This window comes from Lithobates pipiens, unplaced genomic scaffold, assembly GCF_037356315.1.
Source record: "Lithobates pipiens isolate NorthernLeopardFrog02 unplaced genomic scaffold, aLitPip1_a1.2 Scaffold_18, whole genome shotgun sequence".
Classification (NCBI taxonomy): domain Eukaryota; kingdom Metazoa; phylum Chordata; class Amphibia; order Anura; family Ranidae; genus Lithobates; species Lithobates pipiens.
In genome coordinates, this window is record NW_027507758.1 from 492,118,434 (window position 1) to 492,240,329 (window position 121,896).

The 121,896-nt window shown below is 45.5% G+C and overlaps 2 protein-coding genes across 2 annotated transcripts; one reads left to right on the forward strand and one right to left on the reverse strand.

Moving 5' to 3' along the window:
* Positions 1-71,980: 71,980 nt before the first annotated feature.
* Positions 71,981-86,214, reverse strand: FBXO45 (F-box protein 45). Its single transcript, XM_077488600.1, has 3 exons — positions 85,776-86,214; positions 80,360-80,716; positions 71,981-74,268 (listed from the first exon to the last, which is right to left on the reverse strand). Exons 1-3 carry the CDS (start codon positions 86,058-86,060, stop codon positions 74,083-74,085), a joined length of 828 nt encoding a protein of 275 aa, XP_077344726.1. The 5' UTR covers positions 86,061-86,214; the 3' UTR covers positions 71,981-74,082.
* Positions 86,215-86,426: 212 nt separating this feature from the next.
* WDR53 (WD repeat domain 53) lies at positions 86,427-113,472 on the forward strand. Its single transcript, XM_077488601.1, has 4 exons — positions 86,427-86,577; positions 90,328-90,441; positions 108,983-109,481; positions 110,374-113,472. The coding sequence occupies exons 3-4, from the start codon at positions 109,002-109,004 to the stop codon at positions 110,947-110,949; spliced, it is 1,056 nt and encodes a 351-aa protein (XP_077344727.1). The 5' UTR covers positions 86,427-86,577; positions 90,328-90,441; positions 108,983-109,001; the 3' UTR covers positions 110,950-113,472.
* Positions 113,473-121,896: the final 8,424 nt, after the last annotated feature.

Genomic DNA, 121,896 nt, shown 5'->3' on the forward strand with positions numbered 1-121,896 from the left:
GGATGAACGGGGAGATGCTAATGTAAACAAGCATTTCCCCGTTCTGCCTAGTGACAGTGTCACTGATCTCTGCTCCCTGTGATCAGGAGCAGAGATCAGTGACATATCACATGTAGCCACGCCCCCCACAGTTAGAAACACTCCCCAGGACACACTTAATGCTTACCCTGCCCCCTGGTGGTTAACCCCTTCACTGCCAGTATCATCTACACAGGAATCAGTGCATTTGTATAGCATTGATTGCTGTATAAATGACAGTGGTCCCAAAAATGTGTCAAAAATGTCTGATGTGTCCACCATAATGTCGCAGTCACAATAAAAATATTAGTTTACCTTGAGTTTAGCTTTAAGTAGAACTAACTGTGTGGATAAATACATATATGATCTCCCTTGCTATGCCTCCTGCTGTGTGGACTTTCACTTATCCAGTAACATTCCTGCTATCTACCTATAATAGGACTGACCTTTAATGTAAAGTATGTGTTTTATGTACTATTAGCATTGGGCATTGTTGGTGTCTGGCAGCAGGGGCACGCTTCCAATGCTTACATTGTTCTGCTCTGCGCGAGTGCCATGGGTTGTGTCCCAGCAGCCAGACATGGGAGTAAGTCACACAAGTGCAAGTCACAAGCATGTCTCAAGTCTTAACCTTCAAGTCTCAAGCAAGTCCCAAGTTACTGTCGTGAAAAGCAAGCAAGTCAAGTCGAGACCCTGCTAGAAGTCAAGCAAGTCAAGTCAAGTCATTTATTTTGGTCAAGTCACAAATCAAGTCAAAATACTGATCTACCCCATTTCCACCTTTAAATGAGTTAAAAGTCAGTGTTCAGGAAAGGTTTTGTTTTATTTTCAACATTAACAAAACTGCTTTTTGCTTTATTCTTGGCATATTAAAGAAACACTTTGAATGTCCAAACAGTAGACAAGGAGCAGAACACTCAGCAATTAAATGGCCAACAAGCCTGAAAAAAATGTAGTCCTTGCTGAGGGGGAAAATAACTAAGTTCAAAGTTTGAATTTCAAACTAATAAAAAAGTATTTTAACCACTTGCTTACAGGGCACTTAAACACCTTCCTGCCCAGACCAATTTTCAGCTTTCGGTGCTCTCACACTTTGAATGACAATTACTCAGTCATGCAACACTGTACCCAAATGAATTTTTTGTCCTTTTTTTCCCACAAATAGAGCTTTCTTTTGGTGGTATTTTATCACCTCTGGGGTTTTTATTTTTTGCGCTATAAATGAAAAAAGACCGAAAATTTGGAAAAAAAACGCATATTTCTTTGTTTCTGTGACAGAATTATGCAAATTATTAATTTTTCTTCATAAATTTTGGTCACAATTTATACTGCTACATGTCTTTGGTAAAAATAACCCAAATTAGTGGATATTATTTGGTCTTTGTGAAAGTTAGAGAGTCTACAAGCTGTGGTGCGAATCGCACAAAATTGATCACATCTGATGTACTGGTGGCCTATCTCGCTTCTTGTAACCCGAACAAGTCAGGAAAGTACAAATACCCCCCAAATGACCCCTTTTTGGAAAGTAGACATTCCAAGGTATTTAGTAAGAGGTATAGTGAGCTTTTTGATGTTGTCATTTTTTTCCCACAATTCTTTGCAAAATTAAGATTTTTCATTTTTTTTTTCTCCACAAAATTGTCATTGTAATAGGTTATTTCTCTCACGTGGCATGTGTATACCACAAATGACACCCCCCAAAAAATTCTGCTACTCCTCCTGAGTATTACAATACCACATGTGTGTGACTTTTTCACAGCCTGGCCACATAGAGAGGCCCAACATGCAGGTAGCGCCATCATGTGTTCTAGGAACATAAATTACACATCTAACTTGTTGACTATTTATTACACTTTTGAAGCACCAGGACAATGACACGTGACACTGATGACAGATGGCACTGATACGTGGCAATGATGGCACTTATACGTGGCACTGATGACAGGTGGCACTGACAGATGGCACTAATATGTGGCACTGATGACAGATGGCACTAATATGTGGCACTGATGACGGGTGGCACTTATACGTGGCACTGATGACACGTGGCACTAATACGTGGCACTGAAACGTGGCACTGATGACAGATGGCACTAATACGTGGCACTAATATGTGCCACCGATGACAGATGGCACTAATACATGGCACCGATGACGCGTGACACTGATGACAGATGGCACTGATAAGTGGCATTGATGACACGTGACACTGACAACAGATGGCACGTGACACTGACAGGTGGCACTGATGACAAATGGCACTGATACGTGGCACTGATGACAAATGGCACTGATACGTGGCACTGATGACGGATGGCACTATGTGGCACTGACGACACGTGGCACTGACGACACGTGGCACTGGGGGCAGGTGGCACTGGGGGCAGGTGGCACTGGGGGCAGGTAGCACTGGGGGCAGGTAGCACTGGGGTGGATGGCACTGGGGGCAGGTAGCACTGGGGTGGATGGCACTGGGGGCAGGTAGCACTGGGGTGGATGGCACTGGGGGCAGGTAGCACTGGGGTGGATGGCACTGGGGTGGATGGCACTGGGGCGGATGGCACTGGGGCAGATGGCACTGGGGCAGATGGCATTGGGGCAGATGGCACTGGGGCAGATGGCATTGGGGCAGATGGCATTGGGGCGGATGGCACTGCTGGGGGCGGATGGCACTTTATTTTATTTTTTTTACTTTTTTTTTTTCCCCCCACAGGCAGAACGGCTGCCGCTGCAGCCGTTCATCTCTCCCCTCCTCGCACAGACAGTGCGAGGAAGGAGAGCGGCGCCGAGAGATGATCTCATATGTTTACATATGAGATCATCTCCCATTGGACACGCCGATCACGCTGTAAACGGCCGCTGTGATTGGCCGTTTACAGCGATCTGTGTTTGCCTGTCCCCGGGGGACACGGCGAACACAGAGCTTCCGCGATGCGCGCCCGCGGGGGCGCGCATTGCGGAAGTAAACATCGGGCCGTCCAGGGACGACCGCCCGGACGAATGCGCCTGCTCTACGGCCGTCATTCGGCCATAGGGCGGGCGCGAGGAGGTTAACAACCTAAATCAGTGGACACGATGCCAACATCTGGACACTTGAATGGTGATGAGAATAGCCACTTAAATGCCAGATATGGGGGTGTGCAATGGATCAGTTTTAGGGTTTCAAAATACTTTGTAAATAGCACCCTATACATTTATAGTCAGTGGTAGTTGTATACTCTGCATTATGCCCTGATAAAATAACATTTAATTACAGTGCAGGTCAATGTGATAATCACTATGATTGCATCAGCTAGCACTTATGTACAAGTTTCATATAAAAACTATTTTTAACATATGTAAAACAAGTGACCTAATGGACAATTCTGAGTGAGATTCTTTTTGAACCAAAGATGTGGGCTTTATTTTTTGATTGTTCATTGTACTACAGCAGAATTAAAAAACATACTATATAAAAATATACTAAGCATATACAATATACTAAACCTAGTATTGACAAGATATCTTCTCTATTTAAGAAGAGGATATGTAGAGGTGGTTGTTCTTATAAAAATGGCAGGGATGAGGAACAAGGAAATTACTTCTCACTAGTATATATATTACTTATTTATATATTAAATTACTTCTCACTAGTTTTATATATATATATATATATATATATATATATATATATATATATATATATATAAAATTATACAGTATATTATATTATAAACTTTATGGTCAGGCAGCCGTGTACCTGATCGGTGGAGTCCCGGCGGGAATTCCAGTATTCAAAATCCGCGCCTCCTCCTTGTCTGTGATAGGCGGAACACTCAATTTCCCAGCGTTCAGTGTTCCGCCTATCATGGACATCCGCTTATCCTCATAACACAGACGAGGATGAGAGGATGTCCGTGATAGGCTGAACACTGCCTGCTGTGAAATTGAGTGCTCCGCCTATCACAGACGAGGAGGCGCAGCTTTTGAACACTGCAATGTCCGCCGTCTTTCTGCATGACACGCTGATCGGGTAGGCAGGCGGCGGCTTGCGGTTAGTGTGTTAGTGGTGGTTACAGTTAGGGGTAATGTTAGTTAGTGGTGGTAGTGTTATGGTGCCAACTTGTCAAGTCATTGCAAGTCATATAGCCCAAGTCAAGCCACAAGTCAGTAGTGACAAGTCAAAGTCAAGTCGAGTAATTTATTGAATTCAGTCAAGCAAGTCCTCAAAAAGGCGACTCAAGTCTGACTTAAGTCAAGTCATGTGACTCAAGTCCCCCACCTCTGCCAGCAGCTCTGCAGTAGCCCCTATAGAGCAGTAAAGTACTCTGTGCCCAGTCACAGCTCAGACATGTGGGTGGGGCAGAGCCAAGGGAACCCCTAGGCTTCTGCTTGGCACTATGTCATATGGCACAGCTGAGGGGAAGCCATGGAGGAATTTCCTCACTCCTCATGGGAGTCTGGCAAGTGCTTGAGAGGGCGACGAAGGATGGAGATTTGTGTGCGGGGGGTGGGTGAATTGCTTACAAATGTTTGTGCTGGGCTGGTGGTTGCTTGGGAGAGTAGAGTATTGTGCATGGTATATTTTTGCGTGGGAAGAGGGATATTTTTTCTGGGGAATTTTTCTTAGGAGGTAAGGGCTTTTTGTAGGGTGAGGATTTTTGCTTGAGTGGAGAGGGGGGCTTTTACTTGGGTTTTGGCTTAGACATGATTTTTGTTTAGGGGGGAGTTGGAGGGGGAAGATATTTTTTGCTTATGTAGATTTTACTTGGTAGTAGGGGGTGATGTTTGCTTGGAGATTAGTGACTTCTATGTTGGGGAATCTGTTTTTGGGAGAAGGGAAATGTATGCTTGTATGATGGCTAAACTGGTGCTGGGGAAAACTCTTGCTGCACTCTATAAGCAGGGCTGTCTAGTACATATGCCTGAACACTGTAGTCCACTGTGTGTTAAAGTGGTTGTAAACTACCTTCATGTAATTTGACCTAGGCACATACATCTGCATTGTTTACTTATCTCTCTCCAAAGCTCTTAATGCTGTGTCTTTCTGCTGCTCCGTCCCTCTGTTATCAGCAGAGTCACTTCTGACAAGTTCTCCATCATATGAGATAATAGCAGATGGAAATTAGTGTAGGGGAAGACGCTTAGAGGGAGATTGGAGAACTTGTCTATTCACAGTACAGCTCTTCATGCTCCTTTTTTCCTCTGCCTATATGAAGTGGGGCTGTGTGCCTTTCCTGCAATCGGCTCTCACACAGTGTAAGCCCAGACTCCACACCCAGTGCTGAAACAGAAACAAAGATTTCTAACACCAGCTGCACTTTCCAAACAGTGTAGAAAGGGAAAGACAGCAGATATACAAGTAAAATTTATGTAGGAGGATTTGCTTCATCTCTGTGTATCATATGAGGGTATTCGCTTCACTGAGTATATAAGAGGGTTTACAACCACTTTAAGTACTCTTTACCTTTCCATTCTGTACACTCAGAGTATAGAGGTCAGGAGGATGTAACATGCAGCACCGCAAACACAGTGTGACAATCAGGATGTACAGCACAACATAAAGAAAGCGGTGTTCAGGAGTATGCAAGTCTACTTCACATACTTCTGAATGCCATATTCTATATGGTGTGCTACCGTGTTTCCCCGAAAGTAAGACAGTGTCTTACTTTCTTTTTATCCCCAAAAGCCCCACTATGTCTTACTTTCGGGGTATGTCTTATATTGGAATAAAAATTGTCGAATTGGACCTGATGGACCACGGAAAACATTACTGCTGCTCCCGCGGCCTCCACATCCCTCCGCTCATCCCGCTCTAACCGTCCGCATCCCACAGTTAAAGGGGCACTGACAGCTAAAAAAACTGTGTAAAATGTGTTTTTTAGTGTATATGCATTTTATGCGCTACAGAAGAGGACTACAAGTCCCAGCAAGCAAGGCTGCACTGCATTACAGAGGAGGCCTACAAGTCCCAGCATGCAAGGCTGCACTATGGAGGACTACAAGTCCAAGCATACAAAGCTGCTATGCTCAGCAGAGGAGAACTGTAAGCACACACAGCCCGGTATGTTGGGACTTGTAGTCCTCCTCAGCTGCATCTTGCGGTTACAAGAGCTGCAGAGAATCTCTTCACACCCCCCCTCCCCCTCCCCCTCCTTGGTCTCTCTCTGTATGCACTGACCTTTTTCCGGGAGGGCACAGAGCCAGTGACACCTGTCAGCAGTGATCCGGGACTTGGCACAATAATCCCCTTCTCTGTGGTTGCGTCGCGCCGTTCTGATCAGTCTCGGGCAGCGGCTGTCACTCACAGCCGAGCAGAGTGAAGCCGCCTCCCCCTCCTCTTGTATGGCTACACAGTGCTGTCCATGAAGGAGAAGGAGGGGGAGGCGGCTTCACTGAAGCCGCCTCCCCCTCCTCCTCCTCCATACACAGCACTGTGTAGCCATACAAGAGGAGGGGGAGGCGGCTTCACTCTGCTCGGCCGAGACTGATCAAAACGGCGCTGTCTCTTCAGTCGGAGGGGGAGGGCGCTGGCCTGGCACCCCCCCCAGGGTGCGGCCCGCACCCCCCGCCCCACTCTTAGTACCGTACGTCACTGGAGGCAGCAATACCCCCGTGTTTCCCCGAAAGTAAGACATACGTCTTACTTTCGGGGTACGGCTTATATTAGCCGACCCCTCTGAAACTCCCGATACGTCTTACAATCGGGGGTGTCTTACTATCGGGGAAACACGGTATATATTACATACCCGTGACTGTAGTACTCGGTACACTATGCTGCATGTTGGTATCCGTCTGGCTGTTGCAATCTGTACTTACATAATTCTGACTGCTGATCTCTGTACACAGGACTATAAATTACATACTCCTGACCCTTACACTCTGTGCATTACATAATCCCGACCCCTGCACTCCATGTGCTAGGCTGCATGTTACATACTCCTGAACTCTACATTCTGTGCATTGCAATTGCCTGACCCCAGCAATCTGAGCATTACATACTCCTGACCCTTGCTGCATTCACTATATCTGGTCTCCCACAGTACACAGGACGTGGAAATGCAATTATTTTAGTACGTATAAATGGCGTAATACCTTTTTTCATCAGCAGTATATAGGAATCTTGTGACTTCTATCGGTGTCTGGTTTAAGCTTGTAGGAGGAGTTTTCTTCCACAATTGTCCTATGAGAATGCAGGACCTCTGACTCTCTGTCTGGTAAGTGCTGATGAGCCCTGTGCTGACCACATGCACTCCCCCAAGGAAAAAAAAAAAACTTTGGCAACACACACCAAACTGAGCATGTGTATCCTGTCCTCTGGCTCTGTAAAAATCAGGAAATATATTGAGTCAGTGGAAGAAGGGGAGGATCAAAGAAGACATGATCAAACGGCCTTTTTACACAATGCAGAGCATTAACCCCTTAGGTTCCACAGTGAGTATAACAAGCATGCTTTACTGTATAAACAGACGGATTTTACTGTTGTGGGTTTATTAACACTTTAAGCGTGTCTATGTAATTGTCCCTTATGGTATGATAATTAAAGCATCTTTTGTTGGTACAAGGACTGTGGCATATGTTTCAATGGGGATTCCCACTGAAAACGTCACCTATGACAAAACGCATCTGGGAGAGCACACACTGACATCACCACACTGTTCGAAAGTAGGACAGACTCCTGTGTTTGCCGGCCGGCATCTGTTTTATGTGATTTCTATTATGTTTTATGTAAGTGCAATACCAACATTTTTTACTATTAAATGTTAAAGCAGTATCACGCTATGATCAGTCTTTCCTTTTCTCTGAGCCCATTCTGAGTTCACTCTATTTACGGCTACAAATCTGAGAGACGCTTGGGGGGGTGTCAGCTATATGTCCCCGGTCCTGTGTGAGTCCAGCAGTCATCTTTACAAGCAAAAGGTTGTGGTTGGGTACAACTTAATGCCCTTTTTGCTTGCTGTTTGGTAAGCAGGCCTTTTATACGGTGGTTGGGCACATTATCTCAGTGTGTGAAGTAACTGTGGTGGAACTGAATACATGGACTACTGTTTTTATTTGTTTTTTTTGTTCCTATTACTGTTTTTATTAATAGTTTATATTGACGCAGCTCTCCTCCATTTTCTACTATTCCTTTATATTGGCTTTTGAAATTTACAAATGCAGCAATTTAGAAATTGGATGAAAGGTTTAGCACTTTGAAACACTTTTTTGAAAGATAAGTAGTGCATTTTATATACACAACCATATAGATCAGACCATAATGAGGGACAAATGAGGAAAAGGGATAGAGGGACTTTGTTCCAAATCACGGACAGTTGGTATCTATCTATCTATCTATCTATCTATCTATCTATCTATCTATCTATCTATCTATCTATCTATCTATCTATCTATCTATCTATCCACAATGAATAAGTGTTTGTACCTTGGCATTAAAGAGAAAGTAAACCCTGATGGGTTTACTTCCTCTTTGTTTCCCTGCAAAGGTAAAGCATAATGGGCTATTAAACATTGCACAGTAGCCCATTATGTGTCACTTACCTGACACAGGAGCCAGCGATGTCACCGCTGTCCCTTCTTCCACGGAGTGCCCATCTTTTTTCTGGGTATTGTGGCTCCGGCGCTGTGATTGGAGGGAGCCCCGATGATGTCACTCCCACGCATGCGAACGGAAGCTGTATAGCCGAAAGAGTATAGCCGTTAGCAATGGCATGCCCAGTGTGCCTGCACGCCACTGTCTATGGCGCATGCGCCGTAGACAGCGGTGCCTATCTTTTTGCAAATATCTCCTAAACCGTGTAGGTTTAGGAGATATTTCTTGGACCTACAGGTAAGCCTTAATCTAGGCTTACCTGTAGGTCAAAGTGGCCTGTAAGAGTTTACAACCACATTAATTGATGTAAGGGAGTGGGTTAAAAATTTTCCTTGCACAGGGACCCTTTGCTGACTATGCCACTGAATGAGGCAATGTACTGTATAGCATAGAAATCACTCATTGCTACTCATCAAATATACTCAGACATAGATGATTTTTCATTGTACCACAACCAAAAAACAAACTTGTAGGTGTTCAAACCACCACAATTAAGTAAGTTCTGTTCTATGGAATAGTTTCATTATAGTTTTCTAGCTAAGAAATGATGACTAATAGCTGTTGTGCATGTAACTAACTTGCTGACAGAACAAGCAAAGGACTTGCACAAGGTCCTTGTCTTCACGTTGCTCAGCAGCCCATTCACAAGGAGGGGGACCTTGTGGGTGCGGCAGGATTTTAAACCATGATGTATTGTGTTACCAATGTTTTTTTTGGTGACTGTGGTCCTAACTGCCTTGAGATCATTCACAAGCTCCTCCAGTGTAGTTCTAGGCTGATCTCCCACTTTTCTAATGATCATCCTTACCCCATGAGCCAAAATCTTGCTTGGAGCTCCAGACCGAGGGTGATTTATGGTTATTTTGTATTTCATTTGCAAATAATCACTCCAACAGTTGTCTCCTTCTCACTAAGCTTCTTACTTATGGTCTTGTAGCCCATTCCAGCCTTGTGCAGGTCTACAATCTTGTCCCTGATGTCCTTTGACAACTCCTTTTTATAATTTTTATTGGGTTATTACAAAACAGAGTATAAACCAACTAACAATGAAAGGTATAAAGCTGAATAACTCTAAAACAGAGTAGCAGTTCCAAATGTAGAATAAGTAAGAGGAGGATAAAGGGGTGGGAGCGGAAGGGGAGGCAGTGGGGGAAAAGGAGAAAAGTGTACGTTTACCTGTAAATAAAGCAAACGTGAACTAGGTCAGATCAGTAACAATACATTGGCAGAATATCAAAATTTGTATTTTGTAACCCTCAGGAGTGGAAGCATCCTAATCAGTATTTGTGTGAAATCTGACATAGGCGGTAGAAACATAAAAATATAGGTAATATTAATAACTAGAGTTGTCCTTCTTGAACTAGGGGGTTGTGGTCAGTGGAAAGTTCCAGACCCTGGTACCAAGAGGGGGACTCATAGCGACAGGGGGTAAGAAGGATTAGGCAGGTCACTTATTTTGAGTTTGCCCAAGGTGTTGGTGAGATCACATTTCAAGTACCAGTTAGTATATCGGAATGGATGGATGATAGATAATAATCCTTTGGCAGCGAATGTGTGTTCTATATACTTTCTCCATCTGGCAAACAGGGATAGAACAGAAATTTAAGACTATGGTGTCGAGTCTCTCAATATGGAACAGCGATAGTATTGCTTGCTTTATGGCTTGTAGGGAAGGTGGAGATGGTTTGATCCAGTAGTTCATGATTGTTCTGCGAGCCGCCATTAGACATATGTGAGACCATTGTGTGAGAGTGGGTGGTCCTGTCAGTGCTGATGGAGACATCGGCAGGTCACATCCAAATAGACTGGATCTAAGAGTGGAACTTTGCTTAGTCGTGTCTTGTTGACCTTGAAAATATATTTGAGCACTGAGTCCCAAAACTTAGAGATTGCAGACCATTCCTACAAGCGGTGTAGCAGAGTAGGGCGGTGAAAGGAGCACCAAGGGCATTGAGCTTGGGTAGGTTTCGAGATGTTGGTGCGGAATGGGTAGTATGGTCTGTGGATGATTTTAAAATGGGTTTCCCGCCACGCTTCTGATATAGTGAGTTTGTGAATGTGGCGATAGCTTTGCAGTATCTTTTCCGGCAGATCAGTGTCATTGAATATTGAGGACCACTTCTGGAATGGGGTAAGATGATATTTATCCGACTGGTGCGTAATGAGGTGGAAGTAGAGACTGGAAATAGACTAATCGTCTTTCTGGAGCACTACATCCAGGTAAGATTTTTTTTTTTTTGAAGGGGATCTGTTTGGGGTTCATGACATGTTCGCAGATAGCTGAGTAGCTTCTGATGATGGAAAACATGAGATGGTGGCAGAGAATATTCCCATGAGAGAACCTGGTATGGTTTGAATTCTCCCAGTTTATCGCTATATAAAGGAGTAACAGTAGTGAGACCGCACATGCTCCAAAAGCTTTCAGAGTGGAGTGGAGAATGGCTGGAAGGGTGTGCAGGAAAACCAAAGCAATCCTGCACCACCCTCGGACTTAGGGAGATGTTTTTGGAGAGCAATACGTGGCTTTTTCTTAATCTATAGGAAGGAATTTAAAGCCTTGTGTATCCTCTATATATCCAAGTGTTTCAGTAAGAGCAGAATGGTCTGCATCGGATAAGAATGGACACCATTTTGAATAGGTGACATCTCCCAAAGAGTGAGAGGGGGAGGCTTGCCCAAGCTTCCAACTCCTTTACAATTTTTTTTTTTAAAGGTGGGTAATTGAGAATGTATAAGGAAGATGGTTCTCGACCTATGTGTATCCCCAAGTATATGATGTAGTGAGTGGCTAAAGTGAATGGAGAAGATAATCGCCATTTAGCAGATAAATCAGGGGATAAAGGCTAGAACCTCACTTTTGTCAAAATTGAATCTAAAGCCAGAGCTGAGTTAAAAGGCGGCGTCTAGTAGTGATATGATAGCGGTGTCTTGATCCGGGTGTAATTTGGCATAATCCAGCACCATCAAGTCTTTGCAGATGTTCAAAGTCGCTGATTGCCGTAAAACAAAGTCCAATTGAGCTGGGTGAATCAAGGAGGGGAGTAGGGTAGCTAGACGTGAGGCGACTATTTCAGAAAGAATTGTTACGCCTACGTTTATCAGTGGGATTGGCCTATACGACCCTGGGTATAGCAGGTGTTTCCTTTTTTTGGATATTAGTTTGATGTGTCCCTTGGTACTCATGGGCAGGTGCGGTCCCCCCTCCCACATGGCAGTAAACACTTGTTTAAAAGTATAGGGGATGAAATCACTAGTTAATTTGTAGAACTCGGCAGTGTATCTGTCAGGGCCTGGGGCCTTCGATGAGGCTAGGGACTTAACTGTCGACTGGATATCTTCTATAGTAATGGGAGCATTAAGGGTCTCTAAGTGCATGGTGGTGAGTTGAGGCAGTCGCACCCTGGATATCTTCTATAGTAATGGGAGCATTAAGGGTCTCTAAGTGCATGGTGGTGAGTTGAGGCAGTCGCACCCTGGATAGTAAATCCTCCACCATTGTTTGATTGGTTTGGGTCCTCAGAATAGAGGGTTGTATAGTATTCAGTAAGTAATTTACTAATTTCAGTAGAGGATGTAACAAGGGAGCCAGCAGTGTTCTTTAGAGCAGAGATATAGGTAGGTCATTTAAGACCTGTACATAGTCGGGACAAAAGCTTGCCTGCTTTGTTGTCGTATCTATGTAGACGAAGTGTATAGTAGGATGTTTTAGCTGCTTCCTGTTGCTCAGCCCATAAATCAACGTTTTGTTTAGCAAGCTGCCAGGCTTTAATGTCATCCAAGGTGCGATTATGCGTTAGAGTGTGCTGATTGTAACCTCTAGCCTGCAGATATTGCTGTCTGGAGTGTTTTTTACATTGTGTCATTTATGAGATAATCTTACCTCTAAGGAAGGCTTTACCCGCCTCCTAAAAAAGGTTTGGGTCGGAGAGGTGTTGTCAGGGCTGGCTTAGCCCTTACTTCCCCCGGGCTGGCTGCTCAGCTGTCGGCTAATTGCCAGCTCTCATCTCTCTCCTCAGTTACCAGCTGTACCTTATCCAGCTTGTCTGACCTGCCTACTTAAAGCTGTCCGGCTCACTTCATATCTGCCTTCGCATGTGTCACATCACAAGAAACCATCTCCTGTGGTTCTGTTTAAAGACTGGATTGCTGACAGTCTTTAAACCACCCATGCCTCCCTCACCTCCCATGCCTCCTGGTACCGAGTCGGTCAGTGAAGATGAACCCCTGCACCTGGCCTTTGCGCGTCTCTCTGCAGATGAGAGAGCCTTTAGGGGGAGAGAGAGATTGTGCCTTTATTGTGGCCAGGCAGGTCACTTTTTGAAGTCTTGTCCTACCCATCCAGGGAACGCCCGAACCTTGAGGTCCTGTCATGGACAGACCTTAGGTGGCATTGTTTCGTCCCCAGTTATCCAGAAGGATAAGCCCCTGGTTTCGGTCACCCTTTCTTGGGCTGAGTCATCCATCGAGATACAGGCTCTAATCGACTTTGGGGCTGCAGGCCTGTTCATTGATGCTGCATTTGTTTCGCAGCACTTGATTCCGCTGCAGCTGCTTGACACTCCACTTGCCATTGAGGCTCTCGACGGGAGACCTTTACAGCCTGCCCATGTGACTCATGAGACAGTCCCGTTGTCCATGGCCGTAGGGGCTCTTCGCCATGAGATAATCCAATTCCAAGTTATTTCCTCACCCAGGTTCCCGCTGTTTATTGGTTATCCTTGGTTACAGAGGCACAACCCCTCTTTTGATTGGCTCCGTGCTGAGGCTCTCTCCTGGTCACCACAATGCAGTGAGACATGCTTCCTGAAGGTATCCAAGGACCTGTGCACCTCTTCACTCCCCTCCCCGCCGGAGGAGTACCGTGATTTTAGCGATGTCTTTGATAAAGTTCAAGCCAGTAGTTTGCCTCCACACCGGTCTTATGATTGCACAATTGACCTTCAACCTGGTGCCATAGCTCCCCGTGGCTGGCTTTACCCTTTGTCGGTCTTGGAGGATAAGGCCACGGAGGAGTATGTTGCTGACGCACTTTCTCAAGGTTTCATCCACAAATCCTCGTCTCCTGCTGGTGCTGGTTTCTTCTTTGTGAAGAAGAAGAGCGGTGAACTGAGACCTTGTATAGATTATAGGGGTCTCAATTGTGTCACGATTAAGAATGCCTACCTGATTCCATTGATTACAGAGTTATTTGACCACCTCAAGGGAGCAACGGTTTTCACAAAGCTTGACTTGAGAGGGGCATACAATCTTATGCGCATTAAGGAGGGCGACGAGTGGAAAATTGCGTTTGATACCAGAACAGGCCACTTTTGGCCTTTGTAACGCCCCAGCAGTTTTCCAGGAATTTATTAACGATGTCTTCTGAGATTTATTGCAGTTATGTGTGGTGATTTATCTTGATGATATCCTCATATTTTCCAAGTCCCTGGAGAGCCACCACACAGATGTCTGTCATGTGCTTCAGAAACTAATGCCGCGTACACACGTAGCAGACTATCCGGCGGACTTAGTCTGGCGGACTTTCCGCTGGACTTTCCGAACGAGCTACTTGCCCACACACAGCACTTTTTCAGCGGACTAATACAGCGTACTAAGTCCGCCAGACTATCTGCCGTACTTTTGAAATGAACGGACTCACCCACACACGCGGAGGAAAGTCCGCTCATTTTGAGCGCGTCTCCAGGTAGCCGGGGCTAGCGAAGGAGGCGTCGCTGGCCCCGTCACCTGGTAATGACTTAAAGGGGAATCCCTACGGCGTGGGGGTCCCCCCTTATCTGAGCACGCTACCCGGCCGGCCAGGAAAGGGGGTGGGGACGAGCGAGCGCCCCCCCCCCCCACGCCAAAGCACCTTGTCCCCATGTTGATAAGGACAAGGGCCTCTTCCCGACAACCCTGGCCATTGGTTGTCGGGGTCTGCGGGCGGGGAGCTTATCGGAATTCGGAAACCCCCTTTAATAAGGGGGCCCCCGGATCCCCGCCCCCCCTCCTATGTGAATGAGTATGGGGTACAATGTACCCCTACCCATTCACCTGTAAAAAAAAAAAAGTAAAAAAAAACACAACACACAAGGGTTAAAATAGTTTATTGCACAGCTCCGGAGGTCTTCCGTCTTCGGGGGTCTTCTCGCCGGACTCCTCCGCTATCTTCTGCTAGCTCTTTTACTAGCGGAAGAGCCCGGCTTTCTTCTTCGCCACCGCTCATTTCAAAAGTACAGCGGACTAGCACACACACGGCCGGACTTGAGTTTGCCGGACTTTTCTACCGGATTGTTTGATCGTGTGTACGAGGCATAAGAGAGAACAATCTATACTGTAAACTGGAGAAGTGCAAGTTCCATCGTGAACAGGTTACATTCTTGGGCTATGTCATTTCCACTGCTGGTTTTTACGATGGACCCAGAGAAACTTTCGGCAGTCCTACAGTGGCCTCGACCCGTGAGTTTATGCCCTCTGTATCACTTTCTGGGTTTCGCCAACTACTATCGGAAGTTTATTCGTAACTTCTCGTCTCTGGTCAAGCCCCCTGACTGATATGACCAGAAAGGATGGTAACTCACAGAGTTGGTCTCTGGAGTCCATTAAGGCCTTTGAGTCTCTCAAGGCTGCCTTTGTTTTGCTCCTGTGTTGGCACATCCTGATCCTACGCTGCCTTTTATCCTAGAAGTTGATGCTTCTGAGACTGGAGTTGGCACCCTTCTGTCTCAACCTCCTAACTCTGAGAGCACTATGCATCCGTGTGGCTACTTTTCCAAGAAATTGTCACCTGCTGAGTGCAATTATGAGATTGGTGACAGAGAGCTGTTGGCGATCATTTTAGCCCTGAAAGAATGGAGACATCTCCTTGAAGGTACCACTGTGCCTGTACTTATTCTTACTGACCATAAGAATCTTACATTCTTGTCTGAGGCTAATCGACTCTCTCCCAGAAGGGCGCAATGGGCTCTTTTCTTTTCTTGTCGAGCTTTAATTACATTGTCTCATTCTTACCCGGTACTAAGAATGGAAGGGCTGATGCCTTGTCACAACAATTTTCCTCCACTCCCAAGTCGGAGTCAGTTCCGGTTCCTATGATTCCTCCTGATCGTATCTTGGCTACGGTTCGCACCAGTCTAACTTCTCCTTTGGGTGACAAAATTCTTGCTGCTCAGGTCCATGCTCCTCCTGATAAACCTTGTGACCGCTGTTTTGTCCCAGAGAGTCTCTGTATTGCTGTGCTCCAGACTTACCATTCTCCCAAGGCAGCTGGCCATCCTGGGAAGAATCAACTCATTTGGGCCATTTCCCAACAATTCTGGTGGCCTAGTCTACGGGCTGATGTTACTGCCTTCATAGCTGCCTGTCCTGTGTGTGCTCAGAGTAAGACTCCACGACACCTTCCAGTGGGCCTCCTACAAACCATACCCAATGGAGAGAAGCCCTGGACTCACCTGTCAATGGATTTCATTGTGGAGATGCCCAACTCCCAAGGCAACACTGTTATCCTTATGGTGGTTGACCGGTTCTCAAAGATGTGTCATTGTATTCCACTTAAGAAGTAGCCTACCTCTAAGGAACTGGCTTCCATTTTTTCTCTGGAGATCTTTCGCTTACATGGGCTACCCAAGGTGATTGTCTCAGACAGGGGCAGTCAGTTTGTCTCCCGATTCTGGCGAGCCTTTTGTGCACAGTTGGGAATCCAGCTTGCGTTCTCTTCTGCATATTACCCGCAGTCTAATGGGGCCGCAGAGCGTGCCAATCAGTCCTTGGAGCAATTCCTATGTTGCTATATTTCTGACCACCATAACAACTGGTCAGACCTATTACCATGGGCAGAGTTTGCTCACAACAGTGCCTTGAATTCTGAATCCCGATTATCTCCATTTATGGCGAATTATGGTTTCCTAACCTTCCATGTTGCCTGACTCGTTTGTTCTGCAGAGTATTCCTGCATTAGAGGAGCATCTCCGTGGTCTTCGTTCCACTTGGGTACAAGTCCAGGAGGCTTTGTGTCATGCTAATGATAGGTACAGACTCCATGCTGACCGCAGACTCCTGCCTGCGCCTTCCTACCAGGTTGGGGACAGGGTCCGGCTGTCATCTCGCAACCTCCGGCTTTGTGTTCCCTCACTGAAGTTTGCACCTCGGTTTATTGGGCCTTTCCGCATCCTTCCCAGGATTAACCCAGTGGCTTACGCATTGGTCCTTCCTCCGAGTATGCGCATCTCAAATGTATTTCATGTCTCCTTATTGAAGCCGTTGGTCTGTAACCGATTTACCACCTCGGTGCCACGTCCTCACCCTATTCAGGTTGAGAACCATAAGGAGTATGAGGTACAATCCATTGTTGACTCCCGTAGGTTCCGTGGGCGCATACAATACCTGGTGCATTGGAAGAGCTACAGTCCGGAGTAACGCTCCTGGGTTTCATCCTTGGATGTACATGCCCCTGTCCTCCTCTGAGTTCCATAGGCGTTTTCCCCTCAAGCCCGGTGGCCCTCCGAGGGAGAGGGGTCATTGAGGGGGGGGGGTACTGTCCGGGTTGGCTTAGCCCTTCCTTCTCTGGGCTGGCTGCTCAGCTGTTGGCTAATTGCCAGCTCTCATCTCTCTCCTCAGTAACCAGCTGTTCCTTATCCAGCTCGTCTGACCTGCCTACTTAAAGCTGTCCAGCTCACTTCATATCTGCCTTCGCCTTGGTCACATCACAAGAAACCATCTCCTGCGGTTCTGTTTAAAGACTGGGTTGCTGACATCCTATTCCCTTCTGGCTCCTTATCCTGCTTGCTGTTGCTCCACTTGGACCCCTGACTTCTGGCCCGGCTGATTACCCAATCTGGTTATTTAACTCTGGACTGGCTGACTACTCTATCCGGTTACTGGACTCTGGCTATGCTTTGAATACGTTTACTCTATTTAACTTTTTATTTTTATTAATAAACAAGTGTGATTTAACTGCACTTCTGTCTCGGTCTGATTAATGGTTTCTGACAGGTGTGTACCATTGGTGGAGGTATAATCCTCCCAAGCGGTACAAAGCATGTGGCATAAATCCTTGTTTTCTGCTAGATATTAAGGGAATCGCCAGGTGGGTGATGGATTTGACGGTTTGATATTAGCTAGGTGTATAGTGGTTGGACTGTGCTCTGAGATCACTGCATCACCAATCCCTGGATCACAAATTGTTGACAGTAGAGCTTGTGATGCAAAAAAATTATCTATTCGTGAAAAAGAATTGGGGGGGGTGAAAAAAAAGCAAAATCTCAGTCAGATGGATGGGTTAGGCCCCAAAAGTCTATAAAATGTACTGATGAGATGGCCTGGGCGAGTAGTAGTGTAGTGTCTGCAGTTGGACAGTCAGGGTTTCATGTTGATTGGGAATGACGACCTGCACAGTCTTCTGATGGGCGCATGACAGGTTCCTCCAACCAGGTGGAGAGCCTCAGGTGCGTCCAAGATCCAAGTCACCATGTCTTGAAAGAAGACGCTATCAGGACAGTTGGGAGCATAGACGTTAGTTATAGCGATGTCTTTAGAAGCTAATGATAGACATAGTGTTACTTTGCGGCCAGTCGAGTCAGCTCGGATATCTCAAATAGCGCGTCTCAGATTTTTATGTAGTAGAATAGCCACCCCGGCTTCACGGCCTATTGCCGGAAGAGCCATAGACATCTTTAACCCATAACTTACGAAGACGTGGTAAATCATCAGCGGAGGGATGGATCTCTTGCAGTAGACTCTTTAGATGTCTAAGGATCTGCATACGTTTATTGGGAGAACGAAGCCCCTTAACGTTCCAGGAAACAATCTTCAGGTGATCCCTTTCACTATGATGAGCCATGTCTGTTGTATAGGGGTGTGAGCACAAGTTAGCATGCTATCTAACCCTATGACAGTTATTTCATTAGCGAAATGAGCGATATACATACATTGGAAATCTTCTGAGGGTATACAGGTAGAACAAGTGAATAACTCAAGAAAATATATAAGAAAATAATAAATCAAAAATAACAGAGCCAGGTGGAAAATCCACCTAGTGTACATTACTGACTTCAACTTTTTCCACATGGGGATCATCACCCACACAGAGCCCCCGCTTAATGCTCGTTCCTCTTTCGGGGGTGAAAACAGGGCCTTGGGAGGGGGAGGGGGAAGGAGAGTCTAAGGAACGGCTCCCATAAAGAGGGTGGAAGGGAGAGGTGGGAGGGGGGATGGAGGAGGGAGACCCGCTGATAGCTGGTAAGAGCCGCCAGAATATGAGCGACTGGTCAGAGTGTGGAGTTTTAACCCACGAGGGAGCAGGAGAACAGCTGGAACTGAAGAGAACATAGAATGTGATTAATAAATTAAGTGCTACTTAAGCAGTGCATATCAAACAGCAACTAAGATATTGGTTACACTGTTCATAGCATATCAAGGAGTGAAAGAGGAGTAGGAGATTAGGTTGCCAGCTCCCATCATGACTTAAGAATTCGGGGGACATCAGGAATATTTCAGCGAATTTCAGAGCGATGAGCTTGGTTGTTGGAACGTCTGCTCTTGTATGGGGGCTTTTCAGGGCTGGGTTGGCTCTTAGTTGAAGTCCGGGAGTCCTTAACGGCTTTTGGGGGAGAGTCCCCAGTAACATTATTGTGTTCCTTATCCATGTCTGTAGGGTGATTAAGGTAGTGCTCTACTTCAGCTGGGGATGAGAAAGTATGATGTGCTCCTGTAGGAGATATGTTATGAAGAACAGCCGGGTAGGCCAAGGTGAACTTGACGTGCTTGTTAAACAAGGTTAAGCAGATTGATGAAAATGCTTTGTGCTGTTTCATCACCTTCACAGAGTAATCAGCGAACAGCAGCAGGTCTGCGCCATCAATAGAGAGGGTTTGTTTGCTACAAAACTTCTGCAGGATGGCTTTCTTGTCAGCTTAATTGAGGTATCTGACAACGACTGCTCTGGCCTTATCATGGTGTTCAGTGTGTTGGCTTATGCGGTAGGCACACTCGCTGACGCATAGTGTGTGGAGGCCCAGCTGCTCAGGGATAGTTTTGGCACATATATCTATGAGCTGTGTGTTAGAGAATGATTCTGGCAGTCCAATAATCCTTAGATTATTTCTTCTCGAACGATTTTCTAAATCATCAAATTTATTCTACAATTCTTTATTGGAGTGTGTAAGGTGTGCAAGAACAGCAGCATGAGCTGTAGTGTCATCCTCCAGTGAGGAGATCCTCTTCTCTGTGTGGGAAATACGTTGAGCCTGATTCTGGATTTCAATATGGAACTGTTCCATTGCCCTCTGCACTGCTGCATCTACTGTAGGTGTCAGGAGGGCTACTACCTACTGGGCTATGCCTCCAGGGGAGGTAGGATCACTGGCTTTTGTGCCTGAGGGGGACTGCACCGTATCTATGGGGCTGGGTGCGGGTGCCATCTTAGCCGTGGCCGATGTGCTGAGGGCTGCACACTGGTGGAGGACGATCGGTTGTGGGAGCGCTGCACAAACCGATCCATGTGGGTCTTGCCTGGTACCAGAGATGGAGGGGGGTGTCTGAGAGGCATTTAGCAGCCATAGAATTGGGTTTAGAGAGGTGTGCAGTGGGAGCTAGCTCTGCCTACCTCCTCCTCATGTGGCGCCGGATCTTAGTATAGTTTAAATAAATGATATTACATTTTATTGACATAAAAACATAGAAGAGTGATGAAAGAAAAAAGACCAAGCGGTTGAGTCTGTTCCATTTTTTTCTCTTACTTATTGATTTATTTTTATGTCTTTTGTCTACTAATCTGTGTTTCTCCCAATATCCCAAGCATGCATGAATCCACCTACTGTTTACTGACTCACTATCTCTGCTGGAAGTCTATTCCAAGCCTCAAAACTCAGTAAAATAATACTTTCTAAAATTAGGTTTAAACTTTCCTCCTGCTGGTTTGAGATCATGCCCCTGTGTTTTTGAACTTCTAATTGAAAATACTGCCCTCCTGAACCTTATTTACACACTTACATACTGATGTTACTAGTTTGCTACCATTAAAGTCCCAACAAATGGGCAAACATGACATGTTGGTAATCTTCCTGTTTAATAGCTATTCATTTGAGTCTAAAGTTTAGTAATGGTTATATTATGTCATGCTGGATCCTGACATTGTTAACCTGGAACAAACATGCAGGTAGTGAAATCCAAATTCCCATCCTGCTGGCTGTTTCAGGCTAGCAACTACCTAGGTTTTGGGAACTCCATTTTTAAAAAGAAAGTATTAGTAACTCCAATATTCCCATCCTTACAAGTTCACTTTTAAGAGACCCCATCAGCATCAGATAAAAGCACAGTAAATTCCTAACTTTACTATCCTTACTTACTTTCAGCACTCTTTTCTTTTCACAAGACTGCTCTAAATGCTGAGGAATAGTTTATATTTACTAAAACTATTGCATTTCCATGTTCTGTGTACTGAGGGAGACCAGATATAGCGAGTGCAGGATTCTGGGTTTAGTAACACTTTAACTGCAAGGGAAGAAGCAATGGGGAATACTATAATATGTCACTTGAGTGACAGCATTAAAGCTGCTGGGCTATTGATGGTGCCTCCTAGCAGCAGTCTTAGGGCTTTTCTATGAATACAATAAGGAGACTTTTACAGGTAAATAAGCGTGCATAATTACATTAATGGTCTAGTGAAAGGTGCTCTTTAAAACCGTTAGCCCAAATAGAAATGAATTACAGCATATCGATGTACTAAAGATTTTCAATTCAATCCAATCCAATGGTTTTTGGCCAAGTTAGATGATACTTTAGAGCAGTGGTTCTCAACACGTGGTACCCTGGTGTACGCACACCAAGGGCAGGAAGTACAATGCCCAGAGCTGGCCCCACCAACAGTATCGGGAGAGAGGGGCTGACTACCCGGTGTGTTCTGCCAAGGACTCCAACTCGCCCTCGGCAGAACACTGGCTCGGCCCAGTGACATAGAAGTCCCGCCTCTGGCTCCAATGATGGATATCACACTGGTTCAATACCGGGATGTGAGACGTCCATCATAGGAGCCATGGGTCTAGGAGGGCGGAACTTAGTGGACACTGCAGTGGAAGATCCCCACTCTGTGTAAACCGGCAGGCGGCGGCTCTCCTCTCCCCTTGGTGGCACTGATGGGCAATGCCGACTGGTGAGGCTCTGCTGATGGGCACTGGAAAGGCTGCACTAATGGGCACTGGTGACTGGCAAGGCTGTATTGATGGGCACTGGTGAGGCTCCACTGATAGGCACAGGTAAGGCTGAGCTGATGGGCACTGATCAGGCTGTATTAATGGGCACAGGTAAAGCTGCACTGATCAGGCTGCATTGATAGGCACTGATCAGGCTGATGGGCACTGGTGATTGGCATCACTGATGGGCACTGGGGAATGGCAAGGCTGCGCTCATGGACACTGGCGAGGTTGTGCTGATGGGCACAGGTAAGGCTGAGCTGATGGGTACTGATCAGGCTGTATTGATGGGCATAGGTAAAAATGCACTGATCAGGCTGCATTGATGGGCATTGGTTAGGCTGAGCTGATGGGCACTGGTGAGGTTGCATTGATGGGCATTAGTGAGGCTGAGATGATGGGCACAGGTAAGGCTGAGCTGATGGGCAATGATCAGGCTGCAATGATGGGCACAGGTAAGGCTGCACTGATGGGCACTGGTAAGGCTGCACTGATGATCATTGGTGAGGCTGAGCTGATGAGTACAGGTAAGGTTGCATTGATGAGCACAGGTAAGTTTGCATTGATGGACACTGATCAGGCTGCAGTGATGGGCCTTTGTGAGGCTGCGTTGATGGGCACTGGTGAGGCTGCATTGATAGGCACTGATCAGGCTGCAATGATGGGCACAGGTAAGGCTACACTGATGGGCACAGATCAGACTGCATTGACGAGCACTGGTAAGACTGAGCTGATGGGCACTGATCAGGCTGCATTGATGGGCAGAGGTAAGGATGCACTGATGGGCACTGCTGAGGTTGCACTTACAGTCAGGTCCATAAATATTGGCACATCGACACAATTCTAATCTTTTTGGCTCTAAACACCACCATGATGGATTTGAAATGAAACAAACAAGATGTGCTTTAACTGCAGACATCCATCTTTAATTTGAGAGTATTTACATCCAAATCAGGTGAATGGTGTAGGAATTACAACAGTTTGTATATGTGCCTTCCACTTTTTAAGGGACCAAAAGTAATGGGACAAGTGGCTGCTCAGCTGTTCCATGGCCAGGTGTGTCTTATTTCCTCATTATCCCATTTACAAGGAGCAGATAAAGGGTCCAGAGTTAATTTCAAGTGTGCTATTTTCATTTGGAATCTGTTGCTGTCAACTCTCAATATGAGATCCAAAGAGCTGTCACTATCAGTGAACTAAGCCATCATTAGGCTGAAAAAACAAAACAAACCAATCAGAGAGATAACAAAAACATTAGGTGTGGCCAAATCAACTGTTTGGAACATCCTTAAAAAGAAAGAACACACCGGTGAGCTCAGCAACACCAAAAGACCCGGAAGACTGCGGAAAACAACTGTGGTGGATGACCGAAGAATTCTTTCCCTGTTGAAGAAAGCACCCTTCACAACAGTTGGCCAGATCAAGAACACTCTCCAGGAGGTAGGTGTATGTGTGTCAAAGCCAACAATCCAGATAAGACTTTACCAGAGTGAATACAGAGGGTACACCACAAGATGTAATCCAAAGGTGAGCCTCAAAAAGTGGAAGGCCAGATTAGAGTTTGCCAAACAACATCTAAAAAGCCTTCACAGTTCTGGAACAACATCCTATGGGCAGATGAGACCAAGATCAACTTGTACCAGAGTGATGGGAGGAGAAGAGTATGGAGAAGGAAAGGAACTGATCATGATCCAAAACATACCACCTCATCAGTGAAGCATGGTTGTGGTAGTGTCATGGCGTGGACATGTATGGCTGCTAATGGAACTGGCAGCAGGATGAATTCTGAAGTGTTTCAAGCAATATTATCTGCTCATATTCAGCAAAATGCTTCAGAACTCATTGGATGGCGCTTCACAGTGCAGATGGACAATGACCCGAAGTCTATTGTGAGAGCAAACAGAGTTTTTTTTAAGGGAAAGAAGTGTAATGTTATAAAATGGCCAAGTCAATCACCTGACCTGAATCCGACTGAGCATGCATTTCACTTGCTGAAGAAAAAACTGAAAGGAAAATGCCCCAAGAACAAGCAATAACTGAAGACAGTTGCAGTAGAGGCCTGGCAGAGCATCACAAGGGATGAAACCCAGCATCTGGTGATGTCTATAAAACCCCGGATGCGGCTTAATCCGCTAGGTAGATCACCTTTGAACCCTTGGGACTTGAACTAAGTTTTGTCAGTGTTACAAAAACAGCCATTTGAAACGATGCAGCATATTCCCTTAGTCCTTCTGACAAGGAAGTTAGTGTTCTTTGTTGCTATATCCTCAGCAAGGAGGGTTTCGGAATTGGCTGCTCTTTCTTGTAAAGGGCCATACTTGATTATTCACGAGGACAGAGTGGTGTTGCGCCCTCATTCAGGTTTTCTGCCAAAAGTGGTCTCGGGTTTTCACCTGAACCAAGATACTGTCCTGCCATTGTTTTTTCCAAAACCATGCTCCAGGGAAGAGAAGTCACTACATTGTCTTGATGTGGTGAGAGCAGACAAGGTCTATTTAAAGACGACGGCTTAGATCCGGAAGACTGATGACTATACTGCCAAAGGGTCCTAAGAAAGGACAGACAACGTCGAAATCCACTGACACTAAGTGGCTCCGGCAAGTTGTAATTCAGACTTATGATTTAAGGGGTAAGATTCCACCGTTTTATCAGGGGGATGTAAGAAGGCATGAGGATATCGCCTTTGGGCGCAGTGTGCTGCAGGCAGCCGTATAGGTCCTCAAGTCTGGGGGTGCCCTACGGGTTGTGTCACCCTCACCTCAAATGGCATTGCTATGGGACATCCCACATAGTGATTACTATGGTGCTCTGTGTCCAATGATGTACAATAAAGAAAATAGGATTTTTTTTATAACAGCTTACCTGTAAAATCCTTTTCTTGGAGTGCATCACGGGACACAGAGGTCCCGCCCATCTTTCTGGGATTTTGATATATTGCTTTGCTACACAAACTGCTCGTTGTAGGAGGAGGGGTTATATAGGGAGTGAACTTCCTGTATTGGGTATACCAGTGTCCATCACCTGAAAATGCCTATACACCCGCATAGTGATTACTATGGTGCTCTGTGTCCCGTGATGTATGATAAAGAAATTATATATATATATATATATATATATATATATATATATATTTCCTGCATTATACTGTATAAAAGAGCATTACCCCTACTGAGAATTAAGGAAGTTAAGTTCATTAGTATCTTATACATACGCAACATTACCATGTCTTCTTGCTTAGAACTTCCCTGTAATTACACTCATGGCTTAGATATTCCATCTGTTTCCTGTTTTCTGTTAAAAATTAATACAAATATACATAAGTGCATAGCTTTGTCAGCATTGATGTTGCTATTTTATGCCTGTTTCAATACTAAATTAATTATTTTGGATTAAATAAAATGAACAAAAATTTGCTGGGAACACACCCCAGTGCACCCTCATATAACCCCTTGCAATGGGTCACGGGACACTGGTTTTGTAGCAGGCAGTAAGGAAAAACAATGAAAAGACGGTAGAGACCTGTGCCTCATACTGTATTCCAGGATATGGAATTAACAGGTATGTTAAAATCCTCACTATTTTAGTCGTCCATACAGGACATAGGATCTGTAGTCATAGTCCAAGGGATGTCCATATGAAATATATTGAAGAGCAGACAACAACAATCGGGCCAACAAGAAAACAAGGGCCAATGGACCTGAAACTCTCAGATGACAGCCAGATGCCCCTTGCATCCGAAGCCAGCATCAGCAGAGGCCTGGAGTCTACCCAGTAAAACGTTGAGAATGTATTAACAGAACACTAGGCGGTGGCTTTGCAGACCTGTGAAATTGATGCTTGATGCTGTAAGGTTCATGAAACATCAACAGATCTAATGAAGTGGGCCTGATAGGCAAGAGGGGGTCCCATTCCGTAATGGCATAAGCCCTAAAAAATGATTTGCTTGAGCCACCTAGCTATGGTAGAAAAGGAATCAGGATGACTCTTCTTGGGATGAGTAGGACAGAGGGAAACTAAGATATATCCCCTTGAGGTGAAAAGAATAGATGGAAAGGAAGGCAGAACTGGGTCTCAGGACCACATCCCTATGTAAGATATGGAAAGGTTCTTTACAATTAAAGAGCCGCCAACTCAGCGACACACCTGACAGACAGAGGTAATGGCCACCAAAAGGGACACTTTACTGTTGAGATCCTCCAATAAGATACCCCTGATTGGCTTAAAGGGGGGTCTTTGAAGAATAAGAAGTTCCAGATTCAGACTTGCCGGAGCTTATCTTTGGTGTTTTGTTCCTCTGTTGTCGGCATGAGTCCCTTGCTGACACATGATATTCCTTCAATCCTGTGCTGTGTGTGAAGGGGGTGTGTCTCTTTCCTCCAATCAGCTCCACACAAGAGCTCTAACTGCAGCTACCCACCTCCTCCTCTGTGCTCCTGACAGATGAATACGGATTTTATCTAAATTCAGCACTTTGAAGGGATGTAGAGAAGAGAAGACTGCAGATAAACAAGTAAAACTTATGTAGAAGTATTTGTTTAATCTCTGTGTATCATCTGAGGCTATTCAGTTCACTGGGTATATGAGAGGGCTTACAATCACTTTCATTTTTTAATTTTAAATAATAAAGATATTATACTTACCTGCTCTTCAGGAGTCCCCCACTGGCGCTGTTCGCTCCTCCTCTTCTCCGTTCGCCCCTTCAGCAAGCCATGTCCATAGACAATACATAATACTAATACTTAATATTCCCATCGAACACATTCCTGGATGAGCTCTTGAATTTGGGTGCTGCAGCAACAACCAGCTGCATATTGGTTCAAGTCACAGTGAAGATACTTGCCAGCACAGCATGGAATGACATAAATAGTGTCCAAATGGGTAATTTATTGCATGATCACAACACAAGGAAAGTGCAACGTTTCGGAGTCACGCAGGACCCCTTTGTCAGGCATGTGATAAATGTGGGGTAACAGTGAAAAGAATTTAAATAAACCATCAACCAATCAGAGAAAGCAGAGAAAAGGAAAAAAGAAGAAAAAAAACAAAGCTCCTCCCTCCCCCCAGACTGATATGACATCACAAATCCCACCAAAACAGTTCACATAGTTCGAATACATTAGCACAAAATCACAGATTTAAGAAAAAAAACATATAACAATAGAAGGGATTAGAAAAAAGACATGCTGATAGTGCGTTTATAATACCTTTCTATTGGTGTTGTGGTGTGGGTCCCCAATCACCGTGGGGACAAACCAGCTGTCAGGGAACATCAGGATACAGCGAAGGATCTTGCTATAGATTGGCGCCGGTGCAGGGATTGGAAGCTGTGGGGCAGATCACAGAAGCGATCGCAGGCCACGCTTGCGCAATGCAGCGGCGGTATCCAAGGCAACCAGGGATGCTATAGTGCTGGGGCACCATGGCATAGCCAGTGTGTGAGGATGCTGGGTTTACAACAGCCACCGCCAGCCGTGCATGCGTGTTGTGCCGGTGGTAGCCGAGTCGCGAAGGACGCTGCTGTACTGGGACCGCTGATGTCATGGAAACAAGTGACGTTGGCGGACCCCGCCCATAAGGCAGGATATGTCAAATCCTGTGTGACTCCGAAATGTTGCACTCTCCTTGTGTTGTGATCATGTCCATAGACACACACAGCGTGGCTTAGCCAAAGCCCCCGTTCCCTCCTCACAGGGTTTGACTGACAGCAGCAGGAGCCAATGGCTCCCACTGCTCTCAGTGAAGCCTAAGAATCCAGGAAGACAGAGCAGCACTGCTACTGATAGGCATAATGCTGGATTGTGAGAAGGGGGGGGCGGACCCTGTGCTAACAACCCTCCCTGCTCCCAGGCAGAACTCAGTACGTCAACAAGCAGTATAACGTAGAGAAAAGGAGGGGTGGGTGCTGTGTCGGTCGGTGAATTACAGAGAAAAGGATTTTATGGTGAGTAGAAAAATCCTATTTTCTCTTATATTCACCGACCGACACAGCTCCTCTCTGTAACTAAATGGGATGTCCCCAAGCAGTGCCAAACGAGGGGTGGGAAAAAACAGCATTAAAACTTCATCCACCATGGCAAGTGGGAACTAGTGAAACTAAACCCACAAAAAAACAGCAGTGTACGTAAAAACACACCGCCATAACCGGGCATTCTCAACGGGAGAGATCCCCAACACCGCAACCTTTTTGTGGAAGTAATACAACAGTGCATTAACAAACAGTGCTGCGTTTTTATCGAAAAAACAGGAAAAAAATCGAATTTGCAACTACAGGGCCGCCTGCAAAACTTTGCGGCCCAAACAGGCATCAGCCAATGCACTGATGTCTACCTTGTAGAACTTGGTAAACGTATGGACAGACAACCAGGTCGCCGCCTTACACACCTGAGCGACAGACGCTTGGTGTCGGAAGGCCCAAGGCGTTCCGATTGTCCTTGTAGAGTGGGCCGTGACTGGAAAGGGGGGCACCTGCCCCTTCAAGGCATAGGCTTGGACTACAATCTGTCTGATTCACCTGGAAATGGTGGCCGACGAGACCCCCATACCCTTCTTTGGACCAGCCACCGAAACAAACAGTGAGTCTGACTTCCGAAAGGGAGCCGTGGCAGACAAGTACACCTTCGGAGCCCTAACCACATCAAGAGCGTGAAGGGCCACAACGATGGTCCTTAGGACACAACGATGGTAATACAATGTCCTCATTTATATGAAAAGCCGAAACCAACTTCGGTAGAAAGGAAGGTTGCGGACGCAACACCACCTTATCCCTGTGGATGACCAGATAAGGCGACTTGCATGACAAGGCTGCCAATTCCGAAACCCTCCTGGCGGATGTGATGGCCACTAGAAAGACCACCTTCTGTGAAAGGGTCAACAGGGGAATATCCCTGATATTCTCAAATGGTGGCTTCTGAAGCGATAGGTTCAAATCCCATGGGGGTAACGGTGGACGCACCGGAGGGACTACATGTCGTAACCCCTGAACAAAGGTACTCACTAATGAGTGAGACGCCAGGGCTCGCTGAAAAAAAGACAGTCATGGCTGAAATTTGCCCGTTAATGGTGCTCAACGCCAATTTCTGGTCTACTCCTTGCTGAAGAAACAGCAGGATCCTGGATATAGAAAAGGAGCGTGGATGCCACCCTTTCTCCTCACACATGGAGATGTAGGCCTTCCAGGTACAATGGTATATCTTCCGTGAAGCATAGTTGGAATCACTGAGTCCGACAGACCCGGTTCCTTAGCACCTGGCTCTCAATAGCCATGCCGTTAAAACCAGCGATGGTAAAGCAGGGTGAAAGATTGGACCTTGAGATAGGAGGTCCTCTCGCAGCAGCAGTCGCCAGGGAGCGTCTGCCACCAGACGCACTAGGTCTGCGTACCAGGGCTGCTGAGGCCAATCTGGGGCAACCAGGATTACTGGAATCCCCTCGGCTTCCACTCTGCGAAGCAGGTGTGGTAACAGTTTCAGTGGAGGAAAGGCGTAAATCAGCTGGTACTGATCCCACGGAGCCACCAGCGCGTCTGACGCGTCTGCCCACGGATCTCTTGTCCTGGACACAAATCTCTGCAACTTCAGATTGAGACGGGAGGCCAATAGATCCACATCTGGTGTGTCCCATTTCAGGCACAGCAGCTTGAATCTCTCCGGATGCAACGCCCATTCTCCTGGGTCCAGCATCTGACGATTCAGATAGTCCGCCTGCCAATTTTCCACCCCCGGGATGTAAATGGCTGACAGGGCCGGAATGTGTCGCTCTGCCCACCAAAGTATGTGAGCGACCTCCCGAGCAGCGGCTGAGCTTCTTGTTCCCCCTTGGTGATTTATGTACGCCACAGCCGTGGCGCTGGCGGACTGTATCCTGGTCGGACGTCCTTGAAGATGACATCGACCACGTGTGGAGGCACAGCCTGATCGCTCTCAATTAGAGCAGACTGATCGGCAACCTGGATTCGTCCATCGACCAGAGGCCCTGAGCCGACTGAATCCCCATCACTCCAGCCCAGCCTCAGAGACTGGCGTCCATAGTGATTACCGTCCATTTCAGAGGAAGGAACGATTTCCCGGACTGAATCACCCGGGGACCTCAACCACCAGATCAGAGAGTCCCTGACTGGCTGGCTCACCTGGACCCGTCGATCCAGGGACAACGCAGATTTGTCCCATTTTGTCAGAATCTCCTTCTGACTCTGGTGTGGAACTGGGCACTGCCTTGAAGGAGGCTACCACTCGCATGCAAAAGCGGAGCGACAACCACTTGCGGTTCATCAGTAGTTTGACTGCAGATCTGAGAGTCTGCAATTTGTCTGAGGGGAGAAAGACCCTCGCTACCCTGGAGTCCAATAGGAAACCCAGGTACTCCAGACGCTGGGTCGGTACAATTACTGACTTCTTTAGGTTCAACAGCCACCCAAATTCTCACGGAGCCTGCATGGTGATCGCCACATCCTCCTCTAATTCTGAGGCGGAAGATGTTCTCAGGAGGAGATTGTGTCACAGTCCCTACCGTGTATTTTGGACAGCCAGGTGCGGTCACACCCCAAGTGGCTCTGGGTGGTATTGAACTCATGACTGCCAGTAGTTGTTCCCGTTACTTTACCTCTGAGCCACACCTCAGTTCTATTCTGCCTGCTTTCCAGCCATGTCTAGTTTTGCATAAGTACTGTGGGCAATTCTGTTTGTACCTGTCACTCTTGGATCAGCTGTGGCAGGTTACCTAATTATCTGAGTATAAAGCATTGCTTCACTCTAAGGACTTGGTCAGTTCATTGTCTCTTGTTGCCAAAGGTTCCTGTGTTCCTGGTTACAATGTTCCAAGACTGACCCCGGCTACTGACCCTGGCCTGTATATAGTTTATTCTGTCTTCTGGAATCCCTGACTACGGCTTTACCTGGACAATCCTTTGGCAAATTCCTGTCAAGCTCCCGTGCACAGATTCACAGCCCAGGTAGCTTATCTGTTTGTTACTGTGGGCTGTGTCTATTTGCAAGGGTGAGCATACATCTCTGCAACATGGACTCCAATCTAGGTAACCCCTTACAGATCGTCTAGATAACCCATGATCGCGATCCCGCGTTGTCACAGCAACGCCAAAACTGGAGCCAGAACTTTGGTAAAGACTCGGGGGGCTGAGGCCAGGCCAAAGGGAAGAGCCACAAACTGGTAATGGGCTTTCCCGACTGCCAAACGCAGACATTTTTGATGCCGAAGGCATATGGGTATGTGCAGGTACACATTCTGGATGTCCAAGGACGCCAGGGAGTCCCCTTGATGAAGTGCAGCTACTACTGAGCGAACCGATTCCATTCTGAACCTCTGCACTTTTACAAAGTGATTGAGGGCTTTTAAGTCCAAGATCGGACGTACCCCTTCCTTCTTGCGAACCACAAACAGATTTGAGTAGAACTGGTACGATTCCGTAACTGGTACAATCACCCCCTGAATCAGCAAGTCCCTTACTGCCCCTAGCAGGGCATTCCGGCGAACCGGGGATGCAGGTATGCTGGAGGGGAAGAATCTGTTTGGTGGCCAAGAGAGAAACTCTATCTTGTAGCCTGTGGAAATCAGGTCACAGACACATTGGTCGGATAACCGGGTGTCATGGTTATGCAGTGATCTTCCTGTGTTTGCTTACCTCCCCTCATGTGTTCAGACTAAGAGGCCAGCCACTTCCACCTGGTGGTTTTTATAACCTCTCCTCTAAGCATGGCTCCACCCCAGGCCCTATTAGGGAGCCCTATATTAACCTGTGCACTGCAGGCCATCAGTGCTGATCAACCATTGTTGGCGTGTCCCTGACTACTTCTGTCTGCTTGTGGTCCTACCTTGGCTTTGTCCCTCACCATCCCTATCCTCCTGTTGCCTACTGTGGGTGTGAGCTGGGGGACCCTGGGGGTCGTGACCTGGAGCCAGTTGCAGCCAAGTCCATCCTCACCACTCGAGGCTCTGGTGAACACCTGCTGGCTCTTAGACTCCGTGCCTCAGGGAATCTTACGCTCTAACCCCGGTGGGACCTGTCTCCTGTCCGCAGCAGTCAGCCGCAGGGTCCACAACCTTGCGGTGCACTCCTGATCCCTACGGTGTGCATCTGTCACCTCGCCTCAAGGTGACCTGACAGTTTGATCAGCCATGGACCCGGCTGACATGCCGCTTCCTGCAGATGATCCATTGCAGAGCTTAGTTCGGCGACTTGAGACCCAAGAATCACATCAGACCCAGGTGATGCGATTCCTTCAGGATTTGGCATCGCGTGTTGAACAGGTTCAGGCCTCATTAGGACCCCCGATTCAACAACCTCAACCGCTATCTGCCGCTGCACCTATCGCATCAGTCGCAGCCACACATTCATTACAATTACCAGCTCCGGTCCGTTTCTCTGGGGACTCCAAGGCTTGCAGGGGGTTCCTTAGCCAGTGCACAATTCATTTTGAACTTCAGCCCCAAAACTTCCTGTCCGATTGGGCAAAAGTCGCATATATCATATCCCTCCTGTCTGGCAAGGCGTTAGTTTGGGCCGCCCTTCTGTGGGAACTGAATGATCCAGTGGTTTCTAGCCTGTCTGATTTCTTGAAACTTTTTTGGAATATCTTCGAGGAACCGGGTCGTGTCTCCTCAGCGGCTAGCGCTCTTTTACATCTCCGTCAAGAGTCCGCATCTGTGGGACAGTATGCTCTTCAGTTCCGTATCCTCACAGCTGAATTGAGCTGGAATAATGAGGCCCTAGTTGCAACCTTTTTACATGGCCTCTCTGAAAGAGTGAAGGATGAATTAGCAGGAAGATCCCTTCCTGCTGATCTGGACAGTGTCATCACCTTGTGTAACCAGATCGATATTCGCTTTCAGGAGAGGGCCCTGGAAAAAAGACGCCAGCACTCCCCGTTCTTTAGGCAGCTTGAGCCCCCAGTCCCTTCTCTTCGATCCGAGGAACACCCCCTGCCTACTGAGGAACCTATGCAGTTGGGCTGAACTAAATTATCTCCCCCGAAGAATGTGCTAGGCGCAGACCTCTGGGCCTATGCCTCCATTGTGGGGCCAAAGGTCATTTCCTTGACACTTGTTCTCTTCGTCCGAAAAAACGCTCAGGGCTAATACATCTGGAAGGTGGAGTATTAGACCCCGAAATATCACTTTCACCTTCTCGTCTTCTCCTTTCTGTGTTGCTTCATGTCGGTGCTTCCTCTCGTTCGGTCTCAGCACATCTGGATTCCGGAGCCGCTGCCAATTTCATGGATTGGGAAACTGCATCCTCCATGAGACTTACCCTTTTGCCCCTTACAACACCATTGGTGGTCTTGGCGATTGATGGCACGGTTCTCCCAGGGGGCCCTATCCGCTTTCAGACTCTTCCTGTTAAGATGTCAGTAGGGAAACTCCACCATGAGTGGATAGCCTTCCTTGTCTTACCTAAGGCTTCATCTCCTATCATATTAGGTCTTCCTTGGTTACGGCTCCATTCTCCACACGTTGACTGGTCTGCTGGACAGATCCTGGCTTGGGGTTCCTCTTCCTGCCTACTCAAGGGTACCCCAAAGGAGAAACTTCCTGGTACCACCATCCCAGTATCTTCTGCTCTTCCCGCTGTATATAGCGATCTCTGGGATGCGTCCTGCAATAGTCGGACTGATGCACTCTCTAGGTCATGTGGTACTCTGGATGAGGGGCCCACATATGAACCTGAGTCGATCATTCACTTCAGTTCGCATAACCATTTACCTTTGTCTGTCCCTAATCTCCCTTGGACGCACTGCCAGGCTAACTTGTCTGCAAGTTCCACAGTTGCTATGCCCTGTGATGCGATTGAGATGGTCGCTACACCTGACAATACTATTCAGTCAACCTCTGCACCAGTTATGCCAGTCCAGCCCATGCCCAATGAGCGTCCTGCTTCTTGTTCAGCACCTTCAGTGACCTGGCCTCACCCTACTGCTACTGTGTCCGTTCAAACCCGTTTAAGAGGCTCAATCCATCCTTTGGATAGAATACCTCATTTGGCCAGGAGGGATTTTCAATCTTTTTCTCAGGGTTCTCTGCATTCTGTTTGTGTTGCAGCTATCCAGCTTGACTCTTGTGACATGTCACTTTCTAACCAACCTGACCTCAGGGATCCACTGACCTCTGCCCAGTCTGGTGGTCCTGTTATGGATGCCCAGCTCATCTTTAAGGGTGTGGGGGACCCTGCTCAGACTCCTGATCTTCTCATGCCCTTACCCATTCCTAAAAAGCCTTTAGTCCTCTCGTCCTCTCCCTACCTCTGTTTCGGTCTCTGAGGATAATCTAAAATACGAGGTTAGTCAAGTTTTGGATTCCCGGCTCCATAAAGGCATTCTTCAGTACCTCGTACTTTGGAAAGGGTTGGGCCCTGAGGAGAGGTCTTGGATCACTGCATCTGAGGTCTTTGCTCCCTGTCTGTTAAGGAGGTTCCATCTGGAGTTTCCCTTTAAGCCTGGACCCAGGCGGGAGAGGGGGAGGCCTCGTAAGAGGTCGGGTACTGTCATGGTTATGCAGTGATCTTCCTGTGTTTGCTTACCTCCCCTCATGTGCTCAGACTAAGAGGCCTGCCACTTCCACCTGGTGGTTTTTATAACCTCTCCTCTAAGCATGGCTCCACCCCAGGCCCTATCAGGGAGCCCTATATTAACCTGTGCACTGCAGGCTATCAGTGCTGATCAACCATTGTGTATTCCTTTGTGTGTTTGGCTTCCTGTTACCTGCCGTGTGCTCTTCTGTTGTTCCGTTACCGACTTTGGCGTGTCTTTGACTATCCCTGTTTGCCTGTGATCCTGACCTTTTGGCGTGTCCCTGACTACTTCTGTTTGCTTGTGGCCCGACCTTGGCTTTGTCCCTCACCATCCCTATCCTCCTGTTGCCTACTGTGGGTGTGAGCTGGGGGACCCTGGGGGTCGTGACCTGGAGCCAGTTGCAGCCAAGTCCATCCTCACCACTCGAGGCTCTGGTGAACACCTGCTGGCTCTTAGACTCCGCGCCCCAGGGAATCTTACGCTCTAACCCCGGTGGGACCTGTCTCCCGTCCGCAGCAGGCAGCCGTAGGGTACACAACCTTGCGGTGCACTCCTAATCCCTACGGTGTGCATCTGTCACCTCGCCTCAAGGTGACCTGACACCGGGAGGTCCACCAGGCTGCAAACTCCCGAAGGCGACCCCTACCCAATATGCAGGTGGCGGCTAACCTTCATGCAGTAGCACTTTTGTTCGCAGACTTGTTAGGCTTGCGGTTCCAGGGACGCTTTTGACTGTCCGTGGATGTCCTGTCGGGCTGGGAATCTTTTGTCGAAGCACTGGGCGGACGAAAAAGCCAATTGTGTACTCTTACCACCCGTGGCATTTTTAATAATGTCATCCAACGAAGCTCCAAAGAGCCAGTCGCCAAGGAAGGGAAGATCCGTCAGGGCATTTTTGGATGCCTGGTTAGCAAACCAGCATTTAAGCCAAATCAGGCGCCTCAGCACCACTGCTGACATTGAAGCCCTGGATAACAGAGGGAGAGTATCCAGGGTCTTGTCACAAAGGTACTTAAGGCGTTGCACTTGTTGGTCTGCTAGTTCCACGCAGACAGGGGAGGCCTGTTGCTCACCCAATTTGCGGTTCAAATGTTTTGCCCACTCAGTCAGTGTCTGACACCAGTGCGGATGCCAGTACTGGTCGCACGGCTGATCCCACAACCGTAAACAAGGGACGAGCCACTGCCTCTGCTTTCTTGTCATGGGATCCTTGAATGCAGTCGTCCCTTCTACCGGGATCGTGGTTACTGTATTTAGCCTGGATACTGGGGGGTCCACGACCGGAGGAGCCAACCATTTTTTGAGAAGGCTTTCCTCAAAGGGGTAACGCACCGCCATGTTTTTGGGAACCGAAAAGGTCCTTTGCGGCCGACCCCATTCCTTGTAGATGAACTTGTCAAAATAAGCCAAATACGGAAACACCTTAGGTGAACGTGCTGGCTTGCGGGACCCAAAAGGGACCGCTGCTTCAGCAGAGGGATCCGCTGGCTCCTGTATTCAGGGTATCACGCACAGCTGTGATAAGTGCTCCAACAAGCGATTTGTTGCGCCTGGAACCGGATGGGGAATCATCCTCACTGTCCGAATGGTCCTGGTCAGCCATGTCTAATAGGTCAGAGCAGGGGTCAGCAGCGGCAGCAGGGCCTGAGTCTGCATCAGAGCTCTCCCCAGAGGACGGGGGGTAGGGGCCGTTTTCGCGCACACCTTTCCTTCCATGCACCGCCTATATCTTTGCAACGAAAGAGTTAAGGACCGCTGTCAGGGTGTCCATGGGCACAGCGCTATCCGTAGGTGACCCGGTTGCAATAGCCTGGATTTAAGGGGAAGAAACACCAATTTCTGAAGCCATGCTGACCCTACCCTGTCTGCCACCTGCAAGGGGACTTAAACAGTGAAGGTCCCACCCTCCTGCTGATGCTGCGTGGGGGGGGGGTAGGGGTACCTAGCGCCAGACTCACTACTCTGGGGCGTTCTGTGAATGTTACTAGCCGTGCCTGTAGTCACTAGGAGGTTACCCAGTTACAGAGTGAAAAAACTGTGTCGGCAGCAGCTGTATAGGATAGCGGTGAAACGTTCTGCAGAGCTTGCACCAGCATTCAGGGAAGAGCCATCCAGCGTCCTGTATACACAGTGGACACAGGAAACAGCATGTGAGAGCACATGTGAAGCTGTCACAAGAGAACTGTGGTGAAAAGCGCTCAGGCTTCAAGAAAATGGCCGCCAATGCAACTAATAGGAAAATCCTATAGAAGATGGCTGCTGAGGCTCACAAGGGGAACCTGCTTTGCCCACAGCCAAGATGGCCGCCGGACAGCGCCATGCAGTGACAGGAAGATTACAGAATAGTACTGCCTGTCAACAGTCAGAACACCTCCACAGACACCTTTTTGGGACCCCCCAGACCAGGACCAACGCTAGCCGCACAGAGCCCCCTACAGGTGAGAGACTCAGCAAACTCCACACACATGCAGCCACCCCCCCTGGGGGGGGGGGGAAGGAGAGGAGATAGGGACGTGTAAGAGAAGAGGAGGAGGTGAGGTGGCCCCCAAATCGACCTCCCAGGGAATGCCCAGCTGCTCACACCACCGAAGCAGGGAGAGCCGTACCTACCAGTCCTGAAGAGCTGGGAGACATTCCATCACAGACCTACTCCTGCGCAGTTACAAGGTAGCTGCTGCCCCGGTATACTGTGATCCAGACATCAGTAGCCCGGTAATATGTATACCTCAGAGCATTGAAGCTCACCGACCACCTCTAGAGCTGAGATATGTCGTGACCTGCCTAGCCTTAGCTGTGACCTGCACACGCTCTATGGCCAAACTGGGGGGACTACAAGGATAACTTAACCAGCCTGTCACCCAGCCGGCAGTTGATAGAAGAACTCAGGATCTTTCATCTTGCGCGAAAAAACATCAAACCTGCACCACAAAAATTGACCAAAGGGCCCGCAGGGTTCCTAGGTCATTCTCCTTCGCTAGGCAAAATAAAACTTGAGTTCTGCCTGGGAGCAGGGAAGGTTGTTAGCACAGGGTCTGCCCCCCGGGGCGGGACTAAAGTTCTGTGTATTGTGCTACAATTTTTGCCTAGTTCTCCTAATGAGAGGCTAACAAACCCATTTAGTTACAGAGAGGAGCTGTGTCGGTCAGTGAATATAAGAGAAAATGTTATAGTTTAGAATCACTTTAACACTGCCTGGCCAACCAAGTAAAGAACAGAACTCAGTTCACGCATATAACAAAGAGGAGGGTTATGTCCAGTCCCACAAAGCCTAAAAACAGTGGCCATCTTGTTTACACGGTTATAAAGACTATTTCTCCAACCGTATCCCATCATCTGCATCTGGTTCTGAGACAGCCACAAACATGATAAAGATTCCCAGGACAGCCAGACGCTCTCAGTTACAAAATGTAGACTTCAGAGATTGAGGTCAGATCAACTGCCACAGCTATGGTTCTGACACTCAGCAAGAAATCTTCAGATAACTGAATAGCAGAGTTCTGTGCCACTGTAACACAGACAGGATTTTAATTAGGAAGAGGCAGGTGTCTGGACCTGGACTTGAACCTGGGACCTCTGCTGTGTCCGGCAATGACTCTGCTTGCTGAGCCACCTGGAATGCTGGACAGTCCTGAACATTGAACTCTTTGCCCCTCCCATGAACTTCCTCATTTAAGCCATGTCTCTGCCCTTCATGTCTGCCAGATTGTACTCCCTCCAGCTAATATCTCGCTTTTGTCTCTCCTGCTGCCGTCCGGATCTTCGCTACCATTTGTTACCGACCTTTAGGTTGTTTCCTGACTACGCTTTTACTTGATCCCTACCTGCTAAATCTGCTACCGGCCTCCGAGCTTGACACCAGACCGTGACACCAATATACAAACTTGTAAATTCTGTTCTCTGAGGGGAGAAGTGACAGATCGTCTGTTCATACAGAGTTATCTTCCCTGCACAGTCCCCATCCCCCTTCAGTTAGAACACAAACTAGGACACACTTAACCCCTTCACTGCCCCCTAGGGTTAACCCCTTCACTGCCAGTGACATTTTTACAGTAATCAATGCATTTCTAATCGCACTGATCGCTGTATTAATGCCAATGGTCCCAAAAATGTGTCAAAATTGTCCGATGTGTCTGCCATAATGTCAAAGTCACAATAAAAATCACAGATCACCACCATTACTAGTAAAAAAAAAAATAATAAAAAAAATGATATAAATCTGTCCTTTATTTTGTAGGCGCTAAAATGTTTGCGCAAACCAATCAATATACACTTATTCAGATTTTTTTTAACCAAAAATATGTAGAAGAATACAGGCCTAAACTGAGGAAAAAAATCTTTTTTTTATATTTTTTGGGGGATATTATAGCAAAAAGTAAAAAATAATGTTTTTTTTCAAAATTGTCGCTTCTTTTTTGTTTATAGTGCAAAAAATAAAAAACGCGGAGGTGATCAAATACCACCAAAAGAAAGCTCTATTTGTGGGAAAAAAAGAAGGACGTCAATTTTGTTTGGGTGCAACGTCGCATGACCGCGCAATTGTCAGTTAAAGCGACGCACTTCTGAATCGCAAAAAGTGCTCTGGTCAGGAAGGGGGTAGAATCTTCCGGGGCTGAAGCGATAAATTTCTTCTCTAAGTGGCAGGAAACATCTTGATTGCTTTTTAGTCGTTACCATAAAGTTGTATCCCTTAAAGCGGAGGTCCACCCTAAAATGGACCTCCGCTCATCGGAATCCCCCCCCCTCCGGCGCCACAATCGGCACCTTTCAGGGGGGAGGGGGGTGCAGTTACCTGGATAATCCAGGTAACTGCACCCACTTCCGGGCTAGCTCTCTGCGGAAAGGGGCGTACGTTACGCCCCTTTCCGCAAGCGCCCGCCCCCTTCAGCAAGTGCCCCGCTGCCTGCTGGGAAACACACAGCTCCCAGAGGCAGCGGGGACCGTCCGGATTGCGCCGCGCGGCTCGCGCATGCGCAGTAGGGAACCGGGAAATGAAGCCGAAAGGCTCCATTTCCTGATTCCCATACCCAAGATGGCGGCGGCACGAGCGAGCGATCGGCTTCGGGTGCCAACATCGCGGGCGCGCTGGACAGGTAAGTGTCACTATTTAAAAGTCAGCAGCTGCAGTATTTGTAGCTGCTGGCTTTTAAAAAAAAAAAAAAAAAAAAACGCGGAGTCCCGGTGGACTCCCGCTTTAATGGACAATAGAGAAATCTAGTTGGTCAGACCCCACACAAGCAGCTTACAATGTCATATACCTGGGGCATTTCTTTTTTTTTATAAAGCAGTGAATATGACATGTAAAAATCATTATTTTGCAGATGAAACATCCAGGGCCACGTGATTCAAATGACAGTGATTGATTCTTCACCAGAGGATGTTTGGTGAAAGTCACATTTGCTGCTGTATAATTCTGCTATGCAACCACAGACACATATACACACACACATCTCTGTTACTGGCAATTAGATGACTCCCTGCCTATGGCAGATGTTAGCTTCTAACCACTGACACTAATCTGCATACAGTTGGATTAGCAGTCTTGTTCTCCACCAACCATTTTCTGCAATTTCAGAAAAAAGAGCACAGCAACACAATGCATTCTCAGATTAGCAGAACATTTACAACCAAGTTTACAGGCACTGGTAATACACAGCACAACAGTCTCAGATATTTTGGATATTAGTTAAAAAAATGGAAGTATAACAGAAGTAAACTTTACCATTTGGGTATATTGTTTTATGCTGCTGGTGAGAACACTCTGGGAAAAGCAAGTAACTGGCTTGTTCAGAACAAGCTCCAGACAATTTAACTTGTTCATTTTTATGCTAATTCGTTTTATAGGGATAGAAATGTGGGATGGAATCTTGCTCTTGGCCAGTCATCTTTGGGGATAGTACCCCACCAGATGTGAGGAAAGTTCTTGTCTCTGAAGTGGCTCTAGGTCAGGGGTAGGCAACCTTTGAGATATGGAGATCTACCTGGACAACAATAAATGAACTAGCAAGCCCCCCCCCCCAAAAAAAGAAGTAAACAGGGCATGAATAAAACCTATAAAAATCTACTAAAACTAATTTCACTGTAAAGATATAAATTTAGCCTACTTTAAAAGTAAGATTCAGTGAAAAACTCTGCATTCATTTTATCACATTTTTTTTCATGTCTGGGGAGTAATTGTTTACCCCAAGTCTGATGATGGAGTTCATTATGAAAGCAGAACATCTGGTACTGTTCATTTACTCAAGGTGATTGGGAAGTAAATGCTAGCCTGGGCAGGGTGACAGGTGGGCCACAACTTTCAGCCCCTCTTACAGGGGTTCATGGGTAACCTGCCAGCCGTTGCACCCTAGCAACCGTGGTTAAATGAGCCAGGGAACTGTGTTCCACCAATATTGAGGAATTGAACCCTGGGAAGGATTTGTGTGCTCTGCCTGCTGTTCAGAACTGTACAAATAAGCATCATTGCCTATAGCAACCAGCGAAGGTCATTACCAGTTTTTACTGCCTGCTTACCCAGTCGCCCCAATCAGCGTTAGGGCAGACACTTCTACAAATCCTGAAATTCAGTGACTTTTCACTATGTGCTGTCACCCGTGACAACCACGGCAGGTGATCGCGCCCATGGATTACAAATATGTCAAGCGATCTACTTATGCTGGACATCTCTCACTGGATTACAAATATACCCAACTCTCTATTAATGCTGGGCATCTTGAACTTTTGCTCCAAAGTCCTGCATATTTCAGCAAAGTGTGCCTGGAAGTGTCTACTGTTGCCCAGGGTGATCGGGGTCAACCTGCGCGTGGGACTGTGCTGAGATAGTATCCTTCAGTGAGACATTGGTTACAAACTTTACTGTTGATACTGGCAACCACTGGAAAAGTCAGCGGTCATCAATTCCCAGTTGCTCAGGCACAGTTGGCGCCAAGCGATATGCCTGGACAAGTCCTGCTAGCATTAGTATGCCTGCCAACTTCAGTTTGTCTAACAAGGTGTTACAGCAGCGTGCCCAAGGAGGAGTCTGCCTAATAGTTCCTCAGGTGTCAGCCAATCTGGAAGCAAGGGGGCGGTGCTTCGCCCCGGAGAAGACGTAAGTTTCCTTGGCAAGGTGTGACCATTGTGGGGAGCCACTCACTCAACTGAGGCCCATTTAGCAGGAGCTGCAATACTACACTGTAGACCTGCTTTCAGGACTTTATAGTCTGCAGCCGCGGAGGTACCGGAAGGCCGGAGAGGGCCTAGGATCACCCCCTAAAGGCAGAGTGGAGTTGTGGCCTGGCGACATGTCCATGAAGAGAGAGGACATCAGCAGAGAAGAGACTGCCATGACTTGTGGCCTGGCCAGGGACCTGGCGACTGTGAGAACTGTCGCGAAGGAGCAAGATGCAACCCCTGAAGAGCTGGCCAATTCTAAGTGCCTTGCCATCCCAGTCCGGAGGAAGCCTTTACTAGAGGAAGGTGCGCCTTCAGGTGAGCTGGACAGGGAAATCAAGGGCGGAGTCACTGTTTGGGGTTCCCCCAGAGTAAAGACCGAGTTTGGTTCTCTAGAGAGGTTGACGGTGTGGTCATCACCCAGTGACAGTTCTTAAGAGGTGTGGGAGACCGAGAATTCTAAGGCCTTGAAAGTGGAGATGGGCCAGAGCCAGCAGTGAGATCTGAGGAAGCCACAGGAGCTCTGATTAGTAGCAGGCAGCTCTTTCTGAACAGGTCTTGCACCATCCAGACCAGAGCGCCCACCTACCATCAGTGGGTTATGAGGTCTCAGGACGCCTGTGTTCTGCAGGGAAGAGGGAATCCCAGGGAGTTGCTGAGATTCTCCCGTTTCCAGCATGGAGTGCAGAGGAGGGTAGCCCTGGACTTTCCCTATGTCCTTCCCAAGACTATGAACAATGTGGAGAACTCAGGGGGAGAGTGGGAGGATGACCTAGTCTGGGACATTTTACATGTTCCCAAACCGTTATGGGTTCTAGAATGTGAGGTCTGGGCCCGTTTTCAAGACATTCAGGGAGAATGGCGGCTTGGGAGATCTATGGAGACTGGGTGCTCATTGTCAGGGCGGGTAGGTCCACCCAGAGTTACTTTCTAGAGAGGAAGAAGGAAGGGGCTGGAAGAGGCTGCAGATCCTCACTTCTATGCTTGAAATAACTGTGAGGAGCCACAGTGTGCATAAAGTGAGCCACATGGACTGCTGGAGAGTTGAAGCATGTTCCTTTTTCCCTGACTTTGCAGGAACAGACCAGCCTGTCACCCTGTGCCCGATGAAATAGACTTTCCTGATGCAAAGGACATTTGGGTGAGGTTTGTTCCCATATTAACTCTTTAAAGAGGAAGTAAACTCTCCCACTCTGATGCTTCTCTTCATTTAGTCTATTATAATAAGTAATTATCAGACTATAGCCACTGTAATCCAGCCCAAATCACATATTACTTACTGTTTAAAGAAACTTTAAAAAACTTGTTTCCAGGGGTTAGGCAGCACCATCTTAAGTATTGTTTTCTTAGTCCACAGTAGAGTGTATTTCCGCCCTTACATTGAGCACTTCCTGTACTGTTAACCAAGCCTCCTTCTCAATCCAACGTTTCTATGGCAACCCTGCTTCCCTGTTCATAACTGACTTGTTTTATTTCATAGTATTTACTTGTGCCAATGTCTAATGTTTCCCTTTGTCAGTCTTATCAGCTTCAGCTGATAAGACTGCAGTAATGGCCAAGTTTACACTGCATGTCATGTCACATGGTGTGTAGGAGGAAGCTCTGAATGATTCTGAAGGCTCCTGGGAGTTCAGTGGTGTGCTGTTGGAAGTCCTGATAACAGATAGATAAGCACATAGTGTGCCGTAAATCAGGGGAGATCTGGGCATGCTCAGTGACTTCATTCTAAAGAACAAAAAGGATTACAACAATACTAAGCAAGTAAGGAGATATCTACAAACAGCGATCATTAGGGTTTTTTATGCTGATTTACATGGGACAAAGTTGTGGGTGAGGGTTTACAACCACTTTAAGGAGCCTGTTTGTTTGGGGAGGGGTCCCTCCCATCAGGAATTCCAAAAGGGGACCGTCCACATCTGTATATAAGTTTTTTTCTTCCCTATTGTTCTGTTAGCAGGTTATAACCCCCTTTTAACAAGACAAGACAGAAAAAAATGTGTGTGCACTTTTGTTTTATATTTCTGTTGGCAGGATACTAACCCCCTCCCGACAGAAATTGTGTACAGTGTAAAGTTAGAGCTAAAGTGTAGGATGTTGTTTTGTCTTCTCTTAGGATATTCTGTGATGGGACGGCTGTCCATCCTCTCCGGCTGGAGTCAAGAATTTCATTGTGGGCAGAGTGTCTTTCTCAAGGGAGAGATTCTCTGGCTCGGATTGTACATACTGTTAGCTGCAAGTACCTGTAGTCAGGAGTGGCTTATCTATTCTGTACAGATGTAAATACACATCAGAAATTTACACATATATTTTTGTACGTATAATATTTGTACAGTTTCCCATCCAAGTTGTCTCCTTTTCCCTCTTCCATTTTATCTTATGGGATGCCCTTGCTCCTGGACCCAGGAGTCATTTTTGTAAATTTCCCAGCTGAGGGACCAGCTGAATTCTGGTGGGGGGTGAATCTAGCACCCTCTACTTAGGTAGGTGCTAGAGTTAGGATTTTTGTGAGAGCAGGTACATTTAAGCAGGCCTAACTGGAAGCTAGGCTGGTTTATTTTGATCTGTGTGGACTGAGAGTGGCCAGAGTAGGCTGGTGCCTCACAGATAGCATCACTTCTCGGTTACCTCCCTCTGGCTTCTAGAAGAGAGGAGGGGAAGAGAGCTGGAGCTGCCTGGGGTGTTCTAAGGAAACCTGACCAATCCCCAATATAGGGGGGCAGGCCTCCTTAAATACCTAGAGTCAGACCAGCTGGGGAGGAGTTGTTGGTTGGAGGAACTTGAGATGGAGCACTAGGTTGTCGGGGCTTTGAGGGCATGCCCCATTCTAAGGGGGTGACATTGGGCCTGTGGCTCAGGTGCAGGGCGGAGCTCTGCTGGAATGCAAGAAGGATCTGGTTAGAAGGCACAGAGAGAAACCAAGGTGGACAACAGGAGCTAGTGCTGCCAGCAAAGCCTTCAGGAGGGAACCACCAGTATGAGTGCAGCCGTGAGGGCTGGTTAGTGACATGTGCTATCGGGAGTACTGGAGAGGCATGCCAGAGAGGACTGAGAGGCAACAGTCAGAGTTGGATGTGTAGCCAGTGAGAATCACAATGTCACAAGCAGTGGAGTTGGGCAGCTGCAGCCAGGAGGGCTGGTAGGGTCTGAAGAGGGATTGCTGGGAGCAGTAGTCCACCATAGGACAGCTAGCACTATTTTGTCTACACTAAATGGCAGTCACTGCCTGCAAATGGCGACTTCTAGGGCCTGACTGAGTCAGTGTTGGGCCTAACCTTGTGCTAGCTGTGCCTGGAGTCAAGTGTTGTGCAGGAGGAGTTGAAGAAATGTAATGTACAAGGAGTGTACATAGTTCGGTCCCAAATTGACAGTATTAAAATTCTACTGGGCATCCCCTAAATTCCCATCCCTATCCAAGTTCAAATCCCTCAATAAAAATACAAAAACAAACATATGGATTCAAGTGAATGCCAGGCTGAGCAGGGAGACAGGTGGACCACAACTTTCAGCAGATCTTACGCGGGTACCGCTACATAAGTAATATACAAATAATTATTATATATTGTTTTTAAGGTAATTTACTATATTTTCAAAAACTGTACTCAAGCAGGTAGCTTAACAGGCAAATTACTGAAGTTTGAAGTTATAACTTCAAACCAGTAATTTCACAGTTAATAGATACATAATAAATGATTATGTTATAACATAGCATATAAATATATGATTTAGCTTGATTAAAATAGTACATTTTCAGCAGCAGAGTCACATTGTCCCTCTTAACTGTGTGTGAAAAACATGGGATTGTGAGTAATTCTTATACCCATAAACCCATGTTTTTCCTTCTAGTTCAGAGGGCTGGGCTGGAAGGGAGTATTTGTCTTTTAGACACATGCCCCCTTCTATGACACTGCAGTGAGAGGTGTGCCTCCACTGCAGTATTTTAATTGGATAGCTTGGGCCAATGGTACTTTAGACTCCAAGCTGTCCAGTGAGCTCAGTGCCTCTGACAAGAAGTGAGGAGAGGCACTGTGCGATCATCCTCCCAGTCTGCTGCAAACAGAGTGTGCCAGCATGTATTTTAACTGGTCGCACTGTAGGAAGCTTCTGACAGGCTGGGCGTGTTAGCAGCTTACTCATTTACATGTGCTGACTTAACGCAATGCACTAGGGCACCAAGGTGTGAATGGGCCCCTTAGGATGTTTGAGACTCAATTCACATTTATGCATTACACCAATGTGAGGTAAAACGCATTTCATTTGTGCATTAAAGCAGTGCAAAGTAGAACATGCCACTCTGCATTTTGTACTGAGGTGCTATTCATTCTGATGTAGTGTATTAACCACTTAAAGAGGAAGTAAACCCTGATGGGTTTACTTCCTCTTTGATTCCCTGCAAAGGTAAAGCATAATGGACTACTATGCATCGCATAGTAGCCCATTATGTGTCACTTACCTGACACAGGAGCCAGCGTAGTCACCGCTGTCCCCCGTAGTCCGGAGCGTCCATCTTCTTGGTGGGTCTCGCTGCTCCGGCACTGTCATTCAATGAAGCCGCGATGACGTCACTCCCGCGCATGGGAGCCGCCACTCGCGGCATATCGCCGTTGACAGTGGCGCATGCGCCGTAGACAGCGGTGCCTGTGTTTTGGCAAATATCTCCTAAACTGTGTAAGTTTAGGAGATATGTCTTGGACCTACAGGTAATCCTTAATCTAAGCTTACCTGTAGGTCAAAGTGGTTTGTAAGGGTTTACAACCACTTTAAGGACCGGGCCTATTTTTCAGACTCGGTGTTTACAAGTTAACGAACAGTCCGCCGTTTTTTAAAAATACTGGAGTTATGGCAGCTAGCTGCTGCCATAACAACGGTATTTAACGTCAAAATTATCGACATATACAGTTGTATGCAAAAGTTTAGGAACCCCTGACAATTTCCATGATTGTCATTTATAAATATTTGGGTGTTTGGATCAGCAATTAAATTTTGATCTGTCAAATAACTGAAGGACACAGTAATATTTCAGTAGTGAAATGAGGTTTATTGGATTAACAGAAAATGCGCAATATGCATCAAAACTAAATTAGACAGGTGCATAAATTTGAGCACACCAAGAGAAAAATCACATCAATATTTAGTAGAGCCTCCTTTAGCAGAAATAACAGCCTCTAGACGCTTCCTATAGCCTGTAATGAGTGTCTGGATTCTGGATGAATGTATTTTAGACCATTCCTCCTTACAAAACATCTCCAGTTCAGTTAGGTTTGATGGTTGCCGAGCATGGACAGCCCGGTTCAATGATATTCAGGTCTGGGGACTGGAATGGCCATGCCAGAACATTGTACTTGTTCCTCTGCATAAATGCCCGAGTAGATTTTGAGCAGTGTTTTGGGTTGTTGTCTTGTTGAAATATCCAGCCCCGGCATAACTTAAACTTTGTGACTGATTCCTCAACATTATTCTCAAGAATCTGCTGATATTGAGTGGAATCCATGCGACCCTCAACTTTAACCAGATTCCCAGTACCGCCACTAGCCACACAGCATGATGGAACCTCACCAAATTTTACTGTGGGTAGCAAGTGTGTTTCTTGGAATGCGGTGTTCTTTTGCCGCCATGCATAACTCCCCTTGTTATGACCGAATAACTCAATCTTTGTTTCATCAGTCTACAGCACCTTATCCCAAAATGAAGCTGGCTCCAAATGTGCGTTTGCATACCTCAAGTGACTCCGTTTGTGACGTGAAAAGCCTTCTTTCGTATCGCTTTTCCATACAGCTTCTCCCTGTGCGATACGCTGAATTGTTGAAGGATGCACAGTGACACCATCTGCAGCAAGTTGATGTTGTAGGTCTTTGAAGGTGGTCCGTGGGTTGTTTTTGACCTTTCTCACCATCCTTCGGCTTTGCTGCTCCAATATCTTATGGGCCTGCCACTTCTGGCCTTAACAAGAACTGTGCCTGTGGTCTTCCATTTCCTCACAGTGGACACTGACAGTTTATAGCTCTGAGATAACTTTTTGTAGCCTTCCCCTAAACCATAATGTAGAACAATCTTTGTTTTCAGATATTTGAGAGTTGTTTTGAGGCCCCCATGTTGCCACTCTTCAGAGGAGAGTCAAAGAGTACAACAATTTGCAATTGGCCACCTTAAATACCTTTTCTCATGATTGGATGCACCTGTCTATGAAGTCCAAGGCTTAATGAGCACACCAAACCAATTGTGTGTTCCAATTAATCAGTGCTAAGTAGTTACAGGTATTCAAATTAAAAAATAACAAGGGTGCCCACATTTATTAGTTTAGTTTTGATGCATATTGCACATTTTCTGTTAATCCAATAAACCTAATTTCACTACTGAAATATTACTGTGTCTTTCAGTTATTTGATAGATCAAAATGAAATTGCTGATCCAAACACCCAAATATTTATAAATGACAATCATGGAAATTGTCAGGGGTTCCTAAACTTTTGCATACAACTGTAACAATGGCGGCCGGTCCTTAAGTAGTTAAAGAGGTGCTTCATATTTGATTTCTGTTGGATTATTATGCAGTGGTAGGCCATTCAAACAACGCCCCTAATCACACAACTGAATGCAACACAAGATGTAAAGGGGAGCTTAATACTTTCATTAGCTAAGAGGGTTTTGTACCATAAACCTGTAAGCAGTTGTCGCTAATTCACTGACCCAGAACATCTATGCTGCAAGTTAAATTTGAAAATCAGTTAAGCATTCAGTACAGGTTTGAAAACTGTTAGAAGAGTGGAGAGGTCAGGCAAATAGATTTTTCATGAGGAGTGATAAGCAATAGCAGATTCCATAAAATCTTCCATCCCATTGCTGTGACTTGTACAGCAATTATGGAAGAATTGGGCTATTAGCCCTGACCCCAAGGACTTGTTTGCAGCATAACCTCAGATTGCTTGGAAGGTGTGTGCGCTTTCATTTCCTGTGGTGAGCTCTCAATTGGTAATGTTCATTGCTTCCAAAACCATATAAACTAAAGTACAATGCCTTGAAAAAGTATTCATACCCCTTGACATTTTCCACATTTTGTCATGTTACAACCAAAAATGTAAAATGTATTGCATTGGGATTTTATGTGATAGACCAACACAAAGTAGCACATAATTGTGAAGTGGAAGAAAAACAAATGTTTTGTGCATTTGTATTCAGCCCCCAATTCAATACTTTGTAGAACCACCTTTTGCTGCAGTTACAGATGCAAGTCTTTTTGGGGATGTCTCTACCAGCTTTGCACATCTACAGAGTGACATTTTTTTCCCATTCTTCTTTGCAAAATAGCTCAAGCTCTGCCAGATTGGAAGGATAGTGTCTGTGAACAGCAATTTTCAAGCCTTGCCACAGATTCTCAATTGGATTTAGGTCTGGACTTTAATTGGGCCATTTTAACACATGAATATGCTTTTAATCTAAACCATTCCTTTGTAGCTCTGGCTGTAGGTTAAGGGTCATTATCCTGCTGGGAGGTGAACCTGCCTCAGTTTTAAGTCTTTTGCATACTTAACAGGTTTTCTTCTAAGATTGTCCTGTATTTGGCTCCATCTATTTTCCCACCAACTCTGACCAGCTTCCTTGTCCCTGCTGAAGAAAAGCATCCCCACAACATGATGCTGCCACCACCATTTTTCACGGTGGTGATGGTGGTTCAGGGTGATGTACAGTGTTAGTTTCCCACCACACATAGCATTTTGCTTTTAGGCCAAAAAGTAAAATTTTGGTGTCATCTGACCAGAGCACCTTCTTCCACATATTTGTTCTGTCCCCCACATGGCTTCTCACAAACTGCAAAAGGGACTTCCTATGGCTTTCTTTCAACAACGACTTTCTTCTTGCCACTCTTCCATAAAGGTCAGATTTGTGGCGTGTATGACTCACAGTTGTCCTGTGGACAGATTCTCCCACCTGAGCTGTGGATCTCTGCAGCTCCTCCAGAGTTACCATGGGCCACTTCGCTGCTTCTCTAATTAATGCTCTTCTTGCCCGGCCTGTCAGTTTAGGTGGACAGCTATGTCTTGGTAGGTTTGTAGTTGTGCCATACTCTTTCCATTTTCAGATGACGGATTGAACAGTGCTTCGTGAGATGTTCAAAGCTTGGGATATTTTTTTTATAACTTAACCCTGCTTTAAAAGAGAAGTAACATTTTTTTTTTTTTTTAGGAATCATCATAATTGCTGCATCTGTCCCCCTGCACTGAGAACCGAGTGTTAGAACACCGCCAGGACTGGACTGACTTGTGTGACATCAGCAGAGAGCAGACTTCAGCAAGACAAACTACACTCCTGAGATCCATAGGAGAAGTACAGCCAAACCAGCTTTGTCTGGACTTCTCTTTTAGTCTAGGTTCACACCTAATCAGCTGCGCTTAAACACACTGTATATAGCTGCTTACTAAAGGAGGGGACCAGGAAGCCGAGAGCCAGGTACTTAAAAACTGATGAGTAATCTGCTGGCAGTGGGCTTCCCTGCGCAAAGATAAATGTAAAAAAAATATTGACCCCCCCACCCCGGTCCATATCATACCTTATCCGAGCATGCCATGCGGTAGGTCAGGAAAGGAAGGGGGGACAAGCAAGCACCCCCTCCTGAACCATACCAGGCTGCATGCCCTCAACATGGGGGAGGGTGGGTGCTTTGGGGCAGGGGAGCTCTGCACCCTCCCATCCCAAAGCACTTTGCCCCCATGTTGATGAGGACTAGGGCCTCTTTCCAACAATTCTGGCCAGTGGTTGTCGGGGTCTGCAGGAGGGGGGCTTATCAGAATCTGGAAGCCCCCATTAACAAGGGGGCCCTCAGATCCCACCCCCCCATGTGAATGGGTATTGGGTACATCGTACCCCTACCCAGTCACCAAAAAACTGAAATGTTAAGCTACAAGAGACGGTTTTTGACAGGTTCTTTATTAAGAAGCCCAGAGCCATCATCTCCTGTCAAGCTGTCACCTTTTTCCTCACCACTGGTTACTCTCTATTAATAAAAAAAAAAAATTAAAAAAAGCTGGTCTCGTCCTGAAGCTGTCTTTCTCCATTTTGATGTTTCCGCTGTCCAAAACCTATAGGAATGGGGCGTGACCATTCAATGACATCACCCGCAGAGCCCGTCCCTTGTGACGTCATGATGCGGAGATAAATAAGACAGCGGCAATGAGGAAGGAGAAGATGGAGGTGGGGGGGCAAGGAAGAAGAAGAAGGTGTTGGCAAGAAAGAAGACAGCGCCACGGAAGATGGCTCCAGGCTTCTTATTTAATAAAGGACTTGTCAAAAAAACAGCTCTTGTAGTTTGTTAACATTTCAACTTTTTTTGGTGACTGCATAGAGGGAAGAGGTACCCGATTTAAATAGGAGGGGGGGCCCCTTATTCCAATAAGCACTGGCTAGGGTTGTCTGGAAGATGGTGCTTTGGGGTGGGGGGCACAGAGCAAAGCAAGGAGAGCAGCTCCATATAAGTGCATCATTATTAAGACATTTTATTCCATAAAAGACAATTGGTAACTCACAAGATGTATGGTTCACAATGTCACTCGTGAAGAGGCAGCGATGATGGTGGTTCCCAGCACTTCCAGACACTCAGAACAGCTCACAGACAGCGGTGTTCATCACTTCCGGTTGGAGAGAGAGAGAGAGAGAGAGGAGAGAGAGAGGAGAGAGAGGGGAGAGAGAGGGGAGAGAGAGGGGAGAGAGAGGGGAGAGAGAGGGGAGAGAGAGGGGAGAGAGAGGGGAGAGAGAGGGGAGAGAGAGAGAGAGAGAGAGAGAGAGAGAGAGAGAGAGAGAGAGAGAGAGAGAGAGAGAGAGAGAGAGAGAGAGAGAATGTATGCTCCTTCATTGCAGAGCAAAGCACCCCCCATGTTGAGGGCATGGAGCCTGATCCCTCTCCTGACCTGCCGGCATGCTTGGATAAGGGTCTGGCATGGATTTTGGGGGGCCACCCCATTTTTTTTATTTTGGCATGGGGGTCTCCCCTCCAAATCCATACTAGACTTGAAGGGCCTGGTATGGACCCGAGGGGGGTGGGGGAGCAGAACAACAACTCCACACCAGTTTTTTTCCCGCTTTTTTTTTGCTGGCAATTTTTTTTTTTTTTAACATTCAGCTTTTAGTGGGGAAGCCTGCTGACAACTGATAACTCATTGGTTATTAAGGACGCAGGGGCCGGCTTCCCGACCCCTTCTTAGCAACCAGCTATATAAAGTGTTAAAATAAAAACTGCAAAACACATCAAAAATCACATCAGAAACACAACACTTTCGGTTCTGGTGCGGTTCTCCACAACTATCCCTGACCTGTCTGGTGTGTTCCTTGGCTGTTCATGATGCTGTATGTTCACCAAGGTTCTTTAACAAACCTCTGGATATGAACATTTTTGAAAAGCAGTTATCAGTTTCCCTCCACTTGACAATTATGTGCCACTTTGTGTTGGTGTATCACATAAAATCCAAATAAAATACATTTACATTTTTGGCTGTAATATGACAAAATGTGGAAAATTTCAAGTGGTATGTATACTTTTTCAAGGCACTGTAAATAGTTTGAAATGTAATCACTTTGTTTTACTTTACTAAACTGTATTCTTTTGCACTACTGCTGCAAACATTTATCATGTTTTATTTCAGCTTATATGGGGTTACTTAACAAAATGCCAAGTTAACAGAAAATGTGGTTTTGCAAAGAAGATATCATCATGGTGTACGTGTTTGCGTGGAAACACACTACTGTGGAAATGTTTTAGGGAGGTGTGGAAAATGCTGTACATTAAAAAGGAGAATTAGGGCTAAAGCTATTGCACAGAGCAGGTAAATATAACGTTTATTATTTTTATAAAGAACATTTTTTTTTGAAGTTTTAATAACACTTAAATCCATTGGTGGTCATTGACAGTAGTTTTCATTTCCCATCCCCTCCCGTACTGGTGGTCAGTGCAGTATTTTTTTTAAACTCTTATTCTCCCAGCATTGGTGGTCAGGGGCAGTGAAAATGTAACTGTGAAGTAAGGTAGTTACTTAATCCCACGCCGCTCTCTTTTCCCAATGAGGCTGGAATATTATTTGCATCGGATCGCTTTTCTGCACCTTGCGCCCCCCCCACACTGCAGGTTTGCAACGTCCCCACAGTGCCAACCAAAGTGGTGGACACTGCCTAGGACACGGCCGACCACACACACAGCCAACAGGGCACAGCCTGGGCACCAGGGCCTTAGGCAAAACAGGAAGTTACCTTTTGCAGTGTAGATGGGGACCCACAGCAAGGGCTAATGCCACATACACACGAGTGGACTTCTCATCGGACTGAACTCCCAAGAAGTTCCGCCGAAACAGAATTGCCTACACATGATCACACCAAAGTCCGATCATTTAGAATCGCAATGACATGACAGGACTAGAAAAAGGATGTTCAATAACTGCCCTTGCATCGTTTTTTGGTCCATGGGAACAGCATACAGACGAGTGGTGTTCTCGATAGGAACTGGTTCCGGCAGAAAGATTTGAAACATGTTCAGTCTCTAGGTCCGTCAGAATTTTAGAAAGAAAAAGTCTGATGAAGCCCACGCACGATTGCAAAGTCCGACAGAAACATTCTGTCTGACCTTTTCTGCCAGAAAGTCCGGTCGTGTGTACAGGGCATACGTTTTCTTGTTCAGCTGAACTGAAATTTCAGTTTTTTTTTTTTTTTGTAAATGCAAAGATAGTTCTGCTTTAAATTCTTGATAATGGTTTAGACATTAGTTTACAATAGTTATAAAACATTGAAAATAAAATAAACGAAGAACATTTCAAGTCAAGAGCAGAGTTTATTAAGACAATTTAAGAACAGTTGTGTCTTAACAAAACAGTTAAAGTTCATTGGGCAGTTGTGCAGTCAGCCTCCTAGCCCCAGCTGCAAGGTAGAATTGGTGTGAGAACTACCATTGGGGGACTGGAGGACATTACAAAGAGAGGATTGACAACCAGTTATTACATACAATTCTCATTGGATTGAGAATAAATATCTGTAAAACACACTTATTTCCCTTTGTAAACACATCCCTTTGTTTTCAATATGAAAGCATCTGAGGTGGGTTGTTCCCTGAAAGAAAGATTTACTTGAGGAAGGGCATGGTCCAGTGTGGGCAATACTTTACTAGGCAAAACCTTAGTTTGGAATCACTGCTACACAATACTGACAACTATTAGGTAATGTGCAATTACAAAGCACAGTTATCCTTATTAACGAGGTTTCAGCTCTTCTGTGAAAACGAATGGGTCATTATGGGTTGAGAGCAGTCTGCACCAAGTTAACAAGAGTTACCATGAGAAGAATAGCTTGGACAATATCTATTTAATTTGTTTTATAACAGAAGCTAAGCAATAAAATGCAATAGTCATATCAGAGAATTACACAAGGGTACATTGCAGAGTGTAAGAGCTAGCCGCTGATGAAAAAAAAACAAAAAAAAAAAAAACACATCTTTGGTAAGACTTGAGTAGCTAGGCCAATGAAAGGCAATTTTTAATTTGTTGTTAAAGTTTATTGTACTTTTCAGAATAAAAGATCTTCAGTCACAGCTTGTTTACACTTGAATCGAGACGCTCTTGCGAGGGGCCTGCAGTGTTTGGCCTCTTTCAGATGAACGATCCGTTCGGGTTTGCCTGTCAGTTTTTTTAGGCAGACCTGAACGGATGCTCCATAGGCCTCTATGGAGAGTCAGATGTCAGCGGTGACATGTCCGCTGACATCCGACCTGCTCCGATCCAGAAAAGTGTGACGGAGGAAAAACCTACTTTTCCATCAGTCTGCGGATCGGATGACAACAGACTCTGCGGACCTGATGGAGCAATCCCCGCTGAGCAAGCGGATGTCTACGTGGTGGATCATCACGGATTTGTCCTGTGTGAAAGAGCTCATTGGCTTTTAAAGGGGAAATTTGACAAGCAACTGGAATGTCACGTACTTGGAACCTGTGTTAATCCCCATAAAGCCCAGGGCACTGCCCTGCAACTGCATATACATTGACTATGGTTGCGCTGTGGCCCCATTCACTTGAAAGAATTTTGTTTGGGGGTGGTGCTGTCCATCAAAAGCATAAGGGAACATATTTTGCCATGGCTGTAAAGCAAAGCATCGTGGCATGTGTACAACTCCACTTTGCAGCTTAAGTGAGGGCGGGTGATAAAACTGTTGCTCAACCTCGTTTTTAAAATTGCTCTCCAACCACAGGTGTAAACTAGACTTTAGGTGATCTGCACTGAACCATAAAATAAAAATACAATTGTGACAGAGTTTATAAATAGTTAAAAAAATAACTCAAAACCAGTGGACAGGGTTTAAAAAAAAAAAAAAGTTAGACTCAAGCTACTTAATTCAGAGTACAGAAGGTACCCACTGCTGTTAAAATACATTAGAAATAGTACTACTTCCTTGACCAAATGAAAGTAAAAAAACAAAAAAACAAACCAAATAAAACCTGGGCACAGAACTGAATAGAAAAACACCTCAAACTATGGGAAGACTATTGGCAATCAAATATTTACAAGTCTTTGCTGACCTTTGTAGCTGCAGGCACTATGGCGTAATTCATTAACATTTACAGCAAAACATTTAAATTTTCTCTAAATAGTTCGTTTTTCTGCTCCCTGCTAGCACTGACCTTTGTAGCCTGTCAGACCCCTAATATAGAATATAAAAACCATAGTGAGGATGTACAGAAAGAGGGGAGAGTACCAAGTGCCCAGACCTGACTTAAAGTGGAAGTAAACTCCCCTATCCTTTTCAGCCAAGGAAGCTGCCATCTTTGCCTCTGTTTAATCAACTGCTATGGTGCTGCACATGTGATTCAGCCATTGGATGGTTTGATAGTTTGGCTGAAAGCACAGCCAATGTGCAGTTAGCATTCCCGGCATGCCTTTTTTTTTTTTTTAACTGTTTAAATCCATGGGTTTACTTCCACTTTAAACAACTTTGCAGCTTCTCTTGTGAACTTTGATGATTAACTTCTCCATAGGAGTTGTAGCTACAGGGGTAAATCGGGGGGGGGGGGGGGGGGGGGGAGGTGTATTTTACAGCTTATTTACTACTCCTTAGGAAAATGTACATTTTTTTAAATGCCCATAGTCTTTAAGCCACCTGTACATCACACTCAGGCACAAGATGAGATTCCAGTAGCATATAGGGAAAAAAAAAAAAAAAAAAAAAAAAAAAGGTATGGTGAAGGAGATGAATTGCTATAGGAAAATATACTTTGCACTACAAGTGCAGTTGCTCCAGATCTTGGTAAAGGTGGAGAAGCTCTGCCAGTTTCCATCATCCAATCATGTGCAAGCAAAAAAATGTTTTTTTTTTTTTTTCCTTACATGCGATTGAGTATTGTATGCAAAGTGAAGCTTTAACTCATTTACTAAGCTCTTGACTCCAAATAAAGATGTTTTTTTTTGTTTTTTTTATACACACACGATTCTGGCTAAAATGAGAATCATAATTTTTTTGCTTAGAAGATAGATCACGATTCTCACGGCGTAACATCTTTCACATTTAAACTAAAATATTGGGCTAAGTTTTTATTTATTTTTATTATTCATTGAAGTGTATTTGCTAAAAAAAAAAAATGCATTTGAAAGACTGCTGGGCAAATACAGTGTGACATAAAATACTGCAGCAATTGACATTTTATTCCCTAGGGTCTCTGCTAGAATATATATAATGTTTGGGGGTTCCAAGTAATTTTCTAGCAAAAATATTGATTTTAAGTTAAACAAGTGTCAGAAAAAGATTTTGACTTTAAGTGGTTAAACTTCCTGCATTTACACATTGTTAAAAACTTGACTGCCTGCATTTTTTCTTTACACAGAAGTTTCACTTTGAAAGAAGAGTTAGTTACAATGTTTCATGTTAAAAACTTGGCAGACTGCCGCTGTTTTCTTTTGACAGCCGAGTGACCAGATAAGTCTCTCCACTTGTTATATGAAAGAATCGGCAAACTCTGCAAGAGATCGTCAGGGGGTTGAATCAAGATCATGATTTTCTTTAACGATTACCGTATTTATCGGCGTATAACACGCACCCCAAGTTTAGGAGGGAATTTAAAAAGAAAAAATAACTTTTAGGAGGGAAGTTTAAGGCAAAAAAAAACCTTACATTTAAATGCCCATCAATGCAGCCTTGTCAGTGTCATTTGCAGCCTTGCAGGCTTGTCTCCATGCCATTTTAAAAATTAAGCCTCCAAGTTACGGAGTGGATGTCCTGTGTATCTCGGCGGCGCTCATGCTCGGTGGCTTTCGGGTATTTACGGCCCTTCTCGCCTATTTACGGCCACACTCGGCCAAAAATAACTGAGAATGGCCGAATATACCCGAGAACGGCAGAAAATACCTGAAAGTCGCAGAGAGCGGCAGAAACGGTTAGAAAGGGCGGGGGATCGGTGTATAACACGCACCCCCGATTTTAGGGGAAAAAGTGTGTGTTATACGCCGATAAATGCGGTAATTGTGCACCTCTAAACACACACACACACACCTTTGTTTTTTTTTTTGCTTGCACATGACTGGATGATAGAAATTAGCAGAGCTTCCCCACCTTTACTAAGATCTAGAGCAGTGATGGCGAACCTTGGCACCCCAGATGTTTTGGAACTACATTTCCCATGATGCTCATACACTCTGTAGTATAGTTGAGCATCATGGAAAATGTAGTTCCAAAACATCTGGGGTGCCAAGGTTCGCCATCACTGATCTAGAGCAACAACTTGCAGAACACAGTATATTTGCCTTTAGTCATATCAACCCCCAAGTCTTTCATTGTTAGCTTTGCATTGTAATATAATGCCACATATCTGTCCTTTTCTGTGGTGGCTGCATTAGTTTATAGTAAATGCTCTAAGCCTGAACAAAGTACCATACAGAAATATACCTGCAGATCTTGTCAGAAATGCTGTGTCCTTGTCACTTTCTGTGCAATGAACAGAAACAAACGTTACTGGCTTCCTCAGCTAGCCTAAGTGAACTACAAAAGCATTACTCCCTATGTTATGGAGGGAGGGTTATGCATCACAAATCAGGAGGAGAAGGTAACAATGCTGCTCTTTCATAGATACCATACAGTGGGTGAGACGTGCCACCCCAGGATGGGAAATTTGTTACTGCCTGGATCATCAGGTTAAAAGAATGCAAAAAAGCCTGGGGAGGAGGAAAAAAAAAAAAAAAAAAAAAAAAGAGGGTGTAATGCAGCCACCACATCTAAAGCATGGTAAATGTTTCTTCTTGAGTTTAGATATGTTTTAATGCCATAACAAGTCTGTTTTGGAGTGTGGGGCAGGGCTTTCTCCTCTGTAATGTTATGCCCTTGATCACCCTGTGCTTATGAGTGTGTGTGTGTGGTGTCCACAGAGATTAGCTTGTCCCTCTTGCAGAGCCATTGTGTTCTCCCGGTGGCTATAACAGCTGCTAGCAATAATCGCATGTAAAATCCAACAGGCTGGTTGTACCCAAGTTTATCGGACGCTCCACTTGGTAACATTAAGCATGCTCAAATATGGTTCGAATCTCAGTTTCCGCTGTACCGGTCAAGAGTCGAACGTCTATAGACGACTTAAGAGGATGAATTGCTGCACAGTGCCTGCAACTATGTTGGTCAATGACGACATGTTTTAGAGTTTAGATATAGGGTTGATGATAATATCTAACTATTTAAAAGTCCATGAAAAAGGAAGGCGGTTTTACATACTGTATATGGAGGTTAATTCTCAAGCCACAACACAATTTGGACATTTATATGGACACAATGGGCATAGAATAGAATAAAAACACAGAAACAATCACCATTGTAAAACTTTAAAAAGTTGCCCGTTTATGAATCTTTTTTGTGCAGGCATGTAGTTAAGATGCAGAAGCCTTAAATAAATGTTTCAAGCATGCTCACCCTTTTTACAGCATTGGAGCTGCAATGGTAAGCACAATGACCAGTAAAAAAAAAAAAAATAAAGAAAAAAGAAAATAATAAAAAAAAAAATCTCCCTTAAAAATGAAATAGAGACAATATAAAAACACTGACAATAATAAATAACACATACACCAATTAAAAAAAAAAAAAAAAATCTTAAGATTATTGCAAATCATTTAACGTATAAAACGCTGAAGCCTTGTTCCTCTGAACAGATAGACACAGTATTTAGGGAACAAAAGGGCCAAAAGGTACAGTGTCCATTTGCAATTCATTGTTACTGACACAGTTTCAGGAGTTTTTTTTAAACATCTGTGTGCACTTCATATGCCTGAATTGGTTGGGAACAATCAAATTATTGGCTATGGCGCAGCTGGAGAAGCCTGTATCCTTATGCCAGCCCCACGATACCTTCTGTTTGCATCATCTAATAAAGTGCCAGATACAAGGAGCAGCATCTTTATTATATCAATAGGAAAACTCTCCCCATGGATGAAACTGCAGCATCCACAAAAACGTTCATTTACGGTTCTTTCACCAGACACAAGCCAAGCGTATTTTGGAAGGAAAGGTGCTCAAACACAACGACGTGTCCATTCATAAATAACACAAATCTCTTACACCTAGTAAAATAGTTTCCTAATAATTATCAGTTTAGCACATTATATAAATGCCAAGCAATTCAAGATTAGTTCAGTACAAGGTCTTCCAATTTTTCCCTGTAATAACCAACAGGAAGAAAATTGAAGAGCCTTCATGATCACATTCAAGCAATGAACAAATTAATTTGCCACATAATGTGTAATTCACATAAAAAAAAAAAAAAAACCCACACAGCATTAATGCTCACTACTTGATAAAAAGAAAAATTCATCCTCTACTGGCTTTTTATTTTGGGCCTGTGACTAGCCCAAACTAACTGTTCTCCTTGATGGTGCCCTATACCTCAGACTGGAAAAAAGCTGCCTTATGTTGAAAAGGCTACAATTTATACCATAGCCTGGTAAAAATTTTAATTTATTAATCCAGTGCACATTGAGAACTACTACATTAACTGTGCATGAAATGGCATGGCTTGACCGATTACCAGCCCTTATTGCATATGACCATTTAGAATCACGCTGGCATGTGTGGTCCATCCAGGGACATTAATATACATTATAGGCCAGGGATATGCAATTAGCGGACCTCCAGCTGTTTCAAAACTACAAGTCCCATCATGCTTCTGCCTCTGGGTGTCATGCTTGTGGCTGTGTCAAGAGTCTTGCTATGCCTCATGGGACTTGTAGTTCTGCAACAGCTGGAGGTGCGCTAATTGCATATCCCTGTTATAGGCCATTAGAAACTCCCTCCGGTCTAAAAAAAGAAAAGTTCTTCCTGCCCATTTAAACCAATTGGACACTCACATATACATGTTACCCCGCTCTTATATGGAGAAGTACCTTGTTGAGGATGGGTGCTGGCATGTCTCTGTGATTCAAGGAGATATGCTTATTTGAGCTTAAGCATTAGGATCAAAGAGGCATGCGATGCACTGGTTTTCCAGGTCTCTGGGTCTTAAATTAACCTCTAATAAACTGTACAACTGGTAAAAGTAAACTGGTTATAGAAACAGCATTGGCCTCACCTTCTGTATAAAGCCCTAAACACGACCAAGTTTAAAGAGCACCTTCACTTTTGATGCAAAAAAAAAAAAAAACTAACAAAAAACCCCCAAACACACAACATTCCCCTCCGGGTGATCTATGTACAAGGAGTTTGAGGGGGGAAAAGGGGGAGGGGAAAAAAAAAAGATAGTTTCAGGTTCCTACCTTTTGTTATTTTGAAGAAATCACTGTTTGTGTCCATGTGCTGAGTGTATCTGGTTTTATAATTATCAGTCAGCTGCTGCACCTACAGTGCTCAAATAAGGAAAGCTGCAGGGTCTGCATCCTTTTTAAACAAGATTTCCCTTTGCTGGGAGTAGCTCACCGAAAAGGATATTTTTTGCTGCAGGGAATGCTCAAAATCTGAGTTGTATCTTGGGAAAATCAGTCAGCCAATCACACAAGCCGGAAATTACATTTCTGGGGAGAATTCTGTACAGAACGCCTCCAGGTAGCCATATTGCATTTTACAGAAAATTACAGTGGCTGCAAATTGAAAAGGAGAAAAGGTAATTTTTTTTAACATTCAGTTACAATATGACTTGTGTTGCAAATGTATATATACACGCTAGATTTTCTTTTATTTGCCATTTTTTTTTCCCATGAAAGTGGAGCTACCCTTTACGAAAGGCATATGAAATGCAAGATTAATAAAATCACAAGTATTATTGGAAGACATTTGTAATCGTTATGAAGATGTTGTTAGAAGGTTTAAAAGTGTGGCAGAGAAAACAGAAAAATAATAATTCTGATTCGTTCATATACAAAAAGCACAATTCTTCCTTCAGATATACTTTTCATGAGGCTTACGCCGCGTACACACGACTAGGTCCGACGGTCTTTCAGAATGAACGGACTTGGCCACACACGAATGGACTAAGTCTGTGCGGTTTGAACATGATGATGTAAAATGGGACTAAACAGGGAAGTTCAATAGCCAGTAGCCAATAGCTGCCCTTGCATCGTATCTGGTCTGTCGGACTAGCATACAGATGAACGGATTTTTCGACTGGACTCGAGTCAGTCGGAAAGATTTGAAACACATTTTATTTCTAGGTCCGATGGATTTTTTCCTTGAAAAACAATTAGACTAGCCCACACACTATCAGATTGTCCCGTTGGATCTAGTCTGCCGGAAAGTCCGGTCATGTGTACGCGGCTTTAAAGTATGTTTCATATGGGCCTGCAAACATATATCGGTCTGTGCCTATACGGCTGCAGCTTCAAGTATATGTGATAAAATAATAGGATAGGTGTGAAAATATGTGGTTGAAAGATTATTAGCGCAACGTTTTGGAAAATGATGTAATCTGTCCAGACATAAAAAGAGAAGAAGGACAACTGATATTTAACTCCAAACTCGTGGCTAAACAAATCTAATTTGATTACAAGAGCCATGTGTATTCTCTACATGAATCTTGCCATGGTTTCTGTATTTTTCCAGATCTGTGCAATGCTCCAGCATCAGACAATTTACCGCTGTGTAGGAGCTTCCTGTAGTTAAGGCTGGTCACTGCTGCTCTCTGTCCTTGTACAGGGTGACCAGTCTTATATACACCCCCCTGTAATTTATTCTGCAGGCAGCATATCATGGGTAGACCAGCTGGCTCCCTCCTATAGCTCTGAGCGCTCAGGCCATATACAGCACAATGATAACATCACTGCTATTTTTACAGGGCAATATCTTTGTGTAAAGGCAATTAGTGCACAAAGAAGTTTTGATTCCTTTGTGTGCTACTGATGACTATATTAAGTGAAGGTTTGTGCCTGGAGTTTTGCTTTAATTAATGGCATTGCTACTATAATATATGTTAATTTCCCGGTGTACCCATCCGAGTTTATGTGCATATATGGGTCTCTGCGTTCTTAGATTTACTAGTTTCAATAGTTCTACACGTTTTCATTAAAAATGAGAACTACAGTGAAACTAACAGCTTTAAGCACAAGCATTAATATCAATATTCGAAAAGGCATATATCACATCCATGGGAAGGTCATCATGCATAATGTAGAGGAATAAATAGATGGTTAGATAATTATCATGGTCTGCCCTATACAGACTTCAATTTTAAAACACCACATAAAAAAAGGCATACAATTGTATTTTATACATGCCTTATACAAGGTACAGCTTAAAAAATAAAAATAAAAAATAAAATAAAAAAATAAATGTTTCATATTTGACGAAGGCTAGGTTCTCACTGCTGTGACCCCAAAGTCGTGCAAGTGCTGGTGGGACTTGCTTGTAACGTGATTTGACTTCAAAGCAACTTTCATGCGACAATCATAACAATACAGAGCGTGAGAGTTCCTTTTCCTTCTATATGGATTTCCTTTTTACATCCTGGTTTCCCTGTATTGGATGGTGCTTAGCACTCACCTTGGCTGGGTGAACAATGCGCTTTGGGAGGTGACAATGCCTGGGATGAGATTTTGAGATGCAAGAATGGGCTGGGCCACAAGTACAAAGCAGTCAATGGGCTGAGAGTACAGCATGGGGTAAAAAACAAAAACAAAAAAAAACTCTGAAGTCAGATCATGTTGCAGCCAGTCGCATTGATAAGAGAAAGATATAACTTCCTTGCAACTTTTGTGATTTTACCATTGTAGGCTATGGCACACAAGACACAAAAAGGTAGTGCAGGAACTCTGTCACTGCTACTTGAGTATGATGACAGCACCCATTAAAAAGAATGCAGTGTGGCTTGTCATAACTTTTGACAAAGTTGCCTGACAAGTCACAGCAGTGTAAACCAGGGCTAAAAAGGACATGGTCATTGGCCAGAAAAAAATAAATAAATTCTGTCTGTAAAAGAACCAACAAACACTCAGTGCTACCCTTGTTGCATCAGGGAATCACTGTATGCAACCAAATCGGGAGCATGTATGGAGAATGGATTAAAATAATTGACCTTTACATGTTGAAGGACTGAAGGTCACACTAAGAGGTTGATTTACTAAAGGCAAATATACTGTCCACTTTAACCACTTGACACCCAGGCCAAGTCTCTCCTACCTGTAAAAATAATTTTCTTTCTAGAAAATTACGAAGAACCCCCAAACATGATTTTTTTTTTTAGCAGAGACCCTAAAGACTACAATGGCAGTCAACTTTTTATCTCGCATGGTATTTGCACTGCAATTTTCCCCCCAAAATCCCCCCCTCCCAAAAAAAAAGCAAGGTAAAGTCAGCCCAATTTCTTTGCATGAAAAGATGAAGTTACGCCGAGTAAATAGATACCCAACATGTCACGCTTCACAATTGCACACGTTCGTGGAAAGGCACCAAACTTCAGTACTTAAAAATCCCTATAAGCAACACAATTATTTTACTGGTTACATGTTTTGAATTACAGAGGCTAGAATTACTGCTCTCGCTCTAACATTCGTGGCGACACCTCACATGTGTGGTTTGAACACCGGTTTCATATGCGGGCGGGACTTGTGTATACATTCGCTTCTGCGTGCGAGCACACGGGGACAGGGGCACTTTAAAAAAAAAAATATTTTCTTTTAACCTCCCTGGCGGTACAATTATTTCGGATTTTAGGTGCTAAAAGCGGTACAATTATTTTGCATGAAAATTTGGCGTTTCATATTGTAGTCCTGTAATTCTTAGGAATAACTCTCTTAAATCTGTCCAAACCAGAGTCTAGCAGACATCCCGGGTATGATAAAGTTAGAAAAATGAAATCATAAATTATAATATAATAACTATAAATAATTATACCAAATAATAACAATAATAAAAATTATTCAATAATGTAATAAAATCAAAAACACTGAAATTTGCTCAGTTGCAGAATTGTCACTGTCATTACTTTTCAGTATTTGATGATGGATCTCCCTACAAATCGCTATCGCTCAATTCTGCGAGTGATTCCAATTTATCATCACTGTTTTCTAGCTGGTCCAAAATCATTTTTGATGTAAAGGGACAGTTTTGGTTGCTATGGACAATCTCCAGTTTCCAGGCATAAAGAACAGTTTTTATATTATAAAACTGCATGCAGGACACTGGGCAGACCACTAGGGGCAAAGGGGATGTGAAATAATTACATACAGCAATGTAATGTGCAAGATTACATTATACTGTGTGTTTCACTTTTTGAATTTGGCGCCGATCTCCATCCCCATGCGTCGCAACGCTCGCAGGGAACGGAGATCGGCTCCATAATGAATCGAGTGGAGGACGAGCCGCTCGCACAGCGCGGGGACATCGCTGGATCCAAGGGAGAAGGTAAGTAACATCGCCCTGCATTTAGCAATGCAGTCCCGAGTCTGGCTCGGGGTTACCGCTTTTGGTGTAAAACTTCCACCCCGAGCCAGACTCGGGAATACCGCCAGGGGGGTTAATTGTTCATTTTAACTTAAACATTTTATTTTTTATTTTTTGATCACCTTTTATTCCTATTACAAGGAATGTAAACATCCAGGAATATGGCATGATCGGTCCTGTTTACAGTGAGGTGTGGGGTCAATAAGACCTCACTTCTGGGCTGGGACAGCCGGCAAAAAATTAAATAAATAATATATACATCTCAGCTTCCCAGCTGAGGCAGCGCTGTTTGAATGCAGAGGCTGGGCGTGACGTCATAACATTGGACCCGGCCTCCGGAGACCATCTGGTCTGCCAGAAATCTCTACGGTAAACATCTGGGGCTGGCAGATAAATTCTGACTCAACGATGGCAGTGGTGAGTCGGTAGAAGAACCAGAGGAAGGCGGGAGGGGGACATTCCCTCTTGCCACCTGTAAGAATGATCAAGCAGCTGACCAGCCGCTATGATCATTCTCATGGTGTAAGGATACGCCGGGCCGAAAAGGAAAATATCTAAATGATGCCTGTAGCTGCAGGCATCATTCAGATATACCTGCACAAAGTCAAGGACGTCATGACAGCCGGTGGACGGGAAGTGGTTAGTGCATTTACTCTAGATCTGAAATGAGGGGTAGCTCTGCTGCTAACTATTAGCCAATCATGTACAAACAAAAATGTTTTTTTTTATTCTCCTTGCATTTACTAAGCTCTGGAGCAAGTGCACGGTATATTTGCCTTTAGTAAATCTACCCCAAAATTGTCTAAAGACAATTATACAAACATGCAAAAAAATAAAAAATTATAGATTTTGATACATTCCCAGAGGTTAAAATTGTAAAGTTAAATCAGCCTTGCTGGAGAGAGGCTGCCTTCTCAAAAAAGGCTGAGAACCCAAGCACTGCAACAGAAGAGGGGAAGGAAGAGAAAAGCACCAAGCAGCTGATGGTGTAGCACAGATTATAAAAAGCACAATTATACAATAATTTTTATTATACATATTTTTTAGTGAATGTTTTTAATTATATAAATTGTGCTTTTCATAAACTGTGGTACACCATCAGCGGCTTGCCTCCCCTGTTCTGTTACATTTCTGTCTGTGTAGCTGTTAGAGAGTTACCCTCACTTCCTGTCTGGTAAAAACGTCAGCAGTACAGGAAGTAAGGGGAGATTTCTTTGACAGAACCTTGGAAAGCAGTAAATTTATGACAAAGGGTTCTAACCCTTGATCACTATATCCAAAACAGTTTTGGCTGGATATATATATTTTAATGGTACTCGAGTGCAGATACTTCTAATCTTATCCATTATGTAACTGTAGAGCAGGGTTGAACCAGCAATACACAAGCCTCTGCCACAATAAACAAATTGAAGCAATTGCTTCATGAAGGTGAAATGATACAGCTTGGCTCCCAATATTCTTAAAGTAATTTTGTATCTGCCCGCATTGCTGTGGGTGCTGGCTTAGACTGGCCATACACCTATAGATTATGTGCAGGTTTTCTATAGTCAGGTGGAAAAAGTGGAATAGATTCCATCATCTACACTGAACTGTGTGGATGGAAGAATCTCCCACTGGCTCAAGCTGACATATCTTGCTAGTCGGCCCCGCTGGCTCTCAATACCTGAACATCCCGATTGGGTGCAGGCATTGTTTAGGTTCAGAGCCAGCAGGGCCGATAACCAAGATACTGAAGCTTGGCCCAATGGGAGATTTCTCCATCCACAGTTTAGCATACATGGAGAAAACTGTTGCACTTTTTCCATCTAACCATAGAAAATTTGCAGATAATCTATAGGTGTATGGCCAGCTTAAGATGATTAGCTAATTTACCATAACATTTTCTAGTTCAGCTTCTGAGTGCTGTAAACCTTACCCAATTTACAGAATGTCAGTCTGCGTTTCATGGACTAAGAAAAAAAAAAAAAAGTGGTTATGGTTATACTTTTTTTTTTTTTTATCTTTTGTAGCTCTCTTCTGGCTCCTAGAGAGCATGTTTTTACAATGCACACTCTATAGGAGCGGGAATATTGTTTATAGAATCATACTGACACCCACAGGTGACCAGCGAGTATGACACCAATAATGATTTAGGTTAAAACAGACACTTCTGCTTTTCCCATTCTCACCAAAGCAACTGGTTTGCTTATACCGCTGAGCCCACTTTACTTTCTTTTCCTTCACTTCCCCACTGCTCTGTTCAGTTCTAAAACTGTCTGGGCATAGAGGAGTACAATCCTCACTCTACAGCAATGTGCAAAAGCAACAACATACACAGGGCTTTGTATTTACTTCCAGCAGTATGGGGCCCATTCACACCTACCCCACACTTAGACCCCTTTCACACCACACCGCTGATCGCGTCGGCGGTAAAACGTTTTACCGCCGGATTTGCGGCGCATTTCGGCCACTAGCAGGGCGCTTTTACCCCCCACTAGCGGCCACGAAAGGGTTAAAACCGCCGGCAATATGCTGCAATAGCAGCGTTTTGCCGGCGGCATTACAGCGCTGCCCCATTGATTTCAATGGGGAGCAGCGGTGGAGGAGCGGTAAACACACCGCTCCAAAGAAGCTGCTGGCAGGACTTTTTTCTGATGTCCTGCCAGTGCACCGCTGTAGTGTGAAAGCCCTCAGGGCTTTCACACTGCACACAATGGTGCAGCTTCTTTAGGGCGGATTGCTATAGCGCCTGCAAAACGCCCTGGTGTGAAAGGGGTCTTAAAGCAGTTTAGTGTGCAGCAGCTGTCTGTTCTGGATGCAGTGAGCCAGCAGCGTTATGCGATTTTTAACACTTTTTTTTGGAATGGACTTTGAAGAGAACAAAACTTGATTCTTGTCACTGTACAGCAACCCAGTGTGACTGCACAGCGATGTGCAATTCTGCCCAGAAATCTGCAATAAAATGCAGCTCCCTGGACCGCATCGCCAGAGTGTGTTACAGTGTGAATAGAACACACAGATATCAATTGTTTCCCGTGCATCCTAGTGGTTACCCATGCTCATCAAGAGCAGAAAAACGAAGGTCACCACACTGTATGAACAGGGCCTAAAACAAAAGAAAAATTAGGGAAGTATATGGGTCTGTGTAGGACTACGTAAAGCAAACCTGTTTTGCCCTGCAGAGACAAAAGCACAGGTTCACACAACAAAAAAAAAAAAAAAAAAAAAAAAAAAAAAAAAAAAAAAAAAAAAAAAACACAAACTTTTGAATATGCATGACGAACAAAGTTTTAAATCGCATATTCACAAGTTTAACAGTGGAGAGTTCAGTAGCAAGCCTCTAAACCAGGGGTCTCAAACTGGCGGCCCTCCAGCTGTTGCCAAACTACAAGTCCCACCATGCCTCAGCCTGTGGGAGTCATCCTTGTAACTGTCAGCCTTGGAATGCCTCATGGGACTGGTAGTTTCGCAATAGCTGGAGGGCCACCAGTTTGAGACCCCTGCTCTAAACCAATGCTGCAGTTTAAGGCCTGGTTCACACCTATGCAAAATTGGATACAGATTTACACCACATCCAATTCGCATGACATTTTAAAATACGTTCATTTGAATGACGCTGGTTCACATACAGTTAGGGCCATAAATATTTGGACAGTGACACAAGTTTTGTTATTTTAGCTGTTTACAAAAACATGTTCAGAAATACAATTATATATATAATATGGGCTGAAAGTGCACACTCCCAGCTGCAATATGAGAGTTTCCACATCCAAATCGGAGAAAGGGTTTAGGAATCATAGCTCTGTAATGCATAGCCTCCTCTTTTTCAAGGGACCAAAAGTAATTGGACAATGGACTCTAAGGGCTGCAATTAACTCTGAAGGCGTCTCCCTCGTTAACCTGTAATCAATGAAGTAGTTAAAAGGTCTGGGGTTGATTCCAGGTGTGTGGTTTTGCATTTGGAAGCTGTTGCTGTGACCAGACAACATGCGGTCAAAAGGAACTCTCAATTGAGGTGAAGCAGAACATCCTGAGGCTGAAAAAAAAGAAAAAATCCATCAGAGAGATAGCAGACATGCTTGGAGTAGCAAAATCAACAGTCGGGTACATTCTGAGAAAAAAGGAATTGACTGGTGAGCTTGGGAACTCAAAAAGGGCTGGGCGTCCACGGAAGACAACAGTGGTGGATGATCGCCGCATACTTTCTTTGGTGAAGAAGAACCCTTTCACAACATCAACTGAAGTCCAGAACACTCTCAGGGAAGTAGGTGCATCTGTCTCTAAGTCAACAGTAAAGAGAAGACTCCATGAAAGTAAATACAAAGGGTTCACATGTAGATGCAAACCATTCATCAATTCCAAAAATAGACAGACCAGAGTTAAATTTGCCCAAAAACACCTCAAGAAGCCAGCTCAGTTCTGGAAAAGTATTCTATGGACAGATGACACAAAGATCAACCTGTACCAGAATGATGGGAAGAAAAAAGTTTGGAGAAGAAAGGGAACGGCACATGATCCAAGGCACACCACATCCTCTGTAAAACATGGTGGAGGCAACGTGATGGCATGGGCATGCATGGCTTTCAATGGCACTGGGTCACTTGTGTTTATTGATGACATAGCAGACAAGAGTAGCCGGATGAATTCTGAAGTGTACCGGGATATACTTTCAGCCCAGATTCAGCCAAATGGTGCAAAGTTGATCGGATGGCGCTTCATAGTACAGATGGACAATGACCCCAAGCATACAGCCAAAGCTACCCAGGAGTTCATGAGTGCAAAAAAGTGGAACATTCTGCAATGGCCAAGTCAATCACCAGATCTTAACCCAATTGAGCATGCATTTCACTTGCTCAAATCCAGACTTAAGACGGAAAGACCCACAAACAAGCAAGACCTGAAGGCTGCGGCTGGAAAGGCCTGGCAAAGCATTAAGAAGGAGGAAACCCAGCGTTTGGTGATGTCCATGGGTTCCAGACTTAAGGCAGTGATTGCCTCCAAAGGATTTGCAACAAAATATTGAATAAATAAATATTTTGTTTGGGTTATGTTTATTTGTCCAATTACTTTTGAGCTCCTAAAATGTGGAGTGTTTGTAAAGAAATGTGTACAATTCCTACATTTTCTATCAGGTATTTTTGTTCAACCCTTCAAATTAAACGTTACAATCTGCACTTGAATTCTGTTGTAGAGGTTTCATTTCAAATCCAATGCGGTGGCATGCAGAGCCCAACTTGCGAAAATTGTGTCACTGTCCAAATATTTATGGCCCTAACTGTATGTGTGTTGCATTCACACTCCGCATTGCCCAAAAACGTGTGCGTTTTTCTGGGCATTGCGGTGCGAATTGCAAGCACATTATCTTACATGGGAACGCATCAGATTTGCAGATGCATTCTGTTGTGAACAGGATAAAATACCAACCTGATACTGATGCAATCCTGACCTGATCAAAAACTGACGTGAAACTCAGTGCAATTAAAAACGCATTGATTACTGTGTAAATGTGACCATCACTAGACAGAACAGGGAGATTGGAGAAATGCTATGTAAACATTCTCCCTCTCTCTGTGGGAGAGTCTGCAGGACCGACGATCACACTCACGGAGGTCACGGCGCATAGGCCCGCAAACAGCTTCTTAAAAGGGCAACATACAGGTACATTAATCTGCCTGTACATGCCCTCCTGCCCACGTATCAGCGTGAGTCGGTCAGCAAGCGGTTAATCCTGTTCTAGAATCCTTTAAAGCCAAACTCTGGGCAATTCTACCCCCCCCCCCTCCTTTTCAGTGGGGCTGTACCACCTGCATGGTTTTTATAGGTGTGAGCACAAAGTTCACACTCATCTGATCCACTGATCCTCCTGAAAACCACACTCCCCATGGCCCAGAGGTGGACTGTTCCTGTCTATGGAGCGTGCTGATGTCAGGAACAGGTCAGAGAAGTACATCTCCGCTGCCCTCTCCCCTAGAACAAAAATGTGCACTGCACGGGAGAAAAAATAAAATCTGCTTTAAATTCTGAGCACTTCAATAGAGTAGAGAGCCTCACCTTAATCACTAATTGATCCGAATTTTTAGCACAGTTATGCAACTGCATACATATCTATACATTTTTTGTAGTATACTAACCACACTGCAATTGTTAGATGGCATGTAAAGGCTAGGTTCACACTACCGCAATCCAATTTTCAGTACAATTATGAAGTGTGTCATGGTTGTATTTTGGATGCTGGTTGTATATTTAATGGGAACAAAAATCACGCTGGAACTGCATCAAAGAAGCACAATACCCTCTTCCAAAATTGTGCCATGCTGTGTTGCATTGATGTGAACAGGCACCAATGAAAACAATGCGATTTCCATTGGCATGCCATTCTTCGCAGCAAATGTGAACCAGGCCTAAAAAAAAAAAAAACTTTTCCAAAAAGTACTCCTTTTCTTTTAAATAGCTTGATATTCCCATTTGTCTTATGCTGGTGAAAAAGGTGTATTCTTTATTAAAATATTGCAAGTTAAAAATTGCAGAAATCTCTAATAAGGATTATGACAGTCTTAATTGTAAACGGCAAAAAAAAACGAAAAAAATAAAAAACGAAAAAAAAAACCCACCTGTGGTGTATGCCACTTTTGGCTGCCATTTTTTATCACTTACAATTTCTTTCATGCCATATAGTATAGCCTTTGCTGCCCACAGCCAACATCCATGGAAGCCATAGTGTAATTTATCTGCCCATCCTCGGCCCTAGTCCAATAGCTCCATTAAAAAATGATTGTGTATTGTTTAGTTTGAGATATATATATATATATATATAATAAAGAAAAAGTATAAAATTGTCCATTTTGTTCCCAAACAGGCCAGAGTATGTCCAGGAAGGTTTTTATAATACAATACAGCCATAATGCAGGATGAATATCCCCATAAACGTTAGGAGTTGGAGAGATCCCTGAGACCAAGCAGTCTATGCCACTAAAGACTGTTTTTCCTAATAGGTTCTGTTATCAGTAGAAAAACTATGCTCCGAGGCCTTCTCATTTCTGGACTGCATGAGAAATCCTAAAATAAAGAATATGTTTACCTCTGCAATCAAGGATTCCCAACCTGAAGCTTGTGCTTTACTTTACAGCTATAAACTGTAATATCCTCGCTATAGTCAAACAAAAAGATTTCCTGTTAAAATTTGCACCCTGCATACTTAAGGCCCACGGAGGTGCGGTTTTTTGGCTTTTCAGATGGCATTGTGTGGCCTTCAACATGTGGCCACAGGCCCAAAAAAAAAACAAAAAAAAATAAAAAAAAACACAGACACCTGCCTCTTTTTTTTCCAGCACCACTGTAAGGCAATGCATATGTTCTTTATTACATGTGTTGTGGAGTGCTGAGGGCAGGTGTGTGTTCACTTCATGCTTGGGTACTGGGATATCTGAAAACAAAAAACCACAACAAGCCTACCCATTGGGGTTTATTTACTAAATGCTAAATCCACAGTGGACTGGAAGTGCAATCGCTGTAAATCTGAGGGGGGGGGGGGGACAAAAAACAAAACAAAAAACGCATTTTTGCTTGTACACGATTGGATGATAGAAAGCAGCAGATCTTCCCCTCAGATTCACAGTGGATTTGCCTTAGTAAATCAACCCCATCGTTTTAGGCATGTTAATGTGCTCAGGGATATGCGTGAATAGCGCAGAATGTGTCCGTTAGGCATCAACTACTGCTCATTAATAACCTGGTACAGTCCAACAGTCTAAGTTTATTGGTTACCCATAGCCCCTGTTCACACTGCATTTTCTCTTATGCTTGCTGGCACACAGACCTGCACGACATTGGAATTCACATTCTCTGTGGAGCCTGCTTACATCAATGCATTTTTTTTTTTGTTTTGTTTTTAAACATGCAGGGGCTTCTTTGATACAATCTGATTGAAAAATAACATTCTGCAATGCATGGAAAACACATGTAGGGCATTTGACAGTTATGTCTAAAATCCAGTCTCCTACTACAAAAAAAAAAAATAAAAAAAAAGCCACCACACGCAGCATTAAACAAAAAAAAAAAGTTTTAGGCAGAGAATAGCTACAAGTATGAGAATACCAAACTGACATTAAAAAGCTGCACCACTGATGTGTTGTCAAATTAGCAGAATTGATTTCCCCAAAAAACAGGTTTTAGCCCTGGTTCACATTGGGGCGATTTGACATGTCAAATCGGCAGCAATGGCACTGTCCTAATCAGTGCAGCGCTGCACCAATTTCAAAAAGTAGTCTCTGTACTATTTTGTGATTGCGGGGGGTGCGATTTCCATTGACATCTGTGCAGAAACCCGCACAGCTGTTTGAAATCGTGCAAGTTTAGCTAAACTCACACGGCTTTATTTCCGCAACTCACTGTGAACCTGGACTGTCATCTTCCACATATTTAAAGGTCATTATACAATGCATTTTTTAAGTTGCTGCATGATCCAATATGAAGAAGGCCGTAGTGTTATGGGCCACTGTATGGGGCCTTAACCAGGTGATTAGAAGGAAAATGTGGGAGATAATACAGACATCACACTTTACACATAAGGCTCTGTAGACATGGCTAATGTTTGAGCCTCAGTACATCTGACCACAGTGAAGAGCTTGTTTTGGAATACATCATGTCTGGACACTTGAGAACCAGTTTACATCCATTGTGCATTCAGAATATACTCCCCACTGGGCAGTGTCACATAGGTGCTGCATGCGTCTTACATTGAAGACCTGTGTGTTTCCATATGTAGCCTTCCACACCAAAAACGTATTGGAAAACAAGCAAGATCTGGTCAATATGAAAATCTCTGCTACCGATGATAGCCATTCTATCTGCACATTACATACAGTATGATGTAGCAAAACAGCTCTTACCATAATAAACATGCTTCATTTTATAGGGGAAGCCAATATATAATTCATACTACAATTGCCTCAATGGATTTATAAAATAGCATAAGTTTCTCTATACATATTTTAGGAACTGGATAAAAACCAAATACCACCCACCCCGCACAAAATAAAAATACCCATAACACATCACAATTGCACAGATGACTAATAACATGTACTCATTTTAAAATTCTAAAAAGTATAAACTTTATGATTTCCCTTTAATAAAGCCTGACCTGAGCCAAATGATTAAAGCCCCATTCATGCCGTAGTTTTTAGAAATGCAAGCGTTTTTAACAAGCGTTTGCAAGGTTTAGGTTTCTGGTGGGAAGAGGCTTTCAAGTTAAAAAAGGCATGCAGGTTGCACTAAGATGCCCAAAAACACCTGCGTTTTTAAACACAAAAGTGCAAATAAGGCCAAAATGATTGGAGGGGGCAAAGTAGACCTGTACTCTGTTTAGACTCAGATAAAACTGGAAAGGAAAAAAACAAAAAACAAACAAAATTTAGGCATCATGCAGATACCATCTTAAATATACAATTAAAAATACCCAGCTGTATGATTAAAAACACCACAGTAACCTGTGCCGGATGTTCAGACCAGAGTGGAAAAAATAAAATTAAGAATTCCAGACCTTGGATTCCTGCCTTCAGATGGGAAGGAGGTAGGGAAGTATAAAACTCCCCCAATCTCTACATCCATACTGACCCCACAAACCACAAAAAAAAAACCCTTAATCTCCATACACATAGCAACGACCCACAGACGACCAGCAAATGTGTTTTGTTGAGACTCCTCCAAGCCTGAAGGTAAGGAAGGAGAATCCTTTGATCGCTTCTCTCTGGTGGGTATCCACAGATCGGGTCATGTCTTCTCTGTCACATGCTCAGCCTCTCCTGCCCGACCGCAGTTATCTCCCGGAGTACAATCATCCATCCAGTGGTTTTCCAAGGTAGACCAAAGTCACTTCTGTGTTTCCGTACACAGCCGACACTGCTGGGTATAAACAGGTCTTTGGAAGTCCCCTAAAAGCCACCCCTAAAAACTCATATCCACGCTCAAAGGCCAGGGTCTTGTCTTCCATATCCAAAATTACTCGGATCCGCTCACCTATCTGTGAAAGAACAATAATCAGATCAAGCTGCAATTGAACACATTTGCAAAACCATCACACTAGCCAGAACTGTGGTAAACCCAGAATCAAAATTTAGAAAAGACAACAAACCACCAGGCAACACCAATAACGTGTACCCGACGGGCTGACAGTTTCACTAGACAGGCAGCGAGGGGAAAACTTGCAACAAGAACATGGACAAAAAGACATGCGCTCCAGCCCTCCCCTCTACTAAGAGAAACAGAAGTTTTATTTCTGCCTGTGTTGGTAGGTCATACACCAAATATGGACAGGAATATATAAAAAAATAGTCTTCAGGACAAGTACCCTGAAGAAGACATTATTTCTATTTACCATGCAGCCTATACAGCCAGATGGCACTTATTGAAAGCCAAAATTAGTGACAAATTGCCTTTTTTTTTTATATCTGACTCCATAGACCATTATGTAGAAATGTGCCTTTTAGAATGCTGTCAAAAAAAAAAAAAGTCAGCTTTTTTTATTTTAACGATAAAAAACTAAAACTCAGCTTTTACTGGATTCAAGTGCATGTTACCCAATAGTTTATATTTCTGATATGTCTATTACCATGAACTTGTGTAAAAAGTAATCTCTCTTTGCATTGCATCCTTTGTGTGAAATACCAGGTAATCCTGCCAGCCCCCACTAGACATTGAAGAACAGCAAGAACAACTAATGGCGCGTACACATGATCGGACTATCTGGCGGACTTAGTCCAGCGGACAACCCACCAGACTTTGCAGTGGAGGTCCGCCGGACTTTCCGAATGAGCGGACTTGCCCACACACGACTGGACTTTTCCGGCAGACAATCTGCCGGACTTTTGAAATGAACAGACTTTCCCACACACAGAAGAAAGTCAGTTAATTTTGAACGTGGCTCCAGGTAGACAGGACTAGCGAAGGAAGTGAATGTCGCCGTCTCCATCGGCGAGATTGACACCTTGCTAGCCACGTCACCTTGTATGGATTTAAAGGGGAACCCCTACGCCGAAAAAACGGTGTGGAGGTCCCCCCACGGACCACAGCAGACCCTTATCTGAGCACGCAGCCCGGACGGTCCAGAAAGGGGGTGGGGATGAGCGAGCACCCCCTCCTGAGTCATACCAGGGTGCGTGCCCTCAACATGGGGGGGTGCCCACCCCAAAGCACCTTGTTCCCATGTTGATGAGGACAAGGGCCTCTTCCCGACAACCCTGGCCATTGGTTGGTGGAGGTCAGCAGGCTTGGGGCTTATCGGAAGCCCCCCACCCTATGTGAATGAGTATGGTGAAAAAAAGTGTATATAAAAAAAAAAAAACACCACAAACCCCCCCCCCCCCCCCCACACACACACGTTTTTAAAATAATTTATTAGACAGCTCCGGTGGTCTTCTCTTCTTCAGTCTTGGGGGGGGGGTGTTTCTCGCAAGACTCCTCCCTCTTTTACTAGAGGAGGAGCCCGGCTTTCTTCTTCGTCGTTGCGCCATCCGGGTGTCTTCTTCCGACTGCGGGGGTTTTGTCGCGCTCTTTCGATTCTTCTTGCCAGGCCTCTGCTATCGTCTTATAGCTCTTTTACTAGCATTGGCCTGGTCTTCTGCCGCCACCTAATTCTCTTCCTTGCGATGTTGACACAGCGCTCTCTGGCCGCAATGATAGGGACGCGTTGTGCGGCGACTTATATAGGGACATGGTGACCCCACCCCTGATGCCACAGTCCCAGCATCCTCCTGGACTGTGACATCATAAGGGACGGAAGAGAGGAAGGCGGCGGCGACAGAAGACCAGGCCAACGCTAGTAAAAGAGCTATAAGAAGATAGCGGAGGACCGGCAGGAAAAACCGAAGAGCAGGACAAGACTCCCGAAGAGCGGGACAGAAGAAAGCTGGGCTCCTCCGCTAGTAAAAAAAGCTAGCAAAAGAGCAGAAGATATGAGGATTCCGGCAAGAAGACCCCCCCCCCCCACAGACGGAGCTGTCTAATACATTTTAAAAACTTGTATTTATTTACACTTTTTTCTCCAGGTGAATGGGTAGAGTAAATCGTACCCCATACTCATTCACATAGGGTGGGGGGCGGTATCTGGAGGCCCCCTTATTAAAGGGGCTCCCAGATTCCGATAAGCCCCCCCAGCCCGCAGATCCCCACAACCAACGGCCAGGGTTGTCGGGAAGAGGCCCTTGTCCTCATCATGGGGACAAGGTGCTTTGGGCCCCCCCTTCCCCAAAGCACCCCCCCCCATGTTGAGGGCACGTGGCATGGTACGGCTGGGGGGCGCTCGCTCGTCCCCCGCCCCCTTTCCTGACCGGCCTGCGTGCTCGGATAAGGGTCTGCTATGGACTTTAGGGGAACCCCCATGCCTTTTTTTTTTTTTTTTCGGCGTAGGGGGTCCCCTTTAAATCCATACCAGGTGACGGGGCCAGCGAGGTGTCAATCTTGCAGATGGAGGCGGCAACATTCACTTCCTTCGCTAGTCCCGGCTACCTGGAGCCACGTTCAAAATTAAACGGACTTTTCTCCATGTTTGGGCAAGTCCGTTCATTTCAAAAGTCCGGTGGACTAGCACACAGACAGGTGGATTGTCCACCGGACTTTTGGAAAGAAAGTCCTCTGGAGCTCACACACGGAGCGTATTGTCCACTGGACTAAGTCCGCCGGATAGTCAGATCATGTGTACATGGCATCAATGTAGTTTTCGTCTTGGAATTTTATGTGGGAGCATGGCCTATCTGTACTCCAGGAGGTCACACTTCTGCTAACATGCCCCTGTACAGCACAGGATACTTCCGGGAGTCCAGCCGCGGCGTCACTGCGGGGCTCCGTCATCCTCCCTTGGCCGCTGGGCTAATAGGAGAGAGGAGCAGGGCCTCATGCATGCGCAGTAGGGTTCCCGGCGTGAAGCATCAGCTGCAGAGCCGACATCGAGGGACTGCAGGACGGGCAAGTGTCCATTTAGTAAGCCAGCAGCTGCACATGACCAAACTGTAGTGGCCTGAATAATGTAAAAAAGTATTTACATCTTTTTCCACAGGTTAGTTAGTACAGGTGTTTGGGGGGGGAGCAGTTTTAAGATTAGTTGGGCATTTCTCAGAATACGAAAACTTCTGAGCCCTAATTGATGTTTACGAAGGTCCAGTCATTAAATTCTTAATGGCACCCCCACACATGCGACATTTTCTTGTGCACCAAACAGTGCTTCTGCATCATGCAGCTTGGTACAGTGGAAAAGATAAATATTTTTTATCGCAATAAGCGTTTGGTTTGCACAGAAAAAGTTATAGCGTTCACAAAATAGGGGATAGTTTTACGGCATTTTTCTCTCTTTTTTTTTTTTTTACTAGTAATGGCGGCGATCTGCGATTTCTATTGTGACTGCGACATTGACGATGTTTTTTGGGACCATTGGCATTTATACAGCAATCAGTGCTATACAAATGCACAGATACCTGTGTAAATGACACTGGCAGTGAAGGGGTTAACCCAGGGCTTGGCAAGTTTGCTTGGAATCTAGGAGCCAGCTATTGCATTTTAGTGTAAATATGAGATCTGAGGTCTCTCTGACCCCAAATCTCATATTTAAGAGGACCTGTCATGCTTTTTTCTATTACAAGGGATTTTTACATTCCTTGTAATTGGAATAAAAGTGACAATTTTTTTTTTTTTTTTTTAAAGAACAGTGAAAAAATAAAAAGTTAAATTAAGAAAAAATATTTTTTTTTTAAATGCGCCCTGTCCCGCCAAGCTTGCAAGCGGAAGCAAACGCATACGTGAGTAGCACCCGCATAGGAAAGCGGTGTTCAAACCACACGTGAGGTATCGCCGCGATTGGTAGAGCGAGAGCAATAATTCTAGCCCTAGACCTCCTCTAACTCAAAACATGCAACCTGTAGAATTTTTTAAACGTTGCCTATGGAGATTTTAATGGGTAAAAGTTTGTCTCCATTCCATGAGTGGACACAATTTTGAAGCGCGACATGTTGGGTATCAATTTACTCAGCGTAACATTTTTCACAATATAAAAAAAATTGGGCTAACTTTACTGTTGTCTTATTTTTTTTTAATTAAATAAATTTCCCCCAAAAATGTGTGCTTGTAAGTCCGCTGCACAAATACGGTGTGACAGACAGTATTGCAACGACCATTTTATTCTCTCGGTTGTTAGAACTCCTAAACATGATATATATTTTTTATTCTAAGTAAAGGGGAGGAGATGGGCGGGCAGTGAAAGCTCCATTAGCATTGCTGGCTGTCATACCAACAGCCACCACTAGAGGGCGCCAGATTCCAGAAGGAAACATAGGCCCGCAGAAGGCCTCAAAGCCGCGGCCCCAATTACCGGCCGGCGGCCGCACGCGATCACGCCGGGGGGGTGCACGGAGACAGGATACCCCCAGCTGTGCTGCCCCAGGCGCCAGGTCGCTAATTCTAGTCACAAATGCAACCTGGCGCCCGGGGTTTGTCGAGCCCTGGGTTAACCACTAGGGGGCAGGGTAAGGGTTAAGCGTGTCCTGGGGAGTGTTTCTAACAGTGGTGGGGCATGGCTACGTGTGACACATCACTGCTCTCGATCACAGATCAGTGACACTGTCACTAAGCAGAATGGGGAGATGCTTGTTTACATTAGCCTCTCCCCGTTCTTCCTCTGTGAGACGATCGCGGGTATCGGTGATCGAGTCCCGTCTCACGGAGGTCCCGGCCGACACTGAGTGTGATGGCTCGGCGGCAAATTTAAAGGGACGTATCTGTATGCCCAATTGCCTGTCCGTGCCATTCTGCCAATGTCTATCGGCTAGCGCTGGTGGGGAACTGGTCAACTTAACCACTTACAGACCGGATCATTTTGCTGGTCAAAGACCAGACCACTTTTTGTGATTCGGCAACGCGTCGCTTTAACTGACAATTGCGCGGTCGTGCAACGTGGCTCCCAAACAAAATTGACATCCTTTTTTTCCCCACAAATAGAGCTTTCTTTTGGTGGTATTTGATCACCCCTGCGGTTTTTATTTTTTGCGCTATAAACAAAAAAAGAGCAACAGTTTTGAAAAAAATGCATGATTTTTTACATTTTGCTATAATAAATATCCCACAAAAATATATAAAAAAAACATTTTTTTCCCTCAGCTTAGGCCGATACGTATTCTTCTAAGTATTTTTGGTAGAAAAAAAATAATAATAAAATCGCAATAAGCGATTGATTGGTTTGCGCAAAAGTTATAGCGTTTACAAAATAGGGATAGTTTTATGGCATTTTTATTAATAATTTTTTATTATTATTTTTTTTTTACTAGTAATGGCAGCGATCAGCGATTTTAATTGTGACTGCGACATTGCGGTGGACATAATCGGACATTTGACACATTTTTGGGACCATTGTCAGTTATACAGCAATCACTGCTATATAAATGCAGTGATTCCTGTGTAAATGACACTGGCAGTGAAGGGGTTAACCAGTGGGTGGCAGTGTAGAGGTTAAGTGTTCCTAGGGGTGTGTTACTAACTGTGTGGGGGCTGGGCTTTCATTTAGTGAACACTGATCTCTGCTCCAATCACGTGGAGCAGAGATCAGCGTCACTAGTTGCTAGGCAGAATGGGGAAATGCTGTTTACACAGCATTTCCTCCATTCAGCCGTCCCGTGAGATGATCAGGGGTATGCCCGCGGCGATCGAGTCCGCGGGACCCGCGATCAGACTCACGGGGTCCCGGCCGGCACGCGAGCGCGCCGGCTCGCTCGCGATGTCAGGGTGGCATTGAAGATTGGACGTACCTGTACGCCAATATGCCTGCCCGTGCCATTCTGCCAACGTACATCGGCGTGCGCCTGTCGGGAACTGGTTAATCGGCTCCTGCTCTCCGTCTAGGGCTGTCCTGCCTCCCACTGTTGGCTCCGACAGCAGAATGGCTCCTTAATGGTGGACTGTAGGGGTCCGAACAGGACATTGCCTTGGTCCGGATCCAGACCACAGGCCACTATTTAGTGATGCCTGCTATAGTGGTGTACAAGATGAATCCCTAAATACTGGTCAAAACAGGCAAGGGAAACAACTGGGACCTAAACCATTGGATACAAAGATGAAGGGCTCTTCCCACTCACCTGGTATTTGGGTGCATTATTGCACTGTGGAAAGCTTCCATTGACTTCTCCATTATGCAACAGATTATTATCGACTAGGTTCCATCCCCAACTCTGGTCATCGCTTCCAAGTAGTGCCACATATCCCTGGCACTGCATAGGAGCCCGTTTCGTAGCAATGCCAATAACGGCTACCGTACCAAGTGGCCCTTCCCACCATACCTCCCAGGCATGGCGCCCTTCACTGAAGCCAATTTTGGTGCGTGCGCCATCAGTACTCTGAGCAATTGGATTTCGATGAAGAGTGAAGCCATTCTTTTTAATATATACATTCCTTGAGCAGTCATTGGAGCTGAACCCATGCTGGCAAGCTCGAACCTGCATTGAAGACAAGAAAAAAAAAAAAAAAAAACGTTGTTTGTGAGCTCAATTTACAGAGAGTGGTCATTAACATATATACAAATAAATCAATAAAAGATAGAAGCACTGTTATTCTGACTAAGGGGTCCAGCCTAGTTCTACAGTTACATTAGGCACCTACAGCAGTCTGCTCTCTGCACTGGTTACCTGTAGACCAGTCAACTCATACCTTTAACCACTTGCTTACTGGGCACCTAAACCTCCCTCCCAGACCAATTTTCGGCTTTTAGAGCTGTCACTCTTTGAAAGACAATTGCACGGTCATACAAGACTGTACACAAATGAAAATTTTTTATAATTTTCCCCACAAATAGAGCTCTTATTCGGTGGTATTTAATCACCTCTGGGTTTTTATTTTTCGTAAAAAAATAAAATAAATAAAGCCAAAAAAAAAAACAAACACACATACAGCGACTGGCTTTTTTTTCTCTCCTCACGCTGACAGCGTGAGGAGAAAAATAAATAAAAATTACCGATCTGTTTACATAACGTGATCAGCTGTCATTGGCTGACAGCTGACCACGTGGTAAGGGGCCAGGAGTTAATAAAAGATAGTTAGGCTTTAAGTACACATCTGGCACAGGCAAATGGGAAAAAAGCCAAAAAGAACAGGCCTTTGATGCTACGTCTGACAGTTCACCCAGAAGTGTCATTTTTGTACAAGGGTCTCCAAACAAAGGGCCAGTTTATGCCCTTTAGACTGAGGGGGCCAGACTAGCCAGTGCGAGTCAACAAAGCCACCATCATTGGAATCAGTGGGAGGAGTTGTGCCCCATTGTTGGTATCAGGGTACAGAATAGTGCTCTATAATTGGCATCCATGGGAGCAATAGTGCCCCATCGCTGGCAGCAGTGGGAGGAACAGTGCCTCAAGGGCCATATAAAGGCAAGCAAGGGGTCAAAATTGTCCCCCAGGCCACAGTTTGGAGATCACTGCCTTAGTATTAGGCAAAGCTTACCGAGCCAGGTCTTGGATACTCAAACACCTCCCCTAGTGATCTCCCTACCATGGAGTCCCAGATGACCTTTGTGTTCTAGCACCTCCAGCTGCACTCTGCATCATTTAAAATTAAGTGAAAAAAAAAAATTCTATGTCAGATCAGAAACTGGAAGTTACCATCAAAGTAAAAATGTAAACACTGATTAACAGAATACCTGATCTGTTTGAATGCAATCGATTTTTGGCTAACAATTTTCCACCCAGCTCCCTGGTCAATCGACTTTTATTGAGCAAGTGGTGCTGACAAAAACACTTATGACTCAAATTTCTGCTCATTTAGCAGGACCCATCTGAAATTCAAGCCGTGTATTGCAGCCTTTACATACTTAGAAAAGTGCTTGCCTGCAGCTACAAAAACCATCAGCCCTAAAAGATGTATAGGATTTTATTTTTAGAATCATACTTGCCTAGATGGAAGCATCAGTCTGGCTCCAAGGCTGAGAACCAAACACCACCGATTGCATGCTTCTCATGGCTCTTTGAGCCGAGAGCTGGTAACTGTCTGTCACCATTTTCTGCTCTGCCCCGCCTCCCCCATTCTCACTGTGGCGCTGGGCTGCGCGAGGGGGTGGGAGAGGCCAGCTAATGCGCTTTGTGGCTTGCCGAGAGGCTGAGTTGGGTACCAGTCCAGGCATATAGGGGGATCCCTACCATATGGTGACCATCTTTCCTGAGCCTGGACTGGCTCTGACGGCAGCATGCCGTCTTCTGAAATCGGGTCACAGGAGTACAGCCAAACAAGCTTTGGTTGTACTTCTCTTTAGGACCCCTTTCACACCAGGGCGTTTTGCAGGTGTTATAGCGTTAGAAATAGCGCCTGCAATCCACCCTAAAAAAGCTGCACCATTGTTTGTAGTGTGAAAGCCCCGAGGGCTTTCACACTACAGCGGTGCGCTGGCAGAACATCAGGGAAAAGGCCTGCCAGCAGCTTCTTTGGAGGGGTGAAGGAGCGGTGTGTTTACCGCTCCTCCCCATTGAAATCAATGGGGCAGTCCTGCAATTTCGCCAGCAAAACGCCGCTATTGCGGCGTATTGCCGGTGGTTTTAACCCTCTTGGCCACTAGCGGGGGTAAAAGCGCCCCGCAAATCTGGCAGTAAAACGCCCACGCTATGGGCGGTGTGGTGTGAAAGGGGTCTAAGAAAACATCAATATTTGACGAAATCTGGCAGTTCTGTTGTGGCAATGCAACCCAGTCATGTGAATGGCAAGACAGTATATTCAGCATTTGCAGTTACTGCTGATCGCTGGTGTTAATGGGCCCCATGTTATCAGAGTGTTTCTGCTGGAAGTACAAACCCCTCCCACGACTCTTAGTCCATGCTGTGTAGTCCGAATCAACATTCTTCCCCACGCCGCGCTTCCCCCCCCCACACATTGCCACGCCGCGCTTCCCCCCCCCACACATTGCCACGCCGCGCTCCCCCCCCCACACATTGCCACGCCGCGCTCCCCCCCCCACACATTGCCACGCCGCGCTCCCCCCCCCCCACACATTGCCACGCCGCGCTCCCCCCCCCCACACATTGCCACGCCGGGCTTCCCCCCCCCACACATTCCCACGCCGCGCTCCCCCCCCCACACATTCCCACGCCGCGCTCCCCCCCCCACACATTGCCACGCCGCGCTCCCCCCCCCCCCCCCACACATTGCCACGCCGGGCTTCCCCCCCCCACACATTCCCACGCCGCGCTTCCCCCCCCACACATTCCCACGCCGCGCTCCTCCCCCCACACATTCCCACGCCGCGCTCCTCCCCCCACACATTCCCACGCCGCGCTCCTCCCCCCACACATACCCACGCCGCGCTCCCTCCCCCCCCCACACACACACACACACACACACACACACACACACACACACACACACACATTCCCACGCCGCGCTCCCCCCCCACACACACACACACACATTCCCACGCCGCGCTCCCCCCCCCCCCCACACACACACACACACACACACACACATTCCCACGCCGTGCTCCCCCCCCACACACATTCCCACGCCGCGATCCCCCCCCCCACACACATTCCCACGCCGCGCTCCCCCCCCCACACACATTCCCACGCCGCGCTCCCCCCCCCCACACACATTCCCACGCCGCGCTCCCCCCCCCCACACACATTCCCACGCCGCGCTCCCCCCCCCACACACACACACATTCCCACGCCGCGCTCCCCCCCCCACACACACACACATTCCCACGCCGCGCTCCCCCCCCCACACACACACATTCCCACGCCGCGCTCCCCCCCCCACACACACACATTCCCACGCCGCGCTCCCCCCCCACACACATTCCCACGCCGCGCTCCCCCCCCCACACATTCCCACGCCGCGCTCCCCCACACACACATTCCCACGCCGCGCTCCCCCCCCCCACACACACATTCCCACGCCGCGCTCCCCCCCCCCACACACACATTCCCACGCCGCGCTCCCCCCCCCCACACACACATTCCCACGCCGCGCTCCTCCCCCCACACATTCCCACGCCGCGCTCCTCCCCCCACACATTCCCACGCCGCGCTCCCTCCCCCACACATTCCCACGCCGCGCTCCCTCCCCCCCCCACACACACACACACACACACACATTCCCACGCCGCGCTCCCCCCCCACACACACACACACACACACACACATTCCCACGCCGCGCTCCCCCCCCCCCACACACACACACACACACACACACATTCCCACGCCGTGCTCCCCCCCCACACACATTCCCACGCCGCGATCCCCCCCCCCACACACATTCCCACGCCGCGCTCCCCCCCCCACACACATTCCCACGCCGCGCTCCCCCCCCCACACACATTCCCACGCCGCGCTCCCCCCCCCACACACATTCCCACGCCGCGCTCCCCCCCCCACACACACACACATTCCCACGCCGCACTCCCCCCCCCACACACACACATTCCCACGCCGCGCTCCCCCCCCACACACATTCCCACGCCGCGCTCCCCCCCCCACACATTCCCACGCCGCGCTCCCCCACACACACATTCCCACGCCGCGCTCCCCCCCCCCACACACACATTCCCACGCCGCGCTCCCCCCCCCACACACACATTCCCACGCCGCGCTCCCCCCCCCACACACACTCCCACGCCGCGCTCCCCCCCCCCACACACATTCCCACGCCGCGCTCCCCCCCCCACACACATTCCCACGCCGCGCTCCCCCCCCCCACACACATTCCCACGCCGCGCTCCTCCCCCCCCACACACACATTCCCACGCCGCGCTCCCCCCCCACACACATTCCCACGCCGCGCTCCCCCCCCCCACACATTCCCACGCCGCGCTCCCCCCCCCACACACATTCCCACGCCGCGCTCCCCCCCCCCCACACATTCCCACGCCGCGCTCCCCCCCCCCACACACATTCCCACGCCGCGCTCCCCCCCCCCACACACACATTCCCACGCCGCGCTCCCCCCCCCACACACACATTCCCACGCCGCGCTCCCCCCCCCCACACACATTCCCACGCCGCGCTCCCCCCCCCCACACACATTCCCACGCCGCGCTCCCCCCCCCCACACATTCCCACGCCGCGCTCCCCCCCCCACACATTCCCACGCCGCGCTCCCCCCCCCCACACACACATTCCCACGCCGCGCTCCCCCCCCCCCCCACACACACACATTCCCACGCCGCGCTCCCCCCCCCCACACACATTCCCACGCCGCGCTCCCCCCCCCCACACACACATTCCCACGCCGCGCTCCCCCCCCCCCACACACATTCCCACGCCGCGCTCCCCCCCCCCCCACACACATTCCCACGCCGCGCTCCCCCCCACCACACATTCCCACGCCGCGCTCCCCCCCCCCCCCCACACATTCCCACGCCGCGCTCCCCCCACACATTCCCACGCCGCGCTCCCCCCCCCCCCCCCACACATTCCCACGCCGCGCTCCCCCCCCCCCCACACATTCCCACGCCACGCTCCCCCCACACATTCCAATGCTGTGCTCCCCATAGAAGCTGTAATGGGTGTCAGGCCTCACCTTGGCCTTGTATGTGGGCAGGTTGCAGAGCACATCGGTCCTCAGGGCCTCCTCGCTGATTGTCCTCAGACACAGGCTCCTCCACACCTCGCTGTTCTCGTCCCCATGCAGAGTGCGGTACCAATGTTTGCACACTAGGCCGCAGCTGCGGAGGTCGGCCAGCTCCAGGTAGGAGAAGACCAGTTCCAGGACACGGCTCGGTAGTCTTCCTGACCCGGGCGGTGGAGGGGGAGGGGGAGGAGGCGCGGAGGGAGCCGCCGACGGAGCGGCAGCGGCCGCCGCCATTCCCTCCCTATCTGCCAGTACCGGCGACTTAAGCGCCTCCACACTCCCTCATCACCCGGCGACGAGCAACATCCTGCCGTATCACGTAATCGCTAGCCAATCCGCGGCCTTGCTGACGAAAATAAATACAAGACGAGCCAATCATATAAGAGGCACAGCAGCGACTCTCATTGCTTCCTGCTTTTGCCCCGCCTCCGTCGATATACAGCACTCACCGACAGAGCCTGCCTTATTATGACAATCAGGGGACTAATAGGCAAGTAGGAGAGCATGTGCTCATGCGCATAAAACTAAACGCACCAATAACCCCTCCCTATGGTCTCTGATCTGCCAATCAGACATCGCTATTATTTCTGCGGTGTGTAAGGAACCAATCAGAGAAATCCGTAAAGCGTAGCGGAAGTAGAGTGTCTGGGAGTACAGTATTGGGAGTCAGGTGTGTGTGCGCCCAGGGCAGGGGATAGGAGTGTGGAGAGGAACCGACCAGCGTGGACTTCCTGTGGGGAGTGTTTGATTTGTGAGTACACGCACACACACAGGAACACGGGGCCTCAAGTGCACTGCATCTGTTCAAGCAGTTCTCCCAGAGAGCAGGCTGTAGATTGAGGAGCAACTCTTGTAAAGAAAACATGTACGGTCTGTTTACAGACATGGATGGAGTAAATGAAAGCCTGGCCAGTTCTTGTGACCCCTTGAGGAGACTTCCTGCCCCTCAGACACAACAGGAAGTCACAGGAAATCTCCCAAACATTAAAGTGATTGTAAACAATCACCTTGTAAAACAACCCATTCCATTTAAAATAGAAATGAAAGGCAAAACGTGTGTACGTATAAAAAGAAATAATTATAAACACACCTTTCCCCTTTTTTTGGAAGGGATCACATTCCCTCTGTTTGTTTTCCGCTAAATAAGAGCTGGGGGAAGGAGAAACAGCAGTACACTGAGCTTTCCAGTGAATGGCTGTTGGGTAGATGTCAGGACAAGTCTGATCATTGCGGGAGAGTACACTGAGCTTGCCAGTAATTGGCTGGGGGGGAGGGATCAAAACAAGTCTGATCATTGGAGGAGAGCAGACTACAGAACTGACCACCATGTGCTCTCCTGCTTAGTGTGGTCATTTTTTAATAGGGATGCAGATGGACTAGCAGGACCCCCAGGGATTTCACATAAAGGAAGTAATACAAAGAGAAAAGGATACTTTCTCATACAAGTACATGGTAAACAGAGACATGGGGAGGAGAAGCTGCGCTGTTTAAAGGTCCAATCCACATAATTGCTTGTAGGTGTCAGAATGTAATAGAGTGACAGTTCAATTCAGATCCAAACAAACACCCAAGTGAGCCTGATCAACAAATTGTGCCAACACCTTACAAAAAATGTGCCTACCAGCTGGCAAGCAAAAAATGGTTCCCCATTGACGTCACTTTATGACAAAACACGTCTGAGGGAGGATACTTGCTGATGTCACCACGCTAGAAGGACGGGAATTGTTTGTAGCCAAATGGCTCTGCTGATTATGTGCATTTTTAAAGTTTTTAAATGTAAGTGCAATACTGAGTTTTAAAATCAGTTTTGTTTGAAGCAATATTATGCTATGGTTGGTCTTCTCATCTTATGCATGGCTGAGTTACTAAAGCCCCATACACACTGTCAGTTTTTCTGCTGAGTTTTTTCCTTCAGATTTACCAAAACCATATAGTGCAAGGGCCTGCCTGATTGCATACAAATTGAAACTCCTAAGGTTTGACCTCATATTATATGGTTTTGGCAAATCTGAAGGAAAAACTGATAGTGTGTATGGGGCTTAAGTCTCTATATCTGAGTCCTACGGCACCCGGGGAGTTTGGAGAACCTATGCAGCCATCCACCTTAAGCTTGCCCAGACCATCCTATACAAGCAAAGGCCTTGGCTGAGCTATAGCCATCTGCCTGGTTCTGGTTGCCAGCTGGTAGGCACGTTTTTTTGGAAGGTGGTGGCACAATTTGTTGATCAGGTCACTTGGGTGTTTGTTTGGATCACTCTATTACATTCTGACACCTACAAGCAATTGTTTGGATTGAACCTTTAAACAGTGCATCTTCTCCTTCCCATATCTGTTTGTGTATATCTTGCAATAAGTTGCTGCTCCTTGGACTTTTTTTTTTATCCTTTATTTAATATTTTCATTAATTATTTACCAAGCACAGTTTTTTTCCTTTTATTATAGCAGAGGCTATATCAGGAAGATAAAATGTTGAGTTTACATATTCTTTAAATTAAAATGAATGACCCAGCTCTGCTAGGGTTAAATCCTCATTAAAGTAGAGCTAAAGGCAAAAATATTTTCCTTAGTTTCAACAATCTGATGCATGTGAGGTTCGGTTCTCACGTCTTGATTGGCTAGCGTGGGATGATGTCACTACAATGCATGCGCAGGAGTCCAGCCCTCTTGGAATGCAGGCAGTGTGCTGTACAGAACAGTCACAGTGTATGATCTACAGAGGACTGCAAACAGGCAGGTAGGAGGATTTTATTGAAGAAGGGAGACTGCATTTTTCATCTGCAAAAAAGAGCCTGTCTGCAGTTTTCTTCTTCTTTTTTTTTTTTTTTTTTCCACTTTAATTTCTTTTTGTTATTTTAGATAGACTAAGGAAGGGTTACAACCCCTGTCAGGTAGGGTTGCCACATCATCCATTTAATCCAAGACGCATAGTAATTACACAGGTTCTGAGCTGATTTAATGCAGGTAAGGCTCCAAGTGAGTTTAATTACAATCTTAATCAGCCACAGACTCTGTGTAATTAATGTGTGTCTTGGATTAAAGCAGGGATATGCAAATAGTGGACCTCCAGCTGTTGCAAAACTACAAGTCAGATCATGCCTCTACCTCTGGGTGTCATGCTTGTGGCCTTCAGTCTTGCTATGCTTCATGGGACTTGTAGTTCTGCAACAGCTGGAGGTCCGCTAATTGCATATCCCTGAATTCAAGGGATGATGTGGCAACCCTACTGTCGGTTTTTTTTTTCGTGCCATCTGTGGCACATTGGGGGGCTTTCCTGCCAGTTTCTGCCCTATAGCCAAAACAGGAAGTGCGAGAAAATCCCTCAACGTGATAAAATCACTGGCTGTCACCAGAATTAGTGTCCCCATTGGAAGATTTCTCCTTTATTACAGTTCTGGTGACAACTAAGATTAGGTATTTTCTTTCACTTTCCTCTTTTTCAATAGATTTAACAAAATGCAATGATAAAAACATTATCAAACAAATGTCAAAAGATGGATGCACCCTCAAATATGGTCAAGGGCCAGATTGTCGTAGTCAAGATGCATATACAAAAAAAAAAAAAAAAAGAGCCAAACCTGACAGGCTAGCCCTACCCAATAGAGCAACAGCTTACTAAGGGTGTAAAACCATAACTGGGAAGGAACATTATAGTAAAGTGGAAATCAAATATTAACTTGGTTACATTGAGAGTTGTGGGAACAATAATGTCCGGTATTATTCCCAATAGCTTACTCCCAAATATATGTTATTTTCTTTTGCTTTTGATAGTAATAATTATAAACAAGGCAAATAGGGTGAATCGCCTAATGGGGACACAGCAGTAAAAATTGACAGCTGTTCTAATCCTTCTCCACTCTGTCCACAACTAATAAAAAATTGCCTTTAGTGTCACTTTAAGTGTAGAGCTAAAGGAATAAGCTGTAATGCCTGGTACACACAGGTTCAACAGAAACCAGCCAACAGTCAAGCCCGGGTGTACACCAGCTGGACTGACAGAAGATGGCTGAAGGGGCATGCTAGAAAACCGGCATCTGATCAGCACTGGCAGCCAATGGCTAACTGATGTGTTGGAGGGGGGGGGGGGGGGCGTCCCCCGTTCAGAACACAATAGCTCAGCGGGGAGTCTGTTGTACTAACATCAGATAGTTAGCGCAGGATGTTTTTTTTTTTTCACTCAGCCTGCTGGGTTGAATGAAAAAAAAGTGCTAGTGTGTACCAGGCTTTATACTTGCCTTGCTCCTTACTCCAGTAAGCTTTAGCCACACACTGCAACCAATCTCTTCTCAAAGACACTTACATGCTGATGTCATCGAGTACCATGCAAAGGGGCTGGAGAGAAGAGGGAGTTAAGAATAAGTTAAAGCCCAATGCCAGGATTTTAGTGAAATCTTCCCCCATCCCCCTCTAACTAACCACTGGTATAAAAAAAAATATCCAGATACCCATTTTAATAACCTGAAGCCATGGTCATGTGACAATCCTCTCTTCTCTTTATTTCCAGGGTCGGTGTTCACATTACTGTCCGTGTGATGTGGACATTTCCTATTGGTGGAGACAACTTCAGCAGCCACGTCCGCTCTCATAGGCTTCATAGACAGGAGAACTTGCAGAGACGGTAAGGGGACCAGTTCCCAAGAAGTTAACAAGCAGGGAAAAAAATGCCTGGTCCGCAAGGCAAGAAATTAACTTGGCTCATTGATGAAACTGTGACTTTGATCCAGGGCTCGACAAATCCCTGGCACCAGGTCGCCATTGTGACCAGAAGTTTTGACCTGGTGCCTGGGCTGCCACCCGTATGCTCACCCCAACCCGCTATATATGCTGGGCTCCACTTGCCCATCTGTGGGCCTGGGACCTGTATAGCGGGTGACACTGGGTAGAGGGGGCGGGGGGAGGAGGAGAGTGGAAACACATCCACTTTCCTCTACTTCTAGTTGTTGACCTGGAAGTGACACAATTTCCGGGTCTCCATTGACTATATCCCCGGCTATCGAGGCTGGGGAAGAATGTATTTCAGTGGAATGTGCATTGCATTACATTCAGCGGAGCACAGGGGAGACTCACTTGTCTCCGTAAAGTGAACCTGTCACCAAAAAAATGATCACATAGGGGACTTTTTGTCCCCTACAGTATCTCACAAAAGTTTTCTTTAAATATTTTATTATATCTTTTAATGTGATGACACTTTGCTACAATGTAAAGTAGTGAGTGTACAGCTTGTATAACAGTGTAAATTTGCTGTCCCCTCAAAATAACTCAACATACAGCCATTAATGTCTAAACCGCTGGCAACAAAAGTGAGTACACCCCTAAGGGGAAATGTCCAAATTGGGCCCAATTAGCCATTTTCCCTCCCCGGTGTCATGTGACTCAGTGTTACAAGGTCACAGGTGTGAATGGGGAGCAGGTGTGTTAACCACATGCTGACAAGCCTCCGTCATTATACTGCGGCAGGTCGGCACGAGCCTGAAAATCGGCTTGGTGTAAGTCGGCACCTTTAAGGGCAATTGCATGCATGCGCCCGCTGCATGGCGGGGGGCACAATGCACATAGCCGCCAAAATAATTCAAAACACACAGCCATTAATGTCTAAATCACTGGCAACAAAAGTGAGTACACCCCTAAGTGAAAATGTCCAAATTGGGCCCAAATTATTTTCCAGCACTGCCTTAACCCTCTTGGGCATGTAGTTCACCAGAGCGTCACAGGTTGCCACTGATGTCCTCTTCCACTCCTCCATGATGACATCACGGAGCTGGTGGATGTTAGAGACCTTGCACTCCCCCTTCCATTTGAGGATGCCCCACAGATACTCAATAGGGTTTAGGTCTGGAGACATGCTTGGCCAGTCCATCACCTTTACCCTCAGCTTCTTTAGCAAGGCAGTGGTCATCTTGGAGGCGTGTTTGGGGTCATTACCATATTAGAATACTGCCCTGCGGCCCAGTCTCCGAAGGGAGGGACTCTTGTGCTGCTTCAGTATGTCACAGTACATGTTGGCATTCATGGTTCCCTCAATGAACTGTAGCTCCCCAGTGCCAGCAGCACTCATGCAGCCCCAGACCATGACACTCCCACCACCATGCTTGACTGTAGGCAAGACACGCTTGTCTTTGTACTCCTCACCTGGTTGCCGCCACACACACTTGACAACATCTGAAACCAATAAGTTTATCTTGGTCTCATCAGACCACAGGACGTGGTTCCAGTAATCCATGTCCTTAGTCTGCTTGTCTTCAGCAAACTGTTTGCGTGCTTTCTTGTGCATCATCTTTAGAAGAGGCTTCCTTCTGGGACGACAGCCATGCAGAATAATTTGATGCAGTGTGTAGCGTATGGTCTCAGCACTGACAGGCTGACCCCCCACTAGGGGTGCAATGGATCGTCACCGATCTGTGATCTGAACGGGTCACCCTGTTCAGATCGGCACACGCCGCGATCCGAGGAGTGCTCTGCAGCCTTAGGAAAGGCCGCGGCTTTTAGCTCCAGAGCGGCGGCCATCTTTGTACACGTGGCGGCCGTTTACAATGTGATTGCTCCGTCAAATGACTGAGCGATCACTTGTAAACAAACCGGCGTCATGTCATGATGCCGTTTCCTCTCTCCCCTCTGTGTACCGATCTGTACAGTGGAGGGGAGAGATCGGATGGCAGCAGCGCTGTGGGCTGGATCTGTAGTGCCCACAGCGCTGCTCTGTGACAATTGCAGTCACAGCCATCCCTCCATACCTAGCCAATACTCTGCCTTACCCAGCCAATACTCTGCCTTACCCAGCCAATACTCTGCCTTACCCAGCCAATACTCTGCCTTACCCAGCCAATACTCTGCCTTACCCAGCCAATACTCTGCCTTACCCAGCCAATACTCTGCCATGCTCAGCTGTATCCAGCCATACTCAGCCAATATTACAGTGGGGGAGATGATGTCCATTACAGTGGGGAGATTGTGGATATTACAGTGGGGACTATATGGTGGTGGAATTTTCACAGGTTTTTGCAAATTCAATTATAATTTGCTAATCCGAAAAATGATCCGATCCATGACTCTGATCCGAGGAATGATCCGATCTGTGAGTTTTTTTGATCCGTTGCACCCCTACCCCCCACCCCTTCAACCTCTGCAGCAGTGCTAGCAGCACTCATACATCTATTTCCCAAAGACAACCTCTGGATATGACGCTGAGGATGTGCACTCAACTTCTTTGGTTGACCATGGCGAGGCCTGTTCTGAGTGGAACTTGTCCTGTTAAACCGCTGTATGGTCTTGGCCACCATGCTGCAGCTCAATTTCCAGGGTCTTGGCAACCGTCTTATAGCCTAGGACATCTTTATGTAGAGCAAAAGTCCTTTTATTCAGACCCTCACAGAGTTCTTGGCCATGAGGTGCCTTGTTGAACTTCCAGTGACCAGTATGAGAGAGTGAGAGTGATAACACCAAATGTAACCACTTACAGACCTGAAGATTTTCCTCCTTAACCACCTCAATACAGTGCAGTTACACCCCCCTTCCTGACCAGACCAATTTTCAGCTTTCAGCGCTCTCACAGTTTGAATGACAATTACTCAGTCATCCAACACTGTATCCATATGAAACTTGCATCCTTTTTTCCACACAAATAGAGCTTTCTTTTAGTGGTATTTAATCACTAGTGGGTTTTTTATTTTTTGTGCTATAAATAAAATAAAACGTAAATTTTGTGAAAAAAATGCCTTTTTCTTCGTTTCAGTCATAAATTTTTGCTAATTAGTAATTTTTCTTCATAAATTTTGGCCAAAATTTATTCTGCTATATATCTTTGGTAAAAATAACCCACATTAGTATATATTATTTGGTCTTTGTGAAAGTTATAGAGTCTACAAACTATGGTGCCAATCACTGAAAATTGATCACTTCTGATCAGGCCTTCAGTACATCAGGTGTACCTCATTTCTTGAGACACTAACAAGTCAGGAAAGTACAAATACCCCCCAAATGACCCCTTTTTACAAAGTAGACATCCCAAGGTATTAAGTAAGTAGCATGGTGAGTTTTTTTAAGTTGTCATTTTTTCCCACAATTCTTTGCAAAATGAAGATTTTTTTTTTTTTACTAAATTGTCATATTATCAGGTTATTTCTCACACACAGCATATGCATACAACAAATTACACCCCAAAATACATTCTGCTACTCTTCCCGAGTACGGCGATACCACATGTGTGAGACTTTTACACAGCCTGGCCACATACAGAGCACTAACATTGATGTAGTACCTTCAGACGTTCTACGAGCAAAAATGACGCATCTCATTTCTCAACCACCTATTACACTTTTGAAGTCCCTGGAGTACCAGGACAATGGAATTTCCCATAAAATGACCCCATTTTGGAAAGCAAACACCCCAACATATAATCTGTGAGGCATAATGAGTCTTTTGAATGGTTAATTTTTTTCCAGAAGTTTTTGGAATATGTGGAAAAAAATTAAAATGCATTTTTTTTTTACACAAAATTGTCAATTTATAAGTTATTTCTAACACATAGCATGTATATAGCAAAAATTACACCCCAAAATACATTCTGCTACTCCTCCCGAGTATGGCGATACCACATGTGTAGGACTTTTACACAGCCTGGCCACATAGAGAGGCCGAACATTGAAGTAGTACGTTCAGGCGTTCTAGGAGCATAAATGACACATCTCATTTCATTCCTACCCATCACAATTTTGAAGGTCCTGGACCACAGGACAGTGAAATTACCCACAAAATGACCCCATTTTGGAAAGCAAACACCCCAACGTATATTCTATGAGACATGGGCTGCAAATAGGTACTCGGGTACTCTGATGGGCTGGAGATAGGTACTCGGGTACTCTGATGGGCTGGAGATAGGTACTCGGGTACTCTGATGGCCTGGTGACAGGTACTCGGGTACTCTGATGGCCTAGTGACAGGTACTCGGGTACTCTGATGGCCTGGTGACAGGTACTCGGGTACTCTGATGGCCTGGTGACAGGTACTCGGGTACTCTGGTGGCCTGGTGACAGGTACTCGGGTACTCTGGTGGCCTGGTGACAGGTACTCGGGTACTCTGATGGCCTGGTGACAGGTACTCGGGTACTCTGATGGCCTGGTGACAGGTACTCGGGTACTCTGATGGCCTGGTGACAGGTACTCGGGTACTCTGATGGCCTGGTGACAGGTACTCGGGTACTCTGATGGCCTGGTGACAGGTACTCGGGTACTCTGATGGCCTGGTGACAGGTACTCGGGTACTCTGATGGCCTGGTGACAGGTACTCGGGTACTCTGATGGCCTGGTGACAGGTACTCGGGTACTCTGATGGCCTGGTGACAGGTACTCGGGTACTCTGATGGCCTGGTGACAGGTACTCGGGTACTCTGATGGCCTGGTGACAGGTACTCGGGTACTCTGATGGCCTGGTGACAGGTACTCTGATGGTTTGGTGACTGGTATTTGGGTACTCTGAAGGGCGGTGACAGGTACTCGTATGGACTGTGACAGGTACTCGGGTACTCAGATGAACTGTGACAGGTACTCGGGTACTCAGATGAACTGTGACAGGTACTCGGGTACTCAGATGGACTGTGACAGGTACTCTGGTACACAGATGGACTGGAACAGGTACTCGGGTACTCAGATGGGCTGTGACAGGTACTCGGGTACCCTGATGTACTGTGACAGGTACTCGGTACTCTAATGGACTGTGACAGGTACTCGGTACTCTAATGGACTGTGAAAGGTACTCGGTACTCTAATGGACTGTGACAGGTACTCGGTACTCTAATGGACTGTGACAGGTACTCGGTACTCTAATGGACTGTGACAGGTACTCGGTACTCTAATGGACTGTGACAGGTACTCGGTACTCTAATGGACTGTGACAGGTACTCGGTACTCTAATAGACTGTGACAGGTACTCGGTACTCTAATGGACTGTGACAGGTACTCGGTACTCTAATGGACTGTGACAGGTACTCGGTACTCTAATGGACTGTGACAGGTACTCGGTACTCTAATGGACTGTGACAGGTACTCGGTACTCTAATGGACTGTGACAGGTACTCGGTACTCTAATAGACTGTGACAGGTACTTGGTACTCTAATGGACTGTGACAGGTACTTGGTACTCTAATGGACTGTGACAGGTACTCGGGTACCCTGATGGACTGTGACAGGTACTCGGGTACCCTGATGGACTGTGACAGGTACTCGGGTACCCTGATGGACTGTGACAGGTACTCGGGTACCCTGATGGACTGTGACAGGTACTCGGGTACCCTGATGGACTGTGACAGGTACTCGGGTACCCTGATGGACTGTGACAGGTACTCGGGTACTCTAATGGACTGTGACAGGTACTCGGTACTCTAATGGACTGTGACAGGTACTCGGTACTCTAATGGACTGTGACAGGTACTCGGTACTCTAATGGACTGTGACAGGTACTCGGTACTCTAATGGACTGTGACAGGTACTCGGTACTCTAATAGACTGTGACAGGTACTCGGTACTCTAATGGACTGTGACAGGTACTCGGTACTCTAATAGACTGTGACAGGTACTCGGTACTCTAATGGACTGTGACAGGTACTCGGTACTCTAATGGACTGTGACAGGTACTCGGTACTCTAATGGACTGTGACAGGTACTCGGTACTCTAATGGACTGTGACAGGTACTCGGTACTCTAATGGACTGTGACAGGTACTCGGTACTCTAATAGACTGTGACAGGTACTTGGTACTCTAATGGACTGTGACAGGTACTTGGTACTCTAATGGACTGTGACAGGTACTTGGTACTCTAATGGACTGTGACAGGTACTCGGGTACCCTGATGGACTGTGACAGGTACTCGGGTACCCTGATGGACTGTGACAGGTACTCGGGTACCCTGATGGACTGTGACAGGTACTCGGGTACCCTGATGGACTGTGACAGGTACTCGGGTACCCTGATGGACTGTGACAGGTACTCGGGTACCCTGATGGACTGTGACAGGTACTCGGGTACTCTGATGGGCCGTGACAGGTACTCGGGTACTCTGATGGGCCGTGACAGGTACTCGGGTACTCTGATGGGCCGTGACAGGTACTCGGGTACTCTGATGTGCCGGGGCAGGTACTCGGGTACTCTGATGGGCCGGGGCAGGTACTCGGGTACTCTGATGGGCCGGGGCAGGTACTCGGGTACTCTGATGGGCCGGGACAGGTACTCGGGTACTCTGATGGGCCGGGACAGGTACTCGGGTACTCTGATGGGCCGGGACAGGTACTCGGGTACTCTGATGGGCCGGGACAGGTACTCGGGTACTCTGATGGGCCGTGACAGGTACTCGGGTACTCTGATGGGCCGGGACAGGTACTCGGGTACTCTGATGGGCCGGGACAGGTACTCGGGTACTCTGATGGGCCGGGACAGGTACTCGGGTACTCTGATGGGCCGGGACAGGTACTCGGGTACTCTGATGGGCCGGGACAGGTACTCGGGTACTCTGATGGGCCGGGACAGGTACTCGGGTACTCTGATGGGCCGGGACAGGTACTCGGGTACTCTGATGGGCCGGGACAGGTACTCGGGTACTCTGATGGGCCGGGACAGGTACTCGGGTACTCTGATGGGCCGGGACAGGTACTCGGGTACTCTGATGGGCCGGGACAGGTACTCGGGTACTCTGATGGGCCGGGACAGGTACTCGGGTACTCTGATGGGCCGGGACAGGTACTCGGGTACTCTGATGGGCCGGGACAGGTACTCGGGTACTCTGATGGGCCGGGACAGGTACTCGGGTACTCTGATGGGCCGGGACAGGTACTCGGGTACTCTGATGGGCCGGGACAGGTACTCGGGTACTCTGATGGGCCGTGACAGGTACTCGGGTACTCTGATGGGCCGTGACAGGTACTCGGGTACTCTGATGGGCCGTGACAGGTACTCGGGTACTCTGATGGGCCGTGACAGGTACTCAAATACTCTGATGGACTGTGACAGGTACTCTGATGGACTGTGATTGACAGGTACTATGAGGGGTGGTGACAGGTCCTCTTTATTGGGGGGGGGGGGCAATCAGTATGATTGGTGTACACTGTGTGCGGTAACGAGATGTTACCGCAATCTCCTCCTCACACATGATCGGTGTGTGAGGAGGAGAACCCGGTAACATCCCGTTACCGCGGTTTGTTTACATTTCAGTGATCGGCTGTGAAAGGATCACAGCCGATCACGTGGGTAAACAGCCGACCAATGGCTGTTTACCAGCGTCGGTGACGAGCAGTGTTCCCGGGGAACACGCCGCCACCAACGTGCACGCGCAGCGCGATCGTGCGCATGCGCCGTGCACGTTCGGGGTGTGACCATCTGTGATCGGCCGTGACTTCATCACGGCCGATCACGTGGTAAACAGCCATAACGAATGGCTGTTCACCCCCACGATCGCGCGCATTCCCTGTATAAACGGGAGGCCGTCATATGACGGCCTCCCGCCGCAATAGGTGCGCCGCCTGGCTGTCATTTGACAGCCGGCGGTCGGCATCTAGTTAATGACCAGGCCATTTTTTGCGATACGGCACTGCGTCACTTTAACTGAAAATTGCGTTTTCATGCGGCGCTTTACCCAAACAAAATCTACATCCTTTTTTTCCCCACAAATAGAACTTTCTTTTGGTGGTATTTGATCACCTCTGCAGTTTTTATTTTTTGTGTTATAAACAAAAAAGGGTGACAATTTTGAAAAAAAAACAATATTTTATAATTTTTGCTATAATAAATATCCAAAAAAAAATGAAAAAAGAAATTTCTTCATCCGTTTAGGCCGATATACATTCTTCTACATATTTGTGGTAAACAAAATCCCAGTAGGCGTATATTGATTGGTTTGCGCAAAAGTTATAGCCTCTACAAAATAGGGGATACATTTATGGCATTTTTATTTATTTCTTTTTACTAGTAATGGCAGTGATCTGCGATTTTTACAGGACTGCCATAGACCTTAATGGCTGTGTATTAAGTTATTTTGAGGGGACAGCAAATTTACACTGTTATACAAACTGTACACTCACTACTTTTACATTATAGCAAAGTGTAATTTCTTCAGTGTTGTCACATGAAAAGATATAATAAAATACTTACAAAAATGTGAGGGGTGTACTCACTTTTGTGAGATACTGTATGTGATGAGGAAAAAAAAAGCTAATTAAAAAATGTAAAAAAGTTTTAATTGTAAAAAAATAAAGTTACACCCAAGGACATAAATCCCCCCCCCCCCAAAAAAAATTGAGGCCAAGCATGTAGAAACGTAAATGCACACGGTGGGGCGCTTACGGCTGAAAACGTTGGTTGCGATGCACATTTTACATATCGCGGCGCACGTTGGAATGAGAGCAATAATTCTAGCACAAGACCTCCTTCGTAACGCTAAAGGAATCACTTAAAGCGGAGGTCCACCCTAAAATGGACCTCCGCTCATCGGAATCCCCCCCCCCCTCCGGCGCCACAATTGGCACCTTTCAGGGGGGAGGGGGGTGCAGTTACCTGGATAATCCAGGTAACTGCACCCACTTCCGGGATAGCTGTCTGCGGAAAGGGGCGTAGATTACGCCCCTTTCCGCAACTGCCCGCCCCTTTGCGCAAGTGCCCCGCTGCCTGCTGGGAAACACACAGTTCCCAGAGGCAGCGGGGACCGTCCGGATTGCGCCGTGCGGCTCGCGCATGCGCAGTAGGGAACCGGGAAATGAAGCCGAAAGGCTCCATTTCCTGATTCCCATACCCAAGATGGCGGCGGCAGGACCCGACAGACGACCTAGCCATCGGCTTCGGGTGCCGACATCGCGGGCGCGCTGGACAGGTAAGTGTCACTATTTTAAAAGTCAGCAGCTGCAGTATTTGTAGCTGCTGGCTTTTAAAAAAAAAAAAACGCGGAGTCCCGGTGGACTCCCGCTTTAAATGGGGCCATTGAAGCATCACCTATGGCAAATATAGGGTACTGACATGTTTAAAGTTTGACTAATTGGGTATCTATTTACTCAGTGCAACCTCAGCTTTTAGGCCGCGTACACACGGGCGGACTATCCATCCAACTAAGTCCGTCAGACAATCCGACAGACAGTCCGTCCTACTTTTGAATGAACGGACTTGACCACACACGACGAACAGACAGTCCGCTGAAAGCTTGCGCGATGACGTGTACGGCACGTACGACGGGACTAGAAATACGACGTCCAATACACTGCAATGCAACCTTCGGCCGTGTAAATCCTTTCTGAGCATGCGCCATACTTAGTCCGTCGAACTAGCCTACTCACAAGCGGACTGTCCGCTGAAACCAAGTTTGGACGGACAATATTACGGAAATTCCGAAAGACTTAGTCCGCCAGACTGTCCGCTGAAAAAGTCCACTGAAGCCCACACACGAGCGGATTGTCCGCTGAAACACGTTTCAGCGGACCAAGTCCGTCAGACAGTCCGCCCGTGTGTACGCGGCCTTAGATTTTAGCAAAAAAATTGGGTAATTTATTTAGTTTTTGTGTCTGAACTACCACTATTTTATTTTCTAGGGTGTCTGCTTTCAGAAAATATATAATATTTGGGGTTTTTATGTAATCTTCAGGTTTAAAATTATTTCTTTAAATGTGTGCAAAAAAACACAAAAAGGGCCTTGGCAGCGAACGGGTTAAAGGAGAAGTTCTCCTTTTGGTGTCGCATGTTTTAGCCATAAGATTTGTTAGTTTAAAAAAAAACTGTCTTCTAACTTTTTTTTTAGCTGGCTAATAGATTCAAAGCAAGTTTGTTAAACCCTCCTTAGATCCATTACACTGCACAGAGGCTTAGGAAGAGGTTTTTGCAATCAAGACTGAGCAGGGGAAAATGTAATGTTGGGCTTTAAAAGGGAAGTAAACCCTTCCAAACAACTTGGACCTATAGGTAAGCCTAGATTAAGGCTTACCTGTAGGTCCAAGCAATATCTCCTAAACCTATATGGTTTAGGAGATATTTGCCCGAAAATGGGCACCGCTGTCTACGGCGCATGCGCCGTAGACAGCGGCGCGCAGGCGCACTAAATGCGGCAAATCCAAGAATGGATTTTCCAAATTTGTCGACTCCCGTGCGCATGCGCGGGAGTGACGTCATCGCGGCTTCGCCGTATGACAGCAACGGAGCTGCGAGGCGCGACTCCCGTGCGCATGCGCGGGAGTGACGTCATCGCGGTTGCGCCGCTGTCATTGGTCGGAGCTGCGAGACGCCACCAGCAAGATGGACGCGGCGGACTACAGGGATCAGCGGCGACTTCGCTGGCTCCTGTGTCAGGTAAGTGACACATAATGAGCTACTATGCGATGCATAGTAGTCCATTATGCTTTACCTTTGCAGGGAAAAAAAGAGGAAGTAAACCCATCAGGGTTTACTTCCTCTTTAAGTATTATAGGCTTTTCCTCCATCTCCTTTTCCCATCAGCCCCTACCCTGTCCACCTTTTAGGGGATCCCTGAAGCCTATCCCTCACCCACCTAACAACTGTCCCCGAGCCACCCCCATCAGGGCCCTTCTGTACCTTTTGTATTGTACTGTAATTGTGCACTGCAAAGGTTTTGCTTTGGATTGGGAAGGAGAGGGTTTAGAACCTCTGTTATGTTTTTAACCAACGAAGATAATTGGAAAACTCTGGACAGTCGCACGCCAATAGAAAGTTTCTTGTGCCTTTTTATTGTGAAAACAGGATCACACTATACAAAGCACAGTAAAGCAGTACAAGCTAACGCGTTTCACACTACCACTGCTTTGCTGTGGTTTGTATAGTGTGATCCTGTTTTCACAATAAAAAGGCACAAGAAACTTTCTATTGGCGTGCGACTGTCCAGAGTTTTCCAATTATCTTCATTGGTTAAAAACATAACAGAGGTTCTAAACCCTCTCCTTCCCAATCCAAAGCAAAACCTTTTTCACAGTGAAAGGCACAAGAAACTTTCTATTGGAGTGCGACTGTCCAGAGTTTTCTAATTATCTTCATTCGCTATATGCTTTTGCCAGCACCCGGGGCTCTTCATCTCTCTAGAGGAGAGGCTTTTTGTTCCTGTGGACCTGCTTGGAGCGATGGTATCCTTTCTCTTTATGTTTTTAACCACTTCAGTCCCGGAAGGTTTTACCCCCTTAATGACCAGAGCATTTTTTGTGATTCGGCACTCCGTCGCTTTAACTGACAATTGCGCAATTTTTGTACGACGCTGTACCCAAACAATATTGACGTCCTTTTTTTTCCCCACAAATAGAGTTTTCTTTTGGTGGTATTTGATCCCCTCTAAGGTTTTTTTTATTTTTTGCGCTATAAACAAAAAAAAAGCGATATTTTTGAAAAAAAAGCAATTTTATTTGCTATAATAAACATTATATATACAGTACAGACCAAAAGTTTTGACACACCTTCTCATTCAAAGAGTTTTCTTTATTTTCATGACTCTGAAAATTGTAGATTCACACTGAAGGCATCAAAACTATGAATTAACAAAAAAGTGTGAAACAACTGAAAATATGTCTTATATTCTAGGTTCTTCAAATTGGCCACCTTTTGCTTTGATTACTGCTCCGCACACTCTTGGCATTCTGTTGATGAGCTTCAAGAGGTCGTCACCTGAAATGGCTTTTCCAACAGTCTTGAAGGAGTTCCCAGAGATGCTTAGCACTTGTTGGCCCTTTTGCCTTCACTCTGCGGTCCAGCTCACCCCAAACCATCTCGATTGGGTTCAGGTCCGGTGACTGGAAGCCAGGTCATCTGGCGCAGCACCCCATCACTCTGCTTCTTGGTCAAATAGCCCTTACACAGCCTGGAGGTGTGTTTGGGGTCATTGTCCTGTTGAAAAATAAATGATGGTCCAACTAAACGCAAATTGGATGGAATAGCATGCCGCTGCAAGATGCTGTGGTAGCCATGCTGGTTCAGTATGCCTTTAATTTTGAATAAATCCCCAACAGTGTCACTAGCAAAGCACCTGCACACCATCACACCTCCTCCTCCATGCTTCACGGTGGGAACCAGGCATGTAGAGTCCATCCGTTCAGCTCTTCTGCATCACATAAAGACACAGTGGTTGGAACCAAAGATCTCAAACTTGGACTCATCAGACCAAAGCACAGATTTCCACTGGTCTAATGTCCATTCCTTGTGTTCTTTAGCCCAAACAAGTCTCTTATGTTTGTTGCCTGTCCTCAGCAGTGGTTTCCTAGCGGCTATTTTACCATGAAGGCCTGATTCACACAGTCTCCTGTTAACTTGTTCTAGAGATGTGTCTGCTGCTAGAACTCTGTGTGGCATTGACCTGTTCTCTAATCTGAGCTGCTGTTAACCTGCGATTTCTGAGGCTGGTGACTCGGATGAACTTATCGTCCGCAGCAGAGGTGACTCTTGGTCTTTCTTGCCTGGGGCGGTCCTCATGTGAGCCAGTTTCTTTGTAGCGCTTGATGGTTTTTGCCACTGCACTTGGGGACACTTTCAAAGTTTTCCCAATTGTTCGGACTGACTGACCTTCATTTCTTAACCACTTCGGTACCGCGCTATTGCCAAATGACGGCATTAGCGCGGACCTACATTTCCGGGACTACGTCTATTGACGTCGTCCCGTGTACGAGCGGCCTGCGCGCCCCCTGAGGGGCGCGCGCGGCGCGCTCTGTGATCGGCGAGTCCATGAGACTCGCCTGATCACCGATCCGTGCAAGGGGTCGATCCCGACCCCTTATCACGTGATCAGCTGTCAGCCAATGACAGCTGATCATGTGATAGAACGGAGCCGGTAATCGGCTATTATTCCTCCTCGCGCTGACAGCGCGAGGAAAAAAAAAAAAAAGCCGATCACCGGCGGTGATGTCCCGATCACGGCCAGTAATGTAAGCGCTCACCTGCCCCCTGCCAGTGCCCACCTGCCCCCTGCAGTGCCAATTTAATAAAAGTTAGTGCCCCCCGTCAGTGCCACCCAGCAGTGCCCACAGTGCCACCCAGCAGTGCCACCCACAGTGCCACCCACAGTGCCACCCAGCAGTGCCACCCAGCAGTGCCACCCACAGTGCCCACAATCTGCCTCAAAGGTGCTGCACCCCAGTGCCGCCCATCAGTGCCCAGCAGTGCCGCCCAGCAGTGCCACCTATCAGAGCCACCTATCACTGCCACCTATCAGTGCCCATCAGTCCCATCTATCAGTGGTACCCATCCGTGCCACCCATCCGGCCATCTTATCTGTGCCGCCTTAGCTGTGCCCATCGGTGCCGCCTTATCTGTGCCTATTAGTGCCGCCTTAACTATGCCTATCAGTGCAGCCTATCAGTGCCCACCAATGCAGCCCATCAGTGCCCACCAATGCAGCCTATCAGTGCCGCCTAATCAGCGCACTTCAATGAAGGAGAAAAATGACCCGTTTGCAAAATTTTAGAACAAACTATTAAAACATGATTTTTTATTTTTTTTGCATCTTTTTTTGTTTGTTTAGCAAAAAATAAAACTCCGAGCTGTAACTAAATACCACCAAAAGAAAGCTCTATTTGTGGGAAAAAAATGATAAAAATTTCATTTGGGTACAGTGTTGTATGCCCGCGCAATTGTCATTCAAAGTGCATCAGCGCTGAAAGCTGAAAATTGGTCTGGGACTGAGGGGGGTTTAAGTGCCCAGTAAGCAAGTGGTTAAAGTAATGATGGCCACTCGTTTTTCTTTACTTAGCTGCTTTTTTCTTGCCATAATACAAATTCTAACAGTCTATTCAGTAGGACTATCAGCTGTGTATTGTATCCACCTCCTGCACAACACAACTGATGGTCCCAACCCCATTTATAAGGCTTGAAATCCCACTTATTAAACCTGACAGGGCACACCTGTGAAGTGAAAACCATTCCAGGTGACGACCTCTTGAAGCTCATCAACAGAATGCCAAGAGTGTGTGAAGCAGTAATCAAAGCAAAAAGTGGCTACTTTTGAAGACCCTAGAATATAAGACATATTTTCAGTTGTTTCACACTTTTTTGTTAAGTATATAATTCCACATGTGTTAATTCATAGTTTTGATGCCTTCAGTGTGAATCTACAATTTTCAGAGTCCTGAAAATAAAGAAAACTCTTTGAATGAGAAGGTGTGGCTAAACTTTTGGTCTGTACTGCATGTATGTATGTGTGTGTGTATGTGTGTATATATATATATATATATATATATATATATATCTCCATCAGTTTAGACAAATATATATTCTTCTACATATTTTTGGTAAAAAAACATTTATGGCATATTTTTTATTAGTAATGGCTGTGATCTGACACTATTTTGGGACCATTGACATTTATACAGCGATCAGAGCGAAAAATAGCCACTGATTACTGTATAAATGTCACTAGCAGGGAAAGGGGAACACTAGGGGGCGATCAAGGGGTTAACTGTGCTACTTACATACGTATGGTTACGTATACCAATGAGAACTCCCCAACATCAAGGGTCTTGCCCCTCTGTTAGGTTTTTAATGCTTTTTGTTGTCCCTGCTAGGCAGATGTTCCCTCTATATTGGTGTTGTTGACTGCTGTCATCAGAACTGGAGGTGGAGGAAAATCCTACATTTAACCACTTGCTTACTGGGTACTTAAACCCCCCTCCTGCCCAGACCAATTTTCAGCTTTCAGCGCTGATGCACTTTGAATGACAATTGCGCGGCCATACAACACTGTACCCAAATGAAATTTTTATCATTTTTTCCCACAAATAGAGCTTTCTTTTGGTGGTATTTAATTACAGCTCGGAGTTTTATTTTTTGCTAAACAAACAAAAAAAGATGCAAAAAAAAAGAAAAACATGTTTAATAGTTTGTTATAAAATTTTGCAAACAGGTCATTTTTCTCCTTCATTGAAATGCGCTGATGAGGCGGCACTGGTGGGTACTGATAGGCACAGTTAAGGCGACACTAATAGGCACAGATAAGGTGGCACTGATAGGCACAGATAAGGCAGTACTGATGGGCACAGATAAGGCAGCAAAGATGGGCACAGATAAGATGGCACGGATGGGTGGCACTAAGGGGCACTGATAGGTACCACTGATAGATGGGACTGATGGGCACTGATAGGTGGCACTGATAGATGGGACTGATGGGCACTGATAGGTGGCACTGATGGGCGGCACTGATGGGCACTGGTAGATGACACTGATGGACACGGATATGTGGCACTGAGGTGCAGCACTGTTGTTGAGGCAGATTGTGGGCACTAATAGGTGGCACTGTGGGTACTGATGTATGGCATTGTGGGGCACTGATGTATGGCACTGATGGGTGGCACTGCTGGGTGGCACTTTTATTAATAACTGGCTGGTACTGGCAGAGGGCAGGTGGGCACTGATAAGTTGGTGATCGGTTTTTTTTTTTCTCTCCTTGCGCTGTCAGCGCGAGGAGGAAAAATAGCCGATTACCGACTCTGTTTTGTCACATGATCAGCTGTCATTGGCTGACAGCTGATCACGTGGTAAGGGGTCGAGATCGACCCCTTGCTCGGTTCCGTGATCAGGCGAGTCTCATAGACTCGCCGATCACAGAGCGCGCAGGCCGCTCGTGCACGGGACGACGTCAATAGACGTCGTCCCAGCACAGCAGGTCCACGCTGTAGCCGTCATTCGGCTATAGCGCGGATCTCTAGTGGTTAAAGTTGCCAGAAAAACTAGAATAAAGTAGTAAAACCTCAAATGGGGGGGGGGGGGTTATTCCTGTGACAGGTTGTCTAAGAGGTGACTTGCCTTATCTTGGAGAGATTTCTTCTCATTATTTATCCTTTCTGTTTATGAGACAAGAAGTGAATGAAAATCTCTCAACACAGATGACAATGAAAAAAAAACTACCATGTTTAACCATTCCCTATGCCATCCAAAATAAAAAAAACAAAAGGTTTGGGTAAAGCTGCACGATTCTGGCTAAACTGAGAATCACGATTTGTTTGTTTAGAAGATAGATCACAATTCTCTCAAGATTCTCGTGGCGTAACATCATCTTTCACATTAAAGCAAAGAAAAAAAATTGGGCTAACTTTGACGTTTCGTTTTGTTTTTATTCATTGAAGTGAATGTTTTCCCCAAAAATTGCATTTGAATGACCGCTGGGCAAATACAGTGTGACATAAAATATTGCAGCTATTGCCATTTTATTCCCTAGGGTCTCTGCTAAAATATATATAATGTTTGGGGGTTCCAAGTAATTTTTAGCAAAAAATATTGATTTTAACTTAAGAATGAAGTGCCAGAAAAAGATTGACTTTAAGTGGTTAAACTTCCTGCATTTACACTTGAAAAGGTATCTTTTGACAGCTGAGTGAGCAGATCGTTTCTCTGCTTGTTTATATGAAAGAATCGGCAACCTCTGCAGGAGAGATCGTCAGAGGGGGTGAATCGAGATCAAGATTAATTGTGCAGCTCTAGGTTTGGGTTATTGATATACTTTAATGGCTGTGCTTGTGCATATTATTATTATTATTATTATTTATTAGTTATTGTCATCTTGATTACTGCTCTAATACACTGAATTTTTGTGGACACATCATTGCACTGTGGTTGTCACTGCAGATAGACCTGAATCATACTAAAAAATATAGTCCTGCATCTCCTGGTAGGGTACCCTACAGACTTGAAACCCCCACTCAGCTGATAAATGGTTCTGTCTACATTCCTAGTGTTTGTTCTGCACCACAGATAAAGACTCCACTTACAGTATTGGAGATCCTGGGGGGTACCAGAATGTACATGACATTTTTTAAAAGTGATTGTAAAGGTTGTTTTTCTTTGTTTAAATAACAAATATATACTTACCTGCTCTGTGCAAGGCTTTTGCACAGAATATCCCCAATCCTCCTCTTCTGGGGTTCCCTGGCAGCCCTCCTGGCCCCTCCTCTTCATTGGTTGCCCCCACCAAGGAGAGCCACTGTCCATTGGGGCACCCGTGCAGGTGCGCTCATGAGTCCTGCTGCTGCGTCCATTGACACGGATAGCAGGAATCAGCCCGCCCCCTGCTCCCATGTCACTGGATTTGATTGACGACAGCAGGAGGCTGCTGCTACCAATCTATCCAATGAGGACAGAGACAGAGGCTGGAGCCGCTAGGCTCATGTTTGTCGCTGGAACGAAAGGTTTCAGGTAAGAAAAAGAGAGTGCTCTAGGAGGGCAACTGCAGCACAGGAGGTTTTTCACCTTAATGCATAGACTGCATTAAGGTGAAAAACCTTGAGACTTTACAACCCACAAATGCAATATTCCCCCTGCACATATTCCTGATAATGGCTATTCCATATTGCTGGATGCTGTAATGACCACAGACTGGGAACTGTAGACAATCCAAGTGAAGAAATGTCACCAGCACACCAAGGATTCCTCAAAATGGGTCAAGTTTTATTCTCATGGTCACATGGTAAACACAAGGCAGCGCAAATGATGTCACCCATTTTGAGGCATTTTTTGTGTACTGGTGGCATTTTTTCACTTGAGATTTTTTAAGGTCCCCAGAAAGCTGCCATAACTAATGCTGACAACTAAAAATGCTGGTTGTCGGGTTTGCCGGAGCAGCTTATTTCCATATTAAATACTTGGGCAGATCTATATTTCCACATGCATGGTCATGCAAATGTACATTGCATTTTTTATTGTTTTTATAGTTGAATTTGGAGTTCATCTTTAATTATTATTATTATTATTATTCAGGATTTATATAGCGCCAACAGTTTGGCAGTGCTTTACAATATGAGGGCACTTACAATACAAATCAATACAGGAGGGATCAGAGGGCCCTGCTTGTTAGAGCTTACAATCTTTAATGTTATTTTGCAAAGTTCAGTTACCCAAGGCAACGATCTTCCAACCTTCTGCTATTACAGAGTAGTGATTGCTAGAGAGCTTTGACATGAGAGCTAAAACAAAAAGAACTTATGTCAGCCTCTACGTTCAGGTACTGTTAGAAAGGAAGACATGCGGCATGTCATGGGTCACTTTAAAACTATAGTGTAAGTTTTACTGTTCAACAGAAATCTAAGTTTCATTAGTCTTATTAATGTGAACATCTGAATGGTTTCTGTGGAAAACTGCATGTTATTCTTTTAATAGTATGACATGTTTAAAACTTTGGCATAAAAATCAAATTGTGAGCCTTGTTTTATTTTCTTCTTCCTAGGCGCTTATAAGTAACGACAATGACTTCAAAGTGGGATTCCGGTCATTCCTGTGCTGTTTTAAGCCTGGCCATCAGCAAAGAAAGAATTGTTGCTTCAGGGGCTGAATGTGGGGAGCTTACTATCTGGAGTGAGCAGGGACACCCCATAGGAAAACTGAACTTCCATGGCGAGGATGATGTAGCTGGGATTGTCTTCTCTCCAACTTCTTCCACAAAACTTTATGCTTCTCATGGCGAGACCGTGAGTGTGCTGGACACCAGGGTTTTCACCAAGCCTGTGGAAAGCTTCAGCATCAGTAAAGAAGAAATCAACTGCATTTCTGTCAATGAACTGGACAGTCTATTGGCTGCAGCTGATGACTCTGGCACAGTGAAAGTTTTGGATCTGCAAACTAAAAATGTCTGCCGTACACTGCAGAGGCACACTAACATCTGCTCCGCGGTCACTTTCAGGCCCAGCAGACCTCAGAGTCTTGTGTCATGTGGACTTGACATGCAGGTAGGTTAGAGCTCCATATCTGATTTCTCTGTGTACATGATTCACATTTAAAAATGAACTCCAGGCAAGCAGTTAAAATGCATATAAGAATTGTACAACTAAAATGCAGATCTCTGACTTAAAAACATGCCAGCTTTCTAATTGGTTGATGAGGTGGAAGTAGCACACTGACAAATTTATTGGTTTCATCAGCTTGTTGGCATGCTGCTGTAAGCACATGTGCTTACAATACAGCCTTGTTGTCTTGGTGCTAGATCTTCCTTTCAGAGTGCTGCTGTACACATGATTACAAGAGGCTAATTATTTTAAAAAGTCAGGAATTTTGGATTCAAATTAAATTTTAACTTAAATGAATAAATCCTAGATCCACAAAAACACTGCAGCGCTTAATACATAATGCTCCCAATTAGGTGCATAATTCTTCCTCAGATGCAGCCCTTCACAGATCAGGAAATTTTCAGTAAACTGCAAAAAACACACAAGCGGGCACAAGCTCCATGTGCATTACCACCAATTTATTATGAAGCCACAGCCAAATGGATACTCACAAACATATAAAAACAGCAGGCATGTAACATAGATGCTTCAGTCATGGACAGAACGTCCCATCATTGAACCATCTGGTCTGAAAGTCGACGTGTTTCGGTAGACCCACATCCTCAGAGCTAAACCGGGTTCGTGTTAATAGTGAAGACTTACCAGACTCGCTGGTGTGAACACTAGGTAATGAGGTAAATTCCATTCCTGTAGTAAGCAGACCATACTTTCAATACTTCCTGTAAATAATGGTCATTATAATAAACTTTAAGCATTTTATTCATGGGTTTATGATTTTTCTTGTTTGGGAACACACTACCACAATATATATGACATATCCTTTTTTGTGTTTCAGGTGATGCTTTGGAACATGCAGAAGACAAGACCACTGTGGATAACAAACCTTCAACATTTGGCTCAGGATGAAGAAGATATGGAAAATCACCAGTCTCCAGGCCAGCTCTTCAATCCACCTCTGGTACATTCGCTTTCTGTCTCTTCTTGTGGAAATGTCTTCTGTTGTGGGGCTGAAGATGGTAAAATCCGATTATTCCGGATATCGGGAACCCGATTTGAGGAGGAGCTGTGTTTTAAAGCTCACGCTCAAGGTGTCTCTCAAGTCAGCTTTTTTGAACAAAATCCTGGCAAAACCATTTTACTATCTGGAGGTAATGATGGTAGAGTTTGTCTCTGGGACATCAGCAAGGACACCACACAGCCTCAAAAACAGAAACGTAATTCTAGAAGGTCCTCATCTAATGCAAAGTTCCGGCAAATGGCAGAGGTTGCTCCAAGAGTTAGCTCAAAACTTTGTTTTGAACATGGGGAAAAAGTGAACTGGATTTTAGGAGCTGAACTTCAGGGAAATAAAGTGGTACTGGTGGCAGATCCAAGCAGTTCCATATCCATGTATCAGTTAGGAGAGCTATAGGGGAACTTCAAATTATTTTATTTAGGAAATGGATTTGTTATGTGGAATAACCAGCTTATACAATTTTTTGCAGTGCCTTAACAAAAATTCTTGCCACACCAAGTAAATGTGATCTGGAAAAATTCATGATCATAGAGCGCTTATTCCATCAAACAGCAGAATGCAGATATGTAGACATGTTTCATTTTGGTTGCATCTTTTTGCAGAATTTGAAAATTTGGATCGCTTGATGGGGTTGTCCACTTGTGAAAATCTCATCTCTTTTATTGTTAGGAGCTTTTATTATTAAGGAACAAAAATCATGAATTTCAATTGTTACAGGCTATGGTTGCAGAGGTTCCTGCTGTTGATGCTTGGTATTTTGTCTTGGAGCGGTCAGTCTAAAATTCCCATTTCTTATAGAAAAGGGAAATATTTTTACACTGAGAATGTTCTATCTAAATATTGCTGTGCTTGGGGATGCAAAATGATCAGTATATCCAGAGGTCTAGGTACATGAATTTATATGCAAATTGAAATGTAAAAGTTGTGGCTCTGCCACATGTTAAGCTGGCCATAGACCATTCCAATCTCGGCCGGTTCAGCAGGGGCCGGCCAAGATTCGAACCAGGTATGGGCAAGCTGAATGTAGCAATCAACTTCGATACAACCAGCCTGTCGGATTTTACATGTGATTATTGTTAGCAGCTGTTATAGCCGCTAACAATAATCAGTGTGTTCTCATGTCGGGGACGGTTTCCCCCGCTGGGAAAACACAATGGCGCCACGGGAGGGATTTCCCTGTCAACACTGACTGTGTTGATGAGGGAATAAAGCGATTTTTTTTTTTTGCAGGAAAGAAAATCGGTCCATCTATGGCTGGCTTTTACTCTGTCTCGTGTGATGGTTGAACAAAAAAAACGAAGTGTTTACCCAGCTTAATAAGCAGTCTTACGCAGCCCTTAGGCGGTGCGAATTTCTTTCCTGCAACCATGAGTTGCAGGAAAGATATTCACATGATTCCCCCATCAACACAAAATGTATTGACAGGGGAATCCCTCCTGCCGAGCAATTGTCTTCTCCCAGTGGGGGGGGAGAAGTCAGTGGTTATCACTAGCAGCCTTTAGCAGCTGTTTGCGATAATCAGAAGCCAATCCGGCAGGCTGGTTGTACCCAAGTTGATCGATCAACTTGGTACATTCAGCCTGCCCATTAATGGGACCCGGCCGAGAATCGAACCGTGTATGGCTAGCCTTAAAAAAACAGTCAGGCTTTATACAGAACTTCAGCTGCTTACCTCTGAATCTACTGAACGTTTTGATATATTTGACTAGCATTTGCATATGCATTTTTTAAATGTTTAGTTAAAATTGTCTCAGGTTTGCTGTAGAACTTGTAAAATGCAACATGCTTTCAGGTGCTTTATGCATTTGCAATCGGTATCAGATATTTTAATTTCCTTCTGACCTGCTTCCAACATACAAGCTGTTTATGCTTTGCCTTTGAATTGTATGGAGTCTACAATAGATATTCCAGTGACTACAAGTCCTGAAGCTGGTCATTTATTGGATGATCCCATTGCTCTGAAACAAATGACCAGACAGTCCCATATCCTTTGTCTTTCTATTACCCAAGAAGTGCATGTTAAATGATCTTACAGTCTTACCTTAAAGTGAAGTTCCACCCTAAAAAAAAAAGTCATTTATGTGCATAACATTACTCACCTCTAAATGCCTGTTGCTAGGGGGTCCCTCATAGTCTGTTTCCTTCAGCTCCTGGGCTCTTGACGTCACTTCCCTCGGCGCAGGAAGGGAGATTAGCTCTGCTCCCTCCCTTTTGTCAATCATCTGGGACACGTCTCAGGTCCCAGATTATTGCGTGGCCAATCACTGTGTGCAGCGCTGCTCGCGCATGCGCAGTGGTTGCCTGGCTGTGAAGCCACAGCCAGGTGCCCACAGTTACAATGTGGGCGCCGTCAAGCAGAGGGGGAGACAAGCGGGGCTTAGATCCCCCGCATCGCTGGACCCTAGGACAGGTAAGTGTTAGATTATTAAAAGTTAGCAGCTGCAGTATTTGTAGCTGCTGACTTTAACAATTTTTTTTTTTTTTTTTTAGCGGAACACCGCTTTAATGAAAGTCTTTTATGGTGCCAGCTTTGCTCTGTCCAGATCTGTTTATTACATATGAATACAAAACATTGCTAGCCCTTCAGATATCTCATGACAGACACCAGTTTCTCAATGTGATCATCCTTAACTGTACTGCAAGCGTCACTTCATGGTGTATACTGTGCATGAACCTTTTGACATCTATAAAGTGTCTATAAGTGAGTAATCCCTAAATGCAGACATGCACTTTTATTGATGACATATCCTATAAAAGTCTTGGATTCCAGGCATGATTTTATTATGACATACAGAGCGATTAGAGGTATTTTTCATGTTGCATGATATTGCATAAGATTATAATTGGGTACCTGTATTTCTTTGCCTCAATGCAATGGCAGGTCTAAGCAAATAAAATAAACCTGATTTAAAAATCTGACTCCATGTTTATGTTTTTCTTACACTGTATTAAGCTGTCTATAGATACTAGATTGTACTTTGCTTTATGACAGGTTCCCCTTAAAGTCATTGTAAATGTAAAATAATAATAAAAAAAAGTTTATACTTAGCTGCAGCCCCAAACTTCCTCCTCTCAGCCCCCCACTCCCTTATCACTGCGTAATGCCTCCCGCTGCTTCAACCAAAACCTGTGTGACCAGGAAGTGAAGGGAGAAAAGCGCTGTAGACGTGCACAGCACTGTATCGAATGGGGGGGGGGGTTCTACTACCTAAACATAAAATGCTGATCCTGCCTGGTTTTGCCTTCCCCCCCTGTAAGCAGCTCTACTCTGTCTTCTCCCCTCCCTCCCTGTCAGCTCCATCTGCCCACCAGCCCTCCCATCCTGCTGCTAAAATAACTGTTTTCTTTATATAGTTCCCCCTGTTAGATAACATGATGTTCCCCAGTGTATGTGATTCATAAAAATATACTGCCGAATACCTTATTTCAAAGCGGCGCTGATGTGACTGCCTGCCAGTTTTCTCCTCTCTTCTTCTCTTCCCGGCTGATGTTAGCGGAGGAACTCCGCACCTTCCACTGCAGCCGTCGGATCGGGAGAGGAGATCAGTGGGCAGACACGTGAGCTGCACTCTGAAATAAAGTATTAGACAATTCAATCTTATACACTGGGAACATCATATTATCTAACAGAGGGAAATGTAGAAAGAAAAAAAGTGCCTTTACAACTACTTTAATGCAAGGAATGCATTAAGGTAAAAATGTTTAGGCTTTATAGCTACTTTAAAACGGGTTTAGCTGATTTTTTAATGTTCTTCACTGAAATATATATATTTTGTATTTTTCAATCAAATACGACATTTATATGTTACATACATACTGGAGCTGCACGATTCTGGCTAAAATTTGTTTGTTTGTTTTTTTGCTTAGAATAAAGTTCACGATTCTTGCGACATAATATTTTTCACATTTTACAAAAAAATTGGGCTAACTTTAGTGTTTTCGTTTACTTTTTTTAGTTTAAAAAAAAAAATTAATTGAAGTGTATTTTTTCCCAAGAGATTACATTGGAAAGACCACTGCACAAATACAATATGACATAAAATATTGCCTAGGGCCTCTTCTTAAAAAAAATATATAATGTTTGGGGGTTCCAAGTAATTTCTAGAAAAAAATACTGATTTTAACTTTGTAAGAAACAAGTGTCAGAAAAATGCTTTGGACTTTAAGTTGTTAAACTTCCTTCATTTACACACTAAAGTTCATCCCTTTTGATCTAAGAAGGAAAAGTTACAATGTTTATAGTTCTCTGACAATGTTGTGAAAAATTTGGTAGGCTGTCCATTTTTTTTTTCTTTTGACAGCTGAGTGAGCAGAGAACTCTTTTAATTGTTTTTTATTGAATTGTTGCACAGGTAGGTACAGAGTACAATTTAGGTATTTGTACGTTGTTGTTGAACAAATATTAACCACTTCAGGCCCGGAAGGATTTACCCCCTTCCTGACCAGAGCACTTTTTACAATTTGGCACTGCGTCGCTTTAACTGGCAATTGCGCGATAATGCAATGTTGTACCCAAACAAAATTTGCGTCCTTTTTTCCCCACAAATAGAGCTTTCTTTTTATGGTATTTGATTGCCTCCGCCATTTTTATTTTTTGCGATATAAACGGAAAAAGACTGAAAATTTTGGAAAAAGACTGAAAATTTTGAAAAAAATTTCTTCTTTTTGTTATAAGAAAATCCAATAAACTCAATTTTAGTCATACTGTATTCAGCTGCATGTCTTTGGTAATAAAAAATGTCAATAAGCGTATATTTATTGGTTTGCGCAAAAGTTATAGCGTCCACAAACTAGGGTACATTTTCTGGAATTTACCAAGATTTTAGTTTATGACTGCCTATCTCATTCCTTGAGGTGCTAAAATGGCAGGGCAGTAAACCCCCCCCCCCCATTTTGGAAAGTAGACACCCCAAGGAAATTGCTGAGAGGCATGTTGAGCCCATTGAATATTTAATTTTTTTGTCCCAAGTGATTGAATAATGACAAAAAAATAAATAAATTTACAAATAGTTTTTACTAAATGATATATTGCTCACACATGCCATGGTTATATGTGGAATTGCACCCCAAAATACTTTTTGATGCTTCTCCTGAGTACGGGGATACCACATGTGTGGGACTTTTTGGGAGCGCACCTCTAGGCCCCCGAAAACTAGAGGTGCGCATCTTCACTTGCCTCATGATTCGATTACGATGTCAACGATTCGATTCCACAATGCATCACAATTACAGCGCAAGTGCTTTTTATTCTATCTGTTCTTTAAAAAAAAGAGACAACACTCCCTGCATGTAGCAAAGTCTAAACACAGCAGACAACAACTTAAAGGATCTTCAGGCTCTCCCCCAAAATACTAGGGGAGATGGTCAGAGACTGCAGACATGATACAAGAGATGGTCAGAGACTACAGACCTACTGCAAGAGATGGTCAGAGACTGCAGACATTGGCATGTTTGAGCAATATATCATTTAGTGACAACTTTGTGCAAAAAAAATAAAAAAATTTCCCGCAACTTGTGTCACAATAAAATATTTCATGGATTCGATATGCCTCTCAGCAAATTGCTTGGGGTGTCTACTTTAAAAAATGGGGTAATTGGGGGGGGGGGGGGATTTACTGTCCTGGCATTTTATGCACAACATTTAGAAGCTTATGTCACTCATCACCCACTCTTCTTACCACTCTTTTTTTTTTTTCGCACTGTATTTGCGCAGCGATTTTTCAAACGCTTTTTGGGGGAAATAACACTTTTTTTTTTTATTTGAATGAACTAAAACACACTATATTGCCCAAATGTTTGATGAAATAAAAAAGATGATCTTAGGCCGAGTACATGGATACCAAACACGACATGCTTTAAAATTGTGCAGAAATGTGCAGTGGTGACAAATTACATACAATTTAAAAGCATTTACAAGGTTACCACTTAAGATTTACAGAGGAGGTCTACTGCTAAAATTACTGCCCTCAATCTGACCTTCGCTTGTGATACCTCACATGCATGGTGCAATTGCTGTTTACATTTGACGCCAGACTGACTCTTGCGTTCACCTTTGTGCGAGAGCAGGGGAGGGCAGGGGTGCTTTTTTTTTTTTTTTTGCTTTTTTATCTTATTTTTAGACTGTTCCTTTAATTTTTTTTTTTTTTTATAATTTTTATTGTTATCTCAGGGAATGTAAATATCCCCTGATTGCAATAGGTAGTTACAGGTACTTTCTCCCCTGCCCTCAAAGCATCTGACCACACCAAGATCGGTGTGATAAAATGCTTTCCCAATTTCCCAATGGCGCTGTTTACATCTGGCAAAACCTAAGTCATGAAATGCTCCTAGCTTCCGGTTTTATAGGCCATAGAGATTATTGGAGCCATTTTGGTCTCAGATCAGCTCTATGGTCAGCTGGCGGAAACGCCGGCTGCATTCTCAGTTTCCCTGTTGGGACAGGAGAGCCAGAGAAAGCCATGGAAGACGGTGGGAAGGGGGGGGTGCATTCCCTCCCACTGCTTGTAAAAGCAGTCTAGAGGCTAATTAGCCACTAGGATTGCTTTTACATGAAAGCTGACTGCTGGCTGAAAAGAATGATACCAAGATGATACCTAAACCCGCAGGCATCATTCTGGTATCACCTCTCAAAGTCCAGCAACATACCAGTACATTGCTGGTCCTTGTTGGGCATATATTGTAATCCTTTTTTTTTTTTTTTTTCATGCAGCCTGTGGGCTGAACAAAGAAAAAGAGATTGATTGGTGGTTATGACCAACATTAGAATACCTCCCTTCATCCACCAACTTCTAATGATGGGCATACATGCACCATTTTGTTTTTAACTGTGGTGGGGAAATCACCTCCTACAGCGATGGAGTCACGGCTTTATGTATTGTGCTGTTGCTGTCAAGATAAATAAATCCACGCTGCAAATGAATGGCGTACCTGCTAAGCAAATGATGGTTAACAATAAAACAAAGTAACATTACAGTATAACCGTAAGACATACCATAAATGCAAAGCAAATACAAAAAAAATAGTAAAAAATAAAGAATTTTTTAACGCAATGTGTGCCTAAAATAAATAAATATATGCCGAAGCATGGGGGCAGCCTCCCGCAAAAGTTAGGAGCAAATCGCTCCTGCTGCCCCCATGCTTTGGCATATATGCTCTCTTTTTTTTTTTTTTTAACTGTGATAGTGAAATCACCTCCCATAGCGCTGGAGTAGCGGCTTTATGTATCGTGGGAGCAAAGGCTGTTGCTGTCACGATAAATAAATCCGCGCTGCAGCTGAATGGCGTACCTGAAAACAAAGAAATGGTTAACAATAAAACCGCAAAAACTATAAAAAAAATAAATACATACCTGAAAAGCAAACATGGTAAAACATAATAACAATAAAACATTGCAGAATCCATTACTCAACTAGTGTATGGTAGCGTTCAAAATGTTCACCAATGCAAAGACCAGGATTGTCAGGACAGGAGGGACACTATTAGCGGGTGTCACGCCTATATCCACACTTGCTGCAGACACAATATCTTCTTTGGGGGGCTCGTTGGGTAGGGGTTCTCGGGTGGACATACGGAAAATGCCTCTCATGCAGCCGGCTTACTGCATTTGGTTTGGGAAGGTGAGGTGGAGGACCGTCTGGAAAGAAGGGCTCTGACAATCTCTTCCTGGAATTTAAGGAAGGATCCAGTCCGTCCTGAAGCTCTGTATAGCACATGAGCGTTCAGCAAAGCCAATTGAAACAAATAAACAGACACTTTTTTGTACCAGCGTCTGGCCTTACGGGCAACTAGGTATGGCACCAACAACTGGTCGTTGAGGTCCACCCCTCCCATATTAAGGTTATATTTGTGGACATGGAAGGGTTTCTTCACAACACCAGTAGGAATTTGGACCATCGTGTCTGCATGAAGGGAGGTGAGAAAGAAAACATTCTTATTATCCCTCCACTTCTCAGCGAGCAAATTATTAAACTTGAAGCAGGCTCTCTCCCTCAGCCTAAGACGGGAATCTACAAGCCGCTGGAGAAAGCCCCGACGATTAGGTCGCACGGTGCCACATGCTCCAATCTGATGATCAAACAAGTGACTAAAAAGTATCGCGCTCGTGTAATAATTGTCCACGTACAAGTGGTACCCCTTTCCGAATAAAGGTGAGACCAAGCCCCACACAATCTTGCCAGCGCTCCCTATGTATTCTGGTCAGTTCAGTGGCTCTACATGGCTATCTTTTCCCTCTTAAACCACAAAATTACATGTATATCCTGTGGCCCTGTCACAGAACTTATACATCTTAACCCCGTATCTGGCACGCTTGCTGGGACGGTACTGTTTGAAAGACAAGCGGCCAGAAAACGTAATCAGGGACTCATCAACGCAGACAACTTGATGGAGAGTAAACAAGTCTGCAAAACATTGGATGAAGTGGTTTATGAGGGGCCGAATTTTGTAGAGCCAATTGTATCCAGGGTCTCCACAAGGATGACAGAGTTCATTGTTGAAATGCATGAACCGCAAGATCTGCTCATGTCATGCCCTGGTCATGGACGCAAAGAACACGGGCATATGGTGAATTGGGTCAGTGGACCAATATGACCGCAACTCACTCTTTTTAGTTATGCCCATGAGGAGGGATCGGCCCAGAAAGATCTTAAATTCAGAAACCGTAATTGGTTTCCAATCTCTGGTAAGGGAGGACTGGAGAATAACAGCGATGTATTGACCAGCAAACAAATTGCTTTGGTCCACAATAGATCTATAGAGATCTTCGGTGAAAAACAGCGAATAAAAATCAAGTGACGTAAAATCAACTGTTTCCACCTGAATGCCGTGTTGGCCAGTGAATGGGGGAAGTACAGGTGCTGCAGAAGTGGTGGGTTCCCAATTAGGATTGGTGAATGCAGCAGGAAGGGTACTACATGCTCGACGGGCCTGTGTTTGTCTTCTTCTTGGTGGCAGCGGGACACAACTTGTGCTTGCCACCTCAGCAACTTGAACTGCACTTATGGGACTCGCCACATCACAATGTGTTACTGCAGTGCTAGTTTGACTACGACCAGGGTGTACTAGGCCACTGGTGCTTGCCAGTTCACCAGAAGGAATAGCGGCACTAGTAATTCTCTGCTCCATATGAGAGCCCTGTGGTTCTTGCACTTCAACAGCAGAAGAAGATCGGGGTCTGGTATGCCTGACCTTGGCAGGGACCACAACTCTGTCGTCAGAGCTATCTGTCCTAGAGCCACTGTTGTCTACAGGATCGTATTCTGAGCCTGAATCTGACAGATGAGTGACTTCCTCTTCACTATCTGTCATGCTCAAAAACGTGTAGGCCTCTTCACTAGTGTACCTTCTATTTGCCATTTTGGGCTCTAAATTTAGTGGTACACTAGTGAGACTCACAGGTAAAAAAAAAGCTCCTGACTGTTAGCGACTGATTCATACGCTACAAAAAAAAACCTGTTCCTGATCGCAGGGATCAGGCCTGACTCTGCAAATGCTGCAGTTATGTGTGTTGTGACAGTGATCGATCGATACTGCACTTGGGTGGGCTGGGCTGGGCGGAGGGGCAAAACGCAGGTGCTAGCAGGTATCTGGGCTGATCCCGCTAACACTGTGTTTTTGGGAACGCTAGTATAGATCTGATCAGATCAGATATTGATGCGTTCAGATACTATACCACTAAGGGAGGTGTATGCTGCGTGCGTGGGTGTTAGCAGTACTGGCATTAACCTGATGCTGCCTGGGGCAACGCAGACCCTATCTGACCCTAAAACCTAACTGATATCACCTGCTGGACGATCAGGGGGTTAAACCTTTATTAGGTAATAAATGCCAGGTGCCCTACACGCCGCCCCCCCCCCCCCCCCACCGTGGTAGGTGAGTAATGTTCCCATACATTACTCTCCCTGCCTGTGCCATTCTGCCGCAGTATATCTGCATGAGGAGGTTGGCAACTGGTTAAGACATTAGGAACTCATTAACAACTAAGAGATTGCATGGAAGTCAAACAAAAGATAGATAAAGGTATAAATGATTCCCTCGCCTGTTGTGGCACCCCAAATGGGAGCATTTTTGTGCCACAGGAGGAGAGAGGACACAATGTGTACATGCTTAGCAAGGGTAAAGTTCCTTGCAGCTTGTATGTATAAATCTATATACTTGCTTAAACAAATAAAACTTATGTGACTCGTACATATTGCTCCCTCAGGAAAGATGTAAGGGTGAGGTAGACGTGTTAGGTGGCAGTCGCAGCATTAGACCAGTCTGCCCAGGGCTGCCATGCTGCGTGGGATTTTGTGGCCTGGCCATTGCTGGTGGCCGTCATTGTCTCATAGCTGCCGTGTAAGGCTACCAGGTTGATAGTTTGTGTGACGGTTGGGGTTTTAGCAGACTTCCATTGTCTTGTTATGTTGAGTCTGGAGGCCAAATGTATGTGGGTTGTTATGTTTGAGGGGGTGGGGGACATTTTCCATGTTTAGATTTAGTAGTGCAAGTTCAGGCAAGGGGGGAATTGTGTAGTCGGTTATGGTTGAGATAAGTTTAAAGATGTCTTCCCAGTATCTCTGGATATAGGGACAAGTCCAAAAAATATGGCGCATTTCTCCTTTGGTGGATTTACATCTCCAACAAGTATTGGGGGTTTAGGGGCTGAAGGATGCCAGCTTAGTCGGTGTCATGTACCACCATAGCAAGATTTTTTGTGTAAGTTCCCTGAGGGTCGAGCATTTTGTGGCTTTGTAGATGGTCTTGAATGTTTGTTGCCATTGTGTGTCAGTGTAGTTGTGTGCCAGATCAGATTCTCATTGGTGTTGTCATCATGATGAAGGTGTACTTTTGATGGAGGAGGATATAGAAATAAGAAATGCCTTTGGTTTTGGAAGCAGGGTTCGTTAAATATTCCCAAGTCTTTGGGTGAATGTTGTAGAGGGGTAGGGGTATTTTACCTAGGCAGTGGTATTCTTGTAATTGGGAAAAAGATTTGAGTCGATTACCTTGTAGTAGGTTCTGTAGGGAATTAATCCCTTTGAGAGGGTCCATTGTGATAACGCTAGATCTGGAGTTGAGTAGTGAAGGGACTCTAAGGGAATATGGTAGAGCGGCGTGGAGGGGGTGTAATCAGGGAGGGTAGTCATTTTTTTCCAGTGAATGGACTGAAGCTTCCATGGTTGGGGAGATGGAGGGTGGAATGAAGGAACCTAGAAGGGGTACTCATTAACCAGTTTTCTAGATTATGACGGATGAGTAAAAGATTCTCTATTTAGCCCCAAAGAGAGTTTGGGAGGGGTTGGAACCAACCAGGTAGTTGAACGAGTATGGCTGCTAAATAATAGTCCTCAAAGTCTATGGATC

What these genes read in the sequence shown, in the direction of transcription:
- WDR53 (XM_077488601.1), top strand. Translation starts at nt 109,002, where the DNA reads ATGACTTCAAAGTGGGATTCCGGTCATTCCTGTGCTGTTTTAAGCCTG. An exon ending in CATGTGGACTTGACATGCAG is followed by an intron (nt 109,482 to 110,373) that starts GTAGGTTAGAGC and finishes TTTGTGTTTCAG; the next exon opens with GTGATGCTTTGGAACATGCA.
- FBXO45 (XM_077488600.1), bottom strand. Translation starts at nt 86,060, where the DNA reads ATGGCGGCGGCCGCTGCCGCTCCGTCGGCGGCTCCCTCCGCGCCTCCT. An exon ending in TGCCCACATACAAGGCCAAG is followed by an intron (nt 80,717 to 85,775) that starts GTGAGGCCTGAC and finishes TCTTCAATGCAG; the next exon opens with GTTCGAGCTTGCCAGCATGG. An exon ending in ATAATGCACCCAAATACCAG is followed by an intron (nt 74,269 to 80,359) that starts GTGAGTGGGAAG and finishes GTTCTTTCACAG; the next exon opens with ATAGGTGAGCGGATCCGAGT.